The sequence below is a fragment of the Ammospiza nelsoni genome, chromosome 12, assembly GCF_027579445.1.
Source record: "Ammospiza nelsoni isolate bAmmNel1 chromosome 12, bAmmNel1.pri, whole genome shotgun sequence".
Classification (NCBI taxonomy): Eukaryota; Metazoa; Chordata; class Aves; order Passeriformes; family Passerellidae; genus Ammospiza; species Ammospiza nelsoni.
In genome coordinates, this window is record NC_080644.1 from 4,930,130 (window position 1) to 5,072,017 (window position 141,888).

General features: G+C 48.7%; 4 protein-coding genes across 4 annotated transcripts; all 4 read right to left on the reverse strand.

Annotated features, from left to right (window-relative positions):
• Positions 1-19,552: 19,552 nt before the first annotated feature.
• RPS21 (ribosomal protein S21) lies at positions 19,553-23,335 on the reverse strand. The gene is made up of 6 exons (XM_059480893.1): positions 23,302-23,335; positions 22,344-22,427; positions 21,660-21,723; positions 20,565-20,636; positions 19,793-19,848; positions 19,553-19,612 (listed from the first exon to the last, which is right to left on the reverse strand). Exons 2-6 carry the CDS (start codon positions 22,391-22,393, stop codon positions 19,603-19,605), a joined length of 252 nt encoding a protein of 83 aa, XP_059336876.1. The 5' UTR covers positions 22,394-22,427; positions 23,302-23,335; the 3' UTR covers positions 19,553-19,602.
• A 606-nt stretch (positions 23,336-23,941) lies between these two features.
• On the reverse strand, positions 23,942-45,658 carry CABLES2 (Cdk5 and Abl enzyme substrate 2). Its single transcript, XM_059480951.1, has 9 exons — positions 45,153-45,658; positions 33,312-33,404; positions 32,483-32,560; positions 30,926-31,034; positions 30,209-30,374; positions 29,398-29,501; positions 28,898-29,004; positions 27,404-27,608; positions 23,942-26,986 (listed from the first exon to the last, which is right to left on the reverse strand). The coding sequence occupies exons 1-9, from the start codon at positions 45,656-45,658 to the stop codon at positions 26,846-26,848; spliced, it is 1,509 nt and encodes a 502-aa protein (XP_059336934.1). The 3' UTR covers positions 23,942-26,845.
• Positions 45,659-54,239: 8,581 nt separating this feature from the next.
• On the reverse strand, positions 54,240-68,448 carry RBBP8NL (RBBP8 N-terminal like). The gene is made up of 14 exons (XM_059481040.1): positions 68,319-68,448; positions 66,981-67,023; positions 66,507-66,602; positions 66,063-66,175; positions 64,359-64,431; positions 63,003-63,160; positions 62,448-62,536; positions 61,406-61,569; positions 59,862-60,377; positions 58,761-59,025; positions 58,282-58,390; positions 56,240-56,301; positions 55,807-55,927; positions 54,240-54,676 (listed from the first exon to the last, which is right to left on the reverse strand). Exons 1-14 carry the CDS (start codon positions 68,383-68,385, stop codon positions 54,558-54,560), a joined length of 1,995 nt encoding a protein of 664 aa, XP_059337023.1. The 5' UTR covers positions 68,386-68,448; the 3' UTR covers positions 54,240-54,557.
• A 53,553-nt stretch (positions 68,449-122,001) lies between these two features.
• GATA5 (GATA binding protein 5) lies at positions 122,002-135,284 on the reverse strand. The gene is made up of 7 exons (XM_059480768.1): positions 135,056-135,284; positions 133,879-134,454; positions 131,636-131,802; positions 126,204-126,329; positions 125,236-125,323; positions 124,625-124,749; positions 122,002-122,853 (listed from the first exon to the last, which is right to left on the reverse strand). Exons 2-7 carry the CDS (start codon positions 134,396-134,398, stop codon positions 122,707-122,709), a joined length of 1,173 nt encoding a protein of 390 aa, XP_059336751.1. The 5' UTR covers positions 134,399-134,454; positions 135,056-135,284; the 3' UTR covers positions 122,002-122,706.
• Positions 135,285-141,888: the final 6,604 nt, after the last annotated feature.

Below are 141,888 nucleotides of genomic sequence, written 5' to 3' on the forward strand. Positions count from 1 at the left end.
TCCTGGTTAATCAGAGCACTGTAATCTGTGCATATCTGCTTTATTTTCTTCCCAGTTTGGATACTGGGAAGAGTTTGGCTCTTTTTAGCCCTGAAGAGGACCTAGTGAGGAGAAGTGAAGGACATTACCCTTCACTTGCAGAACAGGTGGGAGCAGAAATCACAGCAGGGCAAGCCATTAACTCCAGACCCATTCATACTCCAGGCAGAGCAGAGAGATGCTGCCTTATGCAAACCTGAGAGTTTCACTCCAGCCCTTTCCTGCTATAGAGGAGAGGCATTCTGTCAGCAAGAGCCTCCCCAGGCAGCTTTGGATCAAACCAGGGATCTGCACAGCCCCACCATGCAGCCTCAGTTCCTCAGCTCAGTAACAAATGTACAGAAAAAGCCAAGTGCACATAGAAAACCACTATTTCCTCCTTGAAACTGAAGATGTGAAATAAGCAAAATTACAGAATTCTTTTTACCGGTGGAAAAAAGCCAGAGCAAGGAGCACCAAGGGAAAGCCTGGCACCTGAGGCTGCAGGCATCACTCAGGCAGCTGTGCTGCAGCAGGGACACACATGCATGGGAGAGGACAGCCTGCAGCAGGGACACACACACATGCATGGGAGAGGACAGCCTGCAGCAGGGGCACACATGCATGGGAGAGCACAGCCTGCAGCAGGGACACACACACATGCATGGGAGAGCACAGCCTGCAGCAGGGACACACACACATGCATGGGAAAGGACAGCCTGCAGCAGGGGCACACACACATGCATGGGAGAGCACAGCCTGCAGCAGGGGCACACACACATGCATGGGAGAGGACAGCCTGCAGCAGGAACACACACACATGCATGGGAGAGCACAGCCTGCAGCTCTCCAGCACATCCAGGAGGCCCAGTGCCCACCCCCCTCTGTTCTGGCAGCTTCAAGTGACATCTGACCATGGCTATAAATCTCAGCTAAGCAGGGCATTTCCTTAGGCCCTGTATCTTTGTTTAATCTCTGTCTCTAGACCAGGCTGACTTCCCAGGTCTTGCATGTGATAGCTCAGCAGTTCCAGCAAGTGGCAGGAATGAATGATGACCCCATGAACCACCCCAGGGCCCCATGTTCCGGTCCAGGGCCCCATGTACCAATCAATGAACCACGCCAGGGCCCCACAGATCACCCTATGAACCACCCCAGGGCCCCATGTCCCAGTCCAGGGCCCCATATACTAGTCCAGGACCTCGTGTACCACCCCATGAACCACTCCAGGGCCTCACATATCACCCTGTGAACCACCCCATGGCTCCACATCCCAGTTCAGGACCCCATGTACCACGCCATGAACCACCCCAGGGCCACATGGTCCACCCCAGGACCCCATGAACCACCCCAAGAACACCCCATGGCCCCACATATCACCCTATCACCCACCCCATGACCCCATGTCCCAGTCCAGGGCTCCATGTCCCACCCCAAGAACCACCCCATGGCCCCATGTTCCACCCCAGGACCCCCTCTCCCACCCCAAGAACCACCCCAAGAACGCCTCATGGCCCCACATATCGCTCTGTCACCCACCCCATGACACCATGGTCCACCCAAGGCCCCCTGTGCCCCCCCAAGAACACCCTGTGGCCCCATGTCCCACCCCAAGCTCGGGCTGCTGCTGCCCCTGCTCACACACCACACCATCTGCAGGCACCCCGTGCTCCTGCTCAGGGCTCACAGCACTGCCCCACTGCCTGCACAAAGCTCCACTGTTCCACACAGGCTCTGTGTGGCTCACCATGCCCCATCTCCCATGATGACAAAGATTAAACGAGTCATTCTTTAGCAAGGGTTGAGCTGGCCAAACACAACCTCGTGGGGCTCTCTGATTGTAGCTCAAGCTGCTTAAATCTGTTCCACATGAGATTCCCCTCAGCCACAGAGGGTTAATTTAAAACTTGTGCTGGGGTGTTATCACAGCTTTCACTGCAGATTTGATAAAGCCCGCAGTGCTCCAAGACCCAATGTGGTAAAAATGAGTTTTCAGGAAGGTGCCAGAGTCAGCCAAGCAGTGTGCTCTTCTGGGAGAGAGGGAATCTGACTCAAAACGTGCCTCACTGAGATCATGTCTGATACCAGTCCATGGGAAACAGTTGGTATTAGCAAGGCCCAGCAGCAAAGGGTTGAACTTGTCCAAGTCTGGGGATTGTTCTTTGAGTTTTCAGTGAGCGCCTGCTATTAAAATCCTTGTGCTGTAAATAGTCCAAAATCAACTATAATTTTAGCCTGTGACTCAAGCAGAATTTAAAAAAAAAATAAAGCAAAACAAAACCACCACAAAAATATTTTAAAAGCAAAACAAAAGATGCTTCACTTTCATTTCTGAGTTACAGAGCAGCTGAGACTGGACTGTGGGAGGGGACACCAATTCACCTACAGCAGGAATGAATGAGGCAGTGACTTGTATTTAATGAGTTTTAAACATATTGGCCATGAAACTGCAGGGAATACAGTGTCCCATCCATCCTGGCATTTTCCATCATTGGAAGACTCCAGCCTAACATTTAAAAATTAGAGATTGGTGTTTGCATGGGATAATAGTTTAATCTTTTTGACAATGGAGCTGCCTGCCTGGCAGTGGTGGGGAGGATTAGGTATTAAGATGCAGTTTTATGAATGGGGACAATCAGCCAGAGCTCTCAGGCTGGTTTTGTCTGGATTATCAAAGTCATATCCAGAAGTGAGGGTGCTCATAGGGAGCCAGGTGCCAAATGCAGCAGGGCTTTGCCTTGCAGCAATTAGCAAACAGGTCAGGAGTCCTTACAAAGGAAACTCACCCTGTGCAGACACAGACGCGAAAATATTTGCAAACAGAAATAAACAAGGCAAAATACTCTGTCCTAGTGTCACTTTAGAAAAGGACCTAGTACAGATCTCCCAGTTGTCCCAGTCCCACTGGTTACCCTAATCCATGAATATTTACCTCAATATGAAGCCATAAAATGGTGCCCTGTGTGCTGATGAGCACCACACCGTGACTGAGCTGCTTCCACATGCACAGGGCTCCTGCTGGGGCAGTGAAGTGTTCAGGCTGCTGTCTCACATTCGCCTCCACACCTGCTCCTCCTTGGGTGAATCTGCTGGCAATTGTGCAGTCCCAGCCAGGACACAGCCACAGCAGGATGAGGTGGGCTCTAATATTAATTTCTGACTCTAATATTAATTTCTTAATATTAATTTCTGACCTCTGTCCCCTGGACCAGCTCCTGAAGGGAACATTTCTCCGTTCACTCAAAGACATCACACTTGTCTGGGTACAAGCTGATCTTTCAGAACACTTGGGGGGAAAAAACGACACCACAGATGGTACAGGAAAGATATTTTCAGCTGCCTCCATTCCCAACAGTGCAGCAAAACATGAAACACATGAGCAGGTGAGGTCAGAGCACAGAGGCAGACCCTGTCTGTCATCAGCACAGCACAAATGGCCCCTGCAATTAAAAGCACAGGCTCTGTCTGGTTCTGGCATCATTCATTTCTCATAGCTGCTGCCATGCAAGAGGCTCTAGGTGAAACTAAACCTGGAAAACCATCATAATATATCACTTTTATCCCAATATCTGAAGTGAAAAGTATGCTTACGCTGGAATGTGACAATTTAAGTGCTGTTCCTGTCAATCTCCAGAAGCATTTGCAGTCACATTGAGCTGCCCAAACTTCTCTGCTCCATTTGGAAATTTATGAGTAATAAAAAACTCATAAGTGTTAGGTGATGAGCAGAGGGGACAGGCGATGCTGAAATGGACTGGCATATCAAGTCTTGGGGACTTCTCAGTACCTCCTTACTATATATATCAAAATATACCTATTTTGATATATATATCAAAATATTTGATATATATAATATATAATATAATATATATAATATAATATATATAATATATTATATATAATATATACAATATATAATATATAATATATAATATATAATATATAATATATAATATATAATATACAATATATAATATAATATGTAATAGTATATATTACATATTATATATTGTATATTGTGTTATATATTATATATTATATATTATATATTATATATTATATATTATATGTTATATATGTTATATAATACTATAAATATATATGTATTTATATAAAAATATATATTAGATATAGAAGTATATATATATATAAAAATATATATGTGTGTATATATATATGTATGTGTATATATATATCTATCTATGTGTATATATGTGTACATGTGTGTATATATATATTCCAGGCACCTGCCCCTTGGAATATTTTGATATATATCTCAAAATATTTTATGTGTGGTCGTGGTTTGGAAGAACAGAGGCAAGTGGGAGCAGCAGGGAATAAGTGATATCTGAGCATGTCTGCGTTTGAGGAGCACTGGGGTGGAAGCAGGGAGGAGAATGGGTTCAGAGCCCTGGGGGAGTCACCGATGGGCGACCTGCAGAGCCTCTCCTGTGTGATGGTAACCAAACAATTCCCAACACACAGGGGGTGGTTTCTCCTCCCCTCCAGAGCACACTGTGTTCTCAGCCTGAGCACTCCCATCCCCACACACCCTTTTTCCACGTGGGAAGCCTGAGGGCGGCCAAACAAAGGGATTTTTCAAATTTCATGTGCTGTAAGTGCCACGGCCGCAAACAAGATGAAAAGAGGCCCCAGGCTCTGTGTGCTGTCCAGACCCATTCCTGCAGGGCCCTGCCTGTGCCAGGGCTGCTGCGTGTCCTTTATCTGCGCAGACAGGGTCCCCACTCCCCATCCAGCCCGGGACACCCAGCACAGGGTCTGGTTAATCATCCACAGCAGGAACACAGCCCTCTTTGTCAGAGCCCGCGGGTGTAAAGGGCTCCCCAGGGACGGGGTGGGCATCACTGGGAATTATGACACTAACGAGGGTCAAACACTGCTTGTTCCCCTTCCATTAGCCCCTTTGAGCCTGTGCAGCGCTGTGGAAAAGCTGCATCTGGAGCAGGGTGCCCACAGAGGGGACGCTGCCCACCGTGGACAGGCTGGAATGGGTGGCATGAGGCCAAGCACTCTGTGCCTCTGGCTGCCTGTCCCAGCCAGGGACACCTGGGCATGGCACCATGGGCTGGCAGAGGCTCCCAGAGCTCTGGAGGTGGAGGGAAATGCATGTCAGCAATGCTACACTGTCACAATGTCACAGACATCTTTTATGAAAAATCCTTTCCTTAGGATTTTTCCTCCTGAGAAGCTGAGAGGCCCCAGGAACAAAATGTAAATAATGGTTATCTGCTGCTGTGGAATGCAACAGGTGCATCTGTGATTGGTCTCATGTGGTTGTTTCTAATTAATAGCAAATCACAGTCAGCTAGCCTCAGACAGAGTCCAAGCCACAAGCCTTGTTATCATTCTTTGCTATTCTATTCTTAGCTAGCCTTCTGATGAAATCCTTTTTTCTATTCTTTTATTGTAGTTTTGATATAATATATATCATAAAATAATAAATCAAGCCTTCTGAAACATGGAGTCAGATCCTCATCTCTTCCCTCATCCTCAGACCCCTGTGAACATGGCCACACTACAAGCCTGGCTGTCATTGAAGCTCTGCTTGTCACTGGGTGTATAAAAATCTGCATCCACATGTGCCTGGCAGCATCCCTCAGGCTCAGAGGGGATGGAGCAATTTGGATTTTCCAAATTTTTGGATTGCTGTATTGAAAACTGCAGTGTTCTTTCATCCCTTGCCTTCCCACTGCAGATGTGGCCTCCCTTGTTTTGGGGTGAGGCACAAATCCTTCATTAACAGAGAGGGGTTTGATGTGAACCCCATCAGCCTCTTCTCAACCAACTACACCATGACAGCTCCTTAGCTCAACATCTTCTTGAAAACTGAATTTTTTGGCTGCTAAAGTGCAGCAGCTCAAGCAACAGCTTCTAGAAGCTCCTTTGGGGCTGGACCTCAGAACAGCCCAAACCACTCCTCAAATGCTCCCCACATTTCTTGTGTTCAATCACAGATCCTAAGGAAAGCCCAAGCCATGGTGGCCTGAGGTGAAGCCACAGTGGGCATGGTGACACCAGGGCTGTGTACACTCCCAGAATGTGTTTTCAAACCCAGAAATGGGGACTGAGGTTGTGTTGGGGTGGGCTGGGGACTGACCACAGGCTGCCCTGCGTGGGCTGACGCTCTGTCATCCCAGGAGCTACAGCAGCCAGGAGAAATGTGCGTGGGCAGAATTCCTGCATCCACAACTGGCCTCAAAAATCAGATAACACCATGGGAAAATGCAGGGACGACCCCTGGGAAGCAATCCTGTGTCCCCAACAGCCTTCTGAGAGTGGCCCCGGAGCTGTCACCCCTGCACGAAATGCCCCTGGGCTTCTGTGGCTGCAGCAGATGCTGAATTGTTGGAGAGCTGAATCCCAAACAAACTGCCTGGATCTGAGCAATTAGAGAGGAAAAGAAGTATATTCCACCAGCCAACTGCTTAATTACCGAGGGTATTAAGCACAGCATGCAGCTAATAGCAAAGCTTTGGGTTTTCAGGACAAGCCTTTCTCCCTGCTCTGTTTGTTGGAAAGAATCTGAGAAATAACAGGATCACCACTCATTCCCAGCAGTGCCAGCCCTGCTGTGGGCTGGGATGGAAATGCCACTGCTCTGGGTACAAGCTCTGTGCTCTGCTCCCAGGGGAAAGGGTGGACTTTGAAGAACTGGGCAAGATTCCCATGGTGGAGAGAATTCCCTGGGTAGGTTTGTGCTGCCCTGTGACCACAGCTGGCTTTCTGTCATTCCCTGAGCCCCGGGATGGGCAGGGCAGAGGATTTGGTGGTGTGGAGAGGGCAGAGCCCTGGGAGCTCTGGGGATGTCACGCTCTGGGAGCCCTGCAGGGAGATGATGCTGTCACTGGGTGATGAGCCCGCTGGCACTGCTGACACAGCATTTCCTTTCAAATGTAAACACTGCTTCATGGTCCAAAAAAGCATTTCACACTGCCCAGCCCAAACAGTTTAATAAAAACCCTCCTCTCCCTGAGTCTTGTTTAAGAACTCCATTTAATTTCCATTAAGATAATACACTTTAGTGTTTGTTATCTTCACTTTCTGGACTGTCTTTGGAGAGTATCTAAGTTTTTCCCTACAGATTTCATGAGAAGTGCTGCTTTTTAAAATAATGCAAGAGGAAAAGGAAGCTAGCAGTGAAACATCTGATACTGCAAGACATGATAAAATCAGGGGAGCTGGCAGAGCTGGCAGGCTGCCCTCTCCTCCTCCAGCCTGGCCTGTGTCCCTTTGTGAATTGCCCTTTGTTTGCTGCAGATTCACTCTAGCGGTTTCTCACACCAGAAATTAAGCCCTATTTTATCCAAACCTGGCCCAGAGGGCCTTTGGCTCCCAGCCAGAACATACAGAGCATTTCTTTTTATTTGCTCTTCTTTTCTCAGTCTCTCTCCCTGCAGGGTACTGCTATTATTATTATTATTATTTTAAATCTTGCATTTTACTGATTGAAGCGCTTACATTCGTGTTGATACATTTGTTTTGTGGTGCCTTTGGGGTCATAAGGAAGCAGAAATTATTCTGGATTGGAAGTGAGCTGGGAAAAGCTGAGGAGAAAACCAGGATATTATCAGGCATTCCTTCGGTACTGACACAGGGGCACTGATATCAGCCTGCTGCTGATTATTCAGGGCTGGGGAGGAGGGAAATTTGGGTGGAATGAGATGGGCTGTGATGTGACTGAGGAGGGCTCAGGGACAGGCTGTTATCAGCAGGATGTGCTGTGTGGGGTGGGACAGGCTCGTGTCCCTGAGCCCACCACAGCACCCTTGCCCTCAGTGCCACACCTCAAAAACTGCAGGAAAACAGCACCCAGGGGCTGCTCTCAGTGCAAACCTTGCACTCAGGGAGGAACACACAGTTCCCCAGAGCTCTGCCAGGTGTGACACTGCACCTGCAGCCAGGGCAGAGCTGCTGTGCTGCTGCAGGTGTCTGTGCTGCAGGCTGTGCTTCCCAGGGCTGCTCCTGCCCCTCCTGCACATCCCTGTTCCCAGAGAGTTCCTAGGGCTGCTCCTTTCTCTCCTCCTGCACATCCCTACTTCTAAAGAGCTTCCAGGCTGCTTCCCATGGCTGCTCCTGTCCCTCCTGCACATCCCTGTTCCCAGAGAGCTCCCAGAGAGCTTCCAGGCTGCTCCTCTCCCTCCTGCTGCCCATCCCTGGCTCTGGTTCTGTTCCCAGGGGCTGCTCTGCACACCAGCAGTTCCCCAGGGCAGGCAGGAGCCCTGGGAGGTTTTGCTGGTGCCCTGAGAAGGAAGGGAACATCAGGTGAGGAATCTCTAAGTGGAGAGTGGCTGAGCAAAGCTACACCTGCCCTCTCAGCTGGGCGAAAGTGGCTTCAGGAAGGGGTGAAAATCTGCATCTGAGAGACAGTGAGTTCTGACAGTGAATCCAGGCATGGAGAGCAGAGAGCTTTCAGCAGCTCACAGGTGCTGCCACCTTCCCAATTCACAAGGTTTGGGGGTCAGGAGCATCTCAGAAGTCACTGAGTGTCCCCTGCACTCTTTGTGCCCCTCAGGGATGCAGCTCCTTGCTCTGCCTCTGGCCTCTCTGGCTCTGCTGGGTCTCAGACCACAAGGTGTAGGCTGAAATCTCTAATGGGGAAGAATGAACAGATTCAAATGAGGAAATATTAGAGGATTCTAGGACAAAAAAGGTTTTTTTTTAACATCTTACAGATTTTCCTTGCCATCCTCCTGTTATCTCAGTTCCTTGTTCATATCTAGTTTCCATTTCCACCTTCAAACTCTCTTTCCTGATTGTATAGATCTGACTGTGTGCAGGCTGTTTCCAACAGATAACCAGCTCTCCCCTGTCACTGACTGAGCCCTTTGCCTCCCTTCTGTCCCACCCTGGGATGAGATCTTGTGCAATTGTCTGGTTTTTGCCCCCCAAGGGCTGTCTGCCTTTGCCTGATAAGACCTGGACCCTGTAAACCTTTTTTTTTTTTTTTTGCTGAAAAGCATGGAAAAAATAACTGCATCTACAACAACCTCAAGCAGGGCAGAGAACAGTGACTTTATCCAGATCTGGAGTCCACTGTCTCCTTAAATCAATTTAAACTGAAATAAGATCCATTCCTCCCTCGTTCCCTATGCAAAAGTCAGCTGTAATCACAGGACACTGAGTCTTGCACAGGCTGGGGAGCAGAATGTGCCTCTGACAGGAGTGCTGGGCAATTCATCACAGGAGATTACACTCGAGGGTGCTCATGTGACTGGGATTTAACAGTCAATTAAATTACACCAACACTTCTAACAAAGGAGCTGGGGTTAAGGAAGGACTCCAAAATTACTCCTTTTCCTTCCCAGCTCTGATGCCAGCCCTGGGAATCTCCCTGTTATTAACCCAGATGTTCAATTAAAGCTGACAGGAACAAATAAAATTGTTCTGGAGTGCCCCTACAATGGAGTCAGGCAGCAGGTCTGCCCCTGGGGCACTTTGTAGGAAGCTGTCCCATGTCTTGGGACATGCTTTATCCCTCCTCACAAGCAGACTCACCCCCAGTGCTCAGGAATCTCCTGCTCTGGTGTGTGGTGTTGGGAGGGTCCCCAGGATGAGGTGAGAGGTGAGAATTTGACTCCAAATTCTCAGAAGGCTGATATGTTATTATATATTATTATATTTCATTATATATTATTATAGAATATATTATTATATTTCATTATATATTATTATATAATATATTATTATATACAATTATATACTATACTATTATATATCATATTATATGATATATTATTATATTTTATATTCTATTACATCATATCACATCACATTACATTATATCATATAATATAATTTCATATCATATCATAAATATAATCATATTATATGATATTATATTATATCACATTATATCACATTACATTATATCATATTATATTACATTACACTAATTATAAATGATATCTTAAAACTACACTAAAGAAAGAGAAAGGATAAATCAGAAGGCTAAACAAGAATCACTAATAAAAACCTGTATCATATTATATTACATTACACTAATTATAAATGATATCTTAAAACTGCACTAAAGAAAGAGAAAGGATAAATCAGAAGGCTAAACAAGAATCACTAATAAAAACCTGTATCATATTATATTACATTACACTAATTATAAATGATATCTTAAAACTAAACTAAAGAAAGAGAAAGGATAAATCAGAAGGCTAAACAAGAATCACTAATAAAAACCTGTATCATATTATATTACATTACACTAATTATAAATGATATCTTAAAACTACACTAAAGAAAGAGAAAGGATAAATCAGAAGGCTAAACAAGAATCACTAATAAAAACCTGTGACTGACCAGAGTCCCAGCACAGCTGGACTGGGATTGGTCATTAAGTTAAAACAATTCACACGGAACCAATCAAAGATACCCTGTTGGTGAGCAACCTCCAGACCACATTGCAAGCAATCAGATAATTATCATTTGCATTTCTTTTCTGAGGCTTCTCAGGAGACAAATCCTGGTGAAGGGATTTTTCAGAAAATGTCATGGTGACAGTGGTGGCATTAACTCCAGCCCCACATTTCTCTGCTCTTTATCTGACTGCCCAGCCACTCTGTCTGTCCTCACAGCTCCCCTCTGGTGCTCTGTGGGGTCCCTGTGCATCTCCTGCACCTCCCAGGCCTGCAGCAGAATCACACACAGGCTCATGGTGTCAGCATTCACGTGAGCAGCTCGTGTCAGGACAGCAAGAAGAGCTTGCTGCTCTATTCACCCTTCACTAACCACCAAACCTTTGCATCTGTACTTATATTCCAGTGGCTTTTTACAAGAGTAAAGAAAAAAAAAGATTTTTGTGGCGCTTTTTGCTCATTTTATCAATTTTCTTCCCCTAAATTCTGCTTCCCAGGGCTGTTCTTTGGGAATCCCACTTTGGCCTGGGGATTCAGAGCTGTGGCAGCACTGGGTGTTAGCACACAACAACCCTTCTGCTTGGGCACAAACAAAGCATGTTTAGAAGTTACCTGATAAATAGAAGGACACAGATTTTGTGACCCAAGTTTGCTCACCACAGCAGTCAGAAAGGGCTGTTAGACTCTTATGAAGCTGGCCAAGATGCTGAATTTTTTCCCATGGCAAAAGAAGCAACCTTCCCCATTCCATACTCTCTCTCTCATGGGGTGAGCCCAGAGTTTTGTTTTATAGGTTCCTCTAAAGCATCAGAGCTGTTCCCGGTGTCCTGTTCTGGACAATTCGTCCCAGCAGTGTGTGACATGACATGGTGTTTCCCTAAAACACCATTTTGTAAGGTCACTTCATCATCTGGTCCCTGTTCCACGAGGTCATTCAAAAGTCACAGCACTGGAGTCAAAATCCCCTCATGCTCATTTTGGTGTATTGGAAACTACCAGAATGTTTGCTGGAAGAGAACAAATGTGGCTGAAATAAATCCACAGATTTTCCCCTAATAGAGTTGCTAGAATAATATCAAGATCATGACTCCCCCTCACTCCTCATAATTGCTGCAGCACAGCCCTAAAGGGGTGGCTGACCACAGTACAGATATTTTTTTTCATGTAGGAGGAAGGAGTTTTTGAGAAATCTCTTGGAGCATGTGAATGTCAGCCTGATATTTTACTTGGGACTAGCTCTTTGACAGGATGCTCATTTTCTCACATCTCCATCATTTAACACCAAATCCACACCTTTCCCTGAAGGAGCTGTGGGATTTTTTCAAAACAGTAAATGTGTATTTTCTGCCTTGTTTGTATTAGGATGTAGTACCTAAAAACCCCAAACTAATGCTTGAGGTAAAACTAGAATTAAGAGTCCAGACCATGGTGTTGCAGACATCTTTTATGAAAAATCTTTTTTTAAGGATTTTTCCTCCTGAGAAGCTGAGAGGCCTCAGGAACAAAATGTAAACAATGGTTATCTGCTGCTGTAAAATGCAGCAGGTAGATCTTTAATTAGTCCATGATAATTGTTTCTAATTAATGGCCAATCACAGCCCAGCTGGCTCAGACAGAGTCCGAGTCACAAGCCTTTGTTATCATTCTTTCCTATTCTATTCTTAGCTAGCCTTCTGATGAAATCCTTTCTTCTATTCTTTTAGTATAGTTTTAATGTAATATATATCATAATAAAATAATATAATATATATTTTAAAATAATAAATCAAGCCTTCTGAAACATGGAGTCAGATCCTCATCTCTTCCCTCATCCAAGACCCCCTGTGAACACGGTCACACCTTGGTGTGGTCTTGTGTCCTTCTCCTCAAATAATCTCCCTCTGCAGGGACAGGGATGGCACCAGAGGGTGACAGTGACCAGAGGAGGTGGTGTCATCCGTGTGTTTGTGCTTCAGAAAGGGCAGGGCTCTCAGGTGTCTATTTACAGCTCCCGGGAGAGACACTGACCTTGTGTCTTCACAAAGACTTCATATTCCACCAGACACTTGAAGCTCAGACCCAAAAGCCAGCACTTACACAAGCTCCCTGCTTCTGGCATGTCATGCTTGCCGATATTTGCTGCTTTAATCACAAGTGACAGCCAAGCAGTAATTTGGGCTGTTCATTAGAGCAGCCCCATGTTCTGCTCCTTGTGAGGCCACGCAGATATTCAGAATTAGCATTCCCACACGGTTTTCCAGGAAGGGGTGGCTGCTGGGAAGCTGAAGGATAGAATGGAAATTGCTGATCGGAACAAGGAGCTGGAGCTCCCTTGAGGGGACACACAGAGCAGCACGGGATGCTGCTGACACTCTGTTTGAATTGGGTGGATTTATGAGCTTTTCTGATAAGAGCTGTTATCTGGGGCTGGAATCAGACCCTGCCCCCTTTGCTGGAATTTCTCTTGGTTTGTTCTGTTCCCAACTCTGAGCGCTTCTGGAGAGTGTCCACCTTGTCTGTTGCAAATTCACGAAGATGGGAATCTAAGGCTAATGGTGTCCTGTGGATTTGCATTAAGGCTGCTCTGACCTTAGGGATGCAGGAGCTCCTCAGGCTGGCAGGAGCAGCAGGAGCAGCCTGGCAGCTCCAGCTTTGTGCCCTGGGCTGGGCTGACAGGGACCAGCCCCTGGTGGGATTTGCACTCCTGGGTGCCAGCTACTGATACCAGCCAGGGCTGACTGAGAGCAGGCTCCCCACTGCACTGCATTTTGCATTTCAGAGTCTCCAAATACCAGAGGCATTATCTCAGGCTGCAAAGCATTGTAAATCAGAGTTAATTCTTTCCAGCAGTCAGCTTTGATAAGGCCCTCCCTCTCATTACCCACTCCCTAAAGGAAGAAAGAACACTCTAAGGGTCCTACCCCCATAAAAGTTCCTGGATTCAAAAAGACAAAAATGACACTATTTTATTTGCATGTCCAGAAAATTGGTGGTGTAAAATTCTCCTGCAGGATAGAGGATAAAACCAGGAGTTAAAAAGCAAATTAACATACTTTCCTCTGGCTTAACTCTACTGAGTTCATTGCAGATCTTTAAAGTTTATCTTCCTTGTGTAAGTTATTTAGAGAACTATGCACCTACTAGTATAAGGTATTTAGAGAACATTTTTTGAGCACTCTTTATATTGATTTAAAGCTTCCTACTTTTTAAAATCACATTCATTTGAGAGATGGGTAAATTCTGGTATAGGATGTAGCAGTTGACAGGTCTTGCTCAAAACCAGCACCACTGCTGGAAGCAGAAATAAGTCTCCTGAGCCTTGGTCCCAGTGCTGCAGTTTTGTGGAATGCCTGGGATGCACACTCAGTGGGAAGCACACCAGGAACAGTTCCCTGCTCTGCAGAAACAAACAGAATTTTTTTTTCTTTCTTTTTAAAGGCACTGAAAGCAGTGAAGGCTGAGTAACAGAGCAGGCATGAGCCTCGAGGTGTCTGATGAAATGGCATCGTTTGAGATTTTTATGTAACCACATGGAAAGCTGTGATGTGTGCATGAAACTCTCCTGGATATTCAGTTTTCAGGGAATTATGACTTGCAGCAGTGAGTCAGCACTGTTTCAATGAGGCAAGCATTAACCTTCCTGTCAGGACAGCCTTAAACAAGCTCGAAAAAGCAAAACCACAGAGATAGGTGACAAACAAAAGATCAGCACCTGGGGCCTTTAGACCAAAGCAGATCCTTATCAACCATTCAGCCAAGATCAGAAGTGAGCAGTGGCAGGCAGGTCCCTTCCACCTGTCCCACACCTGCAAAGCCCCCTGTTTCCTAGATAAGCTCAGCATTTGGGAGAAGGTCAGAAAAAACCTGTACAATTGTCTCTCTTTAACTTGAAAGGGGTTCATCCCTACTGCAGTCACACTTGTACCACTCCCCAAGAAGGCTGCTGGGATGTTAATTCCCTATTTAATGTAAAAAATCCCCAAAGTTTGGCTCTGTTGTCTCCTGCAGGATGCTCTCCAAAGGCAGAGCTGTGTCACCACGTGCTGGCTCCCAGCCAGATGAGCTCTGAGCACAGTGATCAAGCTCCCTCTCAGGTAATATACATCCCAGCCTGAAAGCTGCTTCCTCCACCTCCCTTTGTAGTGCGTGTTTTAATCAGCACCATCTGGGATTAGCTTCCTTTTATTTACTTATTTTTGGGTACAGGCTGTCTTAGATCCTCAGATTTTGGTCAGCCTGCCTGGAAACTCTTCAAAGTTTGGGATTACCAGCTCGTGACTGGGGACTGGGATGGGGTTCCAGGCACTTGAGAGCAGACACAAGAAAGGAACACAAGTGACCCATCAGCACACACTGAACTCAGCTGCAGCATCCACTTTTTAAGGTTATTTTCTCAGCACAGCTGGCTTGGGGGCTGCTCTGTCACACATCCGTGCTTGGCTGAGTGATCCAGCACAAATGACCCCATTTTCCCAGGAATGCAGAGGGAGTTTGCTGCGAGCATGGCTCCACTGGCCACAGCAGAAATCAGGCGTGTAAATCTCTTTCTTTTAGCCTCAAAGTGGTCAAAGGGACAATTAAATCCCCAGCCTTTCTAGCCCTTGTAGGGGAAAGAAGCTGAATGAAGCAGGGACAAGCAGCAAGTAATGATCTCTGCCACCTCCCCTGTGCACTTCCCAATTTATTTTGAAGTGCTATTTTTGTTCAGCCTCAGACATTTGAAACATTTTGCCTGGAGCAGGAAATATCACATTTCCCAGCTCGGTGAGCAACCTGCACGGAGTTGTGCTAAACACTTTATGGAAACACTGTTCTGTGAAATAAAATGGTATTTTAGCATTTTTGCTAAAAAAAAAAAAAACCCGACTTACCTGACAGGCTGTGCAGGTCATGAGAGGGAGACGGCCTGAGTGACTTCACATCAGGGCACCAGTGCATTGTGCTTTGGGATGGATGGATGGATGGATGGATGGATGGATGGATGGATGGATGGATGGATGGATGGATGAAGGTGCTTGTCTGGGCTCTGGTGCCCTGTGAGAACAGCAAAAAAATTATTGTGCTTAGAGCCAGATAAGCAGCACCTGAATTTTGATGGATGTGTTGTGTCCCAGCACACAGCTTACAGCTCACCAAAATACAGTGTGACTCTCACTTCCACCCCTGCAGGAACTCCCAGTCAATGCCCCACAGGCCCTGGCTCCCTGCACAAGGATTGCCCTCCACCCTCTTGGAAGGGCACCTGAATGAACAGAAAATATATGTATAGCTCTGGGGCTCCCACAGTCTAATCCTGGTGCTATCAATCCAGCCCTGTTTTAATAAGCAATAAATGGATTTTCCTGTTTTGCTCATGATGGTAGCTGGTAAGTGACCCCCCTGCTGTCACCCATGTGTTTTTCCACCCTGATTTATGCCCTGCTGTGGAGGGGGAGAGGGGAGCAGCTGGGTGGGCACTGGCCGCTGGCCATGGTCAGCCCAGGAGTGCAAACAGGAGCCAAAGGGGCCCCAGTCCTCAGCAGAACAGGCACAACCTGCTCTTCTCCATGGTCCCAGTCCTGTAGAAACAAGCCATGAACAGGATTTGTTAACAAATTTGTTAAGTTTGCTCATTTGTTAGCACGCTCAGGTGTGTACATTGCAAAATACGCTTGGTTCAGCCTGGTCACAGTAGTTTTACTCATTATCAGCTATCTGAAAATAGATGTTAAAATAATACCTTTTTCATCATAATTAATTAAAAAAATAAATCCCACATGGACCTTATTAATTGTTCTTAATTCTTAAAATCTCAGTACCTGCAGTTCCTGCTGAGGATTTAGCCAAGCAGAACTCCTGTCTGATGTTAAACAAAAGTGTGTTTCCTAGCAGGAAAAAGAAGCCTATTTAATTTTCTTTTGTTTTTTTCCATGGTTGATTAGTCCAACATGCATAGAGGGAATGCCTCCCTAGGGATGCCTCAACACAAACAGCCATAAATGAATTAACTAAAATCAAAACCTCCCCATACCTGCTCAGAGTAACATTTGCAGCAGAGGTGTATTTATCTCTGTGTTTTACTCAGAGTGACAGCAATTGTACAAAACAGGAGCCGGGAATAGACAGCTCTCCATAACATCCAACTGGAAAACAGAACTGCTGCCAAACCCAGTGGAACCAGATTATCTCAGAGCCCTAGGTGGGCTTCCAGCAGCCTCCAGCACCAGCACGTGCTTTGGGAAAATAAACACCATCCCACAGAGCTGTCCCAGGTTCCCTCTGCTCCAAAAGCTCTTTGGGTGCTTGGACACACACGGAGCAAAGGGACAGCCCTTTTTTGGCCTTATTTCACTCCTCCCTGAGTGTCCTCTGTCTCAGTGTCTCAGCATCCTCTGTGCAGAGACCCACGAGCAGTGCCAGGGCAGCATTTCTGGCAGGGCTGATGCTGTCAGAGCTGCCACCTCTGTGCCAGGGTGACAGCAGCAGCAGTGACCTCCTAATCCAGGCTCTGATCACAGCAGGCTCACAGCTGAGACCACTGAAACAGCTTTCAGCACTGTGGAGTTCATTGGAAGAATGTCAAGGCTTAAAAAGAAAAATCAGTGTTATGAGACATCAACAAGCTCCTACCAATCCCCCAGGTGTTTTCAGGAGTTTCAGGCTCTTGTCTGAGCAGCAGAATTTTGGCTGAAGACACTAAAATAGCCCCAGTTAAATCAGATGTCTGTAGGATGCCACTGCCAAGTCCTCGTAAGTAACAGCAAAGAATTTCACGACTTGGTGCAGTGTAACCATGTAAGGGCAACTCTGTCCATCTTGTACAGTAGAGTACAGTTCATTCCCTTTCATGGCCCTCAGACATCTGAACTATTCCTGTTCCAGGAAAACAAAGAACGTTTTACATCACAATACTAGAAAATGCAACTGAAAGTGGATTTTTAAAGGGACACATGTCCTGTCCCCCTTGACAGGATTCTGCAGGGATTTTGGTAGGACTCACATGCAATGGTGCTGGTGATGATGGTGTGAACTTCAGGAAGCCTCTGGCACAGCATTAATTCATTCCCAACTGAACTGCTTCAGCATATGGCACCATTAACATTTCATATTTTGACAAAAAAAAAAAAATTAATGAGAGAATAATTTGCTTCAATTTTTTCTAAAACTCTAAAAACCAAATGGCAACAATCAGTGTTACAAAGCACAGAACTTCTAAAATTACAACATAATCCTTAAACACTCAAACCAGAAGTGTAATTTTGGGTCAGCTGTATACTAATGGGGTTGTACTGCTTAAAAAGACATCTGAGAGACCTCAAGTTCATCTTGAACTTTTAAGCTGTCAGTTCACTCTGCCTTATGGAGGAATTCCACTGAAATCCACATGGATGAACAGAGTCTCAGGGGATTAGGAACAAGTCAACAATATTTAAACTCTTTGGTAAACCAGGCATTTATCAGCAGCAAACAGTTAAGGGTTTTATTTAAAGTTCTACCCTAATGCCAAGGCAGAAGCAGCTAATTTAAGATATGTCAGAAGAAAATATCAAGTCCAATTAAAAGTTATCTCCTCTTACTGTGTACAAAGGAAAGTAATAAGGATTGGACCTAAGCCAAGCTGAAATCTTTCCAGTTTGAAAACTGTATCAGTCTTTCCAGAAAAATGTTTTCACAGATTTATCTCCTGGAAAAATGAATTATTTCTAGGAGAATCACAGCATTGTCATCCCTCCTCCCCCCCTTTTTAATGCATCTTTCATGGTTGACTTAGATGTCAGAAGAAAATAGCTCAAAAATAAAGTATGAATTAACTTCCCCCCTTGTTTTAGTATTTAAAAGGTTTCTCTCATGTGCTTTGTGTATTAAGATCAATACTAATTCAACATGAACCAATTTTTTTGCTTTTTTTTTTTGGCTTGAGTTCCTCCCTACTTGCAACACCCAGGAGTTCATGCTTTAAAAGTTCTATCAGCTCAAGAGTAGTAGTAAATCCAAGTGTTATCAGTGGGAAGGGAGACTGTGCAGCCAAAGAAGTTTCAGGTTATGGCTCTGATAAAAAGGGTTCTCAGCCTGTCGAGTTCTGATTCTCTGCTGCAACTGCTCCTGGAATAAAGGTTTAGTTATGGATTTTATTGTATCTATACAATAGCTTACACTCTAAATCCTAATTCATGATTTGCAAAAAAACTTAATAAAATTACTAAAAAACATCACACCACATTGTAACTCCACATTAACATGGCCAGATTCACTCTGCCAATATTCAGCAGGTATCTACAATGCCAAAACAGGACCTTCCAAACAAATATGCTGCAATTGTCATGTCTGAGAAGAAAAACACAGATAAGGAGAAAGATACCACACGTGGGTAGCTCAGCCATTTTTCTCAGTGCAGAGGGAACAGCATCCCTGCTCCAGGCTGTCCTGAGAGCCCTGAGCCTCATTTCCCACGTGCAGCCACAGTAACTGGCAAACAAATCAGAAATAAAGCACATGGTAACCCCTAAAAACGGTGACAGCTTGCAGCATAAACAGGAAAGCATCACCAAACAGCCTCTGTCACTTGGAGCAGCTCTGGGAGGGCCTGGGCAGAGATGTGAGGGTGGAAACTGCAGATGTTAACCCAGAGATGACCACAGGAGGGAAGTGTAATCTGGATTAACCTCTGAGCAATGTGCAGATCAGGACAGGCCCTGTGTGGTTGTGGGTATTGTGGAACTGGTAAAATGCAGCTGACAGGGAAATTTACCTTATTACCTTATTTTATAACCCAGACTCATATATGACATTTATTTCAGTGATAATCACAAAGTGACAAATAAACCTGCTGTGTGCAGATGAAATCTACCAACAAACAGAAAAGCAGCATCTGAAGAAAGGACAGACCCATTCTTGAATCCTAACAAGAAGAATTCCCTCAGTTTTTCCAGTGAAAAAGCAGCAAGCTCAGTTAGATTGCTACACTGCAAGTGTTCCATTACAGATGTAAAACTTATTAAATCTGGAAAAGAACAGTGAAGCCAAGAACAAAGTGGAACTCCTTGACTCTGGCACTGCTTTACAAGCTGATTTGTTTTAAAAATTCACAGTGAGAATCTGTATATTTTTAAGACACATTTCCAAGTCTTTCAACACTAACTACAATAAACCCATTTGTGTTTATGACTTGAACAAAAGACACAGCACAATTCAGTTTTGAACTGTTTATTTCACATGTTCCATCCTGGAGTTTCTTCAGTTAAAAGTTCCTACAAGAAAATGAAATAAACATTGTTACAAATGAGTCTGCTTCAACAGCTCAAGTAAATATCTTTGATCAACTATGTAATCATCCCATAAATACAATGTACAGATTGTCCTCCTAAAAGCTGGATTTGGGAATGGAAGTTCCCCCTGCAGGAGTGAGAGGGTAAGATAAACATACGTACTTGGACACAATTCCATCATTTTTTGCCAGACGCAAAATGGAGTCATCTGATTCACCCTGTAAAGAGAAAAGGAAATATTCTCAAAGGAAATATTCTCAAGTGTCCAGATAATTGCTGACACATGTGGAAGAGAGGCAGCTGCAGTAGTTAGTGCAGATTAGTGTTTTCAAAATAAGCTGTTGCTTTTTTGTCATCCTTAAGGATTAGGAATTGCTTTAACTGCATAAAAATATACATTTGCATGAACAACATGTATTTATAGATAAGTGGACTTGTGATGAACTCCTCATTTTAAAGTTAAGTGATATCATCTACAGTAATTACAAACAACAGATAAAAACCAGAACTAGTAGCTTGATACACATTCTTAGAAGAAAATAATTGGCATATTTTACTTTAAAAAAACAACAAACATCTCCAGAAGAAATTGATTATTCCAAGCAATCCCAGGCCCTGGCACAGGTGCCCAGAGTAGCTGTGGCTGCCCCTGGATCCCTGGCAGTGTCCCAGGCCAGGCTGGACAGGGCTTGGAGCACCCTGGCACAGTGGAAGGTGTCCCTGCCCACAGGAGGCGTGAAATGAGATGATCTTTAAGGTCCCTCCAAACCAAACCTTTTGTGATTCTGTGAATATGTTCACGTGTTTACTCTGCCCCAAAAACCCCTGTGGAAACACACTTCCCACAGTGTTTTCAGGGCCAGACACACAGCTAATTAATGACTAATCATCAGCAGCAGCAGCACAGCATTCTGCAGGTCAGCAAGGCACTCACCATTCTCCGGATGGGGCCGCAGATGGCGTAAGTCTTGAACTGCCCATTCACCCTGCCTGTCACCTTGTCCACCTGCAACCACAGCAAAGTTTTACACTCTCACAGCACACCTGACAAGCACCCCAAAGGTAAAAATTGCAGAAAAATACTTGCAGTGTTAAGAAAATAAACCACAAAACCTCAAGGCAAACAGTGGAGTTAGAAAGTCAACTACAATGATTTTTGCACGGCAAATGTGTAGCTACACAGTGCAGCCATTAAATTTAGTGGATCACACAGACTAACAAGAACTGGTAGCTAAAAGAAAAAAATATTAAAGTTCTGAACAAAAGGAAAAGCTCTGTGTTAAGTAGATTTTCCTGCCTTTACTCTTTTTTTTTTTTTGTTTCTCTTAACTGAGGTCATATAATGGAAAATTGAACTGAAGGGGAAAGGGACAGAGTTGATACATGGGTAGGAAAATGTCCAAGCTGAGAGACAGAAATTGTCTCACCACCTCAAACTGCTGAGACATTTAGCAGGAAAAAGACTACAATATATAAATCATTGATTAGAACAGTGTAGTGAACCCTGTAATACCAGGTGGGCTCATTTCCATGTCCTGCTAATCTCTGATCCTTGAAAACAAGGAAAAGGGATCACTGAAGGAATGAAACATGGTGAACAAGAAGAGTACTTGTCTTAACAACTACAGAAAATCAGAATCAGGGTGGTTTTTTAAAGGTTTCTTTTTTTTTTTTTTTTTTGTGAGATAATTCAGGAGACTCAGATTTTTAAAAGATGTGGGGATGTGGTCTCCCATTCAAGAGCCAAACCAAGCTCTGTAGCTCATAAGCTACAGGAACATTTGTGTCCACAAAATTCCTGAAAGCTGAATTTAATAAACAATTGGGGAAAAACTCCCAAACCATGCTATAATGAACTTAAATTAATTGGAACCCACATGTATTAACTGGGAACCTGCAGGAGTCAATGTGTATTGTACCTTTCTTTACTGAATTACTGAAGATACATCACAAGCTGTTTAATTCTGTAACTTTTATCAAAAGTTTAAAGGTCTAGCTCTTTCATCACATACTCTGTGGATAAACTTACCTCAGAAATGTTTATCTGAATGGAAGCATGATCCTTAGCACCAATGATTCGGTTGCTGGCAGAGCTGAGGAATAAAGCAGGACAGATTTAAACAAAAGGAAACAGGCAGTGACAATGACAAAGAAAACTGCTGGAGCCATTTCTACAGGCAAACCAAAACCGCACAAGAAATTCAGTAACAGTTTAAGATTTCATTACTTATAAGATTAAAATGCAGTTTTAAGTACATTTAAATTATATTTACACTTGTAGCACCACACTTATTAGCCAATTTTCTCTTCACTTTGGTTTCTATGTGCCCAGTTCACCTTCATACACTGTACAGGGCAGTACAGGCCTTCAAAACATACAGAATGTTGTTTTCTTTTCTAAAATGCAAAAATGCAGTCAAGGTAATTAATAAGATTAGTTCCTATGCCTTTTTTGCTGAGAGGCACTACAGCTGTCAAAGACACTCAGGTTGGAAATGCTCAGGAATCACAGGCTGTAAAACATATTTGACTTAATCTAATGAAATTCATAAAAGTAGCTTATTTTTAGTGACTTTTTAAACTGACAAGAAACTGATTTTTTTCTCCCCCTACAGATATTCACTGCTGCAAAAAGGTGCTGCACAGGTGAAGGTTCCAGGGATGTTTTTGGGATGGATTTTGGGGGCCCCTCCAGCCCTAGCTCCCTGCTCACCATTTCCGAGGGACATAAAGGTCCACGAACTCGCCGGCGTCGTTCTGCATCTCGCTCTGTTCCTGCTGAGGCACTGAGCAGAGACACCGGCAAGGAACAGGGAATATAATGATTTGGAAGGGACCCACAAGGATCATCGAGTCCAAGTGCTGGCCATGTCCAGACCCCCCAACAACCCCACCCTGGGCATCCCTGGCAGCGCTGCCCAAACGCCCCTAGAGCTCTGGGGCCGCGCCCATTCCCCGGGGCAGGGCCTGGTTCTGGGGGAAAACCTTTTCCCAAAATCCACCCTCACCCTCCCTGACTCAGCTCCGGCCTTTTCCCTGAGTCTCCTCGGTGACCACAGTGACCAGAGCCGTGAGGCGATGCCGGACCCTGGTCGGGCCCACGGGCTGCAGCCGAACCTCTCGGGCAGAACCGTCCCGGCCCTCAGCATCGCTCCCGGGGCTCCACCACCGCTCCCGGCCCCGCTGCCCCGGCCCCATCGCTCCCGCTGCCATCGCTCCCTGTGCCCTGACCCCCGTGGCTCCCTCCGGCCCCGCCGCCATCGCTCCCGCTGCCATCGCTCCCTGTGCCCTGACCCCCATGGCTCCCTCCGGCCGCCATCGCTCCCTGTGCCCTGACCCCCGTGGCTCCCTCCGGCCCCCATCGCTCCCTGTGCCCTGACCCCCGTGGCTCCCTCCGGCCCCCATCGCTCCCGCTGCCATCGCTCCCTGTGCCCTGACCCCCATGGCTCCCTCCGGCCCCCATCGCTCCCGCTGCCATCGCTCCCTGTGCCCTGACCCCCGTGGCTCCCTCCGGCCCCGCTGCCATCGCTCCCTGTGCCCTGACCCCCGTGGCTCCCTCCGGCCCCCATCGCTCCCTGTGCCCTGACCCCCGTGGCTCCCTCCGGCCCCGCTGCCATCGCTCCCTGTGCCCTGACCCCCGTGGCTCCCTCCGGCCCCGCCGCCATCGCTCCCACCTCGCGCGCGGCCCGGCGGAAAGGAAGGGGCGGGGCCGGACGCGGAATTACGTCACAGCGCCGCCAGCTCTTCCTGCGCGGCCGCGTGACGTCACGGCTCTGCCCAGCCCCGCCGGGGATCGGAAACCGAGAGAGCGCTCCGAGCTACTGCGGAGGGTCCGTGGGGACCCAGCGAGGATGAGGGGTCTGGGGCTTCTCTCTCAGGAGAACTCTGGAGGAGCTGGGCCTGAGAGAGGCTCCTCAGTCCGTACAGATATCTCAGAAGGGACTCTGAAGGAACTGGGCCTGAGAGGTTCCTCACTCCTTACAGATGTCCCCAAGGGCTGGCAGAAAATGTCAGACTCTGTAGCGGTGCCCAGCAACTGGACAAGGAGAAATGGCCATAAACAAAACCACAAAAAATCCCACCTGAACTTGATGAATTCCATCAAGGGTGGCAGATCACTGAACAGCTGCCCAGGGACATCAGGCGGTCTCTGTCTCTGGAGACATTTCAGACCCACCTGGACACATTCCTGTGTCACCTGCCCCAGGTGACCTGCCTCAGCAGCAGGGTCACCTGGGGCAGGTGGGATCCCATCCTTCCAACACCACCCATTCTGTTACTCCAAAATGAGACATTTGGTTACAAACCATGTACCAAAACCAGGTTTTATTTCACAGCATCTTAATTTCACAGAAGAAAAAAACAAACAAACCCAAAATAAAACAAACAGGCTACAACTGAGACTTTTAAATAATGGAATATGACAAAACTAGAAGGGTTTTTGTTTACAGGAAATGTACAGGCTCTTCTCAAGAGAGTTCTCCGTGCTGAGCCACCCCGGCAGCACCTTCACAAAGCACCGAGCCTCTCTCGGTGTAAAGCTGTTTTCTCTTCAGAGCAGGAGGAGCTTGGCTGTGCAAACGTGAACCGGCAGCTCTGGCTCTGGGTCCCGCGCTGAGTTTGTGAACACACAAGGTACTGAGAGTCCTTTGCCACATGGTGGCAGCTTTTAGGTGAAAAAAGAGAGATTCCAGCACGGGGCTGCGAGCTGCGCTCTGGGAAGGGCGAGCCCGGCGGGCAGAGCGGGCGGAGCTGCGGGAGGATCCCTGTGGAAGGGCTGGCTGTCCCTGCTGTCCCTGCTGTCCCTGCTCACACACAGGTTCCTGCACAAGCCCCAGGCTCTGGGCAGCATCACCCCAAGCCCCAGCTCTGCCAGACACAGCTGGCACAGCCCTCCCTGCCCTGCGTCCTCCTTGGCTTCCCAACTCGAGTGCGTGCCCGAGCCAAGGGCTAGAATGACTGTCAGACAACATTCAGCTTTCTGTAATTTAATGCTCTTTTATCCCAATTTGTTCTCCTGGAAGAAAACAAAAGCTTGCCGGTTTTATGACGTAAACCCACGGGTTCTGGGAGTGTAATTTCAGCCCAAATGGCCACTTGAACTAGACAAACTTCCACTGAATACAGACTGCAAAGTGTTGCAAACCAAAGTGCGTTTTGTTCCCTCAGAAAGTTAATTTTGTTACAGAAAACTCTTTATACACCAAATAAAAAAGTTCCCAGAGAAGGACACGTTCAGATTTCATTCAGACTAATCAAGCTGTTCTTTGAGAAATTTCTTTGCTCTGTTGTACCTCTGGCCCCTCCACAATGCCTTGGGAAGTGGTGGAGCACCTCAGCTGTCTGCACCACTTGTTTTCTAATTTGGAGGCTCATTACACACTAGATGTTTAGTACATCACTATTTCTGCATGCAAGGACAGTTATATTCAGTAGAAAGTTTAACTAGTAGGCAATTTTTTAAACCTTTTGGAAGATAACTGGCAAGCTTATTGTCTAAGCTATTAGCTACATCTTACTTCTGGAGACTGGAAATTCCTTCTGTGTTAGAGAAATCACAAGCATATTAAATTTTACACAAATAATTTGAAGCTACATACACCTGAACACAGTTACAAAAGGTTTGATAGTCACTGTAATTATTATATATGAAAAATACACTTTGGGCCCCACTTAGACAGAAAGGGGCTCCAGTAAAGTTTGCTGCAATTCTAATGAAGCCAAATTAGCTTCAGACAAAACACAGCTGAAGAGCAAGGATTCAGCTTTGGTTTTGGCTACAACCAATATTTAATACAAGGAACAGGAATTTACATTACTTACATATTGGATAACAAGTCCCTGACCTCAGCACGAGGTCTGGCAGTTTATGAGTCAAACTTAAATTACAACTTTCTCATTGGAATAACCAAGTATCAGTTTTGTTCCTTGCAAAGGGACCCAGTAACTTGTATCAATAATATTGCTTCAGAAAATAAACCCAAGAGCCAACACCACAGAAGGTTCCACGTGTAATCAAGAATTCATTCCCAACCTGGATACTGTAAAAATAAAGGAAGGAATAAGCCAACGGGCAGAGAAGTTCTTTGAACTCTAGAGAGCTGCTGGGCACCAGCCAGTAGTGGCTGCTCAGATGTGCAAGAAATGCCAGTTTTATGAGGACCATCACAGTGATGCAACGCTTGGAAGAACAGAGAGTAAAAAATGTAGCATTTTAAATACCGAGCATGCTTTGTTTCATTGGCCTCTGTTGGCAGCAGTAACTCTACTGGCTTCATATTTGCTCAGATAAGACCATCTATAATACAGTCAATCCTAAAAAAAGGTGCTTATTTCAGGCTACAGAACAGAGAAACAAATAAAACCCCTAAATTATACATTTGACAGCAAATTGCTCTTAGTCAAGTGCTCATCTTCCACTCAAGAGTGAATTAGGACGGCAATCACTTCCCAGCTACCTCACTCAATGTGTGGTACTTCATGACAGGTTTTCAAACCAATTTTCCTTCTAAAGCAAAATGTATATTTTAAAGTTATTTATAGTAAATAAATTGAAATGGAGTAATTTCAGTCTTGCTACTTATAGATCATAGAATAGATGCCCTGTATATTATTAGTGCAGATATACTGGAATTGTTTTCCTTGTATGCAAGGCCAATGCAGGTAAAGAATAAATGGCTATACAAATTCAGGATTCCCCACTAAATAACAGAACTAACTTAAAAAGCACTGGTACCAGACCAGCCAGTTTTAGGCACATCTTTAAAAAAATAAAGTATGCATTTCATTAATGTAAAAATGTGAGAAGGTTCTTAGAAACATCTGAACTTTATGGTGCACTGGAATGGAAGTGATGTTCCTTCAGTTTCAAGGAATACAATAAAGGCTTAAAACAAAATAAAATAAAAAGAACCAATACCATAGTATTCTTCATAGGGAAGAACAGTTTTAGTAAAACCAGGAAGATAAATAAGGAATAATAAGCAGCCATGACAGCTGACTGGTGAGTATTTGTGCTTTAAATGTCCGAAAGAAAACAAAAGTTCAATAACTCTTCTCGTACCATGCCCCAGATTTGGCATCTGTGTCCACAGACCTCGGCAGTTCCCATCACCCTGCAGCCTTCCCAACGAGCTGAGCCAGTGGCAGCTCCACAGGCAGCATCCTGGGGTGGGATCCCAGCACAGCTGGATGCTGGCTGGGAGGGAGCTTTGGTTAAGATTGTTGTGTGAGCCGTCTGTAATGAGGTAAAACTTGGTTTTCAGGGAGATACAGAGCCAGTTCCAAAGCCACGAGGACGGTGAATTCAAAACCAATGAGATCCCTTCTGTTGAATCTGAATCTCTCTTCTAGTTTCTATCACGGTGGTAACAAAACAAAACAAAGGAGGGGAGAAAGAATCAGTTAATCCAGGTGATTTCAAGGCATTGTTAGATTAAGTCTGTGATGCACAGCCTGAGCTGTATTTTCAGAATCAAACCAGCTTATCAGCTCAGCTGTGACACCCACACAACTGTTACTGCTTCTCTGGCAAACATATACTAGTGCAAAAATAACTTTACTGGAGGATCAGTAAGACACTAGCCTGCACCAGGCAGATAGTTTTAATGAATTAAAAAAAAACAAAGCAAGGAAGAGTCCTAAATGAGACATAAAACTGAAAGAGCTGTGCCACTGAAAAGCACGTGCCACTGAAAACCTTGCATTTAATCTTTGCCTATGAGCTAGGGAGGAGGTTCTGAGAGCAGCTGGAACAAGGCTCACAGCACTTACATCTATTAGGTGTTTCACTTCGTGTTTCCTGAGGTCACTGCTGATCTTGGCTGCGAGCAGAACACAAGCACCAGCGCACAGTTTGCGGTTCTGTTTGTTGAGCTTGCCTTGGAGCACGAGCTTCTCAAAGTAAACGTAAGCCATGGAGACAGTCACTGGCTCCAGACTGCATTCCTCACTCAGGTTTCTCATCTCTCTCTTTAAACTGGGAATAGGAGAAAAGACACCCCCCCAAACACGACAGATTTTATTACATGCTGTAGAAATACTGCAGCACAGCAACCCAGAGGAGCATATGGGCAAGACTCCTCTTTGGAAAACCATGACAAGTATTATCCTAGAGTGGAAAAGCCCAGCTGGTGCTGATGCACAAACTGATTTCACCTGGCTGACAACATCCACTGTGGTAGAACAATTCCTCATCTGCCCATAAACACCACAGCTTAGCTGCCTCACTGACACACAGACTATTGCTGTAGGATCTCTTCTGGGTTCCCAAACTGGTTTGTGATTCAGATGATAAGAGTGAACCCCTCTGACCAACAGAAAACCACAGCAGAGCCCTGCAGATGACAGCAGTGCTGCACAGAGACCTGTCTGGTGGACACCTTGTGTAAGAGCCAGGTGTGAGGGGAAGGCAGCCTGCTTTCCACACTCCCCACACAGCCAGCCCTTCACCTCAGCATTCAGCAGGCTTGGAGGTGGATGGGTGCTCCCAGGGCTGCCATCCACACTGCAGCTGCATGATCCCTGCAGGAACACACTGCTCTGAACTGCTGCAAAGAGGAGCATGCAGGACTCAGGCAGGACACACTGCCCAAGCAAACCTTCCCCTGGAGCTGAGCTACACCTGGCCCTAGTGACTCAGCAGAATCATGTTTAAGCTGCCTATTTCAACAGGCTTTGATTGCATCAGTCTCCCTGTAACACCAGCAAGATTACAGCTCTCTGAAGGTGCAACAGTGCATATTGGTGAGGAGCAACCAGATGCATTTACTCAAGGATGAGGAATGCTGTGTAGCCTCCACAAAAAGCTTTGCTTTACCAAGTCTCCACAGATCTAACACTCTTTATCCACAACCTTGTTAGAGTCTGTAGTCATCAGTAAGTCTGGTAATTGAAAGGCAAAAATAGCCAGAGGGCCCAGAAAGCCAATCCAGTTGGAGTGGGACTGCACTGCAGCCAAGCAATCAGGTTACAAGGGTTTGTTTCAAAGCTAATGCTACTCCACTGTTAATTGGCTCCTGGTGTTAGTACACCACAGTTGGTGAAACAAAACCCTTGAGGTGGAACTTTGAAAACCAACTGTTACCCTTTCTCAGCATCCTAAAGATTCCAGTACAGGGCTGTCATCCTACAAGTCAGCTCAACTGACAACAGGAGATTAGTGTTTAATCATATATGCTATTAATAGGTTCAGTATTTGCTGCATACAAGTGCAGCCTCAGACAGTGTGGATGATGATGCCCTTGTTACTCAAGGCTTATTTCTTACCTCCTAATTTTGCTCAGTGTCAACTTGATATGAGGAAACTTCTCTCTAAAGGTTTCATTCATATCCTTTTTAAGGTCTGAGGGTTTCACATACTCTATGACTGTAGTCTGAAATGCAAGAAGCAAAATGTATCATTTGTCTTGTGAATGGGACTGACAGCCAAACAACTGTTCCAAAAACACTAATGCAAAGGCAAACCTGAGTTTTATTATTCACAATTTAACATTTCTGAAACATCCCAAAGTTGAATCCCAACTACAGACAAAGTCTTTAAAAAAATAGTAAACAAATGGTTACAAGAAGTAAATGACAACATGAAGACAGGTGTCAGGTTGGCCTTTGACAAGCTCAATGTACAAACTCAACTGTTTGTAGTTTTCCTAATCAATTATCAGCAAAAACACTTTTTCTTCCTAGAGGAATTTTTCTTCCTCAAAAAAGCTCTTTACAGGAGGATCTGTCAGGGAATCTCTCCTCTTTCAGGTATGCCAGTCACTCACCATGTATGAGGCAAAGATGAGAACACGTTTATGTTTTCCACAGGGCCACTGAGGATCATCCAGAAGATTTGGATCATACTCTGCAGCTTCTCCAGCTTCACTTCCTGAGGGAATGAGGAAAGTGCATTGGGTCACCAGAAAAAGAGCTTTAAACTCCCTGTTTCCTCCTTAAGAAAGTTTTCAAATAGCAAATGTTAAGTGTTGGCAGATCTCACAGTACAAACTGCAGCTACAGGCACATGCATGCATTTCATAAATGCACCAGTCACAAATTAGAGCAATTAAATAAACCACACAAACTCTTTCTCCACCACACACACATCATGCCTGACACACCATTGTAGATTTAGTGCAAACTGAGTTTGCATCTACAAATATACCCAGAACACAATTACCCAAGACTGAATTATTTTGCCTGTAGTCTAAGAGACAGCAGAGTTGTTGTCAAATTTGCTCTTTTACACAAGAGAGGGGATTCGTGGCACAAACTCTGGCTTATGCATTGTTACCTTGCTAGAAGGCAAGGAGAACCACCTGGATCTATGTACACCAGATGTTTATTGGTGAGAAATATAAAACTTTACATTCCCAAGGAAAAGCTTTGTGCCTCCTGAATGGCATAAACAGAACTAGGCCAGATATATGGAGGCTGTAAGGAGTTTGTGGAAGCCTCAGTCCTGAGGCTCATCATCTGCACTGCACTAACGAGCTGCAGCATCTGCATCCCTACAACAACCTGCAGTTATCTCAGACAAATCTCTGCCTTTTCTGCTGCGTGCAGCAGTGATGACAGAGCTGGCTCTGTCCTTACCAATGTCTGTCCCTGCTGGTATTGTTTTTGCTGTCACAGGTTTGTATCTGGACCCAGGAAGACTGCGGGGAGCACTGGCTCGACAGGGGGGAACAGCACCGTAGGCGTCGGCTTTGCGCACAACCAGAGCGTTGGTCGGGTACAGGAATTTTGCATAGGACACAACCTGAAAGAAGAGGAAGTTGTAGTGGTTATGGAGGGGAAATTTACTGAAAAGATTATTCCCAGACACCTAGGATTTTCCAAATCAGAGTCCCCTAGAGTCTGGATTTGGGAGTGGGGAGCTTGGAACTGTGAGACAGGAGGAAGGGAAAAGTTGGATGAGGTTTGCCTTGTTTTCACAACTTTAAAATGAAGAGTTGTAGAAGATTTGGTGGGATGGCAAAGAAAAGGAGAGAATCACAAGTAAAATTCTGGCATTATAAATTTAACTCAAGCAGTATGAGTTTCATCCATATTTCTATCAGAACTTCACTCACATGTTGCCTCAGATAGCAAAGCCAACTCAATTCTCCAGAAACGGAGGCAGAAGTGATAACAAGCTTCAGCAGCCTTTTCAGAGGTAGCATTATCACAAGCCACAATTTCAAACTAGAGGTTTAAAACTTCCAGTGCTCTGAAAAGCCAAAGCTCTCACATAATGGACAGCAAAGCACTGCACAAATTGATTTGTCCCAGCATGAAATGGTCCTGGGGTGAAAAAATAAATGTCCTTACCTTGCCATCAGCACCCAGCTCTACTCCTTCCAGTCCAAGCACCATCTCAGTAGATACTGAAACTCCTCCAGAAGGATGTCGCTGTTTCTGTCCTTCCATTTTCAGATCACTAAATGCAGGTAAGAAAGAGCACAATTACAGAATGCAAGCCCAGCTTCCCATGGTAAACACCAACCAACAGCACCAGGTCAGAGTTCTCCTGTGTGGAAACAAGCCAACCCTTCCATGCCACCTCCAAGAGAGCATTAGTTTTTAACTACTCTTTTCAAAATGTGGAGATGTTCATTAACCAAAGAATCAGATTTCATTTCAGTTTAACACAAATCTACCAATCTACCTGTTGAAGGTAAACTGTTTTTAATATGATCTTTCTGCACAAGACCACACCATTCCCAACCCTCTAATGTTCAAAAACATAACAGCAAACTTGATTTACATTACTTGTTTTCCAGGATTAGAAACCTGCCTTTCAAGAGCAAATTTGCAACCCCTGTGCACACAAGCTCAAGTTCAGAATGAAGCTGCAGATCCCTGTGCCAGCAATGGCAGCACGTGGCTTTGTCACCAATATTCCATGAAATCCAGTTTTCAAGTGAAGAACTGCCTTGCCAGCTTGCAAGCAGAACAGCACAGCGCTCAGAACTGCTCTGAAATAGCTCCAGTGACCTTGCTGCCTTTCTATTATGTGGGAGAATATTTTCCCATCAACTATTTTTATGGCAGGTATTTGCATACAATACAATTCCCACGACTAAGCATCCGTTTCCTTTGTCCATAAGTTACCGACAGGACAGAAGTGACAACACAATTGTTTTGCCAGAACAGAATTAGTGTTTTGTATGGTATATTTGTAGATAACAGACCTTCACAGAATGGACTTAAACTTCACAAGGGACTGAAGAAAGAGGCAGGGAAATCCAGTTTGTGGGTTTTGTTTCTCATAAATGATCATACTGACAGTTGTAAACAAAAATGTAGTCCAAACACTAAAAGCAGTGTGAATCAGTCCAAACTGTTTCTGCTTTTCTTAGGTTGCAAATAGTGACATTCATGGCTTAAAACTGAGAAACAGAAGAGCATCTTTAACTTGTTTAGTTGTAAATTCACTATAAAACCTTGAGAATTTCCACTGAAGACAACAGCACCCTTCCCTGAAACTCCCTGTGCTTTTTTGCTGACACCACTGTTTGTGGCTCTAAAGACAATTGATTTCTAACCACTTCAGGAGTATAGAAAACCTACACAGCAGCCAATCACATTATCTGTTCAAAGTTGATTTCAGAGATTTCACAGGACTGGAGTGCTTTAAAATGTGAATAAACACTGGAAGAAAAATCTGCCTTTTCCAGTATTTTTCTCTTGGAGTTGGAACGAACACTTTGACACTGTGGCAGTGTCTGGTTTTCCTGCTCTGACAGCAAACTCTTGTCCTTACACATGAATGGCAGGTTGAATAGGCTCACTTGCCCCAGAACAGGAGACACCAAGCAGACTCATTGCAGGAGATCTTCTGAAACAGCAGAGCAGACATTTCCCAGAGCAGCTGGGGAGACTCACCTGATCCGTAGCCCCTCCCCGTAAGGTAGGATGGAAAATGCCACGCACAGGGTTCGTTTGGCACAGATCAGCACTATCCTGTAAGCAGATGGGGAAAGATCAGGGTATGAATTAAGATCCAGAAGTTACAAAGCAGCTTTTTATGGGGTATTAACACAAGGCTCTTCTTATCTTGCTCTGCAAGTCATAGATACTGCCATGGATTTAACATTTTCAGAAAGCAGCAGAAGAGCAGGGGTTTAACATTGACCCTGCAGGTCCTTGGGGCTCTCTATCAAATCTCAGTGTTTAGGACCTGCCATCACCTTGGGAGCAACTCAAAGGAGATCTCAGGCCTTAAATATATATCTATGTAATTTTTACATAAACCTTGTGAAAAAAGTAGATAGTATTTTACATTTAGATGAAACCTCACACTTCTATTAATAATAAACATGGGTTAAATGCAGCCTCCCTTTCTCTTCTGCTCAGATACCAAGAGCCAAGAATTTGCCTAAATCAAGCCATTCTCCTTAATGGCTTCTCCATTTCTTCTCCATTCTCAGCTCTGACCTCTCTATGCCAGAGATAAGAAAAGTGAGAGAAATAAGAAAAGTGAGAGAAGAAAAGAGAGAATGATTTAACCTCCTCAGAGTAGGATGGCAGAATCATCAGTGCAAATGTAGCAGATATGAGCACCTACCACCTTTGACAGAAGTCTGGATAAAGCTAACAAGGCCCCAGGGGCATCCCCTAATTCTCACTGATGTTAAATGTCTCACTGCGTGGAACTGAAGGCTGCTTCCTACTGCACACAAGTACAGGGGGAACATCGATTTCCACACGTTACCTGCTGTTCTTGGTGTCATACTGCCTCATGTTCTTGATGAAGTGCATCTTCTTCAAGCTTTTGTGTCTCGGAGACCCAGATATATGCTTGGTTCTGCAACGATAAAAAAGAAAAACAAAACAAAAAAAGCCAAATCTGTTAAGTGTTCTGAGAAAAATTCATGCCAGTTGTATGATCAGATGGCAGCACCAGCATGCAGGACCTCAGATATTGGCGTGGAAGAGGGTGGAGGGAGGAGAGGAGGGCATGCAACGAGCTGAGGTTAATGCTGCTTTTGAAAACAAGTACCTTCGGACACTGGCATACTCCACTATGTCTTCTAAAAAGTCTAGAGAGCAGCGCTGGGAGATAAAACGCCTTCTGCAAAATGCACAACACCACGAAGAGTGAACAGCATTAGTTCATGGCCTCCGAGTTTATGAACTGCAACAGATCTACGAGCTCTTAGGATGCATGGCAGGCTTTCTGGATTTTTGTTTTGTTGCAAGAGTGCTTAATTAAGAGTTTAAAGTTTCTTAAAAGGCCAAGAACTTGTCTCCCCCTCTAGGACCCTTGAATACTTATTTTTACCAACTTCATCAACAAGACCATTCATTATCTGCCACACAGAAGAACACCTACCTATAAGTTAAACACCTAAAAAGCTTCCAAATACTCCTTTAAGATCTGACAAGAATGTCACAAAAAGATCCTCCCATCAAGGCAGGGGAGTAAATAATTTTATATCAATTTAAGCTCAGCTACAGGTACATCTGTATGATGACCAAACATCTGTGTGCATTCTCCATTCAGAACAGCTGTCTCCAGCTCCAGGAGTCAGCAGACTGAGAGTCTGTGGCTGCAGCTCAATAAAACTGACAGATCTCTCTGAGAAACAATAGAGAGGGTTATTAGAGGAAGCAAAAAGTATTTGGCACCCATGTGAAGTCCCAGAATGGAAGATGCAAGAATAATAGTAGGGCTCACGTGAGTTAGTGTAACAGTAATAGGATATTACATTCAAGCAAAAAAATCCAGACTTTGCCAAAGTAAGATGCATTACTATTGTCCAAGTCAAGTCTTTCTTTGTTGATAGAGATTTACAAATGAATTGTGCAACTCTGACTGCAATTTCTATAGGAACAATGCACTCCACCAGCAAAAAGCTGACACTACAACTATCAGAGTCTGTATTTTCTGCCTTTGTTTGAGCATGCATTATGCTACACTTTTAGCACAAGCCACGTGTGCTCAAGCCCAAGGTTTTCTTCCCAAGTGAGACAGGAACTCAACTAATGGGCAGTGCTGCCATGGAAGTCAATGTAGAAACAGCACAATAAGACAAAAGTTACAGGACTCTGGTTTGACAAGACCAGTTTCTGGCAAAAATAAAAAAAAAAACAAAAATCAAACCTCAAGCTGCAGCAGAGCAGACTCTCAGCTGCACTGTTCAGGCACTCTTAAAAGGAAGAAAAGCTCAGAACTCAAACAGGTAGGAAGATGGAAAATTAGTGTCCCTTTCTGCAAACACAAGGGAGGCAAGCACTCCCACAGGACTAACACCTTCAGTATTGCTAGAGACTGCCTCCTACAAATCCACAGCCATTAAGGTGCAACTGGAGAACTTTCCTGGCACAGCTTCAACACCCTCCACCAGCACTTCAGTTTTAAAATTATTACTGGTTTTCTGCTTTTCAGCAAGAATAGCACAGGAACGTTTAACACTTTCACATTTACACAGCTCTCCAGTCTAATCTAGCATCTAAAATTCAATTAAAAAAACCCTTCATGAAATGAGGAAGCAACTGCAAACCTCCTGGCTCTAAAGCAGTTTGTAACATCCACAACCTTCCTCCCCTCCCAGGGGAGACCTGGCTGGATGGAGACAGAGAGACGCCGTGTATGGCACACAGAGGGAAAACACAGCTCATGCCAGTGGCACTGGTACAAAAAAAGCACATAGTTCTGTTAAAGGATGCTTGGTGTGACGAACAGGATGGACTGAGACAGCCATGGCTAGATCCTAACTCCTAATTCCATGGTGGAGACTCAGTGAGGTTGTCACACCTTCTCAATATCCCCTTGTTTTCTCAGGAAAGAGACAAGAGTGCCAAACACCTGAACAGAGAGCAGATCTGGAAGTAAAACCCTGCTGCAGCAAGGGGAAGATCCCTCCCCTTGACTCAGAACCACAATGACTCATCCCCACTCTGCCAACAGGAAACTTCATTTTTAGCTACACTTGTAAATAATTTCTGCCCTCAGCGGAGCTGTCACCTTGGAGGAATCCCTGACGCTGAGCCAGACACTCTCCCTCAAATCCCAAAACGGGGTGTATGGAAAGAATTCTCACTAACCCACAGTACCTGAAACAGTTTGGAGGCCCAACCTAACATTTCACAGCAACACAGTAGTGCAATCCCTGGAGAATGCAGCAGAATTTGACACTTTGAGCAGTTGGCACTTTTAAATATGCACACACACATGTATTTGCTTTAGTTTGAGTGCTTTTCTCATGCAGCCAACTCACACTTGCACAACAGGCTGCACTGGGTCACTCCAGTGACTGCTAACTTTGATGGCAAAAAAATGTCAAGTCACCTCTGCTGTGCTAAGCAGCTTCACCCAGGATAACACTTCTTGCTTTGCTCCATGGAATTCAAAGGATTTTAAGTGGTTTACACAGTGTGTTTGTTGCTGAAAGCAACCTAAATACCAAGAATACCAACATCTCTACAGATGCTGAGTTATGCTATGCAGCCTTACCCACGTGTGACCTGGCAATTTGCAATTGAAATACCCAATATTAAAATGTTCATGGGTTCCATGGAGCTGGCTGAAATTCCAACAGAAAGTCCAAACATGCCTGTTTGCCAGCACCAGCCACCGCTGTGACAAGCTATAGAGGGTTTGGGTGCTTGCATGTCCCTGACTAGGAGCTCTTTTTTGGGTGCTTCCCAGTTTTTTATTTCAGGAGCCAATAAAGCCAAAGCAGGACACTCTCGGGTCATTAAAAACAGCAACTGTGTTTACAGAGCCAGAACCTGAGGGGACCCATCAAGAGCAGAAACACAGAGGCCCCATGCCCAGAGATAAGGGGCTATCAAGCAGAGGAATTCTGGATTACGCCTTGGCTCCTTATCTCCGTGTGCACACATGGGCTCACACAATCCAACACTGCTGCCAAATCCCTGACCAGCTGAACATGCACTTAAAAAAAACCACAAAACCCCCTTGTGTTCAGCAAAATACCCACCAAATTATCTTCAGAGCTACATTTTGACTCCTGCCCTGGGAAGCAGGAGCCAGCCCACACATTTATTCTTCCTCCCACTGAGGAAACCCAATGTTTGAGTGCTTCCAGCTTCAGAGCTGTCCTCTTCTGGTCCTGCCAGGGTCCCACTGAAACCCTGCAGAGGCTGGGCACTGGATAAACAGCAGTGGGATCCCCAGCCCTGAGGGTGACACAGCTCTGCAGTGCTCCCAGCAGGACAGCACACAGCTAAGAGCAATCTATGTATAGCAATGGTAATCCCTACACGTCCTGTCTTATGAATGGAAAGAAGAAAGCTTGTTAAGTCACAGCTCCAGATTAGAGAACACTGACCTTTCTGCTGGCTTGCCAAGAGTTTTCCCCCTCCTCCCACCTGCACTGGGCTACCTGCAGACACCCAGGAGGACAAAGATGTTCCTGCAGCTGGAAGTGTGCAAGTTCTTTAGCAGGTACTGAATGCAAGGGACGCTGGCCTTGTGCTGTCAGATGTGGCTTCAGGCACAGATCAGCCTCATCCACTCCTGCTGCTGGGCCACTAACAGTCCTCTAAGGCACTCCCTTGGGCACCCATGGCCCCACTCTGCACTCACCAATCTTCTTTTAATCCCCTAAAGCTGGGCCTTAACCCCCAGTACTGGGCCTGCCAGTGGCCAGTGGTGCAGCTGCCATTTGGCCACTTGGAAGCTCCTCTCCATTTTGCCCTTCTGGCTCCTGCATTTCTGCCACAGCAGGTGAATTGACCAGCTGGCCTCCTGAAGGGTGAAACTGAAAGCTTCTAAAATCTCACAGTATTTCTCGCCCATGCTGATGAACCCCCATCCCTCTCAGGGACAGGGCTGCACTCTGAGGCGCCACACAGCCAGAGTTCAACCAACATTCAGATGTTTCCACCAGCACAGCACCCCAAGTTCATCTTACACTGATCTCTTGTTCTCATCACCTCCAGGATCACCAAGCCCTGCTCCAGGACTGTTCAAAGGTGCTGCCAAAGCTCCCCCTCCTCCAAGGGGCCCAGCAGTGGATTTGTTTCTGTTGGAGCTGCATCCATAGCCCTGCAGATGCTGCATGCACACACAGGCACACACCCCAGGCACTGGGCTAAAATTAGCAGCAGGGCTGATGCCCTCTGCTGCTCTTTAGCCATCCACACTGCCAGCAGATGAGGGGGATGGGGGAGGTCAAGGATTTTTAATTACTGTGTAAAATTAGGGCCTAATAGAATTCGGTTTCCTATTTCTCACTTGAATTTTATTTTAATATGATGTCCCTTTCTAATGTCCTTTAGAGGCCTCAGTATGACCACATTTGTCAAGAGGTTGAGTTATTAATATAACAAGGACAAAAAAATCATTTATTGGTTTTTGGAAGCACTAGCTTAAAAACAACTGTCAAAGGTAATTTGCACAAGAAATCCAGATCCCAAATCCTGTTTACAACAGGAAGCCATACCTGTCAGTTTTGTTTTTCCAAGACATATTTTAAAGCTATATTGTTTTCACTCCTTAAGGCAAGACAACAAACAGATATGAACTGTGCTTGGGCTTCACTAGGTAAAATCCAGGCACTGGGGGATTAAGAAAGCTACTCCTTGTATTTAAGCTTACATTTTAGCAGTTTCCATTTCTCCTGCAGCCCAGGAGACATCCAGAGATCTCAGAGTGTGTGAGTGGGAGCATCCCTGTTCTGCTATCAGTGCCCTGTGCCTCACCACCCTCAGCACTCACACTAATGAGTTTCCTGCTCAAAAGCAGATTGAGCACAGCTCACTGGGAGCAACAAGTTCTCAGTAATTAAAGCCAAAAGAAGCCCAGACTGCATTTACACTGAATCACATCAAAACCATGTCTTTGGTAAAACAAATGGCTTCACAAAGGATGTGTGTCATGAAGAGCCCAGCACTGAGCAGGCCATTTTCATGGCTGGATGGCTGCAGCTCAGATGCTCCTTGAGAGGCAGAGAAGAAAGAGACTTTGCATCACCAACAGTAAGTGCACAGCTCAGTGCTCCTTCCTCACAAAGCCAGCTCTTGCTGTTTTATGGCACCACAATCATGCATTTGGATTGCAGGCCTGTCCCAAGAGCTTTCTGACATTTAAGTACCAGCTTGCCAGAGAATTAATACAAGTCTCACAGCAGGGCCAGTTTAACTTATTAATTTTAATCTTCATTTAAAAGTGTAAACTGAAATCAGCCACATGAGTATGAAAAATACTTTTAGGCTACAGAGCAGGTCCCTCTGTGAGAGCCCAGGATGAAGGAGGAGGCCTAATTCCTTCAGCTTTGTGCTCCTAACTCAAGGTTTGTTTGCAAAATTGAAAGGGCACCGGGGGCTTTCCTGCTGGTCCCAAACAGCCAGGAGAAAATCCTACACTCCTCCACCAGTAAAGGGAAGAATGTGTCACACAGCCTGTGGAACAGATGAGAATGAAGAGAAATGAAGGATAATTTGAATGAAGGTGGAGGCCGAGTAAGTGGGAAGCTCACTAAGCCTGGAGAGTTTTAATACTAACAAGGAAAGAAATTAGATAATCTTCAGAGCAGCTGCTGCTTCATTGCTGATTCACAACCACATATGATTAAGACCTAATAGAGAATGAGCTTTATATTCATTGAGTTTCATAAATCACATTGTTTTGGTGCTCAGAGTGTTTAGACAATGCAAGGAGAAAATAATGCCTTCCAGTAAGTATTGTGAAAGCCCAGCTGTTGCAACAGAACCACCAAACCAGATGTGAAGTTTGCTGTGCCCACGGCCCTCTCCTAAAGCTCACTCCTAAAATCCCTGCTGCTCTCACAAAGCATTCACCACCAGAAGTTTGGAGAAATTTCTCCAAATTTCTCCCAGTTTCTGGAGGTGTTTGTAGCTTACCAACCTGGCTGCCCCCTGTGCTTTGTGCTCTGCTTACTCAGCACTGAACTGCTGACCAAAACAGGCACGTGAAATGCAGAGTGTCCTTGATGACACTCTGGGCATTATGCTAGAAATATTCATGCACTTCACTGAGAGATGATGCTGTCATTTCATCATGTGCCTTGCTAAATAAAAGCCTTCAGCACAGTAAACTCCCAAGCTGAAAAAAAAGGAAGAAGAAAAAAAAAAAAAAAAAAAGAGAGAAAGAGAAAAGCTCTTAAGTGGGAAGGAGAAAATTAAAACTGGTGACTGGAGGAAACCAAATCAAATAAATAAATAAAGTTTAGAGAGGTGCCACAGTGCTTTTATGGGCACCTGGTTTTTCCCATTTCATCAGCCATCCCCTTCAATGCACAGTCAAGAGGTTGCAGCTTTACTAGGGCAAAATTTTATGCTTAAACTGCATAAAACCACAACAGAGCAAGTGCAAATCTGTCCTTGCTGTTCAGCAAGCAGCCCTGACCAGCAGCAGTTCAGCCCATGCTGTGGGGACTCCAAAATGAACCAGGTGCCCAGCTCTGAGGCAGGTCTGCACCTGGGTACCTCCACCTGAGCAGGAGCTGGCACAAGAGGAGCATTCCCTGGACAAGAGCTCCAGGATCACAGCCTCAGCAACAGGGTCAGATGGCAGCAAGCTTTAAGGGCTTGGAATGTGCTGTGAAACAGAGGGCCAGCTGAAGGTTCTTCCTTTAACACCTTTTCAGGAAATAGGTAAATTCCTCTTAGAGTAGGTTACAGTAATTCCAGGTGAATTCCAGTTACAGTAGGTTAAATACACAGCTGTAAACCAAAGGTCAGGAGTTTGGAGCTCAGTCTGAAGAACTGGGCTGACTGAGTGGCTTTAGCTGAGCACCCTCCACCTGCAGTCACCTGCTTTATCAGCAATACCTTGTGCTCATTAAAGAGCCTAAATTTCATTGTGCATTTTTAAAACTCCAACTACAGAGCCAGACACCTTCAGAACCTTCAAAAGAAGGCTCAAAAATATCTTCAAGCTCGCTCAGCCTGACAGCCTCACAGCTTTAACTGGCTGACAGATGGAAAACAGGAGAACACATTATTTAATATATTATATATCTAATGTACTGTATATAACTAAATAATTACTTTTAATATACTATACTGTAACACTCCTACAGGACTTGCTCACTGGAGGTCTGAATGGGATTCCCAAAATTAGGTTATTCTGGTTTTTATATTTAATTTGGTAGTGTTTTCATTCTTGGCTGACGAGTCCTTGACTTGAAGCAAAACATCATTCTGATCACTCTCATCACCTCCTGCAGAAAGGAGCTCTGAGCTGGAATCTCCAAAGCTGCAGCATCCTGAAACCCACTGCCAGGCCTCCTGTATCACTCTGAAAAGCTGCAGAATCCATCCACAGGTAAAATCAGCTGCAAGTGCAGATAATTGTGCACAGACTACTCTTGCCTGGAGAGCAAAGATCCTTTAAAGCCTCTGGACTGTCTAAATTGAAGAGGTCAAATGACCTTGGTGTTGGAAGTGTCTCGGATTGCCTGACCCAGACCCACTCACAGGAGTGCACAGGATACAAGGACTTGCATGTTCTGACCTCCAAGTTTCCTGCCAGGCATACAACTTACTTCTTCTGCTTAATTTATCTGCCTGGGAATGTCCACAGGCAGCTATAAAACACTTAATAGTGGACACATGTAATTCACCTGCAGTCAAGAATATGAGAGAAATCTGCTGAAGCAGCCTGGGGAGGAGATTGCAGCCTTAACATTCCAGCTGACTTTTAAATTAAGTTCAGGCTTAGAATATGCTCATTTTGAGCCTCGAGCAGCACATCCCAGTCTGCTGTTCACCTCTGAAAGGTCAAAGCTTGTCATCTTTGACAGAGCTCACTGCTTCCTGAAAGGCACCATGTGCCCAGCTTGTTCCAAATTAGGTTCAAAATTTAAGCTGAGACTTTTTATTTCATCCATCTCAACAATTTCTGTTTATTAGCAGAGGGGTTTTTATAAAAATATTTGTATTCCTTGAAGTGACAACAGCAGTTAAGCTGACAGTAGGACAAAACAACACATTAGCCACCATAAGTATAAAATCCTGACGAATCATTTTTGGTGTTCCACCCACAGAACTCATCTGATCACACCTATGTCAGCAATCTGGCATCCAATTAACACTCAAAAGCAGAGTAGGTCCAGAGTGTTGCTGTTATCAACTACTGTTTAAACTCCCACTTTCAAAATGACCTAAATTTGCTGATAAATCAGAAATGACTGAGCTATCACAAACACTCAGTTCAGCTCCCTGACCACTGAACTCCAAGGACATTAAAGCACCAGTCACAAATAATTTAGTCTCTGTGTTTATTCTTAGGCCCAGCAAAATGCAGCAAATTATGGCAAAACCAGCTGCTTTTACATTAGGCTATAATGAAACCTCGGAAGCACAACAAGCATTGACATCCAGGGCTGTTGTTTCCATTTTTCATGCTTTCACAACCTGGCTATTTGCAGGGCTCTCTGCTATCTGTGTTTCCCCAGAAAGCTCTGCCAGTTTCAGACCCAGCTGCAGAAATTCATTAGAAATCTGTGAATGCAGATTTGTTCCCTGTTTGCTGCTCCCTGCACTGCTTTCTGTGAGGCTCGTTCTCTGAAAGGACAAAAGAACAGAGCAAGATGGAAAAGGAGAAGGGAAGAGGGATGGCAAGCAGATCAGGCAAGCTGGTATAACACAGCATTGTAATTTAAGATCCTGTAAACAGAAGATTCCTTAGGAAAATCAAAGTGGAAGGTTAAAGTCATTCAGTCTGTAACGCTCAGCCAGCAGCACAACGAAACTGAGCATCCAGGTTTGAATGGTGCCTCCTCTAAGTTTCCATCCTAAAGGACCCAAGAGCTATGGAGCAGCTCCAGGTTACATCAGGTGAGCAGATGTGTGGTGCAGATGCTGCCTGTTACCAATAACCACCCCCCAGCTGGAGCAGAGCTGTCACACCCTGCCGTGAGCCACGCTGGCCGTTCTCATCAGCTTCTTGCAACCTCTCAGTCAAGTCAAACAAGGTCAAGTTTTGTAATAAAACTCTGCCCAATGATACTGTCAGTAGATAGAGATGCTGATAGGAGATGGAGATCTCCATGGATCAGGGCAAGCCCCAGCAGGATGAAATTCCCAGACATGGCACAAGACTGGTCACTGAACACAGGCAGAGTGAGTCTGGGGACCCTGCAGCCAGTGATCCTCCTGCACCTGAGCAAAGTTCAAAGCAGCTCTTGACAGTGCCTCAAAAAGCACTCTGAAGAGAACATCTGCCTGAAGTGGGCACCAAGGATGAAAAGTCCAGGATGGCAGAGCAGATTCCACTTCCCCTTCCCTCCACCAACTTCACTGGCCTGTACCTCTGCATGATGCAGTTAATGATCTAGAATGGCAACATCACTGTATGGCAAAACAATTCTCAGATTCCCAAGTCCTGATAAAAGATGATCCATTTTGTAATTGCTGACTTTGGAATCTTAGTTTGCAAACAGCTCACCCAACACAGAAGGGGATGAAGTAAAAGCACAACTGTCCTGAAGGACATTCCTCCTGTGATTCCCTGAATTATTCCTCGTGTATTTCCAACATGAAGAGATGCCTCTGCTCAGTGGGGATGGGAGACATTCTGTCACAGATCAAAGCATGAAACTGTCCAGTGAAAAATAAAGAGGTAAGTCAGTCATTCTGTAAGTTGACAGTGAAATTGTCATTACAGAGGGACGGTCCATTTCACCCACTGCTGTGCCCAGTGTGACAGGGGTGAGGTACATTGGCTCTAACACATCTCCACAGGCAGCACAAAACTGTCCTTTTGTCAGGAGATGTGTGTGTCCATGTGAAGATGTGAATCTCCTGTCTGATGGCTTCAGCAGATGCTCTTTTTCTTTCAAGATGAAAACCAGATGAACTCTCACTCTACACCCTCAGAAGTAGTATGCAAAGTGATCAATACAATATTCCCTTCCAGCCAGATCTTCCATGGTTTATTTTGTCATTACTCAGACAGAAGCCTTTTGATTCCCTTGGTTGCCTCTTGCACTTCTCTCTACCTTTTATTTCTGATTCATCATTCTTTCCAGCCAGATTGATTAGAATTACCGTAGTGGAACAGCTCAAACCTAATGCCAAAGGAAGAGGCAGGAAGGACATCAAGTGAGAAGATCCTAGGAATATTTTCTTAGTGTGCTATTGACTTGGCATGGGAAGGGGAAGGATCATCTCTCCAGAACTCTGCACGCACAGGCACAGCGAAAGCCACATCCACAAAGGGAACTGTGCTTTGAAACTCTTGATGCAAAACCTGCCCTCCAGAGCTTTGCCTACAATATAAAAGCAATGAAATGAAACCACACAGCACCTCCTGTGCTGGCTTTTATGGACCAGGAGTGCTGGGTAGGAGCTGTTCCACAGCAGCACCTCACCCTCCAGGCTTTCCTGCTCAACAAGCGGCACACAGCTACAGAATACAGGGCACCCAGCTGGAGCCACAGCTTCAATTTCTCCAACAAACACGGAGGGAAAGGTCTCTTCCACGACAAGAAAAGCAATAAGTGAAAATAACGTTTCAAGAGGAAAACACCCCAGGAGGGATGACACATGAGGACACCCCACATTACTGACAAACAGCTACTTGTCCTCAAACTCACCTGAACCCCCAATCTGGGGATACACAGGACATCTCCACCGTGAGATGCACACTGAAAGGGGATACCCATCAACTGCATTAGCAAACTCTCTGGCTTTAAAGCTCTATTTCAACATCTCTATTTCAGCTCACTGACAAAGCTCTCGAAGCCACTGTAAAGACCACAGAGACTTAAAGCCTTTGATACTGCTGCCTATCTGCAGGCTCAGAGGGCCAGCTCACTTTACAGAGCTGTTTATGCAAGAAACGGCCTGAAAAGAGTTCTTTCAGAGCTCAAATCCCCAAGATCTGAGCAAGAGCCTGCCTTCCAGTCGATTAGAAAAGCAACACTTTCAGCCTGACAGAAGTCCCTTGGAATTGCAATGGTAATCCTGCTCTGAAGGCCAGAGCATCCTCCCCCGAGGCTGACAAGTTCCCTGTGCACAAGCATTCATTAATACACAGTTGCAGAGACAAGCAGCACAAGAACAGGAGAAGGCACGACACCAGCAGTGCAGGAAGCGCTCTGCCTAACAGTGACCCTGACAGCTTCATCTGGAAACAGAGAAACGCAGAAACCGGGCTGGGGAAAAGCAGAAGGAGGGTTCAGGGTACCGCAAACCTGCAGACAGAGCCTCAGCGAGGGATCCCCTGCGCAGATCCCCCTCACCATCCGCCGCGTCCCCGGCCGGGGCATCCTCGGCGTCCCCGGGCCCGAGCGGCGTTGCCGAGGCGGCGGCAGCGCGGGCCGGGCAGCGCTCCCGGGCCGGATCCCGCGCACCTCGGGCCGGGCCGCCGGGGCAGGTGCTGCCTGCCGGGGCCACCGCGGGGCCGGCGCCGCCTCCCGCGTTCGCTGTCCCCGGGGGCGCCCGTTTCCCATGCCCCGCTCCCCCTCCCGGAGCCCCGGCCGGCCCAGGGCCCTGGGAAAGTCCGGCTCTTCCCAGGCCCGCGGGGGGTCCCGGCGCTTCCCACGGCCCGCGGGGTCAGCGCGGCGGGGGCGGGCGTGTGGGCTGGCCCGGCGAGCCCCGGCCCCTCACTCACCTCTGCCGCTGCGCCTCCAGAGCGAAGCTGCCGCCCGCCGCGCTCTGCGTGGGGCTCAGCAGCCCCGGGGCGCCCGGCTTGGGCGCCGCCAGCATCCCCGGCAGGGCGGGCGGCGCCGGGGGCGGCGGGCACAGCGGGCCGCCCAGCAGCAGCTGCGGCAGGAAGATGCCCCCGCGGGCGGGGTCCGCATCCCCCTTGGCTCCGGCGGCGGCGAGCGCGGGCACGCCGGGCAGGAGCAGGGCGGGCGGCGGCTGGCATACGGGCGGCGGGGGCAGCAGGCGCGGGGGGGCTCCGGCCGGCTCCGCCGCCGCCTCTTCCCCGTCGCCCGGGCCGGCGGGCAGCGGCGGCTTCTCGGCGGGCGGGCAGGGCGGCCGCCCGTCCAGGGAGATGTTGTTGAGGAAGAAGAGGGCGGCCTGCCGCCGCCGGGAGTCGCCCCGCTTGCGCGGCGGCGGCTGCTCGCGGGGCGGGCGGGGAGGCGGGGAGCCGCACGCCGTGGCCGCAGCCATTCTCCGAATGAGCCGCGGCCGCTCGGGCGGGGCGCCTGGAACGCAGCGCGGCCGGCGCCTCGCGCGCCCATTGGCTGCGTCGCGCCCGAATGCAAATGAGCCCGGCGGTTTCCCCGCGGCCATTGGCTGCCCTCGGCAGGCCCCGCCCCCAGCCCGCCGGTGCTGGCGCCGCCGGCGGGGGGCAGCGCCCGGAGCCCCGCGGGGACGGAGCGGCCCCGGCACCCCCGACCCTGCCCGGCCTCTTCCTCCGCTCCCTCCCTGCCGCAGCCGCGAGCCGACCGTGCCCCCGCGTCCCCGCACGACCACCCACCGTGTCCCTTTGTGTTACTTTCAAAAAACTTCTCCTCCCCTGGTGTTCCCACCCAAACCATCAGTAGCGCTGGTGGCCCCCTATTCCCAAGAGGTCCCGGCTTTCCTGGAGGCAGGGGTCACATCTGCTAAACCCATCGCGGGCGCTGAGCACGTCCAAGCGCTGCTGTAAAGCGGATGGAGATGCTCTTGCTCCATTCCAGCGGGCTCGGAGCCGAGGCTCAGGATGGCGGGGCTGGAACGGACCCCGATCCGCCGGCCCCGGGCTCACACCCGCGCACCGCCCCAGACTCACCCGGAGCCGCGCCCAGGGATGGATCCGGACGCTGCCGGCTCCTGAAGCAAAGCCAAGGCAGGGCTGATCCTGGGCCGTATATGGGCAAGGCAGACCCGGGGCTGGGAGCACACAAACTCAGTATTTATCTCCACAAAGTGACTCGAGGCATCTCTCTGCGCAATACGTTGCTTCCCGGACTGGTGTGTTTATACTGCACGGGATAAACATTCCCCTCAGGCACTTCAACCCCAGTCTGTCACATCCCGGGATGATGCTCTGCCCTTTCCTTTCCTCGGAGGACGTTGATATGCATTGACAATGTCCATGCCACTGGAAGGGGAGGTTTGGGAGCTGTGCTGGGCGTGATGGAGCCTTCGGAGCTGAGAACAGCAGTGTGTGGGTGCTGGTGGCCTCTGTGTTCCTCTGAAACCGAAATGAAGCCTTCCCAAGCTTCCCACCTCTCATGCCCTGAAGCAGCTTGTGCTCCCAGGCAGGATTTTGCCCACACAGAACATATTTTAAAGTACAGACCAAATCTGCCATTTGAGATGTTTACCATTGAAAATCGCAATTTCTGTATTTGCAACACTGGACCCTTGGAGTGGTGAATGCTTTTGCCAAATAGATTTAAAGAAGCCACGTGGCAACTCTTAATATCACTTGCAGTCTACACCAACAATCAAACTGATGTCTGATGATACGGCCTGAAATATGGGCACTGAGTAAAAGATGATAGGTTTTGAAACTGTCCTATAAAACACAAACAGGTTCTGTGTCTTTTCTTATGGCTGTTTCATAAGATCCTTTTTTGTATGCTGTTTCAAGTGGGCCATCAACACGTCTTACAGTATTAGTAGCATATAATAATAATAATAATAATAATAATAATAATAATAATAATAATAATAATAATAATAGGATTAAGATAGGAGATGTAAGACAATGTTTTCTTGTAGGCTTCCATTAAAAATCCTACAGTGAAATACAGACTCTTCCCTTAAAATCCCAAAAACATGCTCAGCATCTTATACCATTCAATATAGGTCAGATTTTGAGCCTAAATTATTTGGCAGAACCATTTCATATCACAGCTGTGGAAAAAATAGTTTGGGATAAAAAGGAATTAAAATCCTTCCTGCTGGCAAGCTCATCAAATAAGCCAGGGGATGAATAGGCATGGAAACCTATCTAGGCTTGCTGCAAACAATTCTTTAGAACCCAAGACTGGATTTTGAAAAATAAATGTGTGGCTTTTTTCTCATTCTTTGCCTGTAAAAATAGCTGTGGGATGTAAATGGTCCCACTGAGTCAGCGCAGAGAGGAGCAGCCTCCATGCCTTAGTGGGTTGCAAACTTCAAAGCTGAATTTAGCGGTTGCAGTGTTGCTGCTGTTAATGTTGGGGAGCTTTTATCTGTGTCTGACAACTCGCAGCGAGCACAACGCTGTGTTTCAGAGATTCTGAGACAAGTGGCACATCAGCATCCCTCCCACAAAAGGCAGAGGCTGGGTACAACCCTGAACAACCTCCTCTCCCTGTCTTCTGCAACGAGGGAATCCCTGAGTGGGGAACGAAGGAAGCCCAAGCTCAGGGATGTTCTCTCCTTCACACACAGGGATGCTGTTTGGAGAAAGGCTGGACTCTGCTCCCTGCTGCTCACAGCAGCTTCAAGCCCTGGTTGAAGCCTTTTCCAACCTGAACCACCACAAAATCCTGGACAAAGTCAGGCAGTTCTGCATCTACAACAACATCATTGCACAGATCTGAAATGTTGCTCTGAATCACCAATACTCAACTCACACTCATTTTGCTCCTGGAGTTTCTGCTCTACCTTAAAGGATTCTCTGCGTTGTTTGGATACATGTCTGGACAGTCAGGGGCTGCTGGAATCAGGAGCTGGTGTGAAACAGGACAAGCCTGCAAATCCTTATTCCAATACTATTTAAGGAGCAGAGTCACCAAGGTCATAAGGATTTTTCTCCATGCAAGAACTGCAGGATCTGGTCTAAGCATCTGATATGAGACAGCATTTTAAAGTACTTATGTGGGCTGGCTGTTATATTTTTTGCAAAATCATGGCCCTGAATCAAGCGAAGATAAACAGGTCATAAGTATATTTAGGCTGGGAACCAGAAGTGCAGCTTCCAGTTGGAGGAACGGCTGGTATTAAGATAAGGCACCAAAAATTGCTGTAGACATTTTTCCAGCCTAAGCAGGGTGGGAATGGGGGTCCAAGAGACCTCACGGGACCAGGACAACCTCTGGAAGTCTGGGAGGATGACACAGAAGTGCAATGTGCATCCAGAACTTACTGTCCCTTCTCTGCTGAACAAGCTGTAATCCTTGTCCCAAATTTCCTATCATAGTTTACTCTGTTTCCCCGTTCTCCCATTTCATAGTTTACCCGGTTAAAATTCTCTCCTGAAATCAGCACACCTGGGGACCCCAGCACTCTTTGGAGCTCAGCCTCACACTCATCACATCCATATAAAGAAGTTTTTAGGAGTACACATTCCCCTAAACTCACCTTCTCCCTCCTCTTTGATCTGCCTCAGAATGACAGGTGCCATTCCCTGCTTGTGTTCCATGTATGGGGAATGATGAAACCCTTCCCAGCCACATTCACATGCTGGACCACTCCTGCTCCCTGCTGGCACATCCATCCCCACTGCTCTCCTCCTGCATCCCAAACCTGTGAGGGAGGTTTGACTCAAGCTCTCAGAGCCACCAGCTGTGCAGCCTGAGATGGTTTTAATGTGCATCATTTTAATCTGCCTCCAGTGGGTTCCAGCTGGGGGTCCTGGTGTCCCCTGGCTGCTGCTGCTGGAAGAGGGTAGCAGAATTCATTCCCTGGATTGCCATGGGCTCACCCTGGTGGTTGCCACAACCCTCTGCTCTTGCTGTGTGTCACAGTCACTGCAAAATCAGCTGCTGCTCCTCAGGAGAACATTGCCAGCAGCCCTGTGTGCCTTGGGGAGCCACTCTGGGTCTCCTGCATGACACAGAGCATCTAAAACACACAGAGCTGATTGATTTAGTCCTATTTCTCTGCACTCTGAAGGGCCCTGAGATTCAGGAAAATGTTGTGTGCTGTTTACAGGAGGATTTGTGAATGAATGGATCAAACTCTCTTCCCTGAAGCACTTGGTGCTGCACTAAAATGATGTTATTAATAAATCAATCATTTTCCTTGGGAGAATCTTGGAAAATGTGCTTTCTGAAGAGGTCCCACTGGAGTTCAGCCCATCCAGCAGCAAGTTTGGTATGAGCAGGGGGTGCAGCACAGCCTAGGAAACTCCTGAAGTGTTGGAGATGACATTCAAGGCAGAGCAGAAAGCTGTGATTGATACCCAAGGGATGCAAGAGGAACTTGCATTTTGGCTCCAAAATTCCTACAGTAAACTTTGCTTGAGATAAAGGAGCCAAGGAACTCCCCAAATCTCTTCCTTCCAAGAACTGCTGCTGCTTGCTGGATTTGCTAAATCTATCCACAACTTCACAGCCTCCTTGCAAAAGTGTGAAGGCTTGTCCCTCTGCTGTGTTCTGAACACCCAAGCTGTCCCTGTTCCCTCTGAGCTCCTGGCTGTGAACTGCAGAGCTGCAGGAGACTGCCAGCATCCTTCTTCTGCCTTTTTTCACACCTTCAGGGCACATCTGACCCTACAGAAAATGCCCATCCCACTTAAATCCCCAAAACAGGATTGAAGCAAGGCTTGAGCAATGCTTGGAATGAGTTTTCCTGTGGTGGACTGAGGGGTGAAGCTGTGTTTCCACTGTAAATGGGCACTGCTCACAGAGCAGATTGCAGCTAAGAACGTTTCACTGCACAGAAGGGGGTGTCTGGCTCATGAAAAGGGCATAGGTTAAATCACCTGCAGATTTTCTACTGCCAAGAAGGCAATGCCATAGCAGAAGGTTGGGAGGGGGAAGAATCTGATGTGCATATCTCTATTTCTGGAGCTTTTGGAGCCTGCATTGCAGCCAGCTGAGTTCCCAGCTCAGTTCCCTCTTGCTTTGAGCTTGTGGGACTTCCTACCTTTCCTCACATATGCAACAGAGGAACTGTTGTAAGGAGAGGAATGTGTAAGGAAATTTGTGTGTGAGAGATTTTTCCCCTTGAGATGGAGATTTTTGCTCATGGCTCAGCTTGCACAAATTTACTTCTCACAAAAATTTTACCAATTAAGCCTAGGGAGAAACAGAAATGTCATTTTACTGGTGAGTTTGGTGGGAGGCTGATGCACAGGGAGGCCTGGAGGGTCTGAGAGCTGAGATGCTCTGTGCTGTGAGGATGATTCAGCATGTGCAGATCCTTAAGCATTGAGAAGAAAAGGAGTTGCAGTGGTTTGTTACTGGAATTGTTTGGTTTGACAGGCAATAAAGGAACCACTCATTGCTGTTTCTGATGGACTAAAAGTGAGCAGAAATGGTGACATCCTCTCCCTCCCAGATTTCTGTGCAATTTCCAATCCAGGCCCTGACCTGGGTGAACCCAACTCCTTCCTCTGGGCAACCTCTGCACTGGCCCACGTGCCCTGCCTGCATCACGGCCCTCAGAACTGAAATGTGTCTGAACAAAACAAGTGTGAGCTGCCAGCCTCCCAGGAGAACTGATCTGCTCTCGGGACAGCTTCCCTTCTGCTCTGTGGGATGTAACTCATGCACTCTGAGGGCAATTTCAGTGCATTTTTGAAGGTTATTGTGTGAAACCTCCTTCTCATACTGAACAGAAGTGTGGCAACAAAAGGGATTAACAGTGCAAAAAGCAGAGACTGCTGGGTCTGGTACACAAATGCCATTTGGAGCCATTAACCAAACTCCTGTGGAGTTATGAAAAGGCTGCTGTGCTGAACGCTGCCATGTGTGTTCCTGCAAACAGCACCTCAGGCAGGGCTGAACCTTCACATGGAAACCTCTGCGGAGCTCCAGAGCTGCTTGCAGGGCTCAGATTTCTTCCTTACAGCAGAATAATTCAAGTCTGAGGCTGCCTGCATATCACCAGATCAATACATGCATTTACCTGTCAAGAATGACTTGAACAAAAGACTGACAAGCATAATTTTGAGAGTTAATGGACCTGAGCAATTATCCATCTTTCTGTAGCATGGTGGGGAGGTAACAGCAAGCCAGGGGAGGGTAGGAGCACAGGAATTCCAGGGCTGGATCAAGTGGATCAGCATATAAAGTTTAATTTAACTACAACACTTGCTCAGAGGAGCACTTTGCTCAGAGCTGACAAAGCTATATTTTGTTTTTTTCAGATATGGGATTGCCCTAAGTGTGAAATGTGTCCTCGCCAGCCCCTCAAACACACCCAGCACAAGATATGGGTGAAAACTTCTAATGATAAAAGTATGAAAAGCCCACTAATTAAAGGTAATTAACCAAGGATTTTGTGGTGGTGTCATGCAATGTGAGGGGGAAAATCTTTGTGGGAAGAAAAGGAACCGAGGACTTCATTATTTTTGGCAGGACTTCTGCATAGTTTGCTTATCAAGGGACTGTCATAGGGAGGTGATTATTTCATAGTCCATGAAAGTTCCCTCCCTCCTTCATTTCTCCCCATCCCAAGCAACCTCCCTACAGTCTGACAGGCCTCTTTATGGGATTGTATTTCTACTTCTCTTCTTTTTTCCCTTTTCCTTGCTGTGGTATTTTTAAAAGTCAGATTTATCCAATTCACCGCCGTGGTCAGTGGGTCATTGCTCACCCCTCCAAGCTGCTCTGAGAAGGGACAGAGGTTGTGCTGAGGGGAAGGCATCAGTGATGGCCCCGATCCCTTTCCCATGGCCATGATCCAATGAACGCTTCGAGCAGGGATAAATCAGCCCTGCAACCCTGGTGACCCCCCCACTGCCCTGGGCAGCTTGTTCCAGTGCCTGATGACCCATTCAGTGAACATTTTTTTACATAACATCCAATCCAAACCTCCCCTGGTGCAACTTGAGGCCGTTTTCCTCTTGTCTTGTCACCTGGGAGAAGACACCAAGCCCCACCTGGCTGCATCCTCCTTCCAGGGAGCTCCAGAGAGGGAAAAGGTCCCCCCGAGCCTCCTTTTATCCAGGATGAGCTCCCCCATTTCCCTCAGCAGATCCGCGCTCCAGACCCTTCCTCATCCTCCGAGGAGCTCTTCCAAGCCGTGAGGACAGGAGGAAGATGACGGCTGGCTCAGTAATTTTTCAGTTTCTCCTGTGAAGTTCCGTCAGCCCCGCGGGACTCCCCCGCTCCATCCCCGCTGCTGGGGCTGCCGGCTGTCCCCGCTCCTTCCCGCGGCTCCACAGCCACCGGAGGCAGAGCTGCTGTGCCCTGGGGAGGCTGAACCGCATCCCCCGCGCTCGGGGAGCGGCCCCGGCCCGGCCCGGCGCTGCCCAGCAGGCGGCACCGCCCGCCCGCCGCACCGCCCGCCCCGCTCCCGCTCCCGGTCCGTCCGCACCGCCCGCCCCGCTCCCGCTCCCGCTCCCGCTCCCGGTCCGTCCGCACCGCCCGCACCGCTCCTGGTCCCGCTCCGTCCGCACCGCCCGCACCGCTCCCGCTCCGTCCGCACCGCCCGCACCGCCCGCACCGCTCCCGGTCCCGCTCCCGGTCCTGGTCCCGCACCGCTCCCGCACCCGCTCCCGTTCCCGGTCCTGGTCCCGGTCCTGGTCCTGGTCCCGCACCGCCCGACCCGCTCCCGGTCCCGCTCCCGGTCCTGGTCCGGGTCCTCCACCGCTCCCGGTCCCGCTCCCGGTCCCGCACCGCTCCCGGACCGTCCGCATCGTCCCCGCTCCCGGTACTGCACCGCCCGCACCTCTCCCGCTCCCGCTCCCGGTCCTGGTCCCGCACCGGCCCCGCTCCCGATCGCGCACCGCGTCCCGGTCCCGCTCCCGGACCATCCGTACCGCCCCCGCTCCTCGTCCCGGTCCCGCACCCCCCCCCCTGTTACCGGTCCCATACTGCTCCCGGTCCCACTCCCGGACCGTTCGCACCGGCTCCGCTCCCGGTCTCGCACCGCCCCAGGTCCCGATTCCGCATCGCCCGCACGGCCCTCGGTCCCAGTTCCACACCATTCCCGGTTCCGCACCGCCCGCACTGCTCCCGCTCCCGCAGCGCTCCCGCAGCTGCCCCGGTCCCGCACAGTCCGCACCGCCCACACCGCTCCCGTTCCCAGTCCCGGTCCCGCTCCCGTTCCCAGTCCCGGTCCCGCTCCCGCCCGGCTGGGTGATGCGCGGCTGCCCCGGGCAGTGTTGGACCCTCCCCCGCAGCCGGCGCTCTCTGAGGGGGATTTTAGGGCTGTGGAGATGGGAAGATGCTATGAGCAAAGGGGGCTGCTCGTGGCTGGCTGTGCTTTGCTTCGTTCTTGTGAACAGGTAAAAAACCTCACGTTTAAATAGAAATAACTGCAGGTAAAGGGAGTGGGAGTGCAATATAACAGGAATTGGCTCTGGCACTTTTCTGCTGGTTTCTGTTTTGTCCCTCTTCCGTCCACCTGTGTGCCAGGAACAGCCCAGCCTGGCTCCTGGATCAATGCTGTGAGCAGGGATGCTCCCTGCAGCCCTTCCCATCTCATCCCATCAGAGAAAGATTACAAAAAGCAATTTATCCACGTGAACAATAGCCCCCAGCAATGCTGCCAAGGTCAGTGTGAGCTGCTGAGCTGGTGCTCTGCTGTGAGCTGCAGCTGGGTGTCACACACTGACCTTTTCCAGAACACACTGGGGAGAGGGAGCACCCAAACCCTCCCTTCCCACGCTCTGCTCCCTGCCCTCTCAGGGACACATCCCCCTGTCTGCCCAAGTACTTGCTCCTCATTTAACTAGAAGAGAAAACTGTGTACTTTCCCCAGGTCGGACAATACCCACGTGAGTATGAAACCTGGTAGGGATTTAATTGAAGCAGGTTGTGCATGGGGCTCTGCAGTGTTTGGTTTGGTCACCACCCCTCAGCCACTGGGACATCCTTCATGAGGAGAGGGCTCTGGAGGTCTGCTCTCCAAGTGTGAAATCCCAGGGATAACGGTTCTGGTGCAGGGTGAGGGTTCCAAAGAGACATCTCCTCTTCCCAGCTCCAGGGAAGGATCTGCTCTGGCACAGATCACTGACTGCGGGGCTCCACCAGCAGTGACCTGGCTGCTCCAGGTGTCACCTGCTTGGGTCATCCTTGCCCAGCCTCTCCTGTGGCATTGTGAGGACTTTCAGGGTGCTCTGCTCACAAACGAGTCCTTATGAATTCCCCACTGCCTGGCTCAGCATGACAGGATTCACTCTCCAGCATGGGTGGGATTCTGAGGGCTCTGAGCTCTGTCCTTTGGTCTGCAGCTGTTCCATCCTGCCCTGCTGTTAACTGTCCTTGGAGGGATCATTGTGGGAAGCAGAGCAATTCTCCAGCTCCTTTGTGATCCCCACTGGGCATTGCTCCACTTTGATTTTCTTTTTTCCTCTCATTGACTTCTTAGATCCTGTAAACAGCCAGGTGACAGCAGGAGTTAGCCACAGAGAAATGGATTTACACTTCTGGAGTCAGCATGGCCTCATCCCAAAACAGGGACAACACAGGAGGAAGCAAAGCTGAGCACAGGAAAGATGGAGAGAAACCCCTCACATGTGAGATGTGTGGGTATCCAGAGGAGGCTGTTGTGATCCTGGACACAAAACAATGTGAAGCAGAAACAGGCAGAGGACTGACCTGGTGCAGAAGCATTGCAGAGCAGCAAGATGCATTCTGCGGCTTTCTCCCTGTTCCAGTGTGGCTCATGGCTCATACCACATGCTGGGAGAGCTGCTATGCCCCTCCATCACCCCATTGCTGCCCCAGCTGCACCCACCCCTCACTTGGGACATTCCCATCCAGTCCCAGAGGGTTGTGTGTGCCTGCCTGGGGCTGCACAGCACTGCTGTGCTCTCCCCATTGCTCCAAGCGTTTGGTTTTGTACAGCAAACCCTCTTGTCACCAGCTGTGCTGCTGTCCCCTGAGCCAGCAGGGCCCTCTCAAGGCCAGGCTGGTAAAAAGCTCCCTTCAGGCTTAAGCAACAGCCCTCTGTACATTAATGGTTGGGCCAACACTTGGCTGGTTTTGCCCCCAGGACAGAGTGGTGAGCAGCAGGGTTTTCTGACAGAGCATTTTTTGAGGCCTGACAGACAAACTGTCTTATCCCTTATCAGGAGCAGTTTTCTGCTTGTTCACCTGGAGGGAACATGGGTACAACACATTCCTCTGTCAGCAGGGAAACCTCCACAGCCACACTGGAAGATCAACAGAGCTGGCAGGAACCTTTCTCTGACTGTCAATAACTCACCCCTGGGAATTTGGCCTTCCCCAGTCACCATCCCCCTGACCAGATAAGCAAACACAAGGGGCTAAGCTCTGTTAGCTTAGGTGCTTGGGGTGCTCTCCTGGCCACCCTGCCCAGGCTGTCCTGGCTAACCATTAGCTGGGGCTCCTCTGCCTGGAGCTATGAGTGCTGCAAAAACACGGCTCAGAGGAGAACCCTGCTCTGCCCTGTCCTGGGGCATTTCTCACAGGAGTCCCTCTGGAAGCAGCAGGAGTTGTAGCCTTGAGCTGATGCCCCAAGGAACTTCTCCTCCCTACCTTTTATCCAGGGATCTTGTCCTCTTTTTCTCTTCCTCTGCTGCACGTGAACTTTGTCTTTGGTGCAAAAGTATTTCCCGTCAGCCTCAGCTTCTTGTTGGATCTCATCTTCATACTTCTCCTACACCAAGGAGAAGAACAGTCAGTCTACAAACCAGCCTGGCTTTCCCAGGGAGCTGGTGGCTTTGCCAGGGACCTTTGTGACCATTGCTGTGAGTGATGACAAATGCAGTGCTCATAAAGACTTGACTGGCTGGAAAGAGTGGCACTTCTGCCCCTCAGCAGCAAGTTGTGCAACAGGGTGGGAATGAGGTTTGGCACCTGGTGCAGGAAGAGCCATCACCTTCTGGGACAGCCTGTCTGATATCTCTGGGAGCCACCAGCCTGAGCTGATGGCTGAGAACAAACCAAACAAGCAAACCAACCAACCAACCTCACTGTCCGTTGTGTCTGGCTCATCGGATTCTTGCTTCCCAGACTCGGCATCATTGTCATCTAAAGAAACACAAAAGGAAGATTTTTTGGCTGGTGGCAGGCTTGACAAGCTCATGAGCAGATGCAGAGCCACTGGCCCAGGCTCACAGAGCCACTGAGGCAGAAAGCAGCTTCAGCAATACACTGTGGTGTGAAGCAGAGGCACTGGAAGCTACATGGCCTGGAATGAATGTTTAGGAGTGATCCAACAAGACTCTGTTGGGAAAGCAGCTCCCAGGAAAGCTGTGTCCACTGGACTTTGCTACACCAAGGTCACAAGAGCTGTCCCAACATCTGTGGCTACATACAGGAGGGAAACTGGGGGGTATTTCAGCCCCAGATTGCACTTTCCTGTTTGAGCCCCCGGTGGGGAGAAGCGTCTTGGGGTGAAGAAGCCAAAAGGGACAATCCCACATTTGCTGCTGGTTCAGTCAGCAGCCTTGGCAGGGAATGTGTGCTGAGGAGCAGAGGAAGGAAAGGCAGGGGAGATGCTGCCCAGGAAAAGCATTTCAGTGTGCACAGCCCCTGGGGCTGCACAGCCCCAGACATGTGCCTGCACACACCCCACTCTGCTCACACTCATCTCAGGGGCTGGTGGTGGTGGCATCACCCTGTCTGCACACACAGTGACACACCTCAGCTGGCCATGGTGGGCACAAAGGGCTGTGCCCCGTTCTGAGGGGCAGGGGCACCCCAAAGCTCAATTCTTATTGCTCATCACACCCAGCTCTAGCCAGGATAGAGCTCAGCAGGGCAGCCCCCTCCTGCTGGCCCTGCAGAGGTGGGAGAGCAGGTGATGCTGCTTCCAGGCACTCCTGGATTCCCTGTAGCCTGATCCCATCCTCACCTTATCCTCCTGCAGGTTAAGGTTCACTAGAAAGTGCAGAAGTATTTGTGTATTGTTTCCCGGGCTTTGTGTCAACCTTAAGGTGAGAACTGAAGAAAGTCCTGTATTCCCACACCCAGAATGTAATCAGCTGAAATTCTTCTGCTATGATGATATCTCCTTAGCATGTAAATCACACAGGCCTCTTTTTTTTTTTTTTTTTTTTTTTTTTTTTTTTCTCTCTCCACTGTGAAAAATCCTGCTCTGGAGAGTGTTCCCAAACCACTCCGACACGCCCAGACCAACTAATCCAGGCGAGCTCAACTTTCTGGCCGAGCCAGTAAGGCTGGTACTGAGCAGCAGCAGACGTGCTTCCCACCCTGATCCCCATGGCTGCTGCCTCCCACCTGCCTGGACAGACCTGGCACCTGTGGCCCTGGGGGTCAGGTGGGAGAGAGCCCTGGGAGGGCTCTTGTGGAGGGTGGGGCAAAGGAAGGAAGGAAACCATCCTGATCTGCCTGCTGCAGGTTCCAGCATCCCTGGCTCTGTGCTCAGCCCTCTGTGCTGTGTCATCGCAGGACATGATTTGGAGCAAGGGGACAGACAGGGGTGGTTTTCCAGTGCTAGTCCTGCAAACTTCTTGCATTTTCCCCATCTCTTCTGGGGCATTCTGAGCTGCTTCTTCCCTGAGAGGAGTGGGAAATGCTGGAGCAGCAACTTTGTCCTGTTGCTGCTCATTGTGGAATGGGTTTTCCGCTGGAGCAACATTTTCCTATTCCTGCTCATTCTGGAGTGGGTTTTTCTAAGAGCATTTTTCCAATGCTGACTCCTCAGCTCCTGGAGAATTCCATGTAGATGCTCTGCTGAGTGTCCAAGGACACCCCAGGGGTGTTGGACACAGACACTGGGCCTTTCTCCAGAAAAAACAGGATTACTTTCTCCCCATTTATACTGAGCCTGAATTTTGGACTTTTCTAGGGTAGAAAATTGAGCTCTCAAGGACAGAAATGTGAAACCTGAATTTCCCCAAAGGCCCAGAGGAGCTGGGAGCACTTGGTGCCTGGAGGGTGGGATTGCAGGCGTGTGCAGAGCCCAGCAGAGAGCTCTGGGCTGGGAAATGCCTTCACCTTTCACTCCTGCCTTCTCAAATGTCACATTTGCCTGGGGCTTCTTACCTGCATCTCCCTTCTGTGCGCTGACATCCCGCCTCAGCCCGGCCTCAGGAGGGGCCTCTGGGTCACTTGGGGTGGAGCTGTTTGTCAGATATGCCCGTGAAAGCCTCAGCTGTGGGACACAGGGACACAAACACCGCTGTCACCAGGCAGGAGAGGACTGTCCCCAGCCCTCAGTTGATGACAGTGACACCCACAGGGACGAGCATCACAGAGATGCTCCTGTTTCTGTAGTGTGTTTGCAGGGAGCCCAGCACCCCCTGCAGCAGCCTGTGGGAGGGGGCACAGCCACTGCCTGCCCTTGGGCATGGATGGAACCCTGGATGGGCACTGGAGGAAGGTGTGGAGTGAAGCCAGGGCTGAGCAACCACGGCTCTGCCATGTGCAAACTGGCTTCACACACACCAAACCCATCCTCCCACAGTGCTGCTCACAGTGGTCCCAGCAGCAGTGCAGGGGATGCCAGCAAGAGCTGTACTCACCACAGCTGCATCTTCCTCCTCCTCCTCCTCCTCCTCCTTGGCAGCCGCGGGCAGTGCCCAGCGGTAGGGGCAGCGCAGGCGGTCCCGCTGTGCCCTGTGTCCCCCTGCGGGCACGGCCGGGCTGTCCCCGGGGCTGTCCCTCGGGCTGCCGTCCGTCTGTCTGTGCCTGGGGTCGGACAGGTCCAGCGGGGCGTCCCCATCCTCGTCCCTCGCCTCCTTCCCCCTGGCTCGCGGCTCGGGGCGCTCCCTGCCCCGCCACAGCTGCCTGGAGAACAAACTGCTCAAACTGATTAGCTCTGATAATTGATAAAAACATTGGTCTTGTAAGCCAAAGATTGAAGACTAAACCCCCTTGTAGAGTTACCCCACCATCCTACCTCAGGAAGAAAGGATTCAAACCCTCATCTCCAACTGCCAAAGTTTTAACTAAACCACTTCCTGACCCTTCCACTAAAGAGCCCGAATCGCCCCCCGAGACAATCCTCACATGAGCTCCAACACCACAAACAGAGTAAACAATGTGGGAATCCATAAAATTAGAGGGTTTTGGGAAAGCTGCAAAAGGCAGGCCTCAGATACCGCAAGAATTGTGAGTAGAGCTAAAGCAACAGTCATGAGGTAGGTCAGCAGAAAAATTATTTAAACTGTAGGAAAAACAAGGGCAAATAGAACAATAGCCTGTGTATTAATGCTTGTCTGAATAGCTCTCTAAGCTGCTGAAAGTTTATCTAGCAAGATATTAGGAAGGGTAAAGCTTAAGAATGGAGCTCAGTGCGTTGAGGCTTACGAGTGGGTATCGTATTCGAAATAAGTAAGCATTGTTTTAACCAAAGGTACCTGTGCTTATGGTGATTGGATAGAACTACTGTCAATGTGCTTTTGCTTTGTGTGATTGGTCAAGAAGCTTATAAAGTATGTTGTAACATTAAGTTTTCTGGCCTGCTGCCTGGATTGTGAGCTGCTAGCATCTTCCCATTATCATAACCATGTAATGAGACTGATGCTGAAAAATAAACAGCTCGAGACACTTTCTATAGTAGCCCCGTCTCGTTTGTGTCTGTAAATAACCCCCCTCTGCCGACATCAAACAACAATCCTCACCCCTCTTCCTTCCCGTCCGCAGCATCCTCCAGGAACACCCTCTCCTCCTTGCAGCCCACGGCCATGCCCAGCCACGGGGACAGCGGCCGTGTCTCGGTGTCACCGTGTGCCCGCTGGCCCGGCCGTGTCTCGGTGTCACCGTGTGCCCGCTGGCCCGGCTGGCACTGCCGCAGCAGGAGATGCTGCAGCCGCTCCCGCTGCTTCAGCAGCTGCAGCTTCTCCTCCAGCTGCTGGTCCCTCACGTACACCATGGTGGCAGGGAGCTTCAGCAGGGCTGCCTGCTCGTCCCAGGTGTCCCGGCAGCGTGTCCTGCCCTCGGCAGCCTTGCTCCTGAGCGGGTGCATGGGGAAGGTGCCGCTGTCCCGCTCGCCCGGGGCGCAGGGACCCACCAGCCCCAGCTGGTGCAGGGACAGGTGCTTGTGCAGCAGGCACAGCTGCTCTCTCCGGGCACTCAGTTTCAGGTTTTCGTAGGACGGAGCAACCTTGGGGGAGTCTGGGTTGCTCGCTGTTAAATAACTAAAAAAAGGGTGGAAAAAAATTACATTACAGATCATGTCAGGAAAAACCCCTACACATTAGCACCAGAGCTTTCCCGTGGTTTCCCAGCTGTGCAGGGATGTGTGTGGTCTCTCCTGCTCTTTCCATGCCCTGTTGCAGCTCTTGGTCAGTACACCATGTTTGTGTTTGGGGTCTGTGCTGGGGAGGAGGGTCCTGGTGGCCAGGGGCATCAGGCAGCCAGCAGTAGGAAGCCATTCCCATCCCACACAGCATGGGAAGCCATTCCCATCTCACCATCCAGCAGCAATTCCCCGTCCCCAGGCCATGGCAGCTCAAGGCAGGGGGTTGTGTTAGGGTAAGGTAAGTGACCTCTCACATCAGCACTGCTGCTGAGAAGTCACTTTTTGAATAAAGTCGTACAGCCAGCAACATCCTTACTAACCCCCTGGGCTTTCTTAGTGCCTGAAGACCCCCAGGACAGAGGGACAGCCCACCCTCCCCTAATCCCACTCAATGGGAAACTCTTACATCTATCCTAGGAAGGTTGGGGCAGTGCAGGAACCTGCCCTGCATACCCAGTCCCTGCTGCTGCTGGTTATTTGGCAGCTTCCATGAGTGCAAGCTGTTCCCAGGCGTGCTCTGCAGAGCTACTCACACTCTGGGAAACTCTCTGTCTGCAGGTGAACTCCCTGGCCTTGCTCTGTGCTCCTGAAATCATGGGGAGGATAAGCCTGGGAAGTGCTGAGCCCTGCAGGAAAGCCCATTAGAATAGATAAGGGGGAGGAGCAGGAATTGCTGCCTGCCTGGGACAGTCCTGCCTGGATGTGGGGACACCTGGTTCACTTTGTGGGTCTGACTGAGGAGCTGGAATAACGAGAGCCTGACCTCGTTGGGCTGGATTCCAGTCATTTTTCACTGCTGCAAACTGGGATATCCCCCCCTTCCCGAGGCTGTGGGGGAAGTTTGGGGAGGGAGGAGGGCAGGCACAGTGAATGCTGGCACTGAGGGTGCTGCAGCGGGTCAGCCCATGGCTCCCAGGTACTCACGCCTCCAGGCTGGGGCTGTGCTCTCGTTCTGGAGGGAGAGGAGCTTTCCTGGCTGGGGGAGACACTGCTGCCTCTGAGGGACTCCTTTCCAGGAGGCAGGGTCTGGAGCCAGCTCTCACCAGGGCAATGGTTCCGTGCAGCTGGTTGGAAATCCTCTGGGATGCCTGTGGCAGAAAGTCCGGGTGAGCCATTCTGGAGGGAGCCTGCCTGAACTGGGACACATCTCCTCACCAGTGACAACGAAACAGACAGCTCCTGAGTGCTCTGCTTGATATGGTGCTGGGCAACACCTCTATCAAGTTTTTTATTCATTTTTCCAGGAAATTTTCCCTTCGTGTACTCTCCATTTTCTGGCTGCACTGATTTGTAGCACAGGAAGTTTTGCATCTCAAGTCATGATTCAGTGGCTTAACCAAGATAAGACCCTGCAAATTCCTTGTCCCATAGTCAGGCCTTTTTACTCATGCAAGGCTTTATTCCTGCAAGTTCCTGGCACACACTGCTCTGGTGGGTGTAATTCTGCTGGGCCAGGACATCACTGTCTCCATCAGCTGTCATGAAAGGCTCCCCACATGTTCTGACTTGACTTTCCCCTGCCCACCTGGAGATGTCACCAAGCCGTTCTGTGATCCCTATTAATTAACCCCACAGCCTGCCTGCAGCCTTACCAAAACCCCTTTTCACCTGCTCTTTCAAGTTTTTTTGTGGAGGTCGAGTAAGCAAAACCTGTGCCAAAACAGAGGTATCTGTGTGGGTGTGTGTGTGGACTTGAGTTCCCAGGAGCAGGTCCAGGTCCTGCAGTCTCATCTCCAGTGCCCAGTGTCACCATGTCACTCAGCAGCCCTGGGCTGACACCCTCTCTGTGTTTGTCCTTGCAACCACTGAGTGCCAGGCTCTGGAAATGACAAACTGCCCAAGTCTGGCTGATTGTTCCACCCCCCAAGTGCCTCCTACTCTGTCCCTGTCCCAGTCTGATCCAGTTCAGATGGCCACGGCAGTGGGGACAAGGCCTGAGGACATCAGGCTACCTCTGACAACTCACTATTTCTGCAAGGCTGACTTCTTGGAGGAGAGTGCCTGGAGAGGTCCTGCTGCTTGGAGAGCTTCTCTGGAGCTTCTCTGGAGGCTTTTCTGCAAAAAAAAAAGACACAACCAGCTGCTGTAATGGTCCCCCAGAGCTGCTGCAGCCCTGCCCTGAGTGGGCTGGAGCCATGCAGCCTCCCAGGGATGCCACTGGCTGCTACCAACCACTCTCAGTGAAGGTTTTGAGTCAAAATTACCTTTTGGCTCAAGCCAGCACCTGGCTGAACGTGCCTTTTGTTGCATGTGTGGGTGGCAGGAAGGCAATGCCATGCTCTCTGCATGAATTTTCTTTCATTGGGGGCACCAAGCACTCTTTAGCTCTAATGCAGAGCAGGGTGTTTCTCCCCTGACCTGCATTTCCCCCCCCATCAGCTTTTCTGCCCGTGGCAATGCCCATCTGCCAACAGCTTGGTCCTTGCCCTCCAGACCCTTTCCCAGGGCAGTTTTGCACCATGGCTCAGTCACTTTTGACACCCCCAGGTTCCTCAAGGGTGGCAGGAGTGGCAGCACCCACCTTCACTGAGCTCCAGCTCTGGCACGTCCTGCTGGGCTGCTGCTTCCCTGGGCTCTGCCTTCTCTGTGCTGGCATCCCTGCTCACTGGGGACAGCAGAGTCAAAGGGGAGCTTGGTGTGGAGCAGCTTTCTCTGGAGGACACTCCTGGGGTCTTTGTCCTGTCCCTGTTGGAAGGAAAAGAGCATGAATGAAGGAGAAGGAAGGGTTTGGAGCTGCTGTACTGAGAGCTCTGAGCCTGATACACAAATACACGTATTTATCTATGTGTGCATGTGGATATTCCAGATCCTCAGCCTCACCTCCTTCCACTGCAGCTTATCAGCAGCCCAGCTGCAGTCTGGAGCATGGACAGCATGCCAGCCCCACTTGGAGGTGTGATTGCCCCACTTGGTTGTGGGTAACGTCGGGTTGGGTAAGGCAGGACCCAGCTGTGGCTGTTGCAAAAGCTCTGTGGGAACCTGGCCCTGCCTGGGCTTTCAGCCTGATGGAGGGGTGGGTTCAGCACAGGGATGTGGTGTCTGCCCCGTCACCAAACCAGGATGGAGAGGGTGATGCTCAGTGCCACAAGGAGTGCCTGAGGCTTGGGGACACACACAGAGCCCTGGCTGGACTCTGATGCTGAGGTGTGGATGTTTGGCTGAAAATCCTCCTATCCAGCATCTCAGGGGAGAGCAGAGCAGAGCAGAATCACTCAGTGCTCAGCAAGCCCAACCCACAGCTCTGGAAGCACTGGGGAGGAAAAGCCAGAGCTTCTCTTTAAGCAGATGGTGCTCCCGTGCTCCAAAGAAAACACATTTCTAAACTAATCCCTCAGTGCTAATTCCTCTGGACTTTAAACCCTTGAGGAATGAGCTGATTTGTATATATTGGCCAGCCTGGCAGGTTACTTGGCTTCCAGCACAGTGCGCTGCTGGGCTGTGAACCTGTTGGTGCAGATCCCTTCTCCCTCTTTAACCCCATCCGTGTCCCTTGGGTGTCACTGTCCTTCCCCCAGAGCCATCTGCTTCCTGCAGACCCTGTCTGGCTGCTGCAGGAGGGGAGCTGGTGCCATGGAAAAGCCATGGAATGCCAGGCTGAGCTCCATGCAAGCTGCCCTGGGCTTTGTTTCCAGGGGGTTAAATATCTTTGTTCCCCAAAAATTAATCACTGGATGCTGGTGAACAGGGCAGTGAGCAAAGGTTAACAAGGATTTTGAGACTATTAGGGATTTTTCCATGTCTTACATACACAGGAACCCATGGGAATTAGGTGCTAAAATACCCCTGAGGATGCCCCAGTGTGGACCTTGCCCTGCCCAGCTCTGGGGATGCCCTTGCCAATGTCCCTTGTAGAGAATGAAACCAGGAAAGTGCTTACTCCAGGCTCTGGAGCCTCTTCAGTTCCTCCTTGAGAGTTTTGTTCTCCTCCCTCAGGCGATTGGTCTCGTTTGCTGCAGGGACAGAGGAGGGGCTGTGAGTTCAGGTGCTGCGAGGATGCTGCTCACAGCTCGCTGGGGCGATGGAGCGGGAGGAGGGAATGGCACCGACTCTGGGAGGGATGCTGAATTTCCTTCCCTCTTTGTAAAAGTGCTGGGGCTAGGGGATGAAGGGGAGCAACTTTCTGACTCAGGTTTCATCAGGATTGGGTCTGCCTGCAGATCCCCAGCTCAGGGGAAGAGCCAGACCCAAAACCAGACCCAGACCCAAACCCAGACCCAGAGGAGGCAGTGGTGGGTTGGGCACAGTGAACATCTGTCACAGACATATTTCATGAAAAATCCTTTTGCTAAGATCTTTTCTCCTGAGAAGCTGGGAAGCTTCATCTCCTCCATGTTTTGCTGCATTAGAATGTGATTCAGAGAATTGTTCACCCAGCATGTGAAATTGTTTTTACTTGGTGACCAATGACAGCCACCTGTGTGGAAGCTGTAAGCAGTCACAAAATTTTATCATTCCTTTCTTTGCTAGCCTTCTGATGAAATCCTTTCTTCTAGTCTTTTAGTATAGTTCTAATATATAATTTTCTTTTCATATAATATATATAATATATAACATATAATATATACAATATATTATATCATTAATATAAATAATATGAATAATATGAATAATATATATTATATAATATATATAGAATATAGAATATAGAATATATTCCAGAATATAGAATATAGAGTATAGAATAATAATAAAATAATATAACAATATAATAATATAATAATATAATAATGTAATAATATAATAATATAATTATATTATATTATTATATTATAATAATATAATAATATTATAATATTATAATATTATATTATAATAATATAATAATATTATATTATAATAATATAATAAATCAGCCTTCTGAAACATAGAGTCAAAATTCTCATCTCTTCCCTCATCCCAGAACCCCTGTTAACACCAGGGCAGGGTGGTGAGTGGATGCTGTGTTAGGGGCAGGCCTGGGGGTCTCAGGGGGGTCACACAGAGGCCAGAGGGAGATGTGAGCACCCAGCCCTGGCCACAGAGAGCATGGCTGGGCTCCCAGGCATGGTGCCCTGCCTTGCTCCTGCTCGAAAGCAGCACTCAGGCAGCAGTGCCATAGCAAGGGGAGATAAACCACGGGCTCTTGGCATCTCTCCATCCCTCCTAAATGCCTTATCTCCTTCACCCCATGACCCTCCCCAGGCTGGTCAGATCCCCAGGGAAAAACACCCAGTGCTGGGAGCTGTGCCAGGGGCTCAGGAGAAGATCCATCACACGTGTTGCTTGATTTCATTTACCCGTGCTGAGCTGCTGCTGTGACTTTCCTGTCTTTGCCAGAGTGTTGCTTCTGCCGTGCCAATGCATCCTTTCCCCAGGCAGCTGACACAGCCTGGAATCTCTCATTTTTCTGGAGGTGGGGAGGGCTGCGACCCCCAGCTCTGATGATTTGTGTGAAGGGTTATGTCTCCTTGCTCCCTCCCTTCTCCCCATCCCCAAGCCCTTCCCAGATTCCTGCTCACTGCGTACAAATATCTGGGAGAGGGATTAACTGGCAAAGACTCAGCCTGCCAGAGCCAAGCTCACAGCAGGTGTCAGTACGTACAGAGGATGAAGATGTGCTGCAGGCTCTGGAAGTGAGAGGTCTCATACTCATTCTGCTTCTTTTTGGCCAGCTCCTGGGTGACCATGCATCTGTCACAAAGGCCAGCTCGCAGCCTGCAGGAAGGAAACCCCACAGCTTGTTACCACATGAGAGAAATAAGTTCCTGCCCTGCCCATGGGGAAGTGTGAACACCCAGACCATCACTGGGAATCACCCCCACAGCCCAGCACTGGCCTTTGCACCCCTCCAGCCCCACCACACCAGCCTAGGAAAGCTCCTATGCACCTGCCCAGACTCCTCCAGCTCTCCCAGCAGCTGAATATAGGAAAAATAGAAGTTCATGTGCTGCATCCCAGTCCTGGGGAGACAGCAAACCCCAAACTCTCCCCCAGGATTGTGCAGTCGCTGCCACTCAGCAGCACCCTAATTAAAAACAAATCCTACCTGTTTTCTAACACCTTTACATTTTCTTTCAGGACCTTCTGTTGTTCTCTTAATTGGTGATTTTTAGCAAACAGCTCTTCAATTCTCTGAGCATCGCTAGTTGAAGAAGCACAACAAAAAAAGCAGGGTTGTTAGATTGCTTCCCAAAACCCGTGCCTTCATTCACAGCGCCCTTTTTCTTGTGTGGCAGGAGGGGAAACAAATGTGTTGGAGCCTGGATCCTACCCCTGACACCCCAGTTTATTCCTCCCACTAATTGTTCTCCAACGGGGAAAGCACCGGGTGGCACAAGCATCACCTGCCTGTGGGAAGGCAAACTGGAGCTGGGCTGGGATCACCCCAACCCTGCCTGGAGCCAAAATTTGGCAGTGCCAGAAGAACAAATGGTGGTCTTTAATGCAGCAGTGTTGGAGAATAAGTCAGAAGTCTGAAATTGCAGTGGTGTAACCACCCCTGTGCCCCAGCATCGCTCACCGGCACTTCTCTGTGGTCAGCTCCGTCACCTTGCTGTGCAGACCTGGAATAATGGACAGACACACAGACATGGGTGTTTGTGGCCAATGCCCCAGCACTCAGAAGCAAACAGCACTGAAGGAATTTCAGGAAGGTTCGTGGCTTTGCAGAAATCTCACCCATCCACAAGCCTGAGCTCTGATAAGGAATAACACATTGCATGTGTTAAACACAGCCACAGTTTAATGTAACTGGGAAAAGCTGTACAGAATGTGAGCTCCTTTTGTATCCCCACCATTTAATGAGTCTGCATATCCTTTGCAGACCCAAAAAGTCTGGTTTAGTTTTGTTTCTACTTATTTCTCTCTGCAGCCTGCATGTCCCAGGTGGGCAGTATTTTATAGCTTTCATGGTTGGAAAGCATCTTGGAGAATATTTACAGCTGGATGGCTTTCCTTGATGGATCTGCAGACATTGTATCCTGTCAAATCCATTTTATGCAAAGTAGATGTAAACATGTGGTTCAAATTGCTCAACAGTTTCCTCTAACTCTCACACGGCTTGAAATTACACAAGAGAAGAATGAATTCATAAGCCAGAATCACCCAAAAGTGCTGAAGTTTTGTTCATAATATTGATACTGGGAATTATTCTAATAGGAAAACAGTTGGGTTTGGCACTTGGTTGCTTAACCTAATGGGTTTTATTTTAATAATGTATGGCCTGAGAAATAATTTATTCCCTAGAGGAATAAGCTATCCAACCTGACTCAAACATTTTCTTTAGCAGAGCTTCATCTCCTGCTGCTTCTGTCTTATAGATTATTGCATCTCTGTGCTGTCCCTTTGATCCCTCAGTATCCAAACACACTGCAATCCTCACTGATGGAGCAGATGCCCAGCAGGTGTGAGTGCCACCCCTGCAAACTCCCAGCTCACCAGACAATGACAGCAGGGGCAGGAGGAGCCAAATCCCCCCTGGTTAATGCTGGGAGCACCTGGGATTCCTGCAGGGGCTGAGCACCTCCATGGCCTCCTTTCCACAGCATGGAGAGCAGGAAAGTCCTCTCTCTTCTGAGAGAACAAGTTACTTCTTCATTCAAAAAGTCACTTCTTCCTCAGTATGCCAACGAGAGGTACAAATGTGCCACCAGTGGGTGTTGTCCCCTGAGGGGCAGGCTGTGACCTCATGTCCCAAGCCATCCCCAAGGGTGCTGCTTGCTCAGCACTAATCCCCAAATCTCCTTAATCCACCCCTGCTCCTCCTCCCTTCAGGTTATTTGACACCAAAGGGATCAAGGTGGTTTTACAAAGAAATGGATCTTGGCCAGGTTTTGGTAAGAAAATTTTGTCTCCCTACCTTGAACCTCTTTCTCATGGATTTCCTTGAGCTTGTTCAGGAACTCTGCAAAACTCTCTGTGGTCATGGTCAGGGCTGAGCCACACACCAGGCTGTGTCCAGTGTGGGGGTGTCCTTCTGCTTCAAATTTCAGCCTAAAATAGAAAAAAAAGTCCAACAAAAGAGATGTGCCTGGTGCATGTGGTGTTCTGGAAAGGACAAAGCCCAAAGCTGGGAAGGGAAATTGTTTGCTAAACCATGGGAGGCATTTTTGTCCACCCTGCCTCAGTGCTGAGCATAGCAAAGAGCATTTCTTAGATACTGCAAGAAGCCCAGCTGGAAAATCAGGCTTTTCCTCTACTTGTTGAGCTGTTTAAATTGCATTTCTTTGGGATGAGGTGGGGCAGGGCATCTTCTTGAGCATAAAGAAGGGACTGCAGAACTCGTGCTGGGATCACATGGGGACTGATGATGGGGAAATTCACAGCAGATTTGGTGCTTGAGCCTGATGGACTCATCTGCTGGGATGCTCCCTTGCATCCCTCATCCCTCTGACACCAGGCACAGCTTTTACAGAGGCAGCACACAGCACTCAGGCTTCCCAGTGCCATCACCCAGCCTTCCTGCATGGCCTCACTGGCTGCAGCCTCTTCCAGCCCTTGGGAGACACCCAACAGAGCTTTTCCACCCAATTTTACAGAGAAACCACCAGAGGTGATGCCCAGAGCCAAGAGCTGCAGGAAGCTGTCATGGGCACATCCACGGGGTCCTCTGGAACCACCAAAACCACGCTGGGAAAGAGGAACTTCCACATGAAGGCGTTTAGCATCTCCTCATGGGGACTTCTCCCCCCAAATCGTTCTGGGTTACTGAGTCATGGTGAGTAATTCTGATCATAACAGAGCACCTGTTAGGTGCCTTCAACCCCAAAGAGATCGCCCTGGAGCTGGGCAGTGAAGGGTGGGCTGGCACCCAGGCTCTGCATCCCCACAGGAAGGTTGTGCTGGGTTCCAGAGCTCTCCCAGCCCGGCTCCCGCCCGTGCCTTTATCTGCATGTGCAGCAGGGACGTGCCAGATCGCCTGCATATGCAACATGTGGGCACGCAGAGCTGGAAGAAGAAAGTTTCCCCTAAAGCATCTGATTTTCAAAAGAAATGAGGCACGTGGCAGCAAGCAGCAGCAGCGAGCTCGGCACGCTCGGGTCGGGAGCGGTGCCTGAACACGAACCCTCCTGAGCCACCCTGCCTGGCTTGGAGCAAATCTGCTGCAAACTGAGTGCAGACCTCATTCTCTGGGGAAACAACTGAAAATATTCATCACTCCTGCCTCCCTGGGCATAACTCATCCATTGCCAGGCCTGGGTGATCGAAGCCAGCAGTAAAAGCACAGTGTGGCTTGTCCAGCTTGGGATCTGTGAAATGGGGTTGGGAGCTGATCTCTGCCCCAAGAGCCACAGTGAAGAAGCAGTCAGGGGAAATAATGTGCAGCTCTAACAGCAAAAACCCTCCTGGTGTTAATGGGATGTGTCGCAGACATCTTTTCATGAAAAATCCTTTCCTTAAGATTTTTCCTCCTGAGAAGCTGAGAAGCCTCAAAAACAAAATGTAAACCATGGTTATCTGCTGCTGTGGAATGCAACAAGTAGATCTGTGATTAGCTCATGTTAGTTTGTTTGTAATTAATGGCCAATCACAGTCAGCTGGCTTGGACTCTCTGTCCGAGACAGAAGATCATTCTTTGGCATAACTTTGATCATAACTCTTTGTTATCATTCTTTTCTATTCTATTCTTAGTTTAGCTAGCCTTCTGATGAAACATTTTCTTCTATTCTTTTAGTACAGTTTTAATGTAATATATATAATAAAATAATAAATCAAGCCTTCTGAAACATGGAGTCAGATGCTCATCTCTTCCCTCATCCAAGAACCCCTGTGAACACAGTCACAGGGATGCACTTCCCAGGATCACTGAGTCCTAAATGAGGCTCTGCCCTGGGCAAAGCACCTCCCCAGGGCTGAGATCAAACCATCACAGGGCTGACACCTCAAGTGCCAGCTGGGAAGGCTCTGCAGGCACTGATTCCCACTGCATTCCCCAGTGCTGTAAGCTGGGAAGGGATTACAGCTGGTGGCTGCATGTGCTCCTGTTGCCCTTGCTGCTGCTGGACCAGCTCCTGCCCACCTTGTACCAAGGGTTCAGCCCTGTCCCCAGGGCTGGCATCTCCTTGGGCTGAACCCAGAATTGTGAGGCACAGGGGTTCAGCTCAGCCATCCCGGGAAGGTGACACCCTGGCTGGGACTGTGCCAGCCTCTGCACAGGGAGTGGGGCTGGGCTGGCCCGGGATGGCAGGAGGGAGGTGTGGGGGCAGCCCAGGTGTCGCTGCTGGAGCTGCATCCCTGCAGCTGTGACTCAGTGCAGAGCCCGCAGATCAGGATTTGGGGCTGGGCTGTGGCGGCAGCTTCACTTCCATGCACAGCTGAGGCTGTGGTGCCACCGGGATTGGGGTTTACTCCTGATTTTCTGTTCCTCTGAGCCCTCAGGTGAGTGGGGACCTGCTGCAGATCCAATCAGCAGGGAAAAGCTGCCACTTTTGGTGTTTTTCGAGATGCCAGAGTGGGGACCTGCTGTATATCCAATCTGCAGGGAAAAGCTGCCAGTTTTGGTGCTTTTTGAGATGCCAGAACCCCTCTTTGCCTGCAGATGGAACAGCCACTCTGCGGCAAACCTGGTGAGGACCTCAGCTCTCCTCTGTGCTGAGAGATCCTTCATGAGCGTGGCTCCCAGGTGTCTTTTGCCAGGATTCAGCATTTTCCTGCAGCAGAACAGCCCCAGTGACAGCACAGGCTCCCTGAGGGCTCAGCTTTGCTCCCTCTCACGCTGTGGATGGGTGAAGCTGTGAAGCTGCAGCTCCTGCTCTGGAGGATTTATTGAGGGAGATTTACTGCTGCAGCCCAGAGCACAGAGCCCCAGAGTGTGGAGCTGGCTCCCTGAGACAGGGATTTCATTGGAGCCCTTTGCAGAGCTGTCACTGTGATGTAGAGCTGCTGGTGCTGCATGTAGCCCCGTGGCAGGGCTGGAGCAGCCCTTGGGCACCCCAGCAGGGCTGGGAGTATTTCACAGTGACAGTGCCCTCTGCAAACAGAGCCCCAGTGGCAGAAACCAAAGGCAAACTCCTCATGCAACCCTAAACCTGGAGGGTTTGGGAAGCCCAAGATGGGGGGAGCTGCTGTTACCTGCTGTGTCTTTGCTGCTCTCTGCATCCCTCGATGCTCACTCAGGGTGGGACAGGGCTCCAGTTTGGGTCCCTGGGTGTCTCCTCTCATGTACAGGGCTGGAGCAGCCCCCAGCATCTCCTGGGTACCAGTGACAGGGTGCTCCTGTTGTGAAGGGGAAGCAGCAGGGAGGTTATTTCTGTCCCATTGAGGGGGCTGGGGAAGGGGTGGGTTTGGGCAGCTGGCTCTGACAGCACAGCCAACCCTCATTCCTTGGTCCCCAGGGAGTTCCTGGCCTCTCAATGGCATCCCCAGCACTGCCTGTCACACTCACAGTGTGACATCCCACCCTGAGCCCTGTCTCCTTTCAGCAGGATAAAGCAGCTCATTAGCTAAACGAGCTTAAGTCATAAAAAAAAAAAAAAAAAAAAAACAGAAAAGAAAAAGAGGAAAAGGCATGACAGTGACATTCTGAAACTGTGGGATCAGTGAAGCTTAATGGATTTGCCACCAAGTATTTCCACCAGCAGTGCTGGAGCTGCTCATATCCAGGCTGGATTGATGGCACACACCTTCCTCTGGGCAATGCTGGGCAGAGCTGCTCTGACCAGCCAAACTTTCTCTCCTTGGCTCCCCTGCTATGTTCCTGATCTCATTTTAGAGTTACAAAACAAGTGTGTACTCAGAAAAACTGCCTGAACACTCATGGAAAATCTGCAGTCCAGGAGTATTTCACAGGCCAGTGTGGAGCTGATGCTCTTTGCTGATGTACTTCACTTGGCAGCTTAGAGAAGGCTTTTTTGGTACATTGGGGGATTCTTCTTTTTTTTTTGCTGGGCATTTATTTATTTGCATGACTTAACATGGCACAGACTGCCCTGAAATGGAGCCCAGTGCCTGCTCTCCACCGTGCTGGGTTTGCTGTGGGTGCCAGATTGCAAAATTACCTCCCAACAGGTGAGACAGGAGGAGCAACCTTGGCTCTTGCCTCTCCAGGGGGGAGGATTTGCTGCCTTCCTCTACGTGGCACAACCTGAAAATCCTCCCCAGAGCAGAGCAGAGCAGAGCAGAGCAGAGCAGAGCAGAGCAGCTGCTCCGTGCTGCTCCACCAGCCCAGGGCCCGTTTGCTGGCTGCTGCAGGGGGGTCCCTTTGGGCTGATGTGGGGCTGAACACTGCTCTGACCTGTCCCAATGGCCCTCTGGGTTTGTGGCACAGCCCCCTGAGCCAGCCCAGCAGGATCAGCAGCACAGGGGATGCTGGCCCTGCTCACAGACCTGTCCCATGCAAGGAGAGCTGAGCTGCAGCAAACCCTCCACCATGCTGCTCCAGCCTCAAGTCCCAACCTGCACCCTCTGGGGCACTGATTTACTTCTAGCCCAGAAAGTCTCTGTTGCCATAACAGAGCAGAGCCCTCGTGATCACAAATTCAGCAGCTCCATTTCTTCCCACCACCCTGGCCCTGTGCTTTTCCAGCTTCTGCGGCAATCACCAACCCCCGAATTTGAGTTTTCTTCCATTTCCTCATTTCTGTTAAGAGCCCTTATTCCTCTCAAGAGTCCTTGATATTCCTTGCCATAGGTTCATCCCTCCCCTTGTTATTCCTTGCCATAGGTTCATCCCTCCCCTTGTTATTCCTTGCCATAGGTTCATCCCTCCTCCCAGCAGAGCCTTGGCTGCCCTGGCCTTGCAGGGTCACTAAAACCAGAGCTGTTGGTCCTCTGCAATGCCTGAACACACCCAGGGGTCTGGCTGGCTTTCACACAGCAGGGTGGGCAGTCTGGGGGTCTCTCCTTGCACTGGCCCCATCTGGAAGGGAGGTTTTGTCCTCCCACTCTTGCTGCTTTGCTGAGGTTTGACAGTAAATATTTGTTCTCCTCCCCACTTGAGGACCAATGACATTTGGAGCCACCAGCCGTGCCATGATGCTCCCCAGAGCCTGGTGGGCTTTGGGCAGATCTGTGGGCAGCCCTGCGTGCCCACAGGAGGATCCAGAAGATGATTAAAAGTATTCACTTATCTGCCCGTGCATCTCGGGGTAACCACAGCTTCTATAAGCGTTCCTCAATTAACACCTCAAAACGCTCTGGGAAGTGGCTAATGGGGCATTATCGGGTTTTTTGGGCGCTTTAATTGAGGAGTGGTGAGGCTCAGGAGTAGCTCAGGGCCCTGTTGGGATTGGAGGCACGTGGGCACTGCCCATCCCAAACCCTTCCACTGCCACCCCCAGAGCCCTGGCTGGGCAAAGGGGCAGGGAGATACCCTGGGAAGCTCTGAGGGATGGTGGGTATCACCCAGCCTCTGCTTGTGGTCCCATCACACTGCTCGTGGTGCCTGGAGAGCATCTTGGTCCCTCTGCCTTCTCCTCCCCAGCAGCATGACTCAGAGCCCACGCTGCTCCTGACATGGGGAATTCACCATTCCTGGTCCTGCAGGGGAAAGATGTCCTGTGTGGGCACAAAGATTCCTCCCAACCACACTTCCACAAAGTGGCACCTCAGCTGCTGCTGTGTGAGGGTGCATGGGCACCCTGAGCCAAGATAATGACATGGAAATGGAAAAACCAGAGCTCTCTGCCCTGGGTATGGAGATAGCCCTGGATATCCCCAGAGGATGGAGTCCTGGGGAAGATCAGCTTTTCTCTTCAGCACCATTTAAAAAAGGAGAAATGTGTTAGGGAGAGCTGGCCCTGCAAACCCCTCCTGGGTGATCAGCCCTGCTGCAGCACCAGGGATGAGTCTTGGCAGCTCAGCCCCGTGCTGTGCTGTCCAGCAGCTGGCACAGACAGAGCTGGGCATTTTCACAGACTGAAGCATCTCTGCACGTCCCAAATGCCTGGTGACACACATGGCCACCTAGGCTGGGCCTGGAATCAATGCATCAGTGTCCTGCATCCTCCAGAGGAGCATCTGTGGCCATCTCAGGACATGGCCCATCGTGCCACTGCTCCAGCAGAAGGGACAAGGAGGGGGCAGTGGGGACAGCTCAACCCACAGCAGCACAGCCCCGTGCAGTGTGTGGGCACATCTCTGCCCGGCAGCAATCCCACCACCACTTCCTTCCTGCTGGGCTGGAAAGAGGGAAGGAGGATGCCAGCCCTGGTAGCACTGCAGATCCTGCCTGGGGCTGCTGCAAGACCAGGGAGCTGCAGCCTCTGAATATCTGTGCTGCCTGAAGGAACAGATCTGGACAGCCCAGGAGGGCCCTGTCAGGATGTCCCACAGGGGACCTGGCCCAGCTAGCAGGAGTCACCACAACCCAGCTCCAAGCTGACACTGAGGGAAAAAGCAGCAAATTTTTCCTCATCTTTGGCAACAGAGATGAGTTCAAGGTGTGAAATAGAGTGGGTAGGGAGACCGCCAACTCCATTTAAAGTATTTACTGCCCAGCATGTGCATGGCTTGGTGCAGGCCAGGGCTGCCTGAGGTGCTGCCTGGAGGTGGATCAGGTGTGGAAGGGGGTGATGCCCCCAGCACTCACAGCCAGTGCTGCCTGCCCAGGATGGGCACGTCCTGGATCCCACACAGCCCCACAGTCCATCCCATATGGCCCCAGCTCTGCTCCCCCACGGCTGTCACACTGCTGGATGTTTGCTCAGAAAGCTTTTCTGTTCCTGCCTCTGCTCCCCCCTTGCCAGATGCAAACACAGCTGGGGCTCCCTGGTACCCACACAAACCCTGACACCCACAAATTGCTCTGACCCTCCACAGCTGTTTCACTCCATCTGAGTGGAACTGGGTGCTGTTTCTCAGCATTTAGGGTCGCAGGGATATCCCATTACCTTTCATGCTGAGGTGGAAGAAGCCAGAGGAGGAGTTTTTAAGAGGAGAGCCTGGGGTCGTGGCTGGGCAGTGCTGCACAGCCCAGGCAGGCTCAGGTCTGCTCCCCACCGACCCCCAGAGCTGCCACTGCCCCAAAACACCGGCTACACAAACCCAAATGTCCTCCTTGAGCCCTCAGAGGGGACAGAGAAGCAAGCAAACCTGTGGCACACCAACCTGTGCCCATCAGATGGGAGCTGGAGCAGGCTCCGTGTGCCGGCACCGAGTGACAGCTCTGCCACGGCTCTGCTGAGCCCATTTTGGGCAGCTCCCCATGCCTGGCTCCCTTCATGCCAGCTCCCTTCATGCCAGCTCCCTTCCCAGCTACACAGCACTGCCAGGATGCTGGGGGACAGATAAAACCAGTGCAAGCACGATACTCACTGTGAGCCCTGTGCCTGTGTCTCTCCCTCGGCTCCTGGAGAGGTTTGGGTCCCGATCAGGAGTCGGTCATCTGGGACACGGGAGGCGGGAGTGAGCAGTGTGGGTGAACTTGCACAGACAATAAGCCCTAATTTTTTCCTTGCAGCCTGACTGGTTCTACTGGTTTGCGTTTCTTTGCCCCAGCAGCAGAAAGGAGGCTCAGCTTGGCTAAAGCTGCCCAACAGGTTCTGCTGCAACACTAAAAGCGGCAAGACCAGTATGGTGTGAACCCAGATAGAGATTTGATTGTTTTCCCATAATTACAGCTCAGCCTGTGCTGTTGGTTGAAGTCAATCACATTAGCAAACAGACCCTTTTAAATAATTCATCCAGCATTAAGATGGGAAGTTCTTTTTGTACGAGTTTTATACAACTTGGCGCTTTTTGAGAAGAGGAGAAAAAAGAAAAAAAAGGAAAAAGGAAAAAGAAAAAAGAAAAAAGGAAAAAGGAAAAAGAAAAAAGAAAAAAGAAAAAAGAAAAAAGAAAAAAAAGAAACAAGAAACAAGAAAAAAGAAACAAGAAAAAAGAAAAAAGAAAAAAGAAAATGTGACAGCAGCAGCATTGACTAAACTAGAGTGGCTCAGCCCAGGGCACACAGCAACCTCCAGCCCCAAAACTCAGGAGATGGAAAGGGATGTGCCCAAACTGTCACAAATGGTGCTTCAAGTGCAGCATGAAAGCCCATGATCATACTGGATTTTCTTCTGAGGGCTCTTTGCAGTGGCTGGGGATGCTTTAGGGACCAGTGAGGAAGGGTTGGGTGACTTGGGCTCCAATCCTGGCCAGCTCCAGCTTAGCCCGGGTTTCCTCCCAGCTCCAGCTGCTGACACAAGCAGCTTTCACCCTAAACCGTGGGCTGGTGGAGCCCAAGGCTAAATGGACACTTCCTGAGCCTTTGAAGTGCAGCCACTTCAGCATCCCCTGGGGAAAACGCTGGCACGGATTCCCCTGGCCAGGCCGGGCAGGGACAGCCTTCCCCCGCAGTGCTGCACACAGCAGGAGATGCGCTCGCTCCCCATCAGCCTGGCAGCGATAAAAAGGAATGGAAAGTTGTTGCCCACGTCTGTGGGGCCCAGGCAGCACATCCTGCTCTGCCCAAAGCTGCCCTGCGAGGAGCGGGCCCTGCTGAGCTGGCACAGCCACTCTGAGCGTCCCTCTTGCCTAATAGGACACGTAAGCCATAAGCTGAGCAGGGTGACTTCCCTGCGACATTTCCAGAGGAGAGGGAGAGCTCCTGGGGAAGGGCATTTGGAGCAGGGAGGCTGAGCTGCTCCTCCTCGGAGCCATCCATCCCATGGCATCCTCAGAGCTCGGTGCCATCCATCCCATGGCATCCCCAGAGCTCGGTGCCATCCATCCCATGGCATCCCAGAGCTCGGTGCCATCCATCCCATGGCATCCTCAGAGCTCGGTGCCATCCATCCCATGGCATCCCCAGAGCTCAGAGCCATCCATCCCATGGCATCCCAGAGCTCGGTGCCATCCATCCCATGGCATCCTCAGAGCTCGGTGCCATCCATCCCATGGCATCCCCAGTGCTCAGTGCCATCCATCCCATGGCATCCCCAGAGCTCGGTGCCATCCATCCCATGGCATCCCCACAGCTCGGTGCCATCCATCCCATGGCATCCCAGAGCTCGGTGCCATCCATCCCATGGCATCCCCAGTGCTCAGTGCCATCCATCCCATGGCATCCCTAGTGCTCAGTGCCATCCATCCCATGGCATCCCCAGTGCTCAGTGCCATCCATCCCATGGCATCACAGAGCTCGGTGCCATCCATCCCATGGCATCCCCAGAGCTCGATGCCCACCAGCATCTCAGACCCTCTGCTGCTCCAAATCCCCTCCGTCCCCCAGCAGTGGTGCCACCACGCTGCCTCACACCCCAGTGCTGAGCTCTCTCCTCAGCCCTCGGGGTCTCTAGCTGGGCAGAGTGACCCCAAGAAAAGTTAGAAAGTGTCTTTTCCCAGCCTGGTGGTCAAAGGAGTCAGAGCTCTTCATTTCTCGGTCTCAAGGTTGTTTATTGTATCTTATCTATAAAATTCTTTCTCCTGTCCTGCCGAGGTCTGCTCAGCAGGACAGACAGAGGCACTCTGCCTCCTTTGGGGCGGTGTTATCTTTTTATACTAAAAACTATGTGTACAATATTTACAATTTCCAATACCTATCACCTATGTTAGACAGTGAGCTTCTACTCTAAACCAATCTAAAAGTGCCAACATCACAGCAGAAGATGGAGGCCAAGAAGAAGGAGAAAGGCTGGACACACCCACATCCCTCCATCTTGCCCCCTGAATCCCCACTCTAAAAAACCCTAAAAATCTAATTTTTCACCCCATGATAAATTCACTATCATTCCACTTAATTTATCGTGGCTTGCAGATCTTCATCTAAGGTTGGTAACTTGCTCCAGGGGTCATAATCAAAACCACAGGGGCATTTTGGGCTCTGTGCCAGAGTCTCTGAGACCCCTGGCAGGGGTCTTGGCTGCTCAGGACAGCCATGGGGATGTCCTGGGTGCTCAGCCAGCCCAGCAGAGCTCTGAGCATCCTTGGCAGTGTTTCCCTGTGGCAATCACATCTCAAACGGTGGCTTGGGGCTTTGGTCCTGCTCATGGACAGGTTGGGCAGGTGGGGGCAGCTGGGGCTCCCAGGAATGTGGCTGCACACCCATCCCATGGAAATGGGTGCCTGTAAACAAGCAGCTGCTCAGCCAGCCGTGGTCCTGGGCAGACCTGTAGGGGCTGTTTGGTGATTGCTCTACGTGCATGAAATTCCTGACTCATTCCTCTGCAAGAGGGACCCAGCACAAGGTTAAGGGGGTGTTTTCCATCCAAGCCTTTTTATGAGCCACCTGCAATGGGCAGAGGGAAGCTCTTGGCTTTAATAGTCCCTCTTTCCTTTTGAACTCTTTGTTTTATTGTTGGAAATGACAATTAGAGATCGACTGCTTGATGTGGGCTGGCACCTTGGGCTGGTGCTTGCGGTGGTGGAATTAATGGCAACCACATGGAGGAGAGATCCCTGCTCAGACCAGTCTGGTGACACCACGGGAGGGGCACTGGGGGAACTGGGAGCTGTGGGGCTTGGGGAGATCCCCTGCAGCAGCCAGAGCTCTGAGCAGTGACACGGGCACCCGGGGCACCGAGCCGTGGGGGCACTGACACCATCCCACACCTGCTTCTGGCTGGAGTATCCATGAGAGAAACACCAAAAGAAAGGTTTAATGGGAGCAGCTGCTCGTGGGTCTGGGCAGGCTTGAGCAGAGCAGCTGTCTGGAAGTGTTGTGCTGGTGCAGAATGGACATTTCTGGGAATCATCTCCATGTTACCTCCTCTTGTCTTGCAGGTGTCTACTGATGATCACACAGATTGCTCACAGAAACCAAGGTCTGCTTCCTGGCAGGTCTGGGCAGGAAGGGATTTCTTTACATTTACAGACTTGGGGAAAAAAAAAAAAATCAAGCCCTTTTTCTAGAAGGAAAACAATAAAATAAAAAAGGGACACAAATCCACTGATGCAATGTGAAGGTATTTGATTGAAACTGAGACAGGTGGATGCAACTGGAAAGCCAGGGAGATGACAGAGCACCTTTACTGGGCAAGATGAGAAGGACCTTCAGTAGATTCCAACCTGCTTTCTGGATATGTAGTGGGGAAACTGCTCTGATGGTGACAGAACTCATCCCCAGAGCTGGGTCGTACTGACCCCCACCCAAAAGCAAAGGATTAGAGCAAGTTAGGCTTTCAGGAAAAGCAGGTCAACAAATTTAACATCTGTTATGGATGCAGCTTACTCTTCACTGCACAGGATCAACAGAATGGAATAAACCCTGTTTCAGGAAAGAAAGCACATGGTTTGTTCCCATTGAAGGGGACACCACAGGGCACTAAAGACACCCAGGGGAGGTGTTCCCTATGGGCTGGGCTACCTGAGCACAGAGCAGAGCTCTGATCAGATGCTGGCACACCCAGGAGCCCAAGCCAGCAGGTGATTTCATGGGGACATGGCCAGAGCTGGGGACCAGCATCCGGCAGCATCCCTGACAGGAGCTGACAGCTGGGCTGGAATGGGCCATGGATGTGCATGGAGGCCCCAGGTGAGGATTTGCTAAAGCCGTTCAGGGTGCTGACAAAACCATCCCCTCATCACTGGCATGAGGGATCAGGCAAACAGCTCCTCTGGGCAGTGTGTGCCAGCACCTGGAGGATTTCTCCCTGATATTTAACCTAACCCACCCTCTGCCAGTTTGGAGCCTTCCCTCTGGTCCTGTCACTCGTCACATGTCAGCCTGAGGGCACTTCCCAGCCCGATCCTCTTGGGCTTTCATCAAATCCCATCCGAGCAGACCCAAAAGAGTTCCTGCAGCAAGAGCAAGGGAACAGCATCGCTGGGCAGACACTACACACGGCAGACACAGGAACAAAGGCAAAAATGTGAAGAGGAGGTAGATCAAGGTCACCAGCCTAGTTCTGCAGGGAGGGAAGGAAATATCCCCTGGATGAGGGAATTTCCATTGGCAGGAACCCCGAGCGGCTCCGGCAGACACAGTACGCACATAGCAGGAGCTTCCACCAGAGGCTGCTCGATGGCTTCGAAACATCTCTGCCTGCAGCTGCCTGCCCAGCACACAGCCCCGGGACACGGCCCGGGACGCGATTTGGGAGCCACGAGCTCGGAGGGCTCCCATCACCCCGGGCAGCACCCGAGGGATGGAGCATCCTTACCTGCAGCACCAGGGCAAGGGGGTGCTGGCTGCTGTTCTCACCTTGAAAGGGTGAAAAGGCTCTGTAAGAGTGAGACAAGGAGAGGCTTAGCTAAGCCGGTTGTTTTCTGGTGTTCTGAGCATTTAAATTACACTAAATAACAAAGGCAGCCTTTGTGGGCTATGGCTGTGCCACTTCTCCCTGGATTTGCATGGGGTGGCACTGAGTGACACAGGGTGCAGGTGAACAAGAGATGCTTTAACCCTGGAGGTGACCACCCATCTCAGAAACATGCACAGAAAAAGCCACCTTGAATTTCCATTCCCAAAAGACACAAACCCAGATCAGCTGGGAAAAGGGCAGCCAGGTGTAAGGGTTTGCTCTCAGCTGGAAGGAGAAGCAGATGAGCCCTTTCCACTCTGTCTGAGCTTTCCTTCACCTTCTCCAGCCTCCACCATCTGGGCTGCACATCCCTGGGTGTGCAGCTCTTGCCTTCCAAGGTGCTGGGAATGTGCAGCAGAGTACAAAGCGTCATCAGCCTGGGTGGCAGCTGTTCCCAGCGAGCTGCAAAGGGGTGCTGGGAATGTAGCTGTCCGTGCCAGGCTTTGGCACAACCTGTCTGGTCAGGAAACACCTTGTAACTTTTTGTGATCCCACCTAAATTCACCTGTTCCTGTTCCTCTTGGTCACATTTTGCCAATAAACAAAAGTTAAAATATTTTATACCCTGAAAAAATTTGTCTGTTTGTGTGGATGGTGTGGCTTGCAGAGCTCAGGGTGCCTGGCTCCCTGCTGAGGATGCTGAGGGCTGGGTGGGCTGTGCCAAAACTTGAAACAAACACTTTTAAACTTTACAAAAATGTTCCTTTTTTTGTCTCATGCATCTTGATGCCAGCTCTCAGCCAGCAGAGGCTCAGCCCAGGCTGGGGGCTCACAAACGAGCTGAATTGTTGGGGTTCCTCTCTTCACCTCTGCCTTCCCCTCCCTCTGCAAGGAGGAGATTAATGCAATTGGGGTTTTGTAACCATTTCCTCTCTCATGAAAACACGTAGGGGGAGTTCACAGCTGGCTCCCACTGCCCAGGGATGGAGGACAGCCAGGCAGCCCCTCTTCCAGCTTGCATTCCCATCCAGGCTGCACCAGGATGCCAATCTTGGCAAATCTTGCCCAAAATTCCTCTTTTTTTTTATTTATTTTTTTTCCTATGGGTAGAAGGGAACCAGGTCTTTTTCCAGCTGGCTCCCACTTGACTAAACCAAGGAGGACCCTGCTGTCCTCTGACACATCCTGGCTCTCTTTTAAGCAGTCATGACCCATAGTTTGAGAAACTCTGCACTTAACAGTTCTTCCTGTCTCTTACTCCTCCATCTCTGCTCTGTCTCCTGCAATATCCATTTTCCCTTGCCCCTCCCTCCTCCCCTGGCCAAAAAGAAGTAAAAAATTAAGTGTGAATTTCAGAGCAAAAGATGCTTTTGGGTTTTGTTTTTTTTTGCAGAGACACTGAGAAGTGAATGCAAAACCCTTCCCATAAATTACAGTCCCATGAAAATGGCTCAAATTGCACAGAGTTTGCAAATTACAGAAGATGCAAATGTCAATTGAAGAAACTCTGGCAGTAAATATTTTTCTCAACTGCTTCGTTAGCAAAGCTTTTCACTGGAAAGGCTCCTGCTCTCCAGAGCTGGGGAAGGATGACAGCTCTTAGGCTTTAAATGGTTTACCCATAACACACAACTGTGTCATTTATCCCTCTGTAATTAATTAATCAATAATATATCAGCATTAAAGACAAGAAAACTTATTTTGAACTTCATTTCTGGCAGAGATCCTTGGAAAGAAAGAAGCTCCCTAGCTCTCCTTGGCTCCCCCTGATGTGTTATCTCCAGTGTGGCAGCACCTGAATACCCAACATAGCAACCCTGAATGTGCCAGAATTGGGTCATTTTTCTGTTTCCATCTCCTCTTTCCCATGATGGAAAACCAGCAGCAAAGTGCTCATGCCACAATAAAAAGCAGGAATGAGATGATCTGCCTGAGTCCAGTTGAAGTGGAAAGAGCAAATGTCAAACCAGCTGTGGAGCATCTAATCCACTGATCCATCACTGGTTTTTCACCAATCTCTAATTATTAATAATTTTTAAAAGAAAAACATCCCTATAAAACATAATTATTTGGTTTGCAGGGGTGGGTGATCAACTTTTAGGCAATCTACAGCAGCTCTCCACCAAGCGTGGCACTGTCAGCGAGGTGCACACGGCTCTGCCATGCCTGGGATTTACGTCCCTTCCTCCTGAGCACAGACAAAGACAACACCATCACAAGTATTTAAAAAACCTCTGCAAAATCCTTCTCCAAATGTGAAAACCCCTTTGTGGAATGTGCTAGATTTGGGCCAACTTCTCCCCCACAAGGGCTGTGTCCGATTCAGAGCCTTCCAGGATGGGTTATTGCAGGCTCCCCTTGCCTTGCTGTGGGTGGGATGGAGCTTGGCACACGGGGGTGGGATGGATCCTGCAAACCTTCCCTCTGCCCTGCATCTGCCTGTCCTGCATGGAGGGCCCTGAGCACATCCACCCCATGAAACCACTGCAGCCACACACTCCTGGGTGCCCTCCAGGAGCATCCAACTCCTCATTGCACATCTCCTATCGCACAGGTCCTTTGGGGAAGTGTTTTAGCACGTTCCTCTCCATCACCTGGTGAAAGCAACACCCACTCCATGCTCTTTGCAGCACTGAAAGTGAACCTAGGAGTGAAGGGCTTCACTGCCTGCCCCCACGCTGGCCTGGCTGCTCCCATGATTTATGCTTTGATTTGGGAATGCCTCTTCCTGCCAGGTGATCACATGGGCCCTTGCCTGCACATTATTTTTATATTTGCTTTTGATTCCCTTGCCTCCTTGCTTCCCCCTCAAAATGGTTTTCATTTTTATTAAAGCAATTTATTCTGGCGGTTGCCAAAAGCTTATCGGGTTCGGCGCACGTTCAGACAAGTTGAGCATGGTGATTTTGGAGCTGGGGGGTGCTTGGGGTGAAGAAAATGAAGGAAAGCAACTCCAAAAAGGCAGTTGAGCAGAGCTGGAGTGATTGTGGCCCAGCTCCAGCACCAAGATTTCAGCTCCAGTCGAGGGTGGAGGTCAGGAGCAAGACAGTCTGCATGGAGCTGGGGAGGAGCAGAAAAGGGTCAGAGGGAACGGGGAGAGCTGTTTCCACCCCCTAGAGCTGCTTGCCATGTGGCCACTGCCAACCTGGAGCTGTTGGTATTTAAACTGGCACGTAGAGAGGCGTGCCTCCTCCCTCAGAGGGATGTTAATGAGCATCCTGTTAAGAAACTCCTTGGAAACTTCAAACGAAGACAAATCCTCTTGGTTGATAAATTAATTTTCTCCCTTTGCTTGACCCGTCAGTCTGTGCTGCCAGCAACGCTCCCATTAGCTTTGGCGGAGTTTGCCAACATCTGCTGAGATCCAAGACCCACAGAAATCCACTGGAGCCTTTCCATGGGTCTCAAGGAGCTTTGGGTCAAGTCTTCTGCCTGTGGGATGATGCCTGGGGTCTGTGCGCTGGCTGCCTGCACGGAGCCTGCCGGTGAGTGATGAGCTGTTGAACAATGTCTTCATCTCTGGGCAGGGCCGGGAGGAGGGCTGGGGATGCTAACTGGAACCAGCCTGCAATGAAGTAATTTGTTTCACCGTGCTGTTTCCCTTCTCCTGAAGGTTCCCAGGCAGCGATGGCTGCAAACCTCCAGGGCTCTTGTGTCGTTGTGTTAAAGCTTCACCGCCTCCGAGGACGTCACCCAACTCCAAATATTGCCCCACACCCTCGGTCCCACCACAGGAGACCTCCCACTGCTGCTTTCCTGCAAACACCGTGGCTCTGCTGGGAAAGGGCTGTGGCAGATGCCAGCAGCATGAGGCAGAGCACAGCCCCTGGGAAGGCTGCCCTGTCCTGCCCAAAGAGAGTGAAAAATCTCCCGAGCGCCGGTTTTCGAGCGCTCCTCGCGAGGCGGCTGAACACGGCTTTTATCAGCATATGAGAGCTTGCAAAGATAACACTTCAAAGGAAACACGTTCTAAACACACCTTTAAGAGCCTTAAAATGTAATTCCATAAATGTTTGTGTTACTGGGGCAAGAGATAAAGCCAAGTGGTATTACTGAATTGTAGTGGGGCTCAATACCAGCAAACTTCCCTCGTGTCCCTATCAGATGAATGGTTCACTTATTAATCTGTATCTGGGTGCAGTGGAGCCCTTTCCTCTCTCCATAATCTTTTTCCCCCATCTCTGTGTGCTGGCCACTTTGCTGCTCTGACAGGAGCTCGCTGTGGGTGTGAATCCCAGCAGGATTGTGTCTCTGGGTTGATACAGAAACCCTGTCCCTGCAGCTTCACCCTGCTCCTGAAGATTAACAAAAACCCCAAGGCTGTGGGGAAATAACAAAAAGCAATTGTCACTTAATTGGTGATGCTGGTCCCAGTGGTTTGGAAGTGGTTGATTCCTTTTTCCTCTGCTGTTGGTGGATCAGGACTGTGATGTCTCCCTGCTCCAAAGGATGGAGGGGCCATATTTACATAGGTTTAGATAAGGGCCATATTTACGTAGGTTTAGATTAAGGATTAACAAGAAATTCCCTCCTCTGAGGCTGGTGAATCTCAGGCTGCCCATAGAAACCATAACTGTCCCATCCCTGGAAGTGTCCAAGGCTGGATTGAATGGAGCTTGGAGCAACCTGGAATAGTGGAAGGTGTCCTGCCCATGGCAGGGAGTTGGAAAGAGATGGCCTTTAAGGCCTCTTCCAACCCAAGCCATTCTGTCATTCTATGATATTTCAGCATTATAAAAATTCTAGTAGAGATTCCTGACACCCAAGGACTATGGGGTACAAATATTCAATTTCAGGTGTATTAAAGAAATAATAAATAATAATAAATCAGAAAGACAGGACAGAAGCAGCCTGAATTTAATTCCTTCCCAACACAGTGATCAAATGAAAATGACTCCCACTAACACAATTCCAGAGAGCCTTGGCCCTGCCTGGGGCAGGAGTGAGGGAAATCCATGAAATCTCTGCTTTTGTTTTACTGTAGGTATGTGTTTACATTGGGCTGAGAGTCTGGGGGGGACTGAGAGTTTTCCAATTAATGAATTAATTTCCCTGCAGCTTGTTTGGTGCCTGCAGTGGTTATCAGGGAAGGCAGCACATCAGAACAAAGCATTGCCCTGACACCTCAGAAAATGTTGAGCCCTGGGAGCATCAATCCCAGAGCTATTTTAGGAAGTGGGTCCACCCACGCTGGCACATGTGCAGCCCTCCAGCTGTCTGGGCTGGCAGCAGGATTTGGCCATTAATGGAAGATTTTGTGCCTATTCACCCAAGCCATCCTTGACTCAGGCTCAGCAGTTTTCCTGCAGCTCAGGATGGGGGGATCTGCCAGGGGTCCCACACCCATCAGTGACCAGGAGCACGTAGGAGCCAGGTAAAGGGGTTTGGTTCTGAAGGGCTGCACAGCTCTGAGGGTTTTTCCTGTGTGAAGAGGGGAGATGAGGAGTTTTCCAGCAGAGCTTCTAGCCCCCACCCACAGGCACATCCCTGGCAGCACTAATGGCCCAGGAGTGGAAATCAATGGTGGTGCAAAGGCAAAACAAATTGATCCAAACCCTCCTCTCATGGACAAAAATTTTCCAGTATATCATTCAGTGCATTTAGTCTCAAATACTTAATTAATTTCTGGAGGTGTTTTCTTCTTTAACCCCCACATTCACTTTTCTTTAACCTGTCAGACCACTTTTCAGTTCTCTTCTTCCTCCCACAAGAAAACCCTCTGGATTTCTTTGGATGTCAGAAATCAAGTCTTTGAATGTTTGGGTTTGATCCAGAAACACTTCACTCACTCAAAGCCAAAGGAAAGGCATTTGCAATTGTTTTTTTGCACTGCACAACGCAGAAAAGAGAGAGCAGGGATGAGGGGTGGCCCAGGGTGTGCCACATCCCTGGGACCTTGTTTCCACAACTAGGACCCAAAAATCCAGCTGTTTTCCCCCCTAAATCCACCCAGTCTGTAGGGAGCCCTGCTGAGGACGTGGTTTGCAGGGAAGGCTTCTCCTCCCTGCAGAAAATCAGAAAATGTCTCTGTCATCCCTGAGACCAAGGGAGCTGGGAGCCATCCCTCCCCTGGGGCTGGGAGATTGCCATCAGGAGCCAGCAGAGATGAGGGATGGCAGAGGAGAAATCCTGTGTTTTCTCTCCAGGAGGTGTTTTCTCTCCTTTATCTGCTGCACAAGCCATCCAGACTCTGTGTGTGTGTGTTAGCTCTCAGTGCCTGGGACACTTCACATATTCCCTGCTGCTCAGCATCCCAGGGCAATCCCAGAAAAGGCACTGGCTGCCTTTTGGCAGCACCATTGGCAGCTCAAGAGCTTTAGCCAGGGCTGTGAGCACCCATCCTTCTCCAAAATTCCCTTTTGGAATCCTAATTCTGGGCTTCCTCTGGCTCCTGGTGCTCAGGATGAGTCCCCAGCCTGTGGGGTTGACAAGTCAGTGCCACAGCACAGTAAACTCAGCCATTAATGGTAAAAAAAGGCTTAATCATTTGTGTAATCTTCCTTAATTACCAAAGAAAAGCAACTGCTCTGAGCCCACCCAGAGGCTGCAGTGTCAAACACTTTTCCCCACGGTGATTGATGTGATTGATGCTGGGTCCCCAAAACTCAGACTGATAGGAGCCTCTTGAGGGGATGCTGATGGGCAGGAGGAGGCACCTGGAGGGCACCTGGGCTTCATTTTCAGCCCAGAGCTCCTCAGCCCATGGCTGGGAGTGTTTCCACCAGGGCACTCCATCATTCTTATTGTAGCTCTCCACTCATGAGAAGAAAACCCATTAAAATGCCACTCCTATTATTTTTGCTTTCCTTTCAGGCCAGGAAGAAAGCTTCACCCAGTTTCATTGCAAAGAAGCTACTTTTTATTCCATTTTCTTTATATGCTTTCCTTCCTCTGAGAGCCAAGTGCTGTCCATGGGCACTGCCCAGGATTTTGGATCTCTGTGTCCATCAGTGCTCAGTGGAAATGAGGGACAGATTTCTTTAGTTGTGTGACATCTTTGCAGCACGAATTGCCTCGTGTTTTACAGCCCTGACTTGCTGTGCACGCACGCCAGAGCTGATAATTTTTGACTAACAGTGGTGTTAAATCATCAAATAAAAACTAATGAAGGAGAGAGCCTGAAGATGTGATGATGATGAGGGGGAGGAATTCAGAGTAGCAGAGGGCGCCAGGCATCATCCACGCAGGGCTGCTGAATTTATGTGTGTGTTAATTAACATTTTGATTCATTAGGCTTGGCTTGTGGTGGGGATTCATGGATGAGAAGGCAATTTAGGGGCTGGTGCCAAGCAGGAGAAGTTTCTCCCTCTCCCATTCTCCCCTTCTTGTGCTGGTGAGGGATAGAAGTGGATCTTAAGCTTAGGTGGAAATAAAAAGAGGCTGTAAATGGGAAAGTTTGGGGGCACAAGGCAAGAGTTGAAGCACTTGAGAATGGCCACAGAAATGCACAAACAAGGCTCCTGCCCACACCAAGTTTTCTGAGACATGGCCATGGGTAAGAGAGCTCACCAAAATCTGGCTTTTGGGTTCCCAGCCTTCATTTAAACCTGTACAAAGAAGCACTGCACATCTTCTCCTGGATGTCATTCCTTGGCACAGAGAGGTCACTGCCATGGGCAGAGCCATGACCACATCACTCATGTGCAGCCAAGTGCTGAATCACCTGGGTCACCTTATGAGATGCCATTGATATGTGTTTTTGTTTTATATATATATATATATATATATATATATATATATATATATATATATATATATTTTTTTTTTTTTTTTTTTTTTTACAGAAGGAATATTTCCAGGGTGTTTTACAGAGCATCAATATCCTTGATATGTACTGCTTCTTTTATCTCTTTGCATAAAAAGCCAGGTGTACATTTTTTTTTTTTTGCCATGAATTTTGGGCAGCCGGGACTGTGAAGAGAGAAGAGTTAAAGCCCAAACATTTCAGAAATCTCTAAAATGCACCTGTAATGGTCTCCTCATCCATCACTGCACTGTTATTTTAAGCTGCTATACCCTGGGACATGCCAAGGCTCCAAGTGAGCATTGCATGTACTCTTTTCACAGCTTCCTAAAAATTATTAACCACAATTAAGAAGGTGGACCAGCTCCTCATGGGTGTAAATCAGCCCAGAATACTCCAAGCTATCAAGCTTTGTCATTGTACAGCAGCAGAAGATTAGACCTGAGATCCAGACAAGGATACACTGATCCAAGAACCAGAGGGAAAGGAATAATTCTCCCTGAGGCTTCCATATCTCCTCGACTCATAAACACAGAAAATAACCTGATTAATTCTAACTCAAATTCAAGAAACAAAAGGCTCAAAATCAGAAATTGGTGGTTATTGTGGCCATTCTGTTTTGCCCAGGGCCCATTGCCCAGGTTTTTTACTGATAATGCTTTTCCTTCAGATAAAAAGCCCAGCCAAGTTACTCTGCTGGCTCACTGTACTTTTAAGAAATGCATTTGGCCTCATGAGGATGCATCAAAATTTTGATGTTTAGCAGAAAATAAAAATATTTGCACTCAGTTCATTTATAGAGCTGCACATAAAAATCCTTCCCCTCGGGGCATTTCCAAGGAAAAGACTGGAAATAAAAATATAAATTCTAAACAGCAGTAAAATGTTTATCGCTTTGGGGGTTATGAGTGTTCAGCTTTTATTACTACAAAAATCAATTTACTGATCTTGGGTTTACTGCAAAATCACAAAAGTGAAAAGCTGAATTCATTTGTTGTCCAGGGCTTTGCCGCTTCTCCCTTCCAGTGTTTGGGGTGAGATGTGTCCTGCACCTCCCTGCTCTCCAGAATTCCCTCCCTGCCTGGCTGCCCACCTGAGCCCCTCCCACTGCACCTCTCCAAGGAGACCAAGAGCCCAACCTGAAAAAACTAAGTGGAAAAAATAAGGAAATGGCCAATTTCCTCTTGCAGGGGTTTTGGTTGTCTCAGGAGCTGCAGTTTGGGATGGGGGTGCAGGATATTGCTGAGGGAAGGGGCTGCTGGAAGGATCCTGTGTGTGAAAACATTCATGTGGACTTCACCTGTGGGTTATCTGCTGGGAAGTGCAAATCTCCATATGCACAACGATATTGTGATGTTGTGTTGGTCATTCCAATGGGCAAAATAATAAAATAAGAAGAAAGAAAGGAAAAGAAGATGCTCATATGTCACTCTGCTGTGACACTTCAGTGGCATCATTCAGTGCAACCCAATGCTCCCATGTAGCCACTCCTCTCTTTTAATTTCCAGAGTTTTTAAGGAAAAAAAAAATCAATGCATGTTCTAACAGATTTAGTGGAAAGCAGTGCAAAGAGTTTGGACAAAAATCTTCAAAAATCTTCAGGCTTGCTGTCCCTCAGCAGTGTCCCAGAAGGGATTCATGGCTGTGCTGCTGCGATGGTAAAACTTTGCAAATCCTTCACAGTCTGACACATTCACCTTCCAGAGTCCCAGCCCTCAATCCAAGTATTTCATACAAAGAGAATTTCAGCCCTACTGATAATTCCTGGGGGAAAAAAATGTAGCAGAAAATTTTTTTTTCTCCAAATATTGCAGGAGGGCTGGGTCAACTCTACAAAAAGTCAAAGCAAATGTTTTGGGGAGTGATGAGGAGGATGAAAACCCAGTGAGTCAGCAAATAGCTGGGGATAGCAGCAAGTTCTGGGAAGGAGAGGAGCAGGAGAGGCTGTTGGGGTGGGAGGGTGAAACTCCCACCTGATATTAATAGCTTTGGCCAGCCCTCCGTGCTGAAATGTGATCAGAAAGTCATGGAAACGGTATGCAGGAGGGAAGGTTTGTATGTGCTGTGCTGGCACTGCTGATGGACAAATTGATTTAAATGCTGTTTTGCCCCAGCCTGCGGCCAGTGGCACCCAGCAGCCTTTGCCCTGTGAGCTGAGCTCACTTTGCTTCCACCCTCCCAGGAGCCCAGGGCACAGCCTGGGTGTCTGTGGAGGGGTTGGTGTCACCTCTGTGGGCTCTGACAACAGGAACCTGGTGTGACAGTGCTCACAGGGGTCTGAGGATGAGGGAAGAGATGAGGATCTGACTCCATGTTTGAGAAGGTTTGATTCATTATTTTATTATATATATTACATTAAAACTTTACTAAAATAATAGAAGAAAAGGTTTCATCAGAAGGCTGGCTAAGCTAAGAATAGAATAAAAAGAATGATAACAAAGGTTTGTGGATTGGCTCTCTGTCTGAGCCAGCTGACTGTGACTGGCCATTAATTAGAAACAACCACGTGAGACCAATCACAGATGCACCTGTTGCATTCCACAGCAGCAGATAACCATTGTTTACATTTTGTTCCTGAGGCCTCACAGCTTCTCAGGAGGAAAAATCCTAAGGAAAGGATTTTTCATAAAAAGATGTCTGTGACAACCTGGCCCACCCCAGGTGCAGATGGGACTCCTGCCCTTCCCTGTGCCCTCCCCACTTCCCCAGCACTGCCACCCCAGGTGGATTTTCCAGCTCTAAGCAACCTCACAAGGTTTATCTGTCTATCTTGCAAAAGATGGAAAGTGCTTTATAATTTTTTATTTATAAAATTGTAATTTTATAAATATTATAAATAGTTATAATAAATTGTTATAATACATTATATTATAAATATAATATTATGTTATAACAATTTATAATTGTTATAATATAATACATGATATTGTTATATATTATATTATACATTATATTATAACAATATAATATATTATATTGTTATAATATAATGTATATTATAACATTATATTATAACAATTTATAATTGTTACAGGGGTCATCTAAAAACCCTGTCAGGATTAACTGTGCCATAATCGAATCCCCCCCTCCATCCCAGCCTGGCACAGGGCTGGATGAATCAATTGGGAGCAAACACCACTGACAGATCCCACCAATGTGGGAGGCACGAGTTCACAAATAATTCATTAAAAGTCTGCATGTTGGAGAGGATTAATCTTCATTTCCTTAAAAAAAAAAGTGTCTTGGCTTGGAAGGCAGCAAATGAGATGGGAAAAGCATTAAACTACACCCTGAGGCACACAGACATGCTCCTCTTGGCTCTGCTCTGCTCAGAACACAGGAATCCCACGTCCTGCACCACCAACGCTCTGCTGGCAGCTGGTGAGAGCAGGGGAACGCCTTTCCATGCTGCCACAGCACCCCAGTGTGAGCAGTGCCCCCATTTCCAGGCTCCTGTGACAATCAACACCCGAGTGTTTGTTTATCACATTTCACAGTAAATGCCCCTATTCACCCAGCTCTGCAAGCCAACAGGGATTCCACCATAAATATCCCCATTAATCAACCTGATTTCCAAACAGAAAAGTGCAGATTTTCTGTAGATTATTTAACAGACTTCTCCAAGTCCACCCACCCCTCTCTGCTCCCTCAAACCACGATGAGAACCACAGTGACACCGAGCTGTTTCCCATACAACTCCTGCAGAAGTTCCACCAGGGAGATTTCATTTCTTCATTTCCTCCAGGAGCAGGAGGAGCAGCTCCCATGAAACATGGGAGGTGAGTGCCACCTCCAGCCCTGCTCCTGCTACTGGAGCCAGCAGCTCCTTGGGGGGAACCTGGAAACTTGCTTTACTGCCTGCTTGTGCTGCAGAGATAAACACTGGGGCTGGAGAGCAGGAACACGAGATGGCAATTAGCCCAGAGCTATTAGCTGGGCCTCAATATCATACACTCCAAGCTTTCCTTGATCCACTGGAATTTATATGACTGTTAATGGGCACTGTAAATCGCTGTCAGCGTGGATAACTCAATCCTTGCCTTTTTGGAGAGGTGAAGCAATGGGGGGAAGTGGAGGGGAAGGTGGCCTGAGATGGACACAAGGAGCTGTACAACAGCTTTAAGGCGCTGCTGTCTGCTGGCACATAGCAGATAATAAAAATATGCTTTAATTTAGAATGTAAGGATATGGTGTCAAAATAAAATGTCTCAAGGACAAGTAGGGAACATAAAAAAGTCACAGCCCATGCTGTGAGCATCAGCTGCACATCATAAAGATACATTAATGGTATATTTCTTTAAAAGAAATTTTCATACTTTGGAGTTTTATGAGAAATAAGATTTTTAAATATCAAAAGTGGAAATTTTACGGTTGGAGGGGAAAAAAATGTTCAGACAAAGGTGATGGGAACAGCAAGAGCCCAGAAATAAAACATTGGTACCTTTGGTGGTGCTGCAGTGACCAAGGGGGTGACCCTGCTGTGCTGAGCCTGGTTTGCCAACCCTTCCCTCCACCCATTCTGCAGCCATGGAACCAGTGGGATTTTTTATTAAATGGGAGCAGGGCCAGGCCTCAGAGAAACAGGCACAAAATAATGTTGGGTTGTAAAACAACAGGCAAGCAAAGCTGCTTCAACCAGATCCACCTTATGTGCCAGTGGTCAAAAATAAAATCAATGAAAGAAATGAGGTTTTGACGTAAAATTCAAATGTTAGAGATAAAATCTATTAATCTGGGTGTGGATTATTCTGGTATTATTCTGAGATCAGAGAAATGTTATAGAAAAGCACATTGGAGCATCTTTGCTTCCTGGGTTCATCTGGGCTCTGGAACAAGAAAGAATCCCACGAGTTCATTTTTATCAAGGGAAAAAAGCATTTTTAACCCAGTGACTAAAATATCCATTCCTATTGTTCCACCTCTCTGTCAGCCACTGGGAAGAATAACCTGGCATTTCCTTCCTGTGTCCTGCAGCTAAATCTGCAGGTTTCAAGGGAAAGCTCTCAAAAAATGGGGAATTTCTAAAAATTTGATCCCATGTGCAAGCATCAGTGGCAAGCAGCTGTTGTTGGACACTGCTCATCAGCATGGTTCTAAAATGGATTTCAATGACATGATTGTGAACAGGATCAGGGTGCTGGGATGCTCCTGAGCTGGCTTGCAATCATTGGCTGCTTTAATATTTGGCTTTAGAGAGTTAAACTGGAAGAGGGGAGGTTTAGAGGAGATACTAAGAAGACATTTATCTCTGTGAGGGTGGTGAGGCCCTGGCACAGGGTGCCCAGAGGAGCTGTGCCTTCCCCATCCCTGGAAGTGTCCAAGGCCAGGTTGGATGGGATTTGGAGCAATCTGGGATAGTGGAAGGTGTCCTTGCCCATGGTAGGGGTGGAATGAAATGAAATTAAATCCCTTGGAACCCAAACCGTTACAGGATTCTATGATATTTTTCTGCAGCTCTTCTAATTCCTAAAGATGAAGAGGTTTTGCTGCAAAGCAGAGCGGAAGGGTCTGAAAAGGATGGGCAGTGCTTGCCCAGGTTGCATGTGGGGTCTCAGGTTTGCAGGATGGTGCCTGCCCTGCTCCAGCTGCACACAGAGAACTGTGCCAACCCAGGCTGGGAATGGCAGATCTGGAGCAAGAAGGACTGAAATTCCATCCAAACCTCTTAGACATTTCAACTATAAAGCCAAATTTGCAATGTCTTGGAGAGTATATTGTGCTTGTGTAGTGTGGCTACACAAGGACAATATACTGTGTGTATGTATATATATATGCATATATATATATTGTATATATGCAATGTCTTGGAGAGTATCTTGTGCTTGTATAGTGTGGCTACACTCATGATGAGTGAATATCAATGTCCTGCATCCAAAACCTCTCTCAGGGCACTCAGTGTCCATCAGCAAACCCTCACAAGAAGAGATCCCTCCCTCCATCCTGGCTTTTATAACCTGTGCACAACCCAGCTGTGCAAGAATTGCCACTGTGAGCATTTCCCTTTTAAACCTTTTGGGAGAAACATCCTTAAAATAAACCAAGCCCTGTTCTCTTGGGCTCCTGATGCCACCACAGCACAGCCCAGGACCAGGAGGATTCTCCATGAGGATAAGGTGGCACCTCTCTTCCCCATGGTCCATAAAACGTGCCTACCATTCATTGCTGGGCTGCTCAGAGCCTTGTGTGGTCCATTATATTTTATGCCAGTTTCCTAAACATTCACAGTTAAATAAACTATGATAACACTTCATAAACATTTTTCTAACATGCGGAATGTTTGACATGAATTTCAGCTATTTTAAAACTAATAAACAATTGTCAATCGGATGTTGGAGACTAAGCAGAAGCCACAACTGTTCTTATGGAACATCAAAGGCATAATAAATATCTGATTTTTTTCTTTTTTTTAAGTGGGGCTTTTGTACTTTTGCCTATGAGCCTCTGTCAAGAGTGTGGAGGGATGAGCATGGGGCTGTGGGTTATTGACAGCTGTGCTTTGGGTTTCCAGCAAAAAACAGGAGAGGTTGCACTTCACGGGACCAGCTTGCACTTCAGAAATCTCCTGGTGTTTTGAAAACAAGCTGAGCAGACACCAGGCTCCTGTAAGTGCCGATGCACTTTCTTCTCACAGGTGAAAGGCACCTTGCAGAGCCCCACTGGTTCTGGCATCACTCCTGGGCTGAGCATGAGCAGGGGCACAAAGCTCACCCCCAAAGGGCATCTCTGCAGGGTTTGGCATTCCTGCAATACCCACACCATGTCCCTCAGCATTTGGGACAGGACAGCACAGAATCAGCCACACCAAACAGTCACAGCTCCTCCCCAGAGCAGGACCAGCCCTTTGATCATGCCCTGATGGGTGGGAAGGGGAGAGAGCTCAGAAGAATATGTGTCTAGAGAAATACCACGTCAGTGGAATAATTTTTTTTTTTTTTTCTGAGGAGTGCCCTGGGTTGAGAAAAAACAAAAACCAAAAAAAAAAAAAAACAAAAAAAAAAAAAAAGGAAGAAAAAGCTGATTTCAAATAACAGCTCATTTAGCAAGAGATACTCTGCCTCCTTTAATCTATTGTTCATCCCTACTGGTTAAAGGTTTCCCGCTCGACAACAAGAGCTTGTGAGCTGCAGAGAGGAAACCAGCACAGCCTAATAATTACCAATATTTATCTCTGGGCACATTCATCAGGGAGGAGGCACCCCCAGCAGCAGAGCACCAGGCCTGCGCTCATCTTTCCTGTGCCACGAGGGATGTGCAGCTCCAGAGAGATGAAAGCTGCTCCCCGGTTTTTGGGATGATGGATGGTGGCCAGGGCTGGGGAGGACTGCAGGGATAACTGTGCTGCTTTACAAAAACTGCAGAGTTTTGGAACCAAATCTGAGGGAAAGTTGTGCAGCCTGAGGAGCAGATGCACTGAGATCTGTGGTTTGTGCCATGACACAAGACAGAAGCACTGGACAGGTCCTTCAAAGCCACCCGTGAGGCTCACAGGGATTGGGGATGGTCTTGCCAAGATCTTCAGAGCCAGCAATCCCCAATGCAGGGCTGTCCTTGTGCCTGGACAGCTCTGCCTCCTGCAGCCCCTCTGCCCTCACAAACTCAGTAAAACCCCAGAGGTCCATGGGATGAGCAAACAGGAAGGCATGGAGCTGTCAAGCTGCTCTCCCACCCTTCCCCAGCTCCTTCTGTGGGCTCCCAAGATGTGTGATGCCATGAAAACCACGCAGAGAGCTGCTGCAGCTTCCACTGCTGGCTGCTGCTCTGCTCCACCTGACAAAACCCCCTCTAAATCCACACCTTTGTGAGCAGATGCCTCATGCTGCTGCTCAGGCCTTGTTTCAGTCCCTTTTGCTCGGCTCTGTCGCTTCTTGCTGACACATCAGTGGCTCTCACATCTGTGCTGCCACTGAGAGCCTCAGAGAGCCACAGGAAGGGTTTTGCTGGCCCATTTTCAGCCCTCCTGCTGTCCTGGCTGGGCCAGGGCCTGCACCCAGCTTTTCCCAGCAGCAGGAAAAGGCTGGTGAGCCCCTCTGGAGCCAGTCTGGCTGCTCTGGGCCGAGCTGGTCGCTGGGGCAGATAAGTAAACACTTGCAGCTCTGACATAAATTACTTCAGTCCTTGACAGCAGGACACTGACCAGGGTCGCCTGATAAGGGAGGGAAAGCCTTGCATGTCTCTCAGTCCCACTCAGATATTTCACAATAAATGTCACTGGGAAAGAATAGACACTTCTGTAGCCATTAGGCAGCTGCATGTTCCTGTCACCTTGAGGAGAAGGGACGCATTGTCAGAGCTGTCAGGGCAGGCAGGAACCAGCTGTTAATCTGCTCTGACATCCTTTTTCACAGAGAGAGTGTGAACGGGGCGTTGCAAAAACCCTCTGGAAAGGTGATTAAAAATAGGCCCTGCATGAACATCTACAGGGTCTGGCACTGTGCTGCTGCTGCTGGGGAGCCAGGGGAGCAGGATGGAGGCACCAGCTCCTGCTGCCCTCAGCTCCATCACAGTGCCCTCTGCCCATGCCTGTCACCCTCAGCTGGAGTCACACTGCCCAAGGACAGGACATTTCCCTTCCCTGAGTGTTTCAGGCACTGATTGCTCAAGCCCAGGGGCCACAGCTGCAAAGCTGCCAGTCTAAAAATGAGCTGGATGGAGCAACACTGCTTCACCTGGATGGGTCCTGGCAGATGCAACAGTGACACCTGAGGATGCCACCAGCTCCACCAGGACACCCTGCTCCTCTGCCAGGCATCACCCAAGGGAACCTGCCTGCAGCACCAGTGTGCAGCTCCCTCCACTGCTCTGGAGGAGGGGTTCCTGCTCTTACAGACCCTCATTCCCACACTGATGACAGAGATGGGGTGCAGAGGTGCTGGGAACAGGAATCCAGGGAGTCAAATGCACCTGAGGGATGGTTCTGGAGTTCCTAGAGGGTCCACCTGGGAATCTCTGTGCCTTCACTGCAGGCAGGCAAGAGACACAAAGTCTGGGCAAGGAGCAGTGTGTCTGCTCTTCCACAGGGACTCTGGATTAAGTGGGATGTGGGGTTGGAGCTGTATTACCTGCTCATCTTAGAGCCTGGCTTCAAATTATTGCCCAAGTCAAAGACCCCTGCATCCACACCATCTCCTTTTCTGAGGGACATTATTGACCAAGGTACAGGTTTCTGTAATGGAAATGGGTTTGGGGTTTGTCCCGGTGGGTGAGATCCCTGCAAAGATGCTCCTGGGCTTGTTGCTTACAGAGACACTTTGCCAGCCCAGCTTTTACTCTGTGTAAGTCACCTGCACACACTGCCAGGTCCTTCATCTACTCTTGATCACCACATCCTGCAGATCTTCAGGGTTTGCTATGAAGTTTTTTAGAGGCAAATCCCTTTTAGTACTTCAGATATTAGGAAATCATGTATGGAAGACATCTGCTTAGTGTCTAAAGCATATAGGACACTCCTTAAAGGGATATTTCCCCTGATACCTCCTGTGTGACCATTGCAGGAGGGTGCTGGTCAGTCTGGCTGCAGGCTGCCACATCTTACCAGGCTCCCACCATGGCACAGGCTGTACCCTCAAGCCCCTCACCCCCTTGGGGACCTGGCCTTGGCTCCTGTCCGGGAACGAAAGGTCTGGCTAATGCTGAGAGATGAAAGCTCCCTCGCAATCCCATGTTCAATATTTGATTGTGCTCCACTGCTTAGCCTTTTAATGTGGTTCTGCTTATTTTTACAGGTTTCCCAATCTGCCCCCTCCCCAGATTGTTTATATATTTGGAAAGCCTTCTGTTTAGTGCCTGTAATACCCCTGACGTTCTTTCTCTGCAGTGGTCTTCCCTCAGCCTCTCCTCTGCTGAGACTTAACTGGGATTTGTTTCAATACTAATCTCTCAAATTGTTTATTAAACCACCTCCTGATTTATCTGCCACAGATTTTTCTTGAAGTTATAAAATTTCAATCAAAATTCCTCCGGGCATTCTGCATTCCCCTCTTACGATCACTAAATCCTATTTGTTCTTGGCCTGACCCCCCTGGCTGCCAGCCCAGGCTGGGGCAGTGGGAGTGCACACTGCAAGCCAGTGCCTCCAATTGCCCCAGCAGCCTCCAGATAATGAGACTTCTTGAGTTGCTCTCAAACCATTTCTTCCCTTTCCACCTCCAGCTGAAGGTGCAAAGCTTCAGCAAAGCTTCCCTGCAAGCTGGAGAGAGTTCCCTCCTTCTTCCATCCCCTGGCACCTAGTTCCAACCCCCAACATGCTAAATAATTCCTCTTCCACCTTGGTGTTTACATTCTTCAGATACTTTCTGCTGCTTTTCATGTCCCAGCTCATTTGGCCCTTTGCTGGGGGGTACCCAGCTCCTTTCATCTCCGCCCATGGAGCAGCCCTGGCTCCCTCCAGCCTGCCCAGAGCAGCAGCTCCAGCACTGCCCAGGCTGCTTTCTCCCCCAGAAAAGATTTATCCGCCCACCCCAGTCTTTCCAGGACGAGGTTGGCCCAAAGGATGAGCTCGTTCCCTGTGCCTGGATCCTGGTTATCCATCGATGTTCCTGGCTGTCTCACCTCTCTTGGCATAAATCAGGTATCAGTTGGATCAGGCAGTGGCTTATCTCCATTTCTGGCTCCACAGGGAGTACAGCTGACCAAAATCCTGCTTTGAGAGGCAGTCCATGGATACACTTCATCCATGGCAAAGCTTCATCCTCCCAGGCTCTTCTGTCACCAACTCTACAGCTTTCAGACACAGATGAGGACAGAAAATATTTCACCTATTGGAAAAGAAAAAAGTTTGGTGGTCAGCCCTTCAAACAGCTTTTGGGATCTATTTAAAAGGAAGGAAACTCTCTAATGGTCTGAATACCAAATAATGTCACATCAGGGATTCAAATCCTTCCAAGGGTTTTATTCTTTATATAATTTAATTATATACTTGCTAGAGCAAAGGAATGATGAGTCAGTAATTGGAATAACACATCTATGCAGAGAAGAAAAGACTCACATTTTTAGTTTAATAGACACAATTTCCCCCAAACACAGTTACTGACCAAAGTTAGCCAAACCAAACAGTCCACCTACTGTACCCAGGGCACTTCAAAGGGAAAATTAGAAGAGACAAAACCGATATGAGAGGATGAGGAATCGCAGAGGGTCCTTATCAGGATCCCTTTCAGTGGATGTTCCCATGTTTTAGGGGAAAAAAAAAAAAAAAAAAAAAAAAGGCAACAACAACAAAAACGACCGGGGAACGTGAGCCTCTGTGGCTGATAGAGGATTTTCCTCTGGCTAGACACAGAGTCTTTAAAAAAGCTGCGGCAGAGTGTGGGATCATTAAACACCTTCAGATTCCTTCCCCGCTGCCAATCACGGCATCAGCACCCGCCCTCTCGGTGGCGTCTGCTGATGCCGCTTTGAAAAGCTCCCCATTTATCACTGCTGGGAGAGATCCTGCTGAGACCGCTGGAGCCTGCTGCTTGTCAACAGGGCACCTTATCTTCTCCAAACATTTACTTAACCCTTTGTCTGGCAGGCCGGGAACAATGGGAGCTGGGGATTCCGATTCCAGCCCAGCCTCCGCCGGTCCTGCCCGCTCACAGGCGCTGGGATGGGCTGGGCAAAAGGAGGATGTTGGACCCCACCAGCCTCCACCTCCATGGAAAAGGTTGTTTGCATCCTGGTAGAGCAGAGAATTCTTTTTGAGTTGTGTTCCACCAGGGGCAGATAGAAGGAGCTTTTCTAGCTCTAAGCAGGTAATGAAATACATCACCAGAAATTAAAATAGTCCCCCAAAATCAGCTATGTCAGCACAGAGTTGCTGCAACACTACTTGGAATGACATGACCTTCAGAAGATGTAGTTCTTGCTGTGTACTGCTCAAAAGTTAATACAATTTAACTCTAAACTCATTGCCATTTTAAGAAGAAGATTCCAGATGTGTCTTCATTTAACAGCTTATTTCAAACCAGGTTTTCTTATAAAAGCTGGTGCTTTTTTTTTTTGAGAGAGAACTTTCCTATGATGCAGTGAATAAACCAGACTTACAGGTTCCCAGTGGAGATGGGCCTGAACTTGCAAGAGGAAAATGAGATCTCAGCTCTTGACCTGTGTGATGGTGTTCACAGGGGTCTTAGGATGAGGGAAGAGACGGAGATCTGACTCCATGTTTCAGAAGGCTTGATTTATTATTTTATTATATATATTACATTAAAACTATACTAAATGAATAGAAGAAAAGGTTTCATCTCGGAAGGCTAGCTAAGAATAGAATAGAATGGAAAGATAACAAAGGTTTGTGGCTCGGGCTGAGAGCTGGGCTGTGATTGGTCATTAATTAGAAACAACCACATGAGACCAATCACAGATTCACCTGTTGCATTCCACAGCAGCAGATAATCATTGTCCACATTTTGTTCATGAGGCCTCTCAGCTTCTCGGGAGGAAAAGAATCCTAAGGATTTTCACGAAAAGATGTCTGCGACAGATGTGCAGTCCAACAGGAGAGAAACCCACAGCCAGATGTGCGCTGAGAAACCCACAGCCAGATGTGCGCTGAGAAACCCACAGCCAGATGTGCACCAGCACGCACAGAGCCAGCCCTGATGAGGCCCCTACTGCCAGGAAAGATGCCTGTGGGGGCACAGATGAGGAATTTGGGCATTTTGGCATGAAGGACCCCAAGGCTGCACATCCCCACATGTTCCCCAGCCTTCAGCAGCCCTGCAGGGACAGACACACGGGCCCAGCAGCACAGAAGGATGGAAACCCCTCAGGACCCTGAGCACATGGAGAGGAGCTGTCCCAGCTCAGCTCTCCCAGCTGTGAAGGGCCTGGCTGGCCCAGGCTGAGGACAGTAACAAATGGCAGAGTGTTTGGGGCTGGGTTTGAAGCCTTTGTGCTGTCGCTGTAGCGCTTTGTGCGTTATCTGTGACAAGAGCCGGGAGTTCACATCTTTATCTGGGAATAAAGGCTCACAGATCATGGCAGTGCTTGACAATGTGACAGCCTTGGGAAATCTGGAATACACGAGGAAACAAACAGCCCTTCCAGCAGAGCAGTGGTGGCAGGCTGGTGCTCCTTTCTCAATCCCAGTCTGGATTAGGAGGTTCTTTGAAGTGTTTTTAACTATCTGCCTTTCATGTACTCGTTACCAACCTCTCCAGAAGAGAAGTGAGCTTGGATATCTGCAGGCCACCCCTCCAGGACAGGGGACCATGGCCACTCCGTAAGAAACTGGTGACCCAGGCAGAGAGCTCTGGTCACATTCTGAGGGGCACCAGCATTTACCTTCAAACATTGCCCACAGCAGAGCCATCAATGGAGTTACTCCATGTCCTGAATTTAGGCAAGGGCCTAAATAGTACTTAAAGCAGTCTAATTTCTGGCTTAAATACTATTCACTAAACTAGGAAGTCTGCCATGGACATTAGATTGGACAACATGCACTGAATTTTTTCTAATGAGAACTGGGCCCCTCTCCATGTAGAAGAGTTCTATTCAGAATTATTCAGTTACTCAGAGAGCTACACACTGATCTCAGATCTACAGGAAATTTTAGTGATATTTTGTTTCTTTCTGTCCCATTTCCGGACAGTAAAAGTGCCAACTTGCTCCAAATGATAACTTATTTTTTTCTAAAGATCTGTGACTGAGTACTGGTGTTTCTTCAGTTCTTCTCCACTCCCATATGCCCGTTCTGCAATTTTGGACAAGGAAAACACAAGCTTTGTACTGCTAAAATGGAGACAAGATTCCCTTGTGATGTTTAAGTGATATTGTGATAGAGACAGAAGCACAGAAATGGGTCAGAGAAATGGTGTTATATTTGCCTGAGAAGCAAAAGAAATCCAGGGTGTAAGTGGCTCAGATAGCTTTGGGTCTAGAGGGACCTTTGAGGGAGAAGGAAAGCAGACTTTGGATGTAGCTTGTACAGCCTGGCAGGAGCTATAGGAATGTGACATATATTTAGCCAGCGTGCCTTGAACTTCAGAGGACACTGCTGTGCAACTCATCACTCCCATTCCCCCGTGTTTTCATTGAGGAAGGCTCCCAGGAACTGCCAGACATCTGATGTGTTCCTGTGGGAGCGCAGACAGTCCCTCTGGCACAGACACACCTTTTGTTTCCCAGCGCGTTGCTGGACTGGCTGCTGAAGTGGCTGTCACGCTGACACGCCTGCTGTCCCCCAGCAGAGTGGCACTGCCGTCCCCTTGCCAGCAGGAGCTGTGCTTGTCCCTGTGGCAGGGTTTGGAGTGCAGCCCTGCGTGCCTGGGCAGCATCACCCAGCACTGCCTGCCCTGGCTCCATCCCACGGTGATAACGGGGCTGCGGCTGCTCCTGCCCAGCCAGGACCAGGGAATTGGCCCATCCTGAGCCAAGGGAGGGCAGCCCTGCCCACAGGGATGGGTTATGGTGTCCCCTGTCTGACCTGGGACAGACCACGGCTCCACCTGTCCGTGCACAGCCACAGGGCCCCGGTTTCAGGTGGGACAAAGGCAACAGAGCTGCCATTGCACTTGGATTGTCACAGAGCACACACAGCAGTGCAATTTAAACTCTAACAGAAGCGTTTAAAGATGGTTTTCTACACCCCACTACTGCTGGGCAGGGATTTGACACTGGCATTGGGCTGCCAGCATACCTGGAGGAGAGAACTAGTGTGAAAACACATGCTCTGTTCCCCTTGCAAGCACTGAGCTGAATAAGTTTCTTTTCCTCCTAACCAGAGCTATTTTGGTTTAGTTTAACAGAGTAGGGTGGCTACCAGGAGTTAAAAACACAGTACTGCTTTTTTCTGCAGGTCGCAAAAGTCAAACCTCATCATTTGAGAACAGACATATCTGCATCAATCCACCAAGACAAGAACTGGTTTTTGAGCTCCCCCTCTTCAGAGCCCTCTTTCCCCAGCCCTGCCCAGAGCAGCAGTGTTGCTGTGGTGGTGGCAATGTCAGGCAATGAGCTGGCTGCTGTGCAAGGATCACAGAGCTGACAGCAGCTCACTGGGTCTGAGGCATGAGGGAAGCTGGAAAAAGGGCATTAAACCCATTAAACCTCAGTTAAAACACCAGGAGGCTTTGCCAAACAGTAATTAACTGGCTGCCACAGACCAGAAGATCAGCTCAGTAGGTTAGTACCCACCAGAGCTGACTGCTTCACTGTCACACAGACACTCAGCTTGCCACAGCTGTGACAGGAGAACCAGTGAGAGCCTAGGATTATGTTCTACACATGAAAAAACCCCCATGTTATTAATTTAATTTAATAGAAGATGGCTATAAAGCAACAGGAAACAACATGAGATACATCCAAAACTGTCATCAGGAACCATGGGAAGGACTAGAATAAGAATAATCACGTAAAAGTGCTCAGCTGTTATCACAACAAAACTGCTAAAGCAGCCAGGACTGCCTGCACCACCCCAGTAACCCCAGGTAGAGATAAATAGCTGCAGGTACAGCTCCACAGGTGAGCTTCCCTGGGCCTGTCCTGCTCACATGCCCACCTCTCATTTGGGCCACACCACACTCATGGATCACCCTTTGCACCCTTAAGCACAGAATTAATATTTTATGCACAATTAGTAATTTTTCATTCAATGCCACTTGTACGAAGTGGGTCCAATCTACAGTGAATTTGTCTAGAGTGATAAAAAAGTAATTTTGAGTTCCTACACTTTCATTGATTCAACATTTTCCCAAATAATCTTCCCAGTTCTTACATTGTTTCCCTACCTGTCATGGTCTTCTTTTAGACATAATTTTGTTATCTATTACTTTGATCCCAAAATGGTGAGGGAGTGCTACATGAAAAGAAAAAAAAAATAATGGGAAATAGGCCCAGCAAATGGAGTTAAGGAGAGATAGGAAGGAGCCAGGATCTGTCAGCTCCCCGGGGCCCTGCAGGGTGCCTGGGAATGACACACAGCATTTTCCTCAGACGAGGCCAAACACATTTCTTGATAAACTAATTAAGCAAATGTGTTGAAACAATGTGAGTGTAACTTGCTGCTGGCTCTGTGCATGGCTGGGGCTGCTCCAGGGGCAGGAGGCAGCCCTGTGGGCAGCAGGGCATTCTGCCAGGGCCATGGGACCAGGTGAAGAGCAATCTGGGAGTGGGTCATGAGCACTGTGCCCAAAGTGCCTGCTCCAGGGAAGCTCAGTGAGTGCCCATCTCTGACCATTGTATGGAACAAGGATCACTTTGTGGGGTTTGTCTGACATAAAGTGGGGTGCTGAAGTGAATTGTGGCATGTCACTGTCCCCATTAGCTGGGATAGCCTGTGAGAGTCCAGGCCCAACAAGAGATGTGATATTTTGTGGGTCACACTGACAGGAGTAATGAGGGATGTGCTGCAGGGACCTTTGGCAATAGCTCTGGGTAAAATCAGCTGCAGATATTGAATTACTGCTGCTGGAGTACTGGCAGGAGCAAAAAGGAAGATGTGGAGAAGAAGGAAGCCCAGTGCACCCATCAGGTGAGCTGGGAGGCAGCAGCTTTGGGTACCCTGAGCTCATTCTGTGTGCATCCCTTCAGTGCTGTGCCTGCAGCCTTCCTCCTCTGCTCACACGTGTGATCTAGGCCCTCACCATGGGACATGTGTACCTTTAGACCTTCTCCTCTTTGATGACACAAGAAACATCACTGAGTTTAGTTTGATGTCCCCAGCATTCCCTGCCTTTGTATTTTTCCTGCAGCCAGAAATAGAGAGCAGGAGAACAGTGCTAGGGCAGCTGTTCCCTGCCTGGCCTGGGGACTCCCTTCCTCCACCCCCTTGGAGCCAGACCATCAGCAGCAGCAAAATGAAATATTCCCATCCCACATGCTCTCAGGATGAAAGATTACATCCTACCCTTCCTTCTCCTCCCTCCTGGTCCTCCACTGCCTTCCAAACATGACGTTGGGCCACGTGTATCCGCTCGCTCAGACATCACAACCTGGACTTGACCCCTGAGGTTCTGGCTCCACCAAGTCTTCCTGGCCATTTCGGGCAGCAGGAACCTCTGTCAGCACTGCTGATGGATGGGTTCACTGGGAGAGAGGCCTTCAGACAAAAAGTCTCTCAGACACAGCGACAGGGAAAAGCAAAATAGACCCTGAGCAGCAGCAGCAGCTTGTGGTAAGCAGTCTGTGGTTCAGAGCTGGAAAGAGCTGTCCCTCCTCAGGGACAGTGGATTGTCACCATCCTTTTCTGCAGCCTGTGGTGTGCTTGGAAAGCTTTTTCTCTTGCCCAGGTGCGTGTTGGCTTTCAGGCTTTCCCACTCTTCATCTTCACCACCAAGGGCTGGAAATAAATCAAACAGCAGCAAATGTTTCTCTAGTGCATTGAGAAGCACAGATGCACAGGGACTGCCCAGGTGGAGGAACTGCCACCACAGGCACAACACCTGCCTGAGGCCACAGCTCTGGTTATGCACAAATGAGCCCCCAGGAATGATGATGGTCCATGGGTATCTCCAACTAACTGTGATCAGCCTGGCTTGACCAGCAGACAACTTTATTATGTCAGGACAGCTTCTGGATGGGATCCACCTCCTCAGAGCTGTGCTATCTGCAAGATGTCACTGTACCCAAGGTGATCCGGCATCCCTGCCCAGCACCCACCCCTCACAGCCTGGCTTGGGGTGGTGGCTTGAACTGCAGGAATTCTTGGAGAGAGACATCAATCCTTGACTCCTCTGCAGTGTTGGGGAAGCCAGTGCAGCCAGAAGAGGAAACGGGGGCAGAGGAGAGAGGATCTGACCTTGTGTTTCTGCCTCCTTTTCCAGATTAAGCCATTTCCTTATAAGAGACACACACCCTGAAGTCCAAATATTAGCTGAGTTTCCGTTTCAGGCGATGCCATCAGCAGCAAACCCAACCCAGCATGCTCCTGTGCCTGCTCCCCATTGCATGACACCTGAGATGGAAACCCCATCAATTGTTCAGACAAACCTTTCATTTGTGTGTGCAGTGCAGATGGCAAGGTCCTTGAGAGCACTGGAGGGGACAATCACAGCAGCCCTTTGCTGCTGCCCTGACTGCACAAGGAGCAGAGCAGCTTCTGGGACAGCTGAATTCATGTCAATCCTTCCTCCACCACCGAAGCAGCAACGAGCAGCCCCATTGTGCAAACCATTTCCTTCAGCCAGGGGTTCAAGGCTGAGCACTAATCCTTTGGGAATATTGGCTGTGCCCAAGGATGAGGGGTTGCTGCTGGATGTGACTGTGCACGCTCCAAACCCTTGCCCTTATTGCCCATGCCCCTCGTTCACCTGGTGCTTTATGATGGTCTTTGCCAATACACATGAAATTTAATTTCCGGTTATTAACCCACAAAAGGGTATTGCTGTCTTCAGAATTACACTGCTTCCAATTAGTGCTGCCCTTTGGTTTATGGTATGTTGTTTTTCTGGAAAACCTTTGAACCAGGCTGTGCACCAGCTGAAGGGCATTCTGGGGCAGTTAATAAAGATTAACTCTTTGGAGCAAATACCTGTTCTGATTCTGATTGCACCCTCACAAGGGAAGGGGATCTCAGGAAACTCTATATGTCTCTTTGCTTTCCCTTTTTTTTCCTCTATATATATTTTCATTCTTTCCAGTTCCCATGTTTGTGCCTTGCTAAAGCAATGTCCTTCTTTCTGTTTTCACAGTAGAATGGTCGTGACAAAGTAAGAATTTCTGGACATTCAGCCACTGCACTCCTGCTAGAGAAAGCCTTTGGGCTGGCTTTGTCCCATGCCTCTGTAAAACCTGTACAGAGAAGATAAAACCTGTGATAGCAAGAGGAGAGAAAGTGCTTCTTGTCACTTAGGAGCAGTGATACACAAATTTATTTGATGTCTTGCTCATTGTTGACTCTCACTTCTCACCTTTTCCCATACAACCATGAAATTTTATGCCTCAGAGTCAGCTTTAGTGTTTCTTATAATTTACTCACCTCCTTACCTTCAAACTACCAAATACAAAAGACAAAAGTGTCCTCAGTGTATGTATTTTCACTCTGACTGGCTTTCAGCTTATGATTGTTATTACATTACACTTCTATCATGCTGCAAAGGCTGTAGTCTCCCATGTTCATTAATTTTGTTCCTTCACTGGACCTTCCCCAGGCAAAATATTTAAAATTGAAAAAAAAGAAAATTTACCTTAGGAAATTTAACTTTCATTGCTGACTTTCAGCCAAACAGCTCTCTAGACTTCTTGCAGCTCCCCCAGGAGACAGATGGTTTGCAGTGTGGGTGTTTGTTCTGTACCTCTGCAAGGCAAGTCCCATCTCTGAAAACCCACTGCTGAGTTCTTGGAGTTCCAATGTGTGCAGAACTCCATTATCTCTAATTTCAAGCAAAAAAAGTGTTGATTTAAGTAATTTGTCAACAGGTTTGATGTTTAGAAAGACCAGATCCTTATGGATTTCATTGCTGTTCAGGAGCATCATGCAAAAAAAGACAAGATCCATGGTGCTGGACAGCCATGGATCAATATAATCCTTGGCCATGCTCATTCCTTATGGAAATGGGTGCCTCACTCTCTGTCTGTTTGAACAGCCTTGTTTAATCAGCTTTCCTGGACCAGCATTTCTCCTAAAATCTGTTCTATAGAGCAATGAGCCCAAGGTTCCTGAGCGGGAATTCTTGGCAATTCCCCGTTTTCAGCATGGCTCTGCATCTGCAAGGATGTGCAGCAAGCTGAATGACTCCAGCCTTGGTGGCTCTGAGGACATTTATTGTGAAAAGCAGCTGGGGAACCATCAAAGTAATTGCTCTGGGCTGATGTACGTGTTTCTAATGAGTCTCACTGCAGAGGGACTTATTCAGTGTCTGCGTTATTTACACAGGACAGCACTATCAGTAAAAGGCCTTATTATCTTCTCTGTATTTGTTTCTGTATCTTTCAGTTTAGCAACTCTCAAATTCAGTGTGGCTTGTGTTTTTTTATTATTTTTATAGCTTGTTTCCTCTTTAGTGATATTATCATGGAGCCAATAAAACTGCTTTCCTTCTACATCTGGTCAAGGGAAGATTTTGCTGGGTACACGAGTCATATTTCTGTAAATGCCTCCAAGTGAATATAAAAAGCTGTTGGAAGCAATTGAGTTTACTGTTACCTTATGTACTGTCATTAATTAGGAAATAAAGTGAACTGCATTTTATATCACTTGTAATCAAAATGTTACAGTCTTAATGTGAAGTCTTCCAAGTGCACAGCTTCAAAGCAGGCTCTGCTCTCGTACAAATGAGCAGTGAGGAGAAAGGATACAGAGACTCTTTAAATTTTAAAATTCATGGCCCAGATTTTCTGAGTGCTGCCCTGCAGTGAGGCAGGATGGAAACAGCTGCACCAATGTGGTGGGCAGGCAGGATAAGTGCACCTGGATAACCTTTGCCATTGTGTTTTATTCCACCACTGCAGCATCCCAGTAACTCTGGTAACTGGGGATGGCTGCTCTATTGGGAGGAGCCCAATAACAGAGCACCCATTAGCAGCAGCCACCCTTTGCTTCAGATTAAACTGATGGTTTCACCCCCTAAGTCTATTCTCATAAAATTCAGAGTTTTCTTCATCCCCTTTCCTGCCTCCCCGTTTAAACACCAATCAAGATAAAATATAAATAATAAAAGAAACACAAACAAAACACTTGAAAAGAAAAGAAGGCAAAAAAAAAAAAAAAAAAAGCAGCATTTCATCAGCAACCCTTTTTCCATAACCTTTAACATTAGGTGCCTTTGTCAAGTCCATTAGGACCATATCTGCCCTTTCCGGAGTTTGAATGCTTTCATATATTTGGCTCCATATGAACAAACTGGTGGAGCAAACATATTAGTAGATCATTTGCCATGTACATGATTCAGATACCCAGACATGTACAAAACCCAGGCAGGGATTAAGCAAGTCTGACAGCACTGAAGTGACTCCAGTTCTGTGTATGTATAAGCGATAATGAACCAAAGGCCCTGTTTGCCTTCAAATAACACACCAAATGATTAATTAGACAGAGGCCATGAGTAATAATCACAATATTATATGCTCCACCATAATGGAACGCTGCTCTCTTCTTGCTTTGTTCCTCTAATCTCTGAGAGGCAAATATCCACTGGGTGTTACCAGCAGAGTGGGAGGCAGATTGTGGTTGCTCACAGGTTATGAGCAGCACTTCTTTCCCACTGTGAATTTATACCCTGGGGACATACAGAAAACCTCTTTGGAAAATACACAATTGCTAAAGGATTAAAGGGATCTGCAGGGGAAAAAAAAAAAAAAGCAGAGGTCTAGTTGCAGATTACAGACTTGAACATGTTCCCATTAAATGAAATGGCAAAGTTTTCTTTGATTCAGTGCTGAATCCTGAACGCTTTATCATCAAGACATTCTTTGCTAAAAGTCATAGTTTGTCATAGACATACATTAAAAAAAAAAAAAAAAAAACAGTTGCTCAACCCCTTATTTCCTGTTTATTCATCTCTTTCTGCTGTGAGGAAAACTGCCCTTTTGAGCATTCACCAAGCAGCTCTTCAGGCAGGGGCTCCCACCCTGGTGATGCTCACAGTGAGCAGGGCACAGGCACTGCTGGGTCCCAGCCTGGAGTCAGCACACAGAGCAGCAGCCTTGGCTTGCTCCTGTCTCCTTGTCCCCCCAAGGAGCAGCAGGGATGGCACATTTCCAGCAGGGACTGGGGAGCTAAGGATGATGTCAGGAGCCACCTTAGTGTTGGTCCCCTGCCCAGAGACCAGGCAGCAGCAAGTGCACCAGCACAGTTCCAAACTGCCTCTGCAATCCTAAATTCTCTCTGCCATCCCAACCTGTATCTGCAATCCCAAACTGTCTCTGCCATCCCAAACTGCCTCTGCAATCCCAGCCCTGCCTCCCTACCTGGCAAAACAGGACCAGGGGATAAAATCCCCCGTTAACACTCAGTGCCTTTATGGTGTGATCCATGCTTCTCCCCAGTTCCCCCCCACACCATACAACAGCCCCAGGGGAAGTGCACACAGTACAGAATCAGAAAACGCTGTCAGGTTTGAAATTCAACTGATGCTGAACCCAACTAGACAGACACACTCTTTGTTTTCCTCATTTTAAGCAACAAAACCCATTTTTTTCTGTATTAGCTATATATAACTTTGCCATCCTACAAGGTTAAAAATATTATAGGCAAATTCCTGTCTTTGCCTATTTTTAGTTGCTATTGTCCCCTCTGACATTTTGGTGCACATATTGACTTGGATGCTCGTGGAGCTGGCAGAGGTTCTGCAGGGGCTGTTCAGTAGGAAGCCACCAGGGAACACAAGCTGTGATGCATTTCTGCATTTTAATTCATTAATTAGAGCTCAGCCCAAGGGAAGCTGGTGCACTTCCTCAAACACCACTTTATCTTCTCCCCCTGGGACCCTTGGTTTTGGAGGGAGGGAGGAGGTGATCACACTGCCTGTGTGGGAGCAGCCCTAGACAGTTTACAAATGAATATTTGCTTTTTGCTGCTGTATTTTCCTCATTCAAATGACTCCCACCTCTCTTTCCTCAAACATTACCTGGCTGGGGGTGGACTGTGCAAGCAGGCTGTGTTCAAGTGAAGCAGCATCAAGTTTTTCAGTCCCCAGGGTATTTCTGTTGCATCATCACTTTCTGGTGAAAATCTTTATCTAGGATTGCAAAGAGTGCTTTCTCATTCAGTCAGTGCAGCACAGTGTTTCCAACATCAACTCTGGGTCCCTCTCTGCCTTTGGAGCACATTTTGAAGCCACTGATGGGTGGTGTCAATGGAGATGTGAGAGACCCTCAAAAGCTGCACCAAGCTCCTGCTTCTTTCAGTAGAACCTGAGAAAATGAGAGTGAAGGTGTCTACCAGACACTCCAGCAACACTGCCTGCATAAGCTTGGGAAAACTGGCAGCTATTAATGATTTAACTGTCCTTGTAACACTGCAGCAACCTCTGAAACACAGAGCCAGGCAGCTCTGCCGGCATGAGTCATGAAAATCAGACTTATCCTCACCACGTCTTGATCCACATTATCCCATTCCCTGCCACTTCCCACAGCTCTGCAGCACCCTGCACCCCACAACTGCTCTCCTTGCCAGGCAAATGCCTCCCTGACATTTGCACACCCTCTCTTGTGACCAACCTCGGCAAAGTTGGAGTCTGATGCAGAAGGGAAAATATTCCCTTCACTTGACATACCTAGGTGTTAAAATGGAACAGGCTCGTACAGGGAAAAACCCTGGCCCTTATCAGTGTGACATTGTGGAGTCTCAGGATCATAATCCAATATTAGTGTGTGATAGAGGTCCTGCTGGTGCTGCAGGGGGAGAGGTGGGACCTTGTGGGTGACCTCTGTGAGTGTCACCTGCCTTAAACCCCCAGCTCCTCCCTCAGATGGGGATTTGTGGCTTTGGGAGGGGACAGGAAGGTCTAGGACACCTCCTTGCCAGTCACTGCCCTTGTGCAAAGTGCTCTGCAAGAAGGGCAAGCCATGGAATAATCAGATTTCTCCTTCATGCCCCAAAAGCTTCACAAAATTACATCAGGAAGGAGAGTGGGAAATGTGGAGAGCCCTATGCTGGGGAGATGCAGAGGGGCTGAAGAGGAGGTTGGATGCAAATCAGTGTCTTTGTCCATTAATCCAACCACCAAATGCATCCTTTCCCCCACTCTGCAGGCCACAATCTCATTTGGGTTCCTGCCCTTTATCCTGGAATTTCTCAATTACTCCGGGTTTCAAGGCCCTCACCTTTTTGGCGCCTGGATAATCCCCTCAGGGGCAATCTCTGCCCTCTGTGCCCACAGTGAGGGCAGCCCTTGGCTCAAAGGTTATTGCGTGGAGCAGAGTTTGGCCCCTGGTCCTGCTTCTGGAGAAGGATGTTGGACATCAGCTTTCCATGGTCTCTCTGCTCTGAGCATGTCAAGGCTTTGCTGAGGAGAGAGAAGAGCTTGAGGCCATCAAACTCCTACATCCAACTGGGATCCATGAAATTCACCTTGTTCCCTCATCCTGCCATCAAACCCCAGCCAACAGGACCCAAAGGGACTCTGAATCTTTCCTCTTTTTGTAAACAAAGGGATGCGTATGTCAAGGCATTGTACTTGGACGTGAACCTGGAGCAGCCCTGTGCCAAATGATGGTTTACAAGCATTAAATCTCCGCTGGCAGGGCTGCACTTCAGTCCCTCTGGCACCCTGGCATCCCCCAAGCCTCCCCAAAACCCTGCCTGCAGCTGTCAGAGCCAAACTGGCCACATGTGCCTGTCCATGTTTATCTTTCTCTAATCACTCTGGCGCAAGGAAGGACATTTAGCATGCCAATCATATTCCCATTACTGTAGCACCTCATTAGTGCAGTGCAGTGAAATCCTGAGAGAAATTCTCTTGAAGGAAAGGGGTGGAGAAACAGGCTGGGGAGCCTGCAAGGTTAATTCCCTGGGGAATTGCTTAATGTTTTAATTCAATGCAAATTCAATCACGTTTGGCAGCTATTTTAAGGAAAAAACAATTACCTTGGGTGCCAAGACACCATGGAGACGAGGATAACTTGGCACTGGTTTGAGTTATAGCCCTAAATACAAACCAGATTAAAGTTGTTCCAAACCAAGGGCAGGAGAAACAGGACAACAAATCTCACTGTTCACATGGGCAGCCACACACCACCTCCCCCAATAAACCTAATATTAAAGTTTAGTGTGACTGTAGGTAGGTAATGCTAGAAATCCTTATTTTCCTTTATTTTCCACAGTCTGTACCAGACAATTCCATGAAAACAGCAGCCCCTGCTTATTTGCAACCCACCCAGAACCATAGGATGCACAGGAGCTCCTCAAAGCTCCTCAAAGTCCCAGACTGCTGCTGAGAGCATCCATTTATAACAGAGACACTGGAGATCCCTCCCAGCACTCCAGAAAGGCTCTTTACGTCATAAATTGTGTTTAAAGACTCTTTCAAGGAGACAAGCAAATTTAAGAGGGCAGTTAGCTCCTGGCACTTAGATGCATAACTTTATTTGAGTATTCAATTTCCTCCTTCATTCATAAAGTAAACAATCTGAGTTATCTGAAAGTGACTGTATACTCCTGCAGTGTTTTCTTAAAAGAGTCAATAGGAGCAAGGCGGCATAAAATGCTTCAGGGAGCATGACACAGGAAAACACCAGCCTTTAAATTATACACATTCAGGAAACGGTTGAATTCAGCATTTTAGATGGGGAGGTTAAAATGTTTGTGCTGAATTGTATTAAATCTTTCACCAGTAAATCCTGTAGGAAGCAGAACATTTGAAGGAACCTACTTATTCCCAGTGTCTAGGAAAGACTCCCAGAGTTTCAAAGGAAAATGTCCATTAATCTCATTGGACAAGTGCAATCTAATAAAAGCTGTTGTTAAGTTAAGGCAACTTGGGTAAGTGTTTTCCAAATTTAGGTTTTTCCCCCACACCCCCCAAAAAAAATCCCTGTTTGGTCTGAAGTGGAGAAGTTTTGTTGCTTTTCAGCCTGAAATGACCTTTTTTAGGAAGATTTTGCCAGACTTTGGGGAAATACAGCTGGGGTGGCCAGGGCACATCAACAGCAGCTCAGCTCCACTCTGGGATGGGTCTGTGGGTTCAGGTCCCTCAGCAGGACAAACCCTCTGTCCCCTGGTGCTTTCACCTCTCAGACACAATCCAAACTTCATTGTATGGATTGGTTTTACCCCAATTCCACCACAAAACCCAGAGCCAAGAAAGCAGGGCTGTTTCTGCCCCTGACCTTTTCCTGAACCTTCTCCAGGTCACTTTGCCTCATCCCAGCTCCAGTCACTGATGAAATGTGGATGTGGCAGATGACTCCTGGCATGGGGATGACACCAGAAAGTGCCCTCATAACTACAGGGTTAAAAATGGTTAAAAAAGCTTGAAAGTCTGATGGAGCCTAAACATTTTACCTCTGTTTGACCAAAAATCTCTCTGGGGAAAGGAAGGAAATCAACAAGGCGGGACATTCACAGCCTCTTTCCAAATTAAAAGAGAATTAATAATTTCAGTGAAAATGCACAGATATTATTTTTAAAGAGAAATTCAGCACTTTTGGAATCTGGAGCGCCTGATGAACCAAAGTTGAAATTTGTGAGCTTCCCTATGGTCATTCAGCCTTGGCTGGGAAGGGAAATTCTCAGCTTTCTTACAAAACAAACTAAAAGCAAAACAAACCACTTTTCCTGGTGAGACTTTCATTCAATTGAGCAGACTCAGGAAGCCCCTGAGATAAGGCTGCACTCCAAGGATACACTCCACACGGAGGCCTGGACCTGACCTGGCAATTAGCAGGAGCAGAACTTGCTCAATGAGCCACCACATTGGGCAGCCTGGCTCAGGAGGAGAAATTACCTAAACCTTTGCCTTGTGTTTTCTGCAGACCAATTGTGCACTTCAATAAAAGGCAGCAGTGATAATGAAAAGCATGTCAGTCTACCAAGAAACCTTCTGAGGATGTCCCCAGATCTCCTGCTTCTGAGTAAGATTGAGAAATCACAGGAATTTATTTTTCCCTGACTTTTTTTTTTATTCCTAGTTCTGGGTTTCAGTGAGACATTCAGAAGCACTTAAGTACTGAGTTTAAAAAAGCTTATAAACCTCAGATCAGATTCTGGTTTTGTTTGGATTTGTTTTCTGATTAAGAGGTAAGTAGATTTCTGTTTTATCCAAACCAATTTGCCACGAGTTAGGGACTGATCTTTAGCCAGTTACTCTTTGAAAAATCTAAACTAAATTTAATTACAGGAGTGGAAGCCAGCTATTTTAGAAATTGTGGATGCTGTTGTGGTTTTATTTTTGGCTTTTGCCTCTTGCAAGTGGAAGTGGGTTTGGTTGCCATTTATCCAGGCTGCCTTTAAAAATCAAAACCAACTCCAGTGACCTCGCTCAGCTTTCTCCAGATGTGTCTGACTTTGTGGTTCTGTTCCAAGCCTCACTGACACCACCGTGGCCAAAATGACTGGTGGGACACCAACCAAGCCACAAAGGCAAAGCAAGCCAAGGAAAGTGAAGAGGTATTGACATTTCAGAGCAACCACAGGCTTCACAAAGTTGAAGAAAACTTTTAGTGTGAGCAGAGATCTTGTGAAAGCTGGAGCTCCTGAGGAGAAGGTACCAACACCTCAAGGCAGCTCGTGCTGCCTCCAGTCTGCCCTAGCTGTCCCAAAATGCTGTAAAGCAGTGTTTTATACAAGTCCTATTTGCACTTTGGTTTAGATATGTCTGAATTTTCCAGGGGTGGGAAACAAGGGCAGGTCCAGCACCCAGGAGAACCCAGGGAGCTCTCCCAGCTTTGCCACCTCGAGGTGATGGGGCAGGTGTGGCTCTTCTGTCCCCGGGTCTGGTGCCATTGCACCACAAAGGTGTCACTGCCCCTGAGATGGGGGCACCCCACAGAGCAGGGAAAGGGGGGAACTCGAGGCCACAGCTCTGCATTCGTGTCAGGAGGTGAGGGAAGGTCAGAGTCAGCGACCTCAGAGCACAGCCCGTCCGAGGAGGAGCACTATTGTTAAAACTGCCTGCTCAGAAATGAGCTACCCATTATTAATATTTTAAATTGCTAAATCCTCTCTAGCCGTGTGTTAATATGAGGCAAAGCTGCATGATTTAAAAGTAAAGCTCAAGCCACTGTCAATCAGTCCTGGGCACTTATCAAAGCCTGCTGCAGGAATACTGATGGGACGAACTCTCCTTCTGGAACAGCTTTGCTGGATCCTCAGCCTCCTTCCAGAGCAGGTGAGGGATCTTTCATGTGTTGGGACTGTCCTGTGACCACAGACACTGCATCGACCCTGAGTGCAGAGCACAGGACAGAGCTGTACCAGGCTCCTGCTCACAGACCCTTTCCTGTGGATGCAAGGTTGGATTTAGGAGCAAGCTCTGCAATGAACCAAGAGAGAAACACACTCAGGAATGATGTCATGTCCCTCTACTGTTTGTTTTTTTATAATGGGCTTTCTACAGACTCCCATGGAGCTCCAAGATCCTCCTGGCACCTCAGAAGGAAGGGTTTCCTCAGGGGCAAAGCCTGGTTTTGGGCATGAACTGAAGAAATCCCAGATGAAGACAGGCAGTTCTGGGTTGCTGTTGGCTGTGATGAATGTAGAGATGGAGGATTGACAGCCTGTATTTATCAATTTTTTTATTTTATTCATTTCTATTTATCATTTATCAAGGAAGGTGATGGCAACATGTTCAGCTGCACCTGGGTGCCAACTCAATCCCAAACCTTGGCTTGTTGTTACATCTGCATTATTTAATAACAAATATATATATATATTATATCCATGATGACCTAATTAGTTAAAAATGCCTTAGCACAGCAGAAAAGCCAGCTCACAGTGCATCCAAAGCCATTCCCATGCAGTGAGGCACAAACACCACCATCACTCCTGACTCACCGGGAGCTATCACCTTCCCTGTGAGTGCCCTGCTCCTCTTTGGTGCTGTGACATCATTAATGAGGGAGGAAAGGTGTCAAGGCCAGGCTCAGGAGTGGCAGTCACCCAGCAGCCCCCATGCAGTGACAGCGCACCCACAGCACAGGATGGTGCTCCCACAAAGCAAACAAAGGCGGATCTGAACCAACTGCCTCCCCAAAAGGCCACTCTGGTGCCCTTTGAGCGGCAGCAGCAGCTTCCCTGTAGAGCATTCCTGCTGCAGATCCCTACAGGCACTCACACAGTGTCTGATACAGCCTCCAGGGGTAAATCATTAACGCCCGTTCCACCCTGGCACTCACCTCGGTCCTGCTGTGCAGGAGGGGTGGGGTCTCCAGCAGGGGCTCCCCATCCTCTGGCTGAGGCCACAGCACTAAAAGGAGCTTCAACACCCCCCAGTCAGGTGTCAGAGTGGGCTCCTGGGGCTAAATCCCCATCATTTCCACTCATTCCATGAGCTGGAGCTGCTCTTTACTGCAAGGAGTGAACAGATGGCAGGAATGGCACCAACACCTGCAATGACAGTGACACAGGGCCCTGCTCCATGTCCTGTCTGTGCTCACTTCTCTTTTCCTCCCAAAAGTCTCTCAGTAGTCCCACAGAAGGGTCAGTCCCATCCCTTTCCCTTGGGAAGGGAAATGTGAGCACAGGTGAAACTGGAACAAGGGCTGGAAGTTTCTACCAGGGTTTGCTTGGGGCCATTTGCTTGGTTTGGAGGAAACAAACTATAAGAATAATCTAATTTTGCTGTTTTCTATCCAGCTGTGCCCCCATGTGTGCTTATTTGTGCTCATTCCCAATACAAGGGCTTCCAAAGCTTTCCCAGGCATGAAACAACTGGTTTTGCACCCAAACCAAGACAGAACCTTCTACTTGAATGATAGAATTTTCCTACTTCCTCCTGTTTTCTTCTAGGTCATCAGGAAATGCAAATGGCATCCCCTTTTTGAGGTTAATTGTTTTTATGGAAGGGTTGCTGAGCAGTATTACCTTGCACCAGCTGAGAAATTGGCCCTGGAAGCAGCTCAGCCTCCAGCATCCTCAAACAGCACAATAATCAGGGTCTGCTGTTGGCCACATTTAATACTGCTGGAAATGCTTGCTATAAAATCCTTTTTGAAATTCCAATTTTAATGCATTTCCTATTGATGTTAAGGAGAGCCTGCAACAACAGGGCAAAGGGCTGGCAAACCCCAGCAGTCCCAGGGCATCAGAAAAGTGTAGGTGAAGATGCTTTTTTGCTAAGTTTGACCATAAAAACCGCCCAAAACTTCTCCCCATCCTTCTTCTTACACCTGCTGTATCCCTGACATGTTACCTGTGATGGTGCTTTTGGGCAGAAGTTTTACTGGAATGTGGAATTGCTGTTTTACAGAGAAGACAGCTGGATGGGGAAAAACTCCCTTTAACAAGAGCCTTTCTGGAATGTGCTGCTCAACAAGCTTCCCTTTGAGGAGGGACTTCTTTGAAATAAAATCACTTTGCTGAAGGTGTTATTGCTCCTCATTAAGTGTATTCTATGTAAATTTGATAGTGAACAGAAGAAATTCTTGGGGACACCACCTCCTACCAACCCCTGGCCACAAAGCTTTCTCCAGGAAGGACCACCTGATGGGATGAAAGGACTGGTGTTGTTTGTTTTCTTCTTCTATGCATACAATGCTGAGATTGAATATTCAGCTCTGCTTTAGCTGCCGCACGAGTAAATAGCCTGGATATTTAATTACTGCAGCACATTGACCTGGAAAGCAACGTGAGTTTTTTCCTGGCTGGCACACGACACCAACTTGGCAAAAAAACCCCAAAACATTGAAGAGGAGCAGTGAAACAGTGGACTGGGAGTGGGAAGGAACACGGAATTCACCTCTGTGTATCACCAATCACTTCCAGAGAGATAAAAACTATCAACAGAGCCCTACACCCCTTCATCTCCTGAAGCACTGCTGTACCTGGCTTCCACTTTTTTTCCAGGAGAAATCTCTTGGATCCAATAATGCTTCACACTTTTCAACCACAGGACCAAGAAGAGGAAGTTTGATGCCCCCATCCCTCATAACCATGGTGGGGATGTTCCCAGCTGGCACAAAGAGCCAAACCAGAGACCTGTGCCCAGCTTCTCCTGGGTGCTGTGTGTCCCCAAGGAGCGCTCAAACCCTCACCAGCTGGATGGTATCTGCAGCTCAGGCAGAGCCCAAAGAGCAGCTGAGCTGCCACACAAGTTGTGCCGAACATTTGTGTGTGCAGCACAGGAAAAATGATGGTTCTGTGCTGCAGCATAAATGACACCCCATTAGAGAGTCTGGGGCTTTGGGGGTCCGGCAGACGTGAAACCACAACTTTCCATTTTCCATGCAGAAAACTAAAAGAAACAAACTTCTTTTTTTTTTTTTTTTAAGCAACTGCTTGGGTGAGCAATGATTTTATTGTGCTATTAATATGACCATAAACAAGAACAACATGTGTTTATAGGCTCAAGTGCTTCATTACTCGCTCGCTGACATGGTGGAAATCACCGTGGCATCAGTTTAAAGTGCAAAATGGAGCAAATCATTGTAGCCACGTTGTAAAATCATCTGGGCAGGCAACCTTTGAACAAAGGCAATTGATAGCTCTGAGGCAGCTGTACAACAGCAGTAAACAGAATAGTTGTCCACAAGCCACCAGACCTGCAGGAGAGCAAATACAGCCCGTGCCTTGGAAGGGGAGGGAGCACCAAGGGGGCTGAGAAAGGTTTGGGAAAGAGAAGTGAAGGTTCTCTGAAGGTGACAGAGCTGCTGTTGGCACAGAAAGTGGGCTGGATCCAAGGCTGGAGCTAGGAGGGGTGGGACAGCCCCTGGTCAGCTGCAGGGTCTGGTTCTCCCTGACCTCAGCTTTGTGTCTGATCTCCTCCAACCCTGCCACCCCAAACATTCCTGTGACAAACTGTGTGGGCTGAGCTGGGCTGTGCCACCAGCAGGCTGTGGGAGCAGGATTGAGGATGCACCCTGAGCTGGGAAGATCCAAACTTTCCCATGGCTTTTGTTCACATCTGCTGGGGCAAATGCTCTTCTTTGCCATGCAATGGGGGGTACAAAGGGATGTGGATCCCCCAGGGAAGGACTTCAAAGTGGCAACTGGGGGAAGAATGGCTAAATATTGCATGGATCCCCTGAATGAGTGTCTGGAAGCCTGGGACCTACAGAGGGGTGTTGGTTTTTCTGTGGGTGCAAAGACCTGGAGGGAAGGAATTTCCTCTGTCCCACGGGGCTGGGCAGATGCTGCCTCTGCCATGAGGAGACCGAGGGACACAAATCTGCAGGAGTGGCTCCTGCCCTGGGAATGCGAGGGAAAAATTGGAAAACACTGCCAAGAAGTGAAAAACTGACATTGTGGGTGATGTCACCAGTGAGGGCAGGGAGTGAGCAGGAAGGAAAAATTACACATGTCCCAGTTGTTCCACTTCTTGTCCCTCTGCCTCGTTTCGTCTGTCACCAGCCCCCGGCGCATCCTGACGGTTACCAACAGGCAATAAATAAAACCTCTGGAGCCACTGGTGTCAACATCTTGGCATTGTTTGGGTCTCCTTGTTTGCCTTTAAAATAACTCTCCTCCTCGGGGTCACGCAGATGAAAAAACGAGGACCCCCTGCCATCACCCGTAGAAATCATCCTGCCATGACTTGTGCTGCCTTTTTTTATTCCTGCCTGCAAAGTTTGGGGTTTGGGAGGTGCCTGGGAGCTCTGCCATTACCCAGGGCTCTGGTGCCTCTTCCCTCGGGCCACATCACCCCCTTCCCTGGCTCCCAGAGGCACACTCAGGGCTGGATTTGGGATGGTGTAGCCCGTGGTGCTGGCTTATCTGCTGCCTGGCTGTGCCTGGCTCTGCTGCGGATGTTGGCTGGAAAAGGAGTGGAAAAACAAACGCTGGAGACGCGGATCCATGGTCAGAGCCTGGCCCTGCAAACATGGTGTGCCACTGCTGGGTCTGGCACTGGAGGGAGGCCATTCCATGGCAGCCTTTGCCCTGGCACTGGAGCTTGGCATCATGCAGGCTGCTAATGAGGCTCTGGGGGCACCAGAAATACTCCTCCAAAGACAGTTTTTGTCACAGACATCTTTTATGGAAAATCCTTTCCTTAGGATTTTTCCTCCTAAGAGGCTGAGAGGCCTCAGGAACAAAATGTGGGCATTATTATTATGATTATCTGCTGCTGTGGAGTGCATTGGGTGGATCTTTGATTGGCCCATGTTGGATGTTTGTAATTAATGGCCAATCACAGCCCAGCTGGCTCAGACAGAGAGCTGAGCCACAAACCTTTGTTATCATTCTTTGCTATTCTATTCTTAGCCAGCCTTCTGATGAAATCCTTTCTTCTATTCTTTTAGTATAGTTTTAATATAATATATATCATAAAATAATAAATCAGCCTTCTGAAGCATGGAGTCACATCCTCGTCTCTTCCCTCACCCAAGAACCCTTTGAACACCGTCACAAGTTTTCATCCATGGGCTTTGATAAAAGGGTGGCTTGAACCCTCACCATGCCTGCACAGAGCAGCCCCTGCAGGGCACCAGTGTTCCCCAGGGCCTGGAGCATCTCCTTTCCTCCAGCAAGCATTGCATGGTGGAAAGCATCGTCCTCCATCCCAGCTGAGTTGTGACCTGATGTCAGATTCACTCTCCCTGATCCTCCTTAGCCTGTTGTTTATAATAAAAATCAAGCCATCCATCTCTTCTGACAAGAGGAAGAGTTGCTCCAGGAAGCCCTGGACAGGTCAACTTCTATATAAAGGAACTATTACTTGACAGTTTCCTGGCCATAAATAGCTGTACAGCGAGGCTGGGGATTTTATTTAGAAATAACAAATAAAGTAGGCCATAAGTAACTTCATGACCTTGCTCCCCCCTCATTTCCCACCCAGCTCTCCCCTTCAGTAGAGTCTATTCTTCATCCCCAGGTTCATTGGGACTTACAGGACCCCATTTCCCACTTCTGAGATGCTGCAGAAACATGCTGTTGCCAGCTTTTGGAAGTGTGGTGTGGGTTTTGCATCACTGAAGATTTTTTGCTACAGTTCAGCTCCAAGAAATTGTTTTTTACCTGGCCTTCATTAAAATAATTAAAAAGCAATTTGGTCTGCATGGCTGAAAGCTGGAAATCTTCCACTCAAAACATCCCCAAAACTGGATTCAAACAATTACACCTCCAACAAACCCCTTATTTTTCAGTCCCTCAAGCCTTTTTTTAAAGTTTTGGATGACTAACTTCTGATTTTCTAATGCTTACACTTGGCAACATCAAAACCAATCAGGAAATACAAAAGAAAAACCCAGCATTTTAGTATTCTTTTATTATTGGGAGGTTTTGACCATTTTTGTCATGTCTTTTGCCTAAAATAATAATAAAACCCTCTTTGTTTGGAGCTGGAAAGGGAAGAGCAGCGTGTTTATTTCATGTATGACTCATCAGCTCAGTGTTGATACGCGAAACGCTTCAGAAGCTAACACTCTATAGAGATGATTGTTTTTAATATAAAACAGTAAATGTTTAAAACAACCATTCTTTGTTTTTCCTCTCTCTCTTTTCTTCCTGTTGTGGCCAATAAAACATAAGGCAGGCCACGTAGCTTACATTTTAATAAAATTAAGTTATTTGGTGCCATGTTATTACAGTCTTTTATTGGGAAGTGGAATAAATTGCACACAGTGGAGTCATAGGAGGGAGAAATCACTGCGAATAAACAGATTCTGGGATGCATTTATTTGCTGGTTTCATCTCAGAGGAGGAAGGCTTTCCCCAGGAAAACAGATGCTCCAGCCTTGGGGAAGGATGAGTTTTTGGGGACCTGGTGCCACAGTGGGGCCATCCCAGCCCCATCCAGCTGGCGTTTCCCAAGGGCATCCTCCAAGAGAAACCTGTCCTGTGGCTGTGCTGGATGCTCCTCAGTGCGGGGCGCTGGGGCAGCTGCTCTCCTGCCCGTCACACAGCCACAAAGGTTGGTCCCGAGGCTCTCTGTGGGTGCTGGTGGCTCCTAGGCCAGCGCCAGGGCACACCAGGAGTCCTGCCGGAGGGGCACGCTCAGCCCGGGCTGCGGGGCCATGCTGCCCCCAGAGAAGCTGTAATCCTCGGGCTCGAACTTGAACTCGCCGGGCAGCGCCTCGTCCGACTGGCTCTGCGCCTGCCCCGAGGGAAGAGAGGGGTTAGCAGGGCTGGCACCGGCCACTGGGCAGGGTTCATGGGGCACAGGGAGCACTGGGGTGGGTTGGGAACAGGGTGGGTGTGGTGTGCGTAGGCAGCCTCGGCGAGGGAAGAGAATGATGTACCTGACTCTATTTTATCAGAAAGTTGAATATTATATTATATTTTACATTATATTATATTCTATTATTCTAAAATATATTCTATTATTCTATATTATATTCTATTATTTTCTATTCTATTCTGTAATACAATATAATAATATAATATTGTTATATTATATTATTATATAATTATGTTATATTATTATAATATAATAATATAGCACAATATAGTATTATGTTATATTACATTATATTCTATATTCTATTATATTATTCTATATTCCATTCTATTCTATTCTATTCTTCTATTATTATATTATATATATCATATAGTATCATATAGTATCATATTATTCTATATTCTATATTCTATATTCTATATTCTATATTCTATATTCTATATTCTATATTCTATATTCTATTACACTCTGTCATATTTCATCTAAACTGAATCTGCCAAGCACCCAGCTGCACACACTGCACAGAATTTTTTGACTGTCGCCTGACAGTCCCGACTCACACACACACACACACACACACACACACACACACACACACGCACCTGGCCCGGACAGGCCAAGGAAACAAAACCCCATCACTTTGGGTAAACAGTTTCCATATTGCATTTTACTTTGGCACAACACAAGCACAGCAAATGATGAGAATAGTTTTCTTCTTTCTCTGAGGTGAAACGTGAAACACAGAAATATTCTTGGGAAGGATTGTGCCTTGCTTTTCTCTGTGAAGAGAAATGTGGCAGCAGGTGGGTTATCCCTGATGCTAAAATTCCCTTCAGAGCAGTCCAGAGCTAGGCAGGATGGTCCCTGCAAGTAAAATGACCAGGCAAGGAGGAGGCATTCCAGGGCCCATCTGCATTTATTAATTGATTAAATATGTCCAGTTTGGAGATCTTTAGGTGTGTGCATATTTTTTCAGACCACAGCACAAACCAGATTTCCTGGTTTCAAACAAAAACCCCACCCTACATGGTGTAACCAGCGCTGCACTAGGACCTTGGGTGCTGGGGCTGAGCTTCCTCTCCATATACACATGTCCAGCTCAGGGAGAGATTAAACTCAGCATAAAGATAGTGCTGGGCCACAAAATTCTGATGTGTTGGTGGATTTAGAGCCTTTTTCTTCCTATATCAAGGTGGAATAGCAACCAGCTCCTAAGAAAAGCTTGGGACAGAATTGGGGCCTTTGACAGATCACAGCTCTGTGATCACTGAGCACCTCAGGGCTAAAAAGTGCAGGTAACCCATGCCCAGGGAGCCTTTTCTTGGGAGCTACAGGGGATTCCACCCTGGGCTGATCTCATCAACTCAGCAGAGTTGTGCTTTCATGGTGGGAGATGGGAATCAACCTCAGCTCTGCACTGAAGGCACAGCAGAGCTTGGACACCCCAGTTCTCCACTGCAGCAAGAAAGATCCCATGGGAAACCAACAGGCTGGAGACCTTTCTCATCCACAGCATCTTGGGAGCTCATGCTCCCTGCTTTCCTCAGCCTGAGGAAGCCCAGCAGGCTGGTGGCCACAATGCAATGAATTAATTGCTTCGCCTCATCAAGGCCCCCCCAGCAGAGCAGCCATGGGGGTGTGTGGATGTCCCACCCCAGCAGGAGATGGCTGTGGCCCTGTCCCTTACCTGGGACACCGACACGATGGTTTGTCCAGGGTACTGTGAGGTTGTGCTGGGCTCTGACTTTAAAGTGACCGTGCTGTCTGAGGTGGTGATGGAAGAAGGGGAGTTTGTGGCCGAAGTCGTGGATCCTGGAAGACAATTGGAAGAGGGCAGTGAAGCAATGTAGGTGCAAATCTGCTTTAAAAAAAATTATATTTTAACAGCAACCATGACATCTCAGAGCACAACTCTACTGTTTTCTTTCTAACACATCTGTGTCAGAAAAGACTTTGTATTAGGCTGATGCTGATGGAGGAGGAGCAACCCTTTCACAATTTGGCAGTGGTTTTGTTCCCATTACTCAATTTAGCCCAAATCTGCTCACACATGAGCACTGCTCACTGGAGCCAGGTGCCCACAGGCCAGAGGAACCTCACAACAATATGACAGCACTGAGATTTCCCACTGAGCATCTTCTTATCACACGAGGTCTGTGCAGAAATACAGGCCCCAGATCTAAAGCAATCACCAAGGACAAATTCTCATTATTTTCTAATTATCATAATTTCCTGCAGAAGATGAAACATTGTGAACCGTGCTCCAAGACCCCAGGATGGATCACAACAGCACTGTACCTGTTGAGGCTTTGCCTTTGGTAATGTTTTTAGGCTTCCTTTTCCTCGTCTGGATGCTTTCCTTTTTCATGGCCAGAGGTCGTGGTACCTTGACATTCATAAAGTTTGGAATCGTTAATATTGTATTTTATTCAGCTCCTTCCCACACGTGTTGCTCTCCCATTTCTGTGCTGTAGCTCATGCAAAGCACCTAAAGTCCTTGTCCTTCACTAAGAGCTATTTTTCTCTGCATCAGGCCTTGGCTGGAAGATATATAAGCCTAACAGCTAAGGCTTTCCCACAAATTTTGTTTTTCCCTTTATTTCCTATTTTTCTTTTCCTGATTTATTTGTGACCTTTGCGACAGGGCCTCATTAAATTACACTGACAGAGTGAGAGCCTACAGGGCTCAGAGGGAATGGGGTAAGGGGGCTTCAGGCTTTATGGAGGGATGGAGTCTCCTCTTGGGCTGGTGACATGTCACCAACAGCTCCTATCCTCCGTGGGTAAATGTTATCAGCCAGCCTCCACGTGGGCTCCTCAGCCTCCTTCACACATTCTTAACTAGGACATGGAAAAGAAATATGCTCCTTAGCTCAGTCTGGGTTTGGGAGCTTCAGCCTCCAGCTACAGGAGCGTGGTAAGCTTTCATTTCATGGAATCCTAGGATGGTTTGGGTTGGAAGGGATCTTAAAGATCATGTAGTTCCAGCTCCTCTGCCATAGGCAGGGATACCTTCCACTTCCCCAGGCCTTGCACACTTCCAGGGATGGAGCACCCACATCTCTGAACAAGCTGAGAGCGTTCCAGCATGCCTCACCCTGGAGAACCCGCGCCGACTGCGCTTTAAACTGTCCAAGGAGATGGGTCTGTGGCACGGCTCTGCTGGGCCCAGTCTAGAGGCTGGTCCTTCCAGAGCTGATCCCAGCCCTGCAGGGCAGTGATCCCACACCCCAGAGGGTCCCTCCCGGCGTGGATGTGCTCCTCACCCCGTGGAGCTTCATGTACAAGCCGCAGGCGTTGCAGACGGGCTCGCCCTCGGCGTTCCTCCTCCACAGCGTGGTGTTGGTGGTGCGGCAGTTAGTGCAACAAAGGCCCGCACGTCTCGAGGAGGACTTCAAAACAAGCAAACCAACACGTGAGTGCACACAAGGAGTGATGAACTGGGAAGTTTCCCTTCATATCAAGATGAAATCTCCAAGCACACCATATTCCCGGAAAATGTGCAACGCGCAAGAGCCAAATTCAGATCAAAGAAATTACATCCAAATGAGATCACTCTAATTTGCAAGTGTTTGTTTGGTTTGAGTTTTTGAAATTTGTTTTTGTTTGGAGGTTGAGGGTTTTTTTTTTTGTTTTTTTTTTGTGATTGATAAACCTAGAAAATATCCTTGCAACTCATTTCACAAACTTCCAACAAATCTGCTGGAAATGATCAGGACTCAGAGCATGGAGAACTTGCCTCCAGGACGTCCACTCAGAGGGAGAAAGAGATGGAAAATGCCAGCTGGGCTTTAAATGCATGAAGAAAACTCATGCTTTAAGTGAACTCTTCTGTTTTCCTGCACTCAGAACTACCACTAAAGTTAGAAACATCCGTATTAATCTCTGGATTATGACAACTGGAATCAGTTGGCTGAACTGAGCAGAACCAAACTGAACTGGTCCATGGTGAGACCAGGGAGGATATTCTTTAAGTCTCACAGATAATCTGTTCTCTTACAGGCTGCAGAAACACCCTGCAGATGTTAATTAACGACATATTTTGTGAGTGCAGTGATTTCTGGCTCTTAAACATTAATAATTCCAAATGGAGAAGGAAAATATTCTGGCAGAAGCAGCAAACTAATTTCTGACAACTTCCCTCCAAAGCCAATGGAAAATTCACATCTATCTTTTTCAGACTTGTCACCTCAAGTGACACCAGTTATTGAAACTATTTTAACACCAGTTATTGAAACTATTTTAATAAAAAACCTCACTAAGTGTAAGATACCTCTGGCATAAGTAATATCTCAGGCTCTCCACATTCAGGTGTCTAAATACGTTCTTCAGCCACCAGAAAAATAGTTTTGAATCTGCTCAAAGGCAGACAAAAGGTGATGGAGGCAATAAAGAACTCCCTGTTTGTTTATTTTTCCATTATTGCCTGATATCCTGACTGAGCAATATAACGAATGAGGTGGGAAGAGGAGGATTAAAAATGAAATGTTTTTACAAGGTTAGCAGTCAAATAGAGATCAGCTTTGAATTCCAAGAGGCACGAGTGACGTGCCCTAGATTTGATTCTCTCCTTGCTCAGCAAAGACGTCTCAGCAACTATTTGCAAATAATGGCACCACTTTGGGAATCATTCGGCTTGCAAGAAATAACCAGGAAAAAAAAATATCCCAAAGTGTGAGCTGACAAGCCTGGCACAGAGGATGAGACAACAATCTTTGTCCCTGACGTGGTGTCACAGCAAGATCCTGGGGCAGCCACACAGTGCCCTGTGGAGCCTTTCAGCTGCCAGGGCTGTGCTGCTCTTCCCTGCAAGCAGGAGGGACCTCGGCTCCCATGGGAGCACCTGGAGGGTGCAAGGATTCTAAAGTCCAACTCCTGCTGTGGGCACGGAGGGGAATTTGGAGCCACCCAGCCCTGGATAACTGCCTGCTGTAATCTGTCCTCGCCTGCGGATGGGGAAAGACCAGTGCGAAGCACTTTGGAAAGTTTCAAATTTTCTGGGCTACCACAGGTCCCTCCCTCTTTCTGTTTCACAGAACGCTTTGTCAGCTGCTTGCAGATGAGGTGACAATGGGAGCTGTGGCTCTGGCGGCCCAAGGGCAATGCCAGCCTCGCCAGAGCTCTGCTCACCCTGCCAGCACTGTGTCACAACCTGCTGGTGGCCTTCCTGCAGGGACAGTGACAATGCCTTCTATCCACCCTGAACGTCACCCTGCAGGCTGGCTCCTCACCAAGCCAGGGAGAGGAGAAACCATCCTACATTACCAATATTGCAATTGAAACCTCAGAAACCCCATGAGAACCTGCCCCTCACCACAACCTGCCAGCTTAGCAAGAGACAGTCAAGGCTACCGCGGCTCACTGAAGGACAGGGTACAATACATTATTGCTGGTTTCCCAGCAATTCTCTTGAAAGAAAATGCATTTCTGCCTGCCTCCACCCCACTGCCTTTGTACCATTCTGACCTTGTTAGGAAGTTGTTGACTTCAACATTGTGCTCAGTGTTTATTTATACAAATGCACCATACACTCAAACAAAAACTCTTCACAGACCTGGCTTGACAGCCAAGTGCTGCTGATAAGCTCAAGGAATGGTGAATTGCTGCCTATTGAATTAACTGTGTGTGAGAGTTGCTTGGAGAGCCCAAAAAAATTCAAATCCAGCAGGGAGGGTCCTTCTGAGGGAGACCAAGCTGTCAGGGACTTTGCTTCACCTCCTTTTCAAACGTGGAAAAGAAACCACTGGGTTTCACAGGGGGAAAAAAGGGCCCTGAACCCTCAGAGTTAATCAATGCTTCTCTGCCTGTGGTTTATGGGAAAATTAGAGCAAAGTGTGCTGAGATACTTGGGCTCAACTCCTGAAGGTGGAGAACTCAGAGGCTCAGAGGCAAAGGCAGCAGCATCCTCTAAGATTTGCCTTTGTTCCTACAGCTCCGGGCAAGCCTGCACCTTGGGGGATGAGGGAGCAGGAAGAACTGAGGGGCAGAAGAAAACCAAGGCAAACACCATGAGATGGCTCTAGGACTGCCCCAGGGCTGTGATACATCCCATCCCCACCTTCCCCAAGGTGTCACCAAGCCCACTGGGCATTTCAAACCATAAAAAAGGACAGGCTAAAAAAATTCCTCCTGGGCTGAGGTGGAAAATGTACTCTCTGAGCCAAGCTGGAATAATTCAGCTCCAGGTTAGCCCTTCAGCTCCGGGTGGTGTGAGGCTGCTGAGCACAGGACAGAGGCTGCTGAGCTGCATCTGCCCCCATGCTCCACTGTGGAGAGCAGAACCTCACCTAACAGGGGAATTGCAGCTGCTCCTGATTTCAAAGGTGATCTGGATTTTCAGACTAGGTCTAAGATATCATCTTGTGAAACACACCAAAAATCTTTGGCTAGAAAAGGTGCTGCCCAAAATAAAGTGCTGCCTCCATCCTCCTCTAACACAAACCCTTTCTACTGAGAGCCACAGCCTTTAAAATCCAGACACAGGCTGGAGCACTGCCCCTGCTGCAGTTAGAGGATGTTGCCCTTATCTCAAAAAAAAGGAAACAAAAAATGAATTGGAAACTACAGGACTGCTGCTCTCCCCCTCCCATGCAGGAGCAGGCTGAGCTGCAGGACATCATTCCCCCAGTGTTATCTGGGCTGTGTTGTGTCCTCTTCTGGGGGACTTTGCTTTGTGAAAGCAGAAGTCAGGATAACTCCCAGAGCAGTGTCTACTCACAGGACAAAGGTCATAACGTAAAGGATGAAAGCAACCTTTTTCTTTTCCTGTGTCTGTATTTCACTGCACTGAGAAAATGGATTTTACTGTTCCTACAGTCACTGCTCTGCTCCCAGAGCTGGAACCCTCTTGCCCATCACCAGTAGATCCCTCTTTTACCAACAAGGCAGAACTTGTTGCAACAGGACATTTTACATCCTCGGGAAAACCCAAGGTTTCAAAATGTCAGAATGGAAAGTCAAAATTGCATCCCCTTCTCTAATCCATAAACCAAAATCCCCTCAAGTATTTCAACCCTAGCAAAATACTTCCCCTAGACAAAACTCAGCTCTTTCATTTAAGTTTTATCAGTGTTGTATATATTGCCAAAATAATAAAAAAGTTTGGAAGTATTTTGGTAATTCCCAACTATATTTGCTCATCACTGGGAAACGGTCTTAATTCTGCAAACAAGCATTTTCCATCAGAAAACTTTGTTGAAATGTTGGTTTAAAAAATGCCTGATGGGTGCTATAGATGAGGCAATGCACGGCCGCGTCTCTTCCCATGAGCCGAAATAAAATACGGAATAACAGTGAGATGTCTCCAATTCCCTCAGGGAAAAGCTGCTCAAAAATCCCCTAGAAACCTAGAAATTCATCCAGTGACACATTTGGATGCCAGTCTGAAATGCAGAGTTGGATTTGAACTGCTTTGCACCTCTCTGTATGCACGGGTGGTGTTTGCCCAGAAGAAATCAGCGGCGCAACTCTGGGATTGCAGCACAGAGCGACCGGGGTTCAGATTTAATGTCACCTCATGTAAGGAGACAGAAAGATTTTGGAGGGACAGGCAAATCCTGTTGGATAATGCTGAATATTACATAAAAATGCCTTGATTTTAATTTGATGAACAAAACAGGAATATTTTCCATGGAGCTACTACTCATTTCATTTTGCAAATCCAAGCTACATTTCCGAGGGTCGAAATCAGAATGAAACATCTTCCTCAATCTCAATTTTTTCTTTATTCCTGACTGATTTTCTTACACAGGAACTTGCTACTTTTGGGTTATTACTAATAATTTGTTTCACAATACCAAAACATAACTTCAGGAATACACCCCTAGTGAAAGCCCAAGGAGATCCCAGCTGTTTCCCAGACCAGTTCCAGCAAACATCCTGTTTGTAATGACAGCGTCTGATGACAAGCTCTAAAACCAAAACTGTTACCACCAAATTTAAACATCCCAAAGCGACTCCACAAAAAAAATAAAAAAAGAATGTGCCTTTCCTCTCTCACCATGGGATCCCAATTGGAGGAAGCCCAATATTACAGTAACAGAGGGAATTAATGCTTTAACCAGCAGGGAAAGTGGGACCTGCCAAACCCCAAATTTTCCCCTGAGGCAGGAGGGTGAAGGCAGCGGGGAGCAGGGGATCCTGCTCCCATTGTGAGCAGCCACAAACCCCCTGGGCCAGCTCAGGACCAGCCCCGCCTCCTGTTCAACTGCTCTGCCTAGACCGTGTCTGCCTGCATGGAGAACTAGCAAATAATAATAACAAAAACAAAATAATATAATAATAGTAATAGTAATAGTAATAGTAATAGTAATAGCAACAACAACAACAACAATAATAATAATAGAATTATAAAGCAAAATATCCACTGCAGGAACAAAGCTAGGGGAAGCCTGCAGGGTCCCAACCACAGAGTGATTGTTCCTGCTCTGGTGCTGCTCTGGGACCCCTCCAGTCCCTTCAGCCCTGTCTCCACTGCCCACCACTCATGCCAGGGCAGAAATCCCTCTGGCTTCACCCATTCCCCCTGACCCCAGCCGGTTCTGTGCTGCAACACGGGTGTCCTGGCATTTAATCTGTGCGAGAACAGGCGGTCAAACAGAGCCTAACACAAACACAGAGACCCCAACAACCCCCAGCTCCTGCCCTCCAGCCAGCCCCGGGCGGAGCAGGGAATCCCCCTGGGGTCTCCCTCTCTTACCAGCCTCTTCTGCGGCTTGAGCGGCCGGTTGATGCCGTTCATTTTGTGGTAGAGCCCGCAGGCGTTGCACAGGTAGTGCCCGGTGCCGTCCTTCCTCCAGAGCGGGGTGGACATGGCTCCGCAGTTGACGCATTCGCGGCCGTCCCCGGGGAACTCCTCCAGGTACTCTGGAACGAGCAGCAGCCGTGAGAGGGGCAGGGGCACCCCCAGAGCACGGGGTGACCCCGGGGACCCGGCGGGAAAATCCTCCAATCTTGTGCCCCAACACCAGGGGAAATCCCACTCCGGAGAGGGTTACCGCCACCCTAAAAGTGTGACCCAAACCCCTTTATTTCCTCCACACCCTAAACTTTTAATATTTTGTTCAAAGCCCGCCTATTGCCCATTCCTTCCCCGAAAGACGCCGAAGGGCTGAACGCGGCTGGGATCTCCCTGGGATGGGAAGTGCGATGGGGGACAGTGCGGTGTTACCCCGGGGTGCAAAAATAAATGGGAGACGGGCTAAAACGGGGCGATTTTCCTGATTTCCATCAGGAAACACACCCAGCCTCTGGCCGGGGGGACGGCCCGGCCGGGGAAGGCTCTGAGCTGCCCGCAGAGAAATGCGGGGCTGGCACCATCCCGGGCTCTCCAGAGAGCATCACCGGCCTCCCGCGGCCACAGTTCCTGCTAGAGAGGCTCTTCCTCACTTTTTCGAGAAAAAAAAAGTCCAGGGAAGGAGCGACAGATCACCGACCGCGGAACATCCCTGCCCCGAGCACGGCGCAGCGGCAAACGGGCAGCCCCGAGCAAAATCGGGACACCTCTCAATTGAGAGTCGGTCTTTGTGTTCCGACCGCTTTTTCCCCCTCTTTTAAAAAATAATTTATTCTTCTTGTTCTTTTCTTTAGAGGAAAAATATATTTTATATTACTTTTTTAAAATCTTCGATCGGATTAATAATGATGCAACGGAAAGAAAAAGGAAAAAGAGCAAAACTTTAAAAGGAGGGAAATGGAAAATAGAAATAACACGTAAAGAGAAAAGGTAAAAAAATACTGCAGTAATTCACTGATTTTTAAAAAAAAAAGGGGTAAAAACGGAGGGAAAAAAAAAGAAAAAAAGAATACTTTAGGCTACTTGAGGGAGTTTACACAATCCAAGAGCAAAAATAAACGGCAGAGAGGACGGCAGCCGCTATCCTGGCTCCTAAAGCACCGAATTCAAAGTGCATAAAAAATTTCTGAGGCATCACCTCCCTCGGCAGGACGATCTTTCCCCGCACAATGCAAAGGATTTTCACAAAGGGAAACCCTGGAAAGCAAGCGCTGCCCGGCGAGGCAGGAAAAGCCGAGCCGGGGACGGAGCTCGGTGGGGAGGGGGCTCCATCCCTGCTCTAACTTTGTTCTTGGGGTGAAGATAAGATAATTCGGTTCACCGCAGTAAAGATGATAACGCGGCTGAGATCTTGAAGTGGCTTTTAAAGGACTTTGCAAACCACAGCCGGAGGAGGATGGTGGAGTGCCCCGGGGTTATAAACCCGCGCACGGAGAGTCCTGTTAAATCAAGCCCGAAACTTTATTTGCTCAGAGCTTGGTTTAAGGGGACTCTCGGCGTGGGTGCAAAGGAATTGAAGTTTATTGTTCAACGCCTGAGCGCCTTTCGGTGTCTCCCCAAAGGCCGCAGAGCAATGCAGCTGCGGACCTGTTTGGGCGAAGGCAAATGAGGAGACCGAGAGTCTGTTCAAATATAAACTAATTTACCACAATAAATTACTTAAAAGGGAGGGAGCTATAAATCTGCCCCGCTAATTTAAACACAAGGGTAAGTATTGAAGCACAGGCACAAAGTCGATATTGTGGGAAGGAGATATCGCGGGGGTGCTGGTGGGGTGGGGAGGGAAGGGCTTGAACGGCCTCTGCTCCTCTGTCCTGCGGGGAATTGCTCTGCTTTGAAACACGCTCTTTGCCCCCTCCCTTACCCACCTCTGCCCGGGGTCAGCCGCACATATCCCATTGCCGGACCATCTCCCCATCCCTGGATAAAATCATCCTCCGCTCTCCCGTCGGGGATGCCAGCGGGACAGCTCATCCCGGGGCCGGGCCACCGACACGGAGAGGGGATGGGATGGAGAGTTGGGATGGGGCATGGGATCGGGATGGGGTATGGGATCGGGATGGGGTATGGGATTGGGATGGGGTATGGGATGGTGGTGGCTCCCACCCAGCTCCCCGAGACGTCTCTGAAGGACTGTGGTGACCTACCAAAAGTGGACCTGCGGCCGGGCAAGGCCGCCTGCCTGGTCTGCAGGCTGTGCAGCACGCTGCTCTCAAAGTGTCCGGCCGTCCAGGAAGGCGGTATCTCGGGGGTCACGTAGGCGGGGTAGGGGCTGGAGTAGGACCCGTTAACAGAGCGCACCAAGGCGTTGCCGTACTGCTCCCGGCCCCCGCCGCCCAGCAGCAGGGGCCCCTGGTAGGCGCCGTCGCGGCCCGAGGGGCTGCTGCCCGGGGGGCTGTGCGAGTACGAGAAGCCCGAGGGCGGGTGCGGGCTGCCCGCGTTGAACGCCGCGGGCTCGCCGCCGCTCTGCCCCCAGCCCGGGGCGTTGCCCAGGTGGCTCTGGTGCGGCTCGCAGCCTTGCAGGTAGGGCAGCGTCTGCAGCACGGAGGGCACCCGCGTGGTGGGCACGTAGACGGGCGAGCCGGCCGACGAGTGGAGGAAGTTGCTGGAGTCGTGCGAATAAGCCGACTGGCCATGGTTGGGGGTGAGGGCCAGACCCTGATACATGGTCCGTCCTCGGCGGGGGTGGCAGCTCAGGGCCCGCGGGGCTCACTCAGAGGAACCTGCAGGGAGAACGGAGAGCGGCGCGCTGAGACCCAGCACACACCGGGCACCCGCCGGCCTTTCCCCCGCCCAAAACGCCTCTTCCCCGCCTCAAGCAGGGGCTGAAATTTGTAATTTTTCCCCCCTTTTGTTTCGTTTTCCTTTAAACTTTCCTCTGAGGCACGGCGAGGAATAACCTCCTTGGAATGGGCAGCGACCTCTCCGGCACCTTCACCCTCCCCGCCGCCCGCCTGGTCACCTCCAACGGGCCGGAAAAACACTCCAACAATTAATTTTTTTCCCAATAGTATTTCTCTTCCCGTCCCCTTTTTTTTTTTTTTTTTTTTTTTTTTTTTCCCCAAACCAGGGCCTGGAGCGCAGCTCGGGGCCTTGTTGGCGAGGAGGCGGCCGGCTGCGGCCCCCGGGGTTCCCTGCGGGAGCGGGGTCCCGACTGATCTGGGCAGAGATCCAGGATCGGGAGCATCCCCGTTGTCCCCCAGCCAGCAGCGCTGTCGCTTTCCCGTTAAAAAGCGCAGTAACCCCCGGGCAGGCCTCTCCGTGCCGACGGAGGGCTGCAGCCGCCGAACCCCGCCGGAGCATCCCGCCCGCACAGGTACTCACATGTGGAGCGGAGCCGGGCATGGCCGTGGGGGCATGGAGCTGTGCTCAGACCATCCAGGGAAATCCCAGCAAAATAAAGTAATAATACTAAAAAAGAATACAATGAAGTTCGCGGGGGAGGCAGGACAAAAAACCACCAAACCAGCAGGACCCGCTGGAAGAGAGGGGCCGCCCTCCCCCGCTGTCCCCCCTGTCGCCTCCCCGTGTCCCGCGGGTGCGTCCCTGGCTGCGCCCGGCGGGGAAGTGGCGGCGGCGGCTCCGGCTCGGGCTCTTTACGGCGGCCCCGGTGCGGGCGGCCCCACGTGACGGCCGGCGGGGCAGCCCCGGTCCGGCCGGGATTGGGCGCCTCCCGGCACGGGGGGACGGGATAAGTCCCGGATAAGTCCCGGCGGCTCCCCTGCAGCCTCCCCCTGGCGCGGGGCCGGGCGGAGCGGGGGCAGACGCGGCCCCCGGAGCGCCCGCACCGCCCCGGGCCCGCCGGCGGGGCTGGAGGAGTCCGCCCGCCCCCGGGGAGGGCTGGGGGTGGCTCCCTGCTCTGCGAACCCCGCTGCTTTTTGGGGTTCGCTCCCACACCCCGGCTGGAGGTGATGCCCCCCCGGTCCGGGCCGCCGGGGGATGCCGGGGAACGCAGCGAAACCTTCCCGGCGGGGATATGCTGAGAGCGGGTGGTTTCTGCTCCGAGCGAGCGCTCCGGTTCTGTTTCCACATAAACCCCATCCTTACGGGGAAGGGGAGCTCAGCCTGCCCCCGGCCTGCCCTGGCTTTCTCCATCGGCCCAAGGGCCCCCCGAGGATGCAGCGATGCTCGCAGCCCACCCGTTCCGGCCGTTCGGGGCGCAGCTCCGGCCCCTCACCGTCCCGTCGGGGCTGCCCCGCTTCCCGGGGCTCTGCTGTTCCCCAAGGAAAGCAGCCGAGAGAAAGGTTCTCCTCCCTGCAACCCCCCGGCAGGCTCGCTCTGGTGACAAAAAACCCAAAACCTCTCCCAGTTGTTCCCCGTCGGACTTCAGAGGGGAAGGAGCTCTTACCCCGGCAGCCCTCTTACCCCGCGTAATTCAGCTGATTTAACTCTCAGAGCGAGGAAATAATTCCATCGTTACCGACATTTGCTCCCCGGAATTATCGCGCTTTTGCACAAAGTCGCCGTGCCTTTATCTCCTCCCCAGAGAAACGGGGGAAAGCCCTCGGCGAATCTCTCCCGCCGCTCGCTCCATCCCCGGGCAGACAGAATTTTGTCACCCTCGGGCCTCCAGCGAGCGGAGCGGGCCCCGCTGGGCCCCGGGAGCGCTCCGGTAACGCGGCCGGCGCTGTCCGCCCGTGCGGTCCCGGCGCCCGGGGGAGCCCGTCCAGCCCCGCTCGCCTCCGCAGGGAGCAGCGCTGCGGGAAGGGTGGGAAATTTCAGCTCCAAAATAAACTGGTGCAGGAATGCCAGCTATTTCCCTCGGAATAATGCAACGCAACTTGGCTGGAGATGTATTTATTTGCTGGCGAAAGCGGCCGCTTGCGGCTCGCAGGGTATCCCTGTGTCCCCTGTGCGCGCAGAGCAAAAGGAGGAAACAAAACCAAAACAACTAATTCTCCCCCCAAACAAACAAAGAAAAAGCAAAAGAGAATTTTAAAAAGGAGAAAAATAAGGAGAGAAAAAAATATTTTTAAAAAGTCAGAAAAATAAAAAATTTTAAATGTGAAAAAGCTATAGAAAAAGAAAATAAAAACCCTGGAAGCCCCAGCCCCGCGGCGGCACGGATAAAACCGTACGTACAGAAAATCAGCCCCAAACCCTTCGTTGCTGTGGCTGAGCCACCGCTGGAGCTTTCTTCGTTTCGTTTCGCGTGGGTTTCCAGTTTTCACAATTTCAAGATGTCACTTAGCTGTAATTTATTATATGTAATTTTTAAAAAATAAATATGAACTGCCCTCTCCGATCTCTTCTGGCGTTCAAATAAATGTGAAAACATTGAAATAAACGAGTCGCTGCTAAATCCGGAGGGATGCACCCGCTGAGGAAACCACCGTGCTCGAAAACCTGCCCGCGGACCTGTGGCGTGTCTGTGGCCACATCCATCCCGCTGTTGGGGTTTTCTGTTTAATATATACATTTTTTTTAAACTAGTTTTTAACTAGCTTTTCAACGCATTTTCTGCTGCTGAGGCCGCGGCGAGGGCGGCGGGTCCAAGGAGCGGCTCCTCCCGCGGGCGCGGAGCGGCTCCGGGCAGGTGCTGCGACACCGAGGGCTCCAGCGCCACATCCCTGTCCCCATGGGCACCGGGCCGCGTTGGTGTCAGCCACGCGTGAGGACTGCGTGTGGGAGCGCCGTGGGTTGGGGTGTTTGTAGGATTTTGGGTAAAGGGGGCACGCTGGGGGTCTTTCTCTGTGAGGAAGGCCCCGCTGGGCGATGCTTGGTGTGAAGCGGGAGGGAAGGTGCCAGCGTGGCAGTGGCGATGGGTCCGCAGCTGCGCTCGGGGAAATCACACCGGGGTTGGGGACACGGGGACCCTGGGGCTCTCCCGGTGCTCGCTGCCCCGACGTGGCGGCTGCCAAACTCTCGGAGAGGATTAGATACAAAAATCATAACACAGCACGGTGTGGGTGATGCCCGGCATCCCCGATCCCGCTCTGCCATCCCCGGTGCGCGGTGGGACAGCGGGAAGGCTCTCGGGAGGGGTACCCTGGTGTGCCTCCGGAGCTCTGAGCCCTTACCGGGCTCACGGTCCGTTTGATGGGCTGGATCCGAGCCGGCTCAGCTCGTCCCGGGGCATTCGACCGCTTATTTTGGGGGGTTTGGAAAGGGACCGACCTATTCCTCAAGGCTCCCCGTGCCCCCTCGCCGCCCCGTCCGGGCACAGCTTGACTCCAGCTGAGCTCCAGAGGGGCCGGTGCGGCTCGACACGGCCCCGAGGGAGCCCTGACCCCTCCAGGTGAGGCTCCCCCGGGCCGGGACAGACTGCCCGGCGCCCCGGCCCCCCGGCCCTAATCCTGCTCCGGCTGATTTGTGAGTCCTGCGCGGGCCGGACGCGTGGGAGCGTCCTGCGCCCTCCCGGAGGGGCTTTCAGCTCCCCCTTCCCCCACGGAAAAGCCAAGGGGGGAAAAAAAGAAAAGAAAAGACAAGTGGAGAGAGAGAAGGGCAGAAACGTTCCCGCTCCTGCTGCTCCGGGCAGGGCAGCAAGGCTCGCCCCGAGCGTGGAAACTGCGGTTACCTTTCCCCTCAGTGCGCTGGGAGGCGACAATTAATGATGTCCCCTTTCCTTCTGCTGCTTCCTCCGGGCTGCAGCATCCTTCCCTGGGGCTCGGAGGTGTTTTTTCACAGCCCCTGCCCTCGGGGATGCCGGGCGGGGTGAGCTCCGATCCCCGAACCGAGCCGAGGTGGTGCCGGCACCGGGCTCTGCCCTGGATCCCTGCCCGGCTGGCACCGGATCCCTCTGATCCTCCCCTCCCGAGCCACCCGGTGAAAAGGGAAAAACCCATCACATATTTCAGCCCTTCAGCCCCGGTGGATGGCATGGGGCTGCTCCCCGGCTCTGCTCCCAGCTCCCAAACGAAGGACAAACTGCTCGGGAGCGCAGGGGTCTCCCAGGAGCTGCTTCCCCTGCCCGCGAATGAGGGAGATGGACAGGAGGGAACCAACAGGGCCTGCATCTCCTGCATCCCCTGGTCTCCACTGCATTCCCAAGTCCACATTCCCAGGTCTGTATCCCTCCATTCCACCCCCAGCCCTTTCCTGCCCACTCTCCAAGGGATGGGCTGGTCCCTGCCCAGGGACCAAGCTCAGGGACCTCCTGCACTCGAGGCCAGGCTGATTGAAAAGGGAGGGCTATGATGGACACAGCCAGGGCTGGGGGAGATCCTGTCCAGCATGAGGCTGTGGGCAAGGACTGAGCTGCCCCCGATGAGTTTTGTGCCTGGAAGAGTGAGGAGATGCCAGAGAGCTGTGTCTCAAAAGGGTTAAATAAACAGCAGGGTCTGCCAAAAATATTTATCTCCTGTTATATGCATGTGGCTGTGGCTCTCAGCAAGGGGGGCTGTGATGGAGGTGGGGGAAAGTATTTGGTTTTTTCCCCCTCTTGCTTTGAGATACTGTTTTCTTCCTTAGCCCAGAAAGATTTCACCAGGTTGGGAAATAAAAGGTGTCCTGCAGAGATTGTTTGCTGTCCCCTACAGATCCCTTATACTGGGATGCTTCAGTCTCAGCCATTCCTCCAGCCTCTCACAAGCCAAAAATGACTACACAAATCAGCCCTTTTCCTTCAATATTTAAACGGTACAAAATGCTAACTGCAACGTGTGTCCCTTCAGATGGGCAATTCAGAATGTGCCTCCTAAAAGTGACCTCTGTGTGGTTTGGACCTAAATTGCTTAAAATTAATTTTCCTTCCAGGTGGATTTAACAGAAGCTCCAAGTTGCAGAGCAGTCAGGAAATCCTCAGGCTGACATGGCAGGCCCAGTGAGCACAGGAATACCCTGTCAGGGACTGACCACATCATTTTTTTGCAGATGGCCAAACTGGTCTCCACGTTTGTTGTATGCTCTGAGGGCTTCTAAGCCAAAGGACAAGGATTTCCAGCCCCAGGAGGGCACACAGACCTAAGAGGGCTCAGCATCTTGCAAGGGGTGAGGGTCTGGCCCAAGTTGTGAGGTTTTCCATGAGTTGTGGCAGGGGCAGGAGCAGAAGGTGACTCAGGACCCAGCCATGAGGGCACGCTGGGGACGCCCTGGGTAAACCTTGGTGGGGTTCAGGGCACAGAGAGGCAAAGGAAAGGCAAAAATCTTCTGTACTCTGTCATGGAAACTATTTCCCTGTACAAACTGCAGCCTGGTGGGCTGATGCTGGGCATGCCAGCGCGGTCCTGGCAGAGTTCTGATATCAAACCACTTCCAGAGCCTGCCCAGCCATGCAGGGTTTGCTCCCCTCTGCCATTATGGGCAATAAATGGGGGAAGAAAAAAAAAAAAAAAGGGCTATTTTGGTATATTAACCTCTTTGTGGCCAGGTGAAAGGTTAAATTCACATGATTCATTGGCGGCTGAGAGACAGCACTTTGTTGCTAGGATTTTGGGGAATGTGGAGGGCTCCAGAGAAGGAGTCTCGCTAATCTTTAAGGGAGGGAGCCAGGCTCCTGTCTGACGGCTGCAGGCCCAGCAGCTCTGTGTTTCATTTCAGACTGTCACTCTCCTATCTCTCAGCTCACTCCCAGCTCCAGCTTGCTGCCAGATCTTGGGAACTGTTAACTCAGACAAATTTATAGATGGAAAAAGAACAGTTAGCCATTGTTCCTGGGGTGGGGGGAGGGAGGAGAGCCAGGAGCTTCGGCCACCAAAGTCATGATGTAACCTGGTTGTTGCTTGGTTGGGAGAAACGTGCAAAGGATCTTCCTCTTGCCATGCCAGCGAGGGAAATTGGGACCATTATGATACTGCTGAACGTTGGGAGGTGTGATGTTGGTGCCCAAGTCGTTTGGAGATATTTGTACAGTGTTTCCATAAAGTGGAATCTCCCAGCTGGACATCTCTGGGGTATGAGCTCATTTTCTTCATGTCAAGTCTTGTGATACTGGGTGTTTTTCCTTAAAGCTTTGGGCTCTGGAGTAATGAGCTCTAATATCAACAGCAGTGTTCTCATAAACAGAGCCCCTCACTTTGTGGGATGCTGGGAGGAAACTGGAAATGGGAACATGTCAAGGATTCAAAAAGAAAAATCCATCTGGCAAATAGGGAGACCCTCAGATTCATTATTCTTAGACTTTGAGGAAGCATTGCTGATTTCATCTACCTTGGAGAAATGTGAGAGACTGAGAAGTCATTGTCTGACTGGTGCTGTGGCCCTGATCTCTGGCTGGATACACTTCCAACCATCCTTCATGGCAAAAGATTTTAAATTTTCAATGCAACATTAAACCCCATACCTTGAAAATGAGACAGCACTCACTCACCTCAAGGTTTGCTTTATAGATTTTAGATGGTCTGTGGCTCCTGAACATGGGTCTCTTTTGGAGGTTTGCCTTCCCAAAGTTCCCAAAGAACAGAGGTACAGATTTTGGTAGTGTTCACCCTCTACGTAAATATCCCTGCAGCAAGGGACACCTGTGTTACCTTCCTCATGGTTTGTGTATGGAAATGGTTTGTGTCTGGAATCATTCCTGGTTCTTTGAGCATTTTTGCTTGGAGGGAAGGATTGTGAAGGGTCTGGAGGGTGGCACCTGCAGCTGAATCTACCTGGCCACTTCTACTTGTAGTTCAGGACCGGAGTCCCTGCATCACTAAATGGGATAAATCAGTTGTGTTTTTTATAGCTGCTTTGAATCCACTTTTTCAATCCTTCCACGTGTGTACAGAGTAGAAGGAAGCAAGAGATTTTTGATTTAAAATATAAATAATGAGAAGTTATGCACTTAGTAAATCCAGCCACTTGAGAATCTGGCTACATAGAAGGTGATTTCTTCTTCCAAGGTCTGAAGGTCTGCAGAAGTCTGTTGTTTTAATCAGGAGACTGCATGGATTTGATTCTGCATGCCCAGAATATGGCATGGTCCCAAAACATGACTCTCCCTCATTTTACTTACTGGAGTTTTATTTAACTCTGCACTAACAGGGACAGAATTTCACATCTTAGAAAATTTCTGCCCTAAACAACCTATACTATTAATGCTTGCTTTCTGCTTTATTTGGTATCTGTAACTAGAAGCACTTTTCCCAGTTCAGGCTTGACTCAAAAGCCCAGCATTACACAGATGTGTATTTATAAATACAGGTCTGAATGAGCCTCTGGTGGAAGTCTTCCACTGGAGTTGATACAGGTGCCCTAGGGATGAATTTAGGATACTATCTGCATTATGGGCTATT

What these genes read in the sequence shown, in the direction of transcription:
- RBBP8NL (XM_059481040.1), bottom strand. Translation starts at nt 68,385, where the DNA reads ATGACCACAGAGAGTTTTGCAGAGTTCCTGAACAAGCTCAAGGAAATC. An exon ending in CCATGAGAAAGAGGTTCAAG is followed by an intron (nt 67,024 to 68,318) that starts GTAGGGAGACAA and finishes CCATTATTCCAG; the next exon opens with GTCTGCACAGCAAGGTGACG. An exon ending in GCAGCACATCTTCATCCTCT is followed by an intron (nt 64,432 to 66,062) that starts GTACGTACTGAC and finishes CTGTCCCTGCAG; the next exon opens with CAAACGAGACCAATCGCCTG.
- RPS21 (XM_059480893.1), bottom strand. Translation starts at nt 22,393, where the DNA reads ATGCAGAACGACGCCGGCGAGTTCGTGGACCTTTATGTCCCTCGGAAA. An exon ending in CTTTATGTCCCTCGGAAATG is followed by an intron (nt 21,724 to 22,343) that starts GTGAGCAGGGAG and finishes TTTATTCCTCAG; the next exon opens with CTCTGCCAGCAACCGAATCA. An exon ending in GCGGCCCCATCCGGAGAATG is followed by an intron (nt 19,849 to 20,564) that starts GTGAGTGCCTTG and finishes TTCTCTTTACAG; the next exon opens with GGTGAATCAGATGACTCCAT.
- CABLES2 (XM_059480951.1), bottom strand. Translation starts at nt 45,658, where the DNA reads ATGGCTGCGGCCACGGCGTGCGGCTCCCCGCCTCCCCGCCCGCCCCGC. An exon ending in CTGGAGGCGCAGCGGCAGAG is followed by an intron (nt 33,405 to 45,152) that starts GTGAGTGAGGGG and finishes TTATCGTTGCAG; the next exon opens with AACCAAGCATATATCTGGGT. An exon ending in TCATCTTTGCCTCATACATG is followed by an intron (nt 29,005 to 29,397) that starts GTGAGTGACTGG and finishes CTTGCATTTCAG; the next exon opens with ACTACAGTCATAGAGTATGT.
- GATA5 (XM_059480768.1), bottom strand. Translation starts at nt 134,398, where the DNA reads ATGTATCAGGGTCTGGCCCTCACCCCCAACCATGGCCAGTCGGCTTAT. An exon ending in TGTACATGAAGCTCCACGGG is followed by an intron (nt 125,324 to 126,203) that starts GTGAGGAGCACA and finishes ATGAATGTCAAG; the next exon opens with GTACCACGACCTCTGGCCAT. An exon ending in CAAAGGCAAAGCCTCAACAG is followed by an intron (nt 124,750 to 125,235) that starts GTACAGTGCTGT and finishes ATTGTCTTCCAG; the next exon opens with GATCCACGACTTCGGCCACA.